The sequence below is a fragment of the Notothenia rossii genome, assembly GCF_949606895.1.
Source record: "Notothenia rossii genome assembly, chromosome: 5".
Classification (NCBI taxonomy): domain Eukaryota; kingdom Metazoa; phylum Chordata; class Actinopteri; order Perciformes; family Nototheniidae; genus Notothenia; species Notothenia rossii.
In genome coordinates this window covers 62,811,918-62,933,813 of record NC_136903.1, presented here as the reverse complement: position 1 = coordinate 62,933,813, position 121,896 = coordinate 62,811,918, and the positions used below count along the sequence as shown (strand labels likewise).

At 40.2% G+C, this 121,896-nt stretch overlaps 10 protein-coding genes, 1 long non-coding RNA gene and 1 pseudogene across 20 annotated transcripts in view; 3 read left to right on the top strand and 9 right to left on the bottom strand.

Annotated features, from left to right (window-relative positions):
* Positions 1-4,661: 4,661 nt before the first annotated feature.
* On the bottom strand, positions 4,662-5,241 carry LOC307039990 (transcription factor HES-1-like; the record flags this gene model as incomplete). The annotated part of the gene is made up of 2 exons (XM_079682486.1): positions 4,662-5,005; positions 5,119-5,241. The coding sequence occupies 2 exons, from the start codon at positions 5,239-5,241 to the stop codon at positions 4,673-4,675; spliced, it is 456 nt and encodes a 151-aa protein (XP_079538612.1). The 3' UTR covers positions 4,662-4,672.
* A 2,798-nt stretch (positions 5,242-8,039) lies between these two features.
* On the bottom strand, positions 8,040-8,733 carry LOC307039993 (transcription factor HES-5-like). Its single transcript, XM_079682489.1, has 2 exons — positions 8,625-8,733; positions 8,040-8,511 (listed from the first exon to the last, which is right to left on the bottom strand). The coding sequence occupies exons 1-2, from the start codon at positions 8,685-8,687 to the stop codon at positions 8,179-8,181; spliced, it is 396 nt and encodes a 131-aa protein (XP_079538615.1). The 5' UTR covers positions 8,688-8,733; the 3' UTR covers positions 8,040-8,178.
* A 2,057-nt stretch (positions 8,734-10,790) lies between these two features.
* On the bottom strand, positions 10,791-12,978 carry LOC307039992 (transcription factor HES-4-like). The gene is made up of 2 exons (XM_079682488.1): positions 12,202-12,978; positions 10,791-12,086 (listed from the first exon to the last, which is right to left on the bottom strand). Exons 1-2 carry the CDS (start codon positions 12,322-12,324, stop codon positions 11,763-11,765), a joined length of 447 nt encoding a protein of 148 aa, XP_079538614.1. The 5' UTR covers positions 12,325-12,978; the 3' UTR covers positions 10,791-11,762.
* Positions 12,979-15,840: 2,862 nt separating this feature from the next.
* On the bottom strand, positions 15,841-16,443 carry LOC307039991 (transcription factor HES-1-like; the record flags this gene model as incomplete). The annotated part of the gene is made up of 2 exons (XM_079682487.1): positions 15,841-16,207; positions 16,321-16,443. The coding sequence occupies 2 exons, from the start codon at positions 16,441-16,443 to the stop codon at positions 15,875-15,877; spliced, it is 456 nt and encodes a 151-aa protein (XP_079538613.1). The 3' UTR covers positions 15,841-15,874.
* Positions 16,444-19,506: 3,063 nt separating this feature from the next.
* LOC307041608 (transcription factor HES-1-like) lies at positions 19,507-20,551 on the bottom strand (annotated as a pseudogene). Its single transcript, XR_013810660.1, has 2 exons — positions 20,429-20,551; positions 19,507-20,315 (listed from the first exon to the last, which is right to left on the bottom strand). The product of XR_013810660.1 is annotated as a transcription factor HES-1-like (transcript).
* Positions 20,552-23,639: 3,088 nt separating this feature from the next.
* LOC307039114 (uncharacterized protein) lies at positions 23,640-34,222 on the bottom strand. The gene is made up of 6 exons (XM_079680924.1): positions 33,584-34,222; positions 31,006-31,229; positions 30,492-30,594; positions 30,177-30,281; positions 29,451-29,965; positions 23,640-28,817 (listed from the first exon to the last, which is right to left on the bottom strand). The coding sequence occupies exons 1-6, from the start codon at positions 33,623-33,625 to the stop codon at positions 27,353-27,355; spliced, it is 2,454 nt and encodes an 817-aa protein (XP_079537050.1). The 5' UTR covers positions 33,626-34,222; the 3' UTR covers positions 23,640-27,352.
* A 5,923-nt stretch (positions 34,223-40,145) lies between these two features.
* On the top strand, positions 40,146-55,989 carry atrip (ATR interacting protein). 2 transcript variants are annotated; one of them, XM_079685287.1, is made up of 18 exons: positions 40,146-40,485; positions 41,218-41,540; positions 43,607-43,689; positions 44,250-44,420; positions 44,498-44,610; positions 45,372-45,508; positions 45,605-45,700; positions 47,304-47,409; positions 48,965-49,135; positions 50,439-50,667; positions 50,818-50,871; positions 51,026-51,207; positions 52,424-52,560; positions 52,747-52,838; positions 54,421-54,507; positions 54,604-54,664; positions 54,782-55,003; positions 55,695-55,989. In XM_079685287.1, the coding sequence occupies exons 2-18, from the start codon at positions 41,219-41,221 to the stop codon at positions 55,766-55,768; spliced, it is 2,337 nt and encodes a 778-aa protein (XP_079541413.1). In that variant the 5' UTR covers positions 40,146-40,485; position 41,218; the 3' UTR covers positions 55,769-55,989. The 2 variants fall into 2 exon arrangements, with proteins under 2 accessions (XP_079541413.1, XP_079541412.1); XM_079685286.1 differs by having other exon boundaries at positions 40,147-40,485; positions 45,602-45,700.
* Positions 55,990-57,488: 1,499 nt separating this feature from the next.
* Positions 57,489-65,259, bottom strand: LOC307041764 (tribbles homolog 2-like). The gene is made up of 4 exons (XM_079685288.1): positions 64,699-65,259; positions 60,951-61,229; positions 60,005-60,297; positions 57,489-59,850 (listed from the first exon to the last, which is right to left on the bottom strand). Exons 2-4 carry the CDS (start codon positions 61,227-61,229, stop codon positions 59,361-59,363), a joined length of 1,062 nt encoding a protein of 353 aa, XP_079541414.1. The 5' UTR covers positions 64,699-65,259; the 3' UTR covers positions 57,489-59,360.
* An 11,790-nt stretch (positions 65,260-77,049) lies between these two features.
* LOC307038408 lies at positions 77,050-79,406 on the top strand. The gene is made up of 3 exons (XR_013807995.1): positions 77,050-77,693; positions 78,087-78,279; positions 78,450-79,406. It is a non-coding gene; the product is annotated as an uncharacterized lncRNA (long non-coding RNA).
* A 23,790-nt stretch (positions 79,407-103,196) lies between these two features.
* On the bottom strand, positions 103,197-108,086 carry LOC307039989 (uncharacterized protein). Of its 4 annotated transcripts, none has more exons than XM_079682483.1 (7): positions 107,294-108,086; positions 107,013-107,152; positions 106,200-106,365; positions 105,703-106,044; positions 104,946-105,081; positions 104,499-104,735; positions 103,197-103,710 (listed from the first exon to the last, which is right to left on the bottom strand). In XM_079682483.1, the coding sequence occupies exons 1-4, from the start codon at positions 107,401-107,403 to the stop codon at positions 105,747-105,749; spliced, it is 714 nt and encodes a 237-aa protein (XP_079538609.1). In that variant the 5' UTR covers positions 107,404-108,086; the 3' UTR covers positions 103,197-103,710; positions 104,499-104,735; positions 104,946-105,081; positions 105,703-105,746. The 4 variants fall into 4 exon arrangements, with proteins under 4 accessions (XP_079538609.1, XP_079538611.1, XP_079538608.1 ...); XM_079682485.1 differs by having other exon boundaries at positions 104,628-104,735; XM_079682482.1 differs by having other exon boundaries at positions 104,499-105,081.
* A 7,667-nt stretch (positions 108,087-115,753) lies between these two features.
* LOC307039726 (uncharacterized protein) overlaps positions 115,754-121,896 on the top strand; it is a 9,093-nt gene continuing 2,950 nt past the window's right edge. Inside the window, exons 1-6 of one of the 5 annotated variants that reach the window (XR_013808327.1) lie at positions 115,754-116,756; positions 116,898-117,037; positions 117,685-117,850; positions 118,006-118,347; positions 118,969-119,104; positions 119,315-119,422. Coding sequence is in view for 2 of the 5 variants with exons in the window: in XM_079682067.1 (XP_079538193.1) it covers positions 116,647-116,756; positions 116,898-117,037; positions 117,685-117,850; positions 118,006-118,303 (714 nt within the window). In the remaining 3 variants the exon portion in view is untranslated. Of the gene's footprint in view, positions 116,757-116,897; positions 117,038-117,684; positions 117,851-118,005; positions 118,348-118,456; positions 119,144-119,314; positions 119,652-121,896 lie in introns of those variants that run through there. The other 4 variants (XR_013808328.1, XR_013808329.1, XM_079682067.1 and 1 more) reach the window with 4 other exon arrangements.
* Positions 119,753-121,896, bottom strand: part of LOC307041187 (general transcription factor II-I repeat domain-containing protein 2A-like) — a gene marked incomplete at its 5' end in the record, with an annotated part of 2,383 nt that continues 239 nt past the window's right edge. The window contains 2 exons of the mRNA XM_079684512.1: positions 119,753-120,208; positions 120,378-121,896. The exon at positions 120,378-121,896 is cut by the window's right edge and continues 239 nt beyond it. Of these exons, the coding sequence (XP_079540638.1) occupies positions 120,384-121,896 (1,513 nt within the window). The 3' untranslated portion in view covers positions 119,753-120,208; positions 120,378-120,383. The remainder of the gene's footprint in view (positions 120,209-120,377) is intronic.

Sequence of the window (121,896 nt, the reverse complement as noted above, 5' to 3'; positions counted from 1 at the left end):
TTCACAAAACGAAAACTACACCATTGGGAAAGCTTAATGTTTTGTTTAATACAAAAAAACAGGGAAAGGCTTGAAAAACACTGAGAGTTGAGACTCAGGGTGCAGGGTGAGGGTCTCAATGCAGGCATTCAGGCTCCATTGAATCCCCCTCTGGTTCTTGTGCTGAAAGAGGGAGTAACAGACAGGAGAAAGGGTTATACACACCTATATAGCACACCTATTGGATGGGAAATTGCCTTGGGGAGATAAGGTGTGGTCTTTGTTCCCAACTGAAGTTATGGAACTTTATTATTTGTGAGTTTAACAAAGTATGACTAATGGCATCAGTAATAGATGTGAAATGAATTTCTATATTGTATTTTATATACAGTATGTAATGAGTATAACATGTCCAGTAAGTATAAAGTGTTTCCTAATACTGTGTATTCAACCACTATGGTATAGTGTATGCCGGTACTATGGTATGGTATCCTAGCTTAATCTGTTATCTGTAAACGTTCCCTAAATCTACTAATTTAGGGATAATCCACTGACATCCTTTAATACACATGTTCATTTGAATCAGATGTACTGATAATATCCGCAATATAAATCTTTAAACTTCTTCTTACCTTTAAAAGTCCGTCACGAACGGGCTATTATGCTGCAACTCTACAGCTCTGTTAGCCTTGGCGCTAACTTCCGGGGAACGATTGAGAGGCTCCACGATCCGCCATTGCTGTAAAAAAGTGGTCCATTGGAGTGAACGGAGATGACGTAACTCTCAGTCTATATGGCGCTGGGTCTTCCTTATTGAACTTGCGCTAAAGCTTTCATTTGGCTGTGGTCATCATTTGTTTAAAAAACAGCGACCTGTTGGTAATCAAAGTAAACAATGTTCTGTTTTCCAGTGACTTGTAATCGGTTGCAAAGTAGCACAACACAGTCCTCCTGAGACAAGACCAATATTTTGTACTTTAAATTCTCAAAAACAATCTAGTTTTACAAGTAGGCTCACTAACAGACTCTTATACAGTACAAAAGTCTTTGTCAAGCAGTTTTTATCGTGGTAGGAAAAACTTCACTTAGATATTAATCTATGATATTAAACAGATTAGGAATTGAGCACATCTGGGATCCAGAGTGTTTTGATTCTGTCTCTATAGGGCACAGATCTTTTGTCCCACAGGGCTCTGTGAGTGAGGTTCCTCTGGTTTCCCACACGCTGTCCTGGCTTTCACTTGAGGAACAATAGAAGTGTGCCTCATTATCAGTGTTTGGACTAACGCGTTACAAACTAACGCGTTACTGTAACGCACCTTTTGCGGTAACTAATAACGTGACCAGTTACCTATTCCCATTCAGTAACGCCGTTATAGTTACTGTGATTTAAATGGGTACGTTACTGTGTTACAATAGGCGCTTTCACACCGCAGTACTTTGCCCACAAAGGTTAATGAGAACTTAGTTCATCTGAACTCTTTAGTTCTGATGAACTAAGTACAGATCGCGTTCACACCGGAATAAGTCCCTGGGGGTGGATTAGGCAAATGAAGCCGCTGACGTCACTTCTTCTTCTTCTGCTTTGGGTTTATTGGCAGGCCGCAAACAACTTCACGGCGTATACTGCCGCCCAAAATCCCCGGCCGGAAGTCCCCGGAGTTGGGGACTGGCTTCAGTAGAAGCTGCTGGGACTCCCAGCACCTTCTACTGTAGCCTTCCGAGTAAATCGCCAGAACGCCGACACCTCCTCATCTCCACCGCTCCCATGTTTTATTTTGTGTTGTCATAAGTTAGTCTCTCTCTGCGTTTCTGCGCTGGGCTAATGCCAACGCTAATAATGCTAATGCGAGGATAATAAAATGGTGGCTTCACAACACTTTTTTTTAGTTTTACGGGGCGTGGTTTGCAATCCGCCCAGCCAATCAGAAATATAGCTCTTTTCTCACAAGAGAGCCGCAGGAGAGTCCCTGCTCTCTAGCAGGGACGGAAAAGGGGGTAAAAAGGTTCTAATGAACTCATTTTAGTTCCGGCTCTTTTTGGTGTGAACGCGACATTTCGGAACTATATCGGAACTAAAGTGGGAAAAGTACTCCGGTGTGAACGTGGCTATTATGCGATCCAACTGAACTGAATCTCCCTGCGGATGTAACTTACAGGCGAATATAGTGATGTCCTCTCATAGTACCATGGAAAAGTGAAAGTGACCAGAAAGGAGTGATGATTGGTTAACGCGGGGTAACATTTCAGTGTAAGCCAATCAGAGACAGAATTGGGCGGGTCTTGCCTTATGGGGAAAATACACAGACACACAAACACGGCAACGCCCACCACCAGCCTTACTGAAAAGCATATCAAGGTATTACTTATAAGGCTGAAAGCACCTCTCCTTAAGTTTATCCACCATTATTGATTTTGTGTATGCTAAATGGCCAGATGTGAGGTAAATTATTTCACTGTTAGTTTGTTTTTGTGAGGCTTAAAATAGTTTGTTTGTCTTCAGTGTCAGTCTGACCGTTTATTATTTATTTAATTGTTAATGCCAAAAGAGTGCAGTTCTTGTTTAATTGTTACACCGCCAAAATAGTGTAGTTGTTGTTAATGTGTACACTGCCAAAAGAGTGTAGTTGTTTTTATTTCATATTGCACTAGTGCACTACTTAGAACTTGATTGTTGAGGCCACAATAAAGATGACTGTCAAAATGTCTAAACATATCTTTTGTGTTTTATTGTTCCACTACATTTCATAATGATAATTGCTACAATTTATTTTTAAAGTAAAGTAACTTGGTACTAGTTACTTTTACCATTTAGTAACTAATAAAGTAACTAGTTACTTTTTTGAGAGCAGTAACTATAACTATTACTTGTTACTTTTTAAAAGTAACTTGCCCAACACTGCTCATTATGCATCACATCAGATACAATGTCTTCTGTCTCTGAAGTAGAAAAGTTTTCATTTACATTTCTTACATTAAACAACCACACTTTACAGTTAATAAAAAAACGATACTAACAATACTATTTTAAAATATACATTGTCTCATTCAGTTGAGGACTTTTGCAAAAACGGACCTAGTTTCATGAATAATCTGAGTGAAACCACCTGAAAATGTACCGGTATGGTGCAATAGTTAGCACTGTAACTCAGTGAAAGGGTTCTAGGTCTGAACCTTCTGAAAATTTGATTTGAAGAGATGTATTGTTCTCCCTGTAGGTTCATGAGTTTCCTCAAAGGTCTCTGTCTTCCTCCCCCAGCTCGAAGGCATGCAGTCTAATTTAACAAGCAACTCTAAATTACCCAAATGTGTTAATAGTTACCAACCCAGCGACATCTATGCAAAGCTATTATAAGTGATGGATTGGATTGTGTGTTAAGCTTAGACAAATACTGCGTCTTACAATGGGTGGATGGTTATAGAGAACTCTTATTTAATTCAATAAAGCTCAAGTTTCTATCATAACAAGGGCAAGTGTAAGGAAAAACTAACTATAGAACAACTTTTTCAGCTGGCAATTTTTGTTTATTCAAAAAGCACAATGAGCAAAAATAAATCACGAATGCTGCATCTATAGGTGATGATACATCACAACAACAACTTGTAGATTTCTACAAGACACTGTACTCACAGAGAGTAGAGGAACAACTGTCTTTACAAAAGACACACAATTTACACTTTTTGAGGTAACAGTAAAACATTCACTGTTAGTTAAAAAACATGTTTTTATAAAAACTGACGTTACAACTGGTCACGTCATTCTAATAATCAATAGATTTTTTAAATGACATTGTCAGTGTAAAACTGTGACAATGTTACATTTGACAAACCATTCATTATGAAAGAATAACATATTGATCTGAAATCAGAACAATTGTCAATTATCACAGAAAGTGAGGGAAGGTCCAAATATGTCCATAAAAAGGAGAATTAATATCTTCGATCAATCAAAGAGATACATTAAACAATTCTCCATGTAGTTAGTATATTGGACAACACACAACGTGTAGTGAGACATAAAAGTATCACAGGAAAAGTGAAATTAAAGAAAACCTTTTGGAAAACAAAGATAAACAATTCGATCTTTCAACAGATCAGGTCTGAGTTATCAGAGAAATTAAGTCAATTATGACATACGTCCTAAAAATGGACAGGAAGTCTTTGTTCACTATCAATAACAATCAAAAGATACTGAATGCATTAAACTATATACGACCAATACTTGAAGTACAGTGAGGTATATCAATAATGTCTGCTGCATTCAGATTTGTTCATGCAACATGCATGACAAGATGTTCTGTTTCTTAACTTGACATATGTTGAAAAAAAGAACAGTTAAAGTTTCTGATCAAAATGATAAAGAACGATTAGAAGATTACAAATGTAGCCATAGCACTGTAATCTGCCAATACATGAAGTACATTGTATTATAATTATAATTGCAAATTCAATCTGATTTGGTTCATGCAACATGCATGACAAGAAGTTCTCTTTCTTAAATTGAAAGATATAGTTGTTGTCATTTCCTCAGGACATGTCATCTTGCATAAAGAAAACAAACAAAAACCAACCTTCTGTACAAACAGAAGAACAAGTTCTTAGTATTTCAGAATTCAGAATAAATTACTTCCAGTAACCTTTGACCAATATGGTCATCTCAGTTTGTCTGGTAGTAACTCCAGTCAGTAGGGGTCTACCACGGCCTCCAGGGGGCGCTGTTGACTGGACTCTTCTCTTTGTTGATGCTGGTCTGGACTGTGGAGCTCAGCAGAGAGAAGTCAGCCTCCCTCAGGTTCTTATCAGAGGAACACTGCATCTGGTTGATGTGGTTCAGCAGTCTTCTCTGTTTTTCATTCTGCTGCTGCAGTCGTCTCAGGACACAAACTGTCATCTCCAGGATGTCTGCTTTCTCCAGCTTGGAGTCTGGCTGCTGTTTGAGGAACTCTGGACCCAGGAGAGACTTGATCTGCTCAATGCTGCTGTTGATTCGCTCTCTGCGTAACTTCTCCACCAGAGGCTTTCTGAGCTGCAGAAAGAAAAATAAAGTCATTAATAATCGTATTCTGGAGCTTAGTGGTAGCATGAACAAAGACAACGATTGAAGGACAATATTGAAATCTTCTTTAGTCTTGAATGTACCTTGTGGGTCAGAGTGTGAGGCTCCTGAGAGTTGGTCATTGCTGCAGTGATTGTAGGCGCCATGTCTGGATCTCTGTGCTGTAGAGGTCTCTGTTGAGAGAATCTGATCTCTGCTGGCTTCATCCCTCCTATTTATAGTCCCACATCTCCATATGAATGTGTGGGTCTGGGTCTGACTGCACTTTCTCACAGTCTCAGCCAATCAGAAAGCACTGCTTGACAATAAGGAGTGCAGCTACTCAATAGTCTTATTGCCCCAAGGGACAATGTTTAGATCCCAGGGGAACAGGTGGGGGACTGGGGTGGGGGGTGATGGAGAGAGACTCACAGAGCTCTGTGTGAATCTGGGAAAGTGGTGACCCTGTAGAGAGCAGATCTGCTGCCTGATGCTGGGATCAATGACTTTCACTGAACACACGCTCATCATCTCATCACACTCATAAGGGGAAACTATTTACTGTGTATATTTAAATGAGATCTGGGATAAGCTAAAGTGTAAAAGCTAAGCGATATTTCATATTCGTCAGCGCTTTCATTCACAAAACAATGATACATTGAACTGTTAAACACACTCCATTTTATATTGATGATTTCATTTGATATGATATTATATCTTAGTTTTTCATCACTCATCTTAAAAAATATCCTAAGATCTCTACATTCATTTTATTGCTAACAGGCCAACAAATATATAAGAAAATAGTGTGATGCCCATTCATGTTACTTGAACTAAACCCACCCTAATAATCATGCATCTGTCCAGATGTGGTCTTTTGACACGTGCCTTGTAGTCAGCCTGAGTAGCACGTTGAGCTCAGTTTCCCACACTGACTCCCTGTATGGTCAATGATCCACAAAGGGACTCCTCTGACAGATGCTGGCTGTGTGTTGTTACAGAAACTGAGGGTGACATCACCAGCCATCTGGAGGGAAAGGATGCCATTGGCTGACTTGTAGTGTTCGAAATGTTGGTTAAAAAAAACGTCCCCTAATTATCATCCTAATTAATCGGCATTTTATATTTTGAGTTTATATTTTGATCATTGGCATATTTTTAGAACTTGCATTAATTATCCTTTTTTTTTTTTGCTGATCAATAACTTGATCAGAACTGGTTCTCTATACATGAATGTGGGAGGTCTCCTGGTGGGCAGCTGTTTCCTGAAGTGTGCCAAATCCCTTTGGATAATTACTTGGCTGCTGGTGGAGTGGGTGGACGTCGTTCGCACTCAACTCTGTCCTCCAGAGTTTTCCCACACTCCCTCTCTTTGCTGTGAAGAGGCATGTGCCCCTCTACAGATGGACCTTTGGAGGACCTTGTGCACTGTGAGGCCCCCCTTGAAGATAATTAACCATAAAAGTGAATAGATTGTACTTGACATCAAAGGAAACCAGAAAAGGTCACTTCTGGAGATCGTGTTAATGTTGAATGTTAAAACATTATATGGAAGAAACAAAAGTCGTATTAGTTTGAAAAAGCACCATGTCTCTTCACCGTTCTACAATTTTCAAATGAAGTGAAGCAGTTTTTATGAAATAAATCTATAATTAGCAGCTTTCATGAAATCCCTATGTTGAGAGATGTGAAACTAATCATATTGCAAATATAGCCGCTTATTAAGAGGAACAACTAACTATGAGAAGGACATCGGCCGTGAACCCTTCCAGACACGTTGTTGTAATGCCCGCCCCTTACTATTATCATTATTTAGGTGGAAGCTTTTCAATAAGCTCAGTGAGATGTAAAGCATCTTAAAGCCTTGTATATAATGTATAATCTCTGTAATGTTTTTTAGTTGTTAATTGTGCTAAATCAACTAAAAGTGTCTTATTTAGCCTCTCATTAGAAAAGGCTGACTTCTTTAAAGAGAACATTACGCCTTTAGGTTTCACTATTATAACACCTATAACTGACAATAATCAAAAAACATGGTGCAGAAAGTGTTTTAGTTAGTCACATTTAGTCTGATGACTTGACTAACTCCATCTAAATATTCATATTATATTAAAGATCATTCATTAAAGTGATCGATTGAACCACATTCATATGCTTACGTTTATACTTAGCAGGTGTTGTGAATAATGAACTACTGTAGTTTTTTTTAATGTAATTGTATTCATTAACTAAGGGGTAAAAACTGTTGAAAAGTAAAAACATGAGAACACATTATTTTATGCTGGCCGCGTTTGTTTATTCAACAAGGCACAATGAACAACATAAATCATGAATGCTGCATCTATAGGGGATGACACATCACAACAACAACTTGTAGATTTCTACAAGACACTGTACTCACAGAGAGTAGAGGAAGAACTGTCTTTATAAAAGACACACAATTTACACTTTTTGAGGGAACAGTAAAATATTCACTGTTGGTTAACAAACGTTTTGTGTGAAAATTGACCTTACAACTGGTCACAGTTTTAATAATCAATATTCAATTGATTTTTTGAATGTAAATTAAATTGTCAGTGTAAAACTGTGACAATGTTACATTTAACAAACCATTAATTATGAAAGAATAACATATTGATCTTAAAACAGAACAATTATCACCAAAAGTGAGGGAAAGTCCATGGAAATATGTCCATAAAAAGGACAATTAATATCTTTGATCAATCAAAGAGATACAAAAAACAATTCTCCATGTACTATATTGGACAACACAATTATTTTTGAAAAAAAGATTAACTATTCGATCTTTCAACAGATCAGGTCTGAGTTATCAGAGAAATTAAGTCAATTATGACTACGTCCTAAAAAGAAGGACAGGAAGTCTTTGTTCACTATGATCAATAACAATCAAAAGATAATAAATGTAGATTTGGGTCGTGCAGCATGCACGAGAAGATGTTCTCTTTCTTAAATTGAAAGATATAGTTGTTGTCATTTCCTCAGGACATGTCATCTTGCATAAAGAAAAAAACTAAAAACAACTTTCTGTACAAACAGAAGAACAAGTTCTTAGTATTTCAGAATTCAGAAGAATTCACTTCCAGTCATGTTTGACCAATATGGTCATCTCAGTTTGTCTGGTAGTAACTCCTGTCAGTAGGGGTCTACCACGGCCTCCAGGGGGCGCTGTTGACTGGACTCTTCTCTTTGGTGATGCTGGTCTGGACTGTGGAGCTCAGCAGAGAGAAGTCAGCCTCTCTCAGGTTCTTATCAGAGGAACACTGCATCTGGTTGATGTGGTTCAGCAGTCTTCTCTGCTTTTCATTCTGCTGCTGCAGTCGTCTCAGGACACAAACTGTCATCTCCAGGATGTCTGCTTTCTCCAGCTTGGAGTCTGGCTGCTGTTTGAGGAACTCTGGACCCAGGAGAGACTTGATCTGCTCAATGCTGCTGTTGATTCGCTCTCTGCGTAACTTCTCCACCAGAGGCTTTTTGAGCTGCAGAAAGAAAAATAAAGTCATTAATAATCTTATTCTGGAGTTTAGGTTTGGCATGAACAAAGACAACGATTGAAGGACAATATTGAAATCTTGTTGAATCTTGAATTTACCTTGTGGGTCAGAGTGTGAGGCTCCTGAGAGTTGGTCATTGCTGCAGTGATTGTAGGTGCCATGTCTGGATCTCTGTGCTGTAGAGGTCTCTGTCGAGAGAATCTGATCTCTGCTGGCTACATCCCTCCTATTTATAGTCCCACATCTCCATATGAATGTGTGGGTCTGGGTCTCACTGCACTTTCTCACAGTCTCAGCCAATCACAAAGCACTGTTTGACAATAAGGAGTGCAGCTACTCAATAGTCTTATTGCCCCAAGGGACAATGGTTAAATCCCAGGGGAACAGGTGGGGGACTGGGGGGGTGATGGAGAGAGACTCACAGAGCTCTGTGTGAATCTGGGAAAGTGGTGACCCTGTAGAGAGCAGATCTGCTGCCTGATGCTGGGATCAATGACTTTCACTGAACACACGCTCATCATCTCATCACACTCATAAGGGGAAACTATTTACTGTGTATATTTAAATGAGATCTGGGATAAGCTAAAGTGTAAAAGCTAAGCGATATTTCATATTCGTCAGCGCTTTCATTCACAAAACAATGATACATTGAACTGTTAAACACACTCCATTTTATATTGATGATTTCATTTGATATGATATTATATCTTAGTTTTTCATCACTCATCTTAAAAAATATCCTGAGATCTCTACATTCATTTTATCGCTAACAGGCAAACAAATATATAAGAAAATAGTGTGATGCCCATTCATGTTACTTGAACTAAACCCACCCTAATAATCATGCATCTGTCCAGATGTGGTCTTTTTACACGTGCCTTGTAGTCAGCCTGAGTAGCACGTTGAGCTCAGTTTCCCACACTGACTCCCTGTATGGTCAATGATCCACAAAGGGACTCCTCTGACAGATGCTGGCTGTGTGTTGTTACAGAAACTCAGGGTGACATCACCAGCCATCTGGAGGGAAAGGACAATCATTGGCTGACTTATAGTGTTCGAAATGTTGGTTGAAAAAAACGTCCCCTAATTATCATCCTAATTAATCAGCATTTTATATTTTGAGTCACCGATCATTGGTATACTAAAAGTATTATCATGTTTTTTTGCTGATCAATAACTTGATCAGAACTGGTTCTCTATACATGAATGTGGGAGGTCTCCTGGTGGGCAGCTGTTTCCTGAAGTGTGCCAAATCCCTTTGGAGAATTACTTGGCTGCTGGTGGAGTGGGTGGACGTCGTTCGCACTCAACTCTGTCCTCCAGAGTTTTCCCACACTCCCTCTCTTTGCTGTGAATAGGCATGTGCCCCTCTACAGATGGACCTTTGGAGGACCTTGTGCACTGTGAGGCCCCCCTTGAAGATAATTAACCATAAAAGTGAATAGATTGTACTTGACATCAAAGGAAACCAGAAAAGGTCACTTCTGGAGATCGTGTTAATGTTGAATGTTAAAACATTATATGGAAGAAACAAAAGTCGTATTAGTTTGAAAAAGCACCATGTCTCTTCACCGTTCTAAAATTTTCAAATGAAGTGAAGTAGTTTTTAAGAAATAAATCTATTAGTAGCAGCTTTCATGAAATCCCTATGTTGAGAGATGTGAAACTAATCATATTGCAAATATAGCCGCTTATTAAGAGGAACAACTAACTATGAGAAGGACATCGGCTGTGAACCCTTCCAGACACGTTGTTGTAATGCCCGCCCCTTACTATTATCATTATTTAGGTGGAAGCTTTTCAATAAGCTCAGTGAGATGTAAAGCATCTTAAAGCCTTGTATATAATGTATAATCTCTGTAATGTTTTTTAGTTGTTAATTGTGCTAAATCAACTAAAAGTGTCTTATTTAGCCTCTCATTAGAAAAGGCTGACTTCTTTAAAGAGAACATTAAGCCTTTAGGTTTCACTATTATAACACCTATAACTGACAATAATCAAAAAACATGGTGCAGAAAGTGTTTTAGTTTGTCACATTTAGTCTGATGACTTGACTAACTCCATCTAAATATTCATATTATATTAAACATCATTAATTAAAGTGATCGATTGAACCACATTCATATGCTTACGTTTATACTTAGCAGGTGTTGTGAATAATGAACTACTGTTTTTGAAATGTAGTTTTATTCATCAACTAAGGGGTAAAAACTGTTGAAAAGTAAAAACAATGAGAACACAACATTTTTAGCTGGTAGTGTTTGTTTAATCAACAAGGCACAATGAACAACATAAATATGAAAGTATAGGTTATGATAAAGCACAACAACAACTTGTATTTTTCTACAAGACACTGTACTCACACAGAGTAGAGGAACAACCGTCCTTATAAAAGACAAGCGAATAACAATATTTGAGGACACAGTACTCAATTTCAATTACAATTTTGATCAAAACAAAATTGTAAAAACTGACCTTGCAACAGGTCAAATCCTTTTTTATAACCATTAAATCATATTAAATGATTAAATATTAGGACAATATTGCCACTGTAAAACTGTCACATTGGGACATTAAACACATATTTTATAAATAAAAGGAGAACAATGTTGAATCTAACACAGATAATCTTTCATACATAAAGTGAGGAAAGGTCCTCTATAATAAAATGTCAGTTACGTTTCTTTTAACTTAAACAATCAAAAGATAACAAATATTTGCATTTCATACATTCACCAACACATGGCGTGCAGTGATTAGTAAGCTAATCACAGAACAATTGTGATACTTGCAAACCTTTTGCAAGTAAGGATAAACATTTGTATCTTGCAACAGATCAGTTTTGAGCAATTATCATCAAAACAAAGATGTCCTTGAAAAGAACAGGCAATGTTTCTGATCAAAATGATCAATAACAACCAAAAGCTTACACACATTTAACCATAGCAGTGTAATCTGCCAAAACATGAAGTGCAGTGTATTCAAATTATAATTGCAAATGCAATCAGATTTGGTTCATGCAACATGCATGACAAGATGTTCTCTTTCTTAAATTGAAAGATATAGTTACTGTCATTTCCTCAGGAAATGTCATCTTGCATAAAGAAAACAAACAAAAACCAAACTTCTGTACAAACAAAAGAACAAGTTCTTAGTATTTCAGAATTCACTTCCAGTAATCTTTGACCAATATGGTCATCTCAGTTTGTCTGGTAGTAACTCCAGTCTGTAGGGGTCTAACACGGCCTCCAGGGGGCGCTGTTGACTGGACTCTTCTCTTTGGTGATGCTGGTCTGGACTGTGGAGCTCAGCAGAGAGAAGTCAGCCTCTCTCAGGTTCTTATCAGGGGAACACTGCATCTGATTGACGTGGTTCAGCAGTCTTCTCTGCTTTTCATTCTGCTGCTGCAGTCGTCTCAGGACACAAACTGTCATCTCCAGGATGTCTGCTTTCTCCAGCTTGGAGTCTGGCTGCTGTTTGAGGAACTCTGGACCCAGGAGAGACTTGATCTGCTCAATGCTGCTGTTGATTCGCTCTCCGCGTAACTTCTCCACCAGAGGCTTTTTGAGCAGAAAGAGAAAGTCATTAATAATCTTATTCTGGAGTTTAGTGGTAGCATGAACAAAGACAACATCTAAATGACAATATTGAAATCTTGTTGAATCTTGAATGTACCGTGTGGGTCAGAGTGTGAGGCTCCTGAGAGTTGGTCATTGCTGCAGTTATTGTAGGCGCCATTTCTGGATCTCTGTGCTGTAGAGGTCTTTGTTGAGAGAATCTGATCTCTGCTGGCTTCATCCCTCCTATTTATAGTCTCACATCTCCATATGAATGTGTGGGTCTGGGTCTGACTGCACTTTCTCACAGTCTCAGCCAATCAGAGAGCTCAGAGAGACAATAAGGGGTATAGCACACTTAATGCTGTTATTGCCCGGGGGACAAAGGTTAGATCCCAGGGGAACAGGTGGGGGACTGGGGGGTGATGGAGAGAGACTCAGAGCTCTGTGTGAATCTGGGAAAGTGGTGACCCTGTAGAGAGCAGATCTGCTGCCTGATGCTGGGATCAATGACTTTGACTGAGCACACGCTCATCATCTCATCACACACGTTTGATACCGACATTGAATTGCTGGATAAAAAGTCCTGTGTAACTTACATTTAACTACAAAAGTTATTCAGAAAAATATATATTTCCTTCAAACGTTATCAGCCTTTCATGTTTTTTAGTTTAGTTTGTATTCTTAATTAAATCAGATAGAATCCTTATTAAAAACAATCACCCTATATTTCTACAACTTTGAAAATAAATCAAAAATGTTATCTTAAAAATGTTAGTCTTACATGTGATGAAAAATCTTCACATTTCCATTCTATATTTAAATGTTAAGGACAACTCACATGCTTATCTCCAGATGTAGCACAGTCTCTTGACTTGTGTGGGTAGAAAGTTGGTCTCAGTTTCCCACACTAACTCTGAATGCTGTGGTCAATGAACAACAAAAGGACTTTGAATGGAGCCTTTGTGACTGATACTGAACGTGTGTGGTGGTAGAAACAGAGCCGGACGTCACCCACCATCTGGAGGGAAGCCACACCATTGGCTGGCTTTTTAATGATGAGTCCACTACATTTATTTCTAAAATGATAAGGATAAATTGTATTAATCATTGAAACATTTAGACCTTCAATTCAACATTGTATTTTATCATTAGCAACTTGTTCTGGAGTTCTGCTTTTTAGATGAGTGTGGGAGGTTGAAGCAGCTGTTTCCTGAAGTGTGCCAAATCCCTTTAGAGAATAATCTGCTGCTCGTGGGGTTTAGGTCGATAATCATGCTAAACTGTGATCTCCTGAGAGTTCCCACACTCTGTCTATTAACACAAATTATTCTGATTGACCAAAACCACACCGATGTATTGATTGTCCATTTTACACTTGGACCATTAGATCATTCCTTATCTTCACACTTATTCACCTTACTTGTACAATTCAAACATAAATATTTCCATTCGTATATAATGTCAAAAGTGTAGATGTTGTAAACCTTGGCGGATATCACATACTATCAGTCATTCATAATAAAATAGTCCTGTATAGTTCATGTAAACCATAAACCCTGAAGTCAACATCTGATACTTGGCTGTGGTCATCATTTGTCTAAAAAACAGCGACCTGTCGGTAATCAAAGTAAACAATGTTCTATTTTCCAGTGACTTGTAATTGGTTGCAAAGTAGCACAACATAGTCCTCCTGAGACAAGACCTATACTTTGTACTTTAAATTCTCAAAAACAATCTAGTTTTACAAGTAGGCTCACTAACAGACTCTTATACAGTACAAAAGGCAATCAAGCAGTTTTTATCGTGGTAGGAAAAACTTCATTTAGATATTAATTTATGATATTAAACAGATTACGAATTGAGCACTTCGGGGATCCAGAGTGTTTTGAATCTGTCTCTATAGGGCACAGATCTTTTGTCCCACAGGGCTCTGTGAGTGAGGTTCCTCTGGTTTCCCACACGCTGTCCTTTCACTGGAGGAACAATAGAAGTGTGCCTCATTATGCATCACATCAGATACAATGTTTTCTGTCTCTGAAGTAGAAAAGTTTTCATTTACATTTCTTACATTAAACAACCACACTTTACAGTTAATTAAAAAAACGTTCTTTCCGCCAATACCATTTTAAAATATACATTGTTTCCTTCAGTTGATTTAGCAAAAACGGACCTAGTTTCATGAATAATCTGAGTGAAACCACCTGAAAATGTACCGGTATGGTGCAATAGTTAGCACTGTAACTCAGTGAAAGGGTTCTAGGTCTGAACCTGCTGAAAATTTGATTTGAAGAGATGTATTGTTCTCCCTGTAGGTTCATGAGTTTCCTCAAAGGTCTCTGTCTTCCTCCCCCAGCTCGAAGGCATGCAGTCTAATTTAACAAGCAACTCTAAATTACCCAAATGTGTTAATAGTTACCAACCCAGCGACATCTATGCAAAGCTATTATAAGTGATGGATTGGATTGTGTGTTAAGCTTAGACAAATACTGCGTCTTACAATGGGTGGATGGTTATAGAGAACTCTTATTTAATTCAATAAAGCTCAAGTTTCTATCATAACAAGGGCAAGTGTAAGGAAAAACTAACTATAGAACAACTTTTTCATCTGGCAATTTTAGTTTATTCAAAAAGCACAATGAGCAAAAATAAATCATGAATGCTGCATCTATAGGGGATGACACATCACAACAACAACTTGTAGATTTCTACAAGACACTGTACTCACAGAGAGTAGAGGAACAACTGTCTTTACAAAAGACACACAATTTACACTTTTTGAGGTAACAGTAAAACATTCACTGTTAGTTAAAAAACATGTTTTTATAAAAACTGACGTTACAACTGGTCACGTCATTCTAATAATCGATAGATTTTCTAAATGACATTGTCACTGTAAAACTGTCACAATGTTACATTTAACAAACCATTCATTATGAAAGAATAACATATTGATCTGAAAACAGAACAATTGTCAATTATCACAGAAAGTGAGGGAAGGTCTAAATATGTCCATAAAAAGGACAATTAATATCTTTGATCAATCAAAGAGATACAATAAACAATTCTCCATGTAGTTAGTATATTGGACAACACACAACGTGAAGTGAGACATAAAAGTATCACATGAAAAGTGAAATTAAAGAAAACGTTTTGGAAAACAAGGATAAACAATTCGATCTTTCAACAGATCAGGTCTGAGTTATCAGAGAAATTAAGTCAATTATGACTACGTCCTAAAAATGGACAGGAAGTCTTTGTTCACTATGATCAATAACAATCAAAAGATACTAAATGCATTAAACTATATACGACCAATACTTGAAGTACAGTTAGGTATATCAATAATTTCTGCTGCATTCAGATTTGTTCATGCAACATGCATGACAAGATGTTCTGTTTCTTAACTTGACATATGTTTTTAAAAAAAACAGTTAAAGTTTCTGATCAAAATGATAAAGAACAATTAGAAGATTACAAATGTAGCCATAGCACTGTAATCTGCCAATACATGAAGTACATTGTATTATAATTATAATTGCAAATTCAATCTGATTTGGTTCATGCAACATGCATGACAAGATGTTCTCTTTCTTAAATTGAAAGATATAGTTGTTGTCATTTCCTCAGGACATGTCATCTTGCATAAAGGAAAAAACTAAAAACAACTTTCTGTACAAACAGAAGAACAAGTTCTTAGTATTTCAGAATTCAGAAGAATTCACTTCCAGTAATGTTTGACCAATATGGTCATCTCAGTTTGTCTGGTAGTAACTCCAGTCTGTAGGGGTCTACCACGGCCTCCAGGGGGCGCTGTTGACTGGACTCTTCTCTTTGTTGATGCTGGTCTGGACTGTGGAGCTCAGCAGAGAGAAGTCAGCCTCTCTCAGGTTCTCATCAGAGGAACACTGCATCTGGTTGATGTGGTTCAGCAGTCTTCTCTGTTTTTCATTCTGCTGCTGCAGTCGTCTCAGGACACAAACTGTCATCTCCAGGATGTCTGCTTTCTCCAGCTTGGAGTCTGGCTGCTGTTTGAGGAACTCTGGACCCAGGAGAGACTTGATCTGCTCAATGCTGCTGTTGATTCGCTCTCTGTGTAACTTCTCCACCAGAGGCTTTTTGAGCTGCAGAAAGAAAAAGAAAGTCATTAATAATCTTATTCTGGAGCTTAGTGGTAGCATGAACAAAGACAACGATTGAAGGACAATATTGAAATCTTGTTGAATCTTGAATTTACCTTGTGGGTCAGAGTGTGAGGCTCCTGAGAGTTGGTCATTGCTGCAGTGATTGTAGGTGCCATGTATGGATCTCTGTGCTGTAGAGGTCTTTGTAGAGAGAATCTGATCTCTGCTGGCTTCATCCCTCCTATTTATAGTCCCACATCTCCATATGAATGTGTGGGTCTGGGTCTGACTGCACTTTCTCACAGTCTCAACCAATCACAAAGCTGAGTGACACAATAAATGATGCCACACGCCTGATGGTTTTATTGAAATGGGGACAATGGTTAGATCCCAGGGGGACAGGTGGGGGACTGGGGGGTGATGGAGAGAGACTCACAGAGCTTTGTGTGAATCTGGGAAAGTGGTGACCCTGTAGAGAGCAGATCTGCTGCCTGATGCTGGGATCAATGACTTTCACTGAACACACGCTCATCATCTCATCACACACGTTTGATACCGACATTGAATTGCTGGATAAAAAGTACTGTGTAACTTATATTTAACTACAAAAGTTATTCAGAGAAATATATATTATCTTCAAACGTTATTAGCCTTTTATGTTTTTTAGTTTAGTTTGTATTCTTAATTAAATCAGATAGAATCCTTATTAAAAATAATTACCCTATATTTCTACAACTTTGAAAATAAATCAAAAATGTTATCTTATAAATGTTAGTCTTACATGCGATTAAAAATATTCACATTTCCATTCTATATTCAAATGTTAAGGACACACTGACATGCTTATCTCCAGATGTAGCACACTCTCTTGACTTGTGTGGGTAGAAAGTTGGTCTCAGTTTCCCACACTAACTCTGAATGCTGTGGTCAATGAACAACAAAAGGACTTTGAATGGAGCCTTTGTGACTGATACTGGACGTGTGTGGTGGTAGAAACAGAGCCGGACTTCACCCACCATCTGGAGGGAAGCCACACCATTGGCTGGCTTTTAATGATGAGTCCACTACATTTATTTCTAAAATTATTTAGACTATTTGTATTATTCAATGGAAAATGTAGACCATCATTTCAGAAATGTTTTTATCATTAGCAACTTGTTCAGGAGTTCTGCTTTTTAGATGAGTGTGGGAGGTTGAAGCAGCTGTTTCCTGAAGTGTGCCAAATCCCTTTAGAGAATAATCTGCTGCTCGTGGGGTTTAGGTCGATAATCATGCTAAACTGTGATCTCCTGAGATTTCCCACACTCTGTCTATTAACACAAATTATTATGTTTGACCAAAACCACACCGATGTATTGATGTCCATTTTACACTTGGACCATTAGATCATTCCTTATCTTAACACTTATTCACTTTACTTGTACAACTCAAACATACATATTTCCATTTGTATTTAATGTCAAAAGTGTAGGTGTTGTAAACCTTGGCGGATATCACATACTATCAGTCATTCATAATAAAATAGTCCTGTATAGTTCATGTAAACCATAAACCCTGAGGTCAACATCTGATACTTGGCTGTGGTCATCATTTGTCTAAAAAACAGCGACCTGTCGGTAATCAAAGTAAACAATGTTCTGTTTTCCAGTGACTTGTAATTGGTTGCAAAGTAGCACAACATAGTCCTCCTGAGACAAGACCAATACTTTGTACTTTTAAATTCTCAAAAACAATCTAGTTTTACAAGTAGGCTCACTAACAGACTCTTATACAGTACAAAAGTCAATCAAGCAGTTTTTATCGTGGTAGGAAAAACTTCATTTAGATATTAATTTATGATATTAAACAGATTAGGAATTGAGCACTTCGGGGATCCAGAGTGTTTTGAATCTGTCTCTATAGGGCACAGATCTTTTGTCCCACAGGGCTCTGTGAGTGAGGTTCCTCTGGTTTCCCACACGCTGTCCTTTCACTGGAGGAACAATAGAAGTGTGCCTCATTATGCATCACATCAGATACAATGTCTTCTGTCTCTGAAGTAGAAACGTTTTCATTTACATTTCTTACATTAAACAACCACACTCTACAGTTAATAAAAAAACCGTTCTTTCCACCAATACTATTTTTAAAATATACATTGTCTCATTCAGTTGATGACTTTAGAAAAAACGGACCTAGTTTCATGAATAATCTGAGTGAAACCACCTGACAATGTACCGGTATGGTGCAATAGTTAGCAGTGTAACTCAGTGAAAGGGTTCTAGGTCTGAACCTGCTGAAACTTTGATTTGAAGAGATGTATTGTTCTCCCTGTAGGTTCATGAGTTTCCTCAAAGGTCTCTGTCTTCCTCCCCCAGCTCGAAGACATGCAGTCTAATTTAACAAGCAACTCTAAATTACCCAAATGTATTAATAGTTACCAACCCAGCGACATCTATGCAAAGCGATTATAAGTGATGGATTGGATTATGTGTTAAGCTTAGACAGATACTGCGTCTTACAATGGGTGGATGGTTATAGAGAACTCTTATTTAATTCAATAAAACTCAAGTTTCTCTCATAACAAGGGCAAGTGTAAGGAAAAACTAACTATAGAACAACTTTTTCATCTGGCAATATTTGTTTATTCAAAAAGCACAATGAGCAAAAAAAATCATGAATGCTGCATCTATAGGGGATGACACATCACAACAACATTTTGTAGATTTCTACAAGACACTGTACTCACAGAGAGTAGAGGAACAACTGTCTTTAAAGAAAGACATGCAATTTACACGTTTTGAGGGAACAGTAAAACATTCACTGTTAGTTAAAAAACATGTTTTTATAAAAACTGACGTTACAACTGGTCACGTCATTCAATCAATAGATTTTTTAAATGACATTGTCACTGTAAAACTGTCACAATGTTACATTTAACAAACCATTCATTATGAAAGAATAACATATTGATCTAAAAACAGAACAATTGTCAATTATCACAGAAAGTGAGGGAAGGTCCAAATATGTCCATAAAAAGGACAATTAATATCTTTGATCAATCAAAGAGATACAATAAACAATTCTCCATGTAGTTAGTATATTGGACAACACACAATGTGTAGTGAGACATAAAAGTATCACAGGAAAAGTGAAATTTAAGAAAACCTTTTGGAAAACAAGGATAAACAATTCGATCTTTCAACAGATCAGGTCTGAGTTATCAGAGAAATTAAGTCAATTATGACTACGTCCTAAAAATGGACAGGAAGTCTTTGTTCACTATCAATAACAATCAAAAGATACTAAATGCATCAAACTATATACGACAAATACTTGAAGTACAGTGAGGTATATCAATGTCTGTTGCATTCAGATTTGTTCATGCAACATGCATGACAAGATGTTCTGTTTCTTAACTTGACATATGTTTAAAAAAAGAACAGTTAAAGTTTCTGATCAAAATGATCAACAACAATTTGAGGATTACAAATGTAACCATAGCGCTGTAATCTGCCAATACATGAAGTACAGAGTATTATAATTATAATTGCAAATTCAACCAGATTTGGTTCATGCAACATGCATGACAAGATGTTCTCTTTCTTAAATTGAAAGATATAGTTGTTGTCATTTCCTCAGGACATGTCATCTTGCATAAAGAAAATGAACAAAACCAACTTTCTGTACAAACAGAAGAACAAGTTCTTAGTAATTCAGAAGAATTCACTTCCAGTAACCTTTGACCAATATGGTAATCTCAGTTTGTCTGGTAGTAACTCCAGTCTGTAGGGGTCTACCACGGCCTCCAGGGGGCGCTGTTGACTGGACTCTTCTCTTTGGTGATGCTGGTCTGGACTGTGGAGCTCAGCAGAGAGAAGTCAGCCTCTCTCAGGTTCTCATCAGAGGAACACTGCATCTTGTTGATGTGGTTCAGCAGTCTTCTCTGCTTTTCATTCTGCTGCTGCAGTCGTCTCAGGACACAAACTGTCATCTACAGGATGTCTGCTTTCTCCAGCTTGGAGTCTGGCTTCTGTTTGAGGAACTCTGGACCCAGGAGAGACTTGATCTGCTCAATGCTGCTGTTGATTCACTCTCTGCATAACTTCTCCACCAGAGGCTTTCTGAGCTGCAGAAAGAAAAATAAAGTCATTAATAATCTTATTCTGGAGTTTAGGTTTGGCTTGAACAAAGACAACGATTGAAGGACAATATTGAAATCTTGTTGAATCTTGAATTTACCTTGTGGGTCAGAGTGTGAGGCTCCTGAGAGTTGGTCATTGCTGCAGTGATTGTAGGCGCCATGTCTGGATCTCTGTGATGTAGAGGTCTCTGTAGAGAGAATCTGATCTCTGCTGGCTTCATCCCTCCTATTTATAGTCCCACATCTCCATATGAATGTGTGGGTCTGGGTCTCACTGCACTTTCTCACAGTCTCAGCCAATCAGAAAGCACTGTTTGGCAATAAGGAGTGCAGCAACTCAATAGTCTTATTGCCCCAAGGGACAATGGTTAGATCCCAGGGGAACAGGTGGGGGACTGGGGGGGTGATGGAGAGAGACTCACTGAGCTCTGTGTGAATCTGGGAAAGTGGTGACCCTGTAGAGAGCAGATCTGCTGCCTGATGCTGGGATCAATGACTTTCACTGAACACACGCTCATCATCTCATCACACTCATAAGGGGAAACTATTTACTGTGTATATTTAAATTCGAGCTGGGATAAGCTAAAGTGTAAAAGCTAAGCGATATTTCATATTGGTCAATTCATTCACGGAAAAAAATAATATTTAACTGTTATAACACTCCATTTGATATTGATTTGATTTATCCTTTGATATAATCTCTTCATTCATCTTTTTTGCAAACAGAACGAGAAGATGTTATAAAGTAGTGTGATGCCTATTCATGTTACTTGAACTAAACCCACCCTAATAATCATGCATCTGTCCAGATGTGGTCTTTTGACACGTGCCTTGTAGTCAGCCTGAGTAGCACGTTGAGCTCAGTTTCCCACACTGACTCCCTGTATGATCAATGATCCACAAAGGGACTCCTCTGACAGATGATGGCTGTGTGTTGTTACAGAAACTGAGGGTGAAGTAACCAGCCATCTGGAGGGAAAGGACAATCATTGGCTGCTTGTAGTGTTTGAAATTTGGGTTAAAAAACATCATCTATGTAAGTATCGCCTAAATTAATCAACATTTCATACATTTCGAACCTGTATTAATTATCATGTTTTATTACTGATCAATAACTTCATCAGAACTAATTCTCTATACATGAATGTGGGAGGTCTCCTGGAGGGCAGCTGTTTCCTGAAGTGTGCCAAATCCCTTTGGAGAATTACTTGGTGCTGGTGGTGTGGGTGGACGTCGTTCACACTCAACTCTGTCCTCCAGAGTTTTAGTAGTAATATTCATTTATTTGTCCCCGAGGGGGAAATGGGTTGCAGCACATCACAAAGCATTTAAAAAGATAAGACAATACGTTACTGACAACAACATAGACACAGATTAAAACGAACAGACATAAGAAAAACAGATATCGGCAGACATGACAAGGGGCCTAGGCCCTCATTTGTGAAAGGGGGGGGGGGGGGGGGGGGGGGGGCAGGGCCAGACCAGCTGGGTAAACAGTGCGTCCTAGTCATCATTGATTCAGGAGTTTGATGGCTTACATAAAGTGAGGAAAATAAACAATCAAAAGATGACAAATATCACATTCATTCACCAACAGATGGCGTGCAGTGACTATTAAACTTATCAAAGAAAATTGTGCCATAAACAAACCTTTTACAAATAAGGCAAAAATATTTGGATCTTGCAACAGATCAGTTTTGAATTATTATCATCAAAACAAAGTTGTTATGAAAATATTTCCATAAAAAGAATAGGCAATGTTTCTGATCAAAATAATCAATAACAACCAAAAGATTACAAATGTAACCATAGCACTTTAACATGAAGTACAGTGTATTAAAATTATAATTGCAAATTCAATCAGATTTGGTTAATGCAACATGCGTGACAAGATGTTCTCTTTCTTAACTTGAAATATATAGTTGTTGTCATTTCCTCAGGCCATGTCATCTTGCATAAATAAAATGAACAAAACCAACCTTCTGTACAAACAGAAGAACAAGTTCTTAGTATTTCAGAATTCAGGAGAATTCACTTCCAGTAACCTTTGACCAATATGGTCATCTCTGTTTGTCAGGTAGTAACTCCAGTCTGTAGGGCTCTACCACGGCCTCCAGGGGGCGCTGTTGTATGGACTCTTCTCTTTGGTGATGCTGGTCTGGACTGTGGAGCTAGTCCCACATCTCCATATGAATGTGTGGGTCTGGGATTTGACCAACCACAGTGCTGGTCAAAAGAAGAGGGAATGCTGAGCTGCCACCTGCTCAGTGGTCATATTAGAAGGGGACAATGGTGATATTTCAGAGGAACAGATGGAGGGTCGGATCAATGCTTTTAATGCATCACACAAATGCATTGAACCATAACCATTAAATACAGTCAGAGTAAAAGACTCACCACATTGTAGGGTACAAATTACTGGACGGATTACCAGCAACATAATAAAACATCAGCGTGAAATATGTCTGGAGTGTTTACTTACAGTATTGGAAGTTATGGAACTGCAACTGGATATGTGCGTTTATTGAAAGTGTTATGCCTTAACTTTTTCACCAGAAATGACCAAGAATTATAAATTATATTTAGTTATGATACCACCTCCTTCCCTCTCAACCTCTGTCTCTTGATGGCAGAGTTCTTGATCATGTGTCCCTTGGGGGGGATCAGTGGGTCACTTTCCTCCTCGTTCCCACACTCTTGTCTGTCCCCTTTGTCTCATTGTGTGAGGCCAGGTGTGTGGCAAAATAACCCCACTGTGTTTGTTGACCACTGCATTTAAAAATGGTTATAAATCAATTACAGTTGTACGTAATGAAAAGACAATTATATTACATTTCTGTTTATTGTACAGGTTTGTGTTTAATCCTGGCGGGATGGTTAAGCATTGTATCAGTGCAAATCCAAAAAAGGATACCGTAAGCTACTTCCCCTTTAGGATTTTTAACATTTTGCTTCTTCATTTGATTTGGTGACGTTTAAATGCATTGATCATTAGTAACCTCTCTGTTTTTAACTTAAAGTTTGCTAATATTATTATTAATTTGTTTTACATACAGCATCTATTCGAACCTTTGCGACACATGATTACAAAAAAGTTAAAACGCCAATGACTTATGTAATGGTTAATAAATCAATTACCAATGTATGCTGATATACTGTATGTTCAACTGGTGTTGGTTCACACTGTTAGACTTACTGACATACTGCTCATGAATAATTTGGCCTTTACTGTTCATATCTAAACATTAGGACCTACCTAATGTCAGAAATGTTTTATTAACCTATTAATCAAAACACAAAAACACAGTGTCATAGCTAATTAAAATCTCTTTATTACAATCACATGTACATCATCATATTCCAAAAAGCTTGCTGTTGTGAAAAGTACCCTTGCACAGACAGATGGAGGTGGTGTTGCAGGCTGGATGGAAGGATTGTCAGATGGAGTGAAACAAGTGTTGAGATCCCCAGCAGCAAGTGTCTCTGCTCCAGTGTGCTTTTAATTTCACATCACATGAGGACAGCAGTTCTATTTTCAGCTCTTAGTGTCCTTGTGTAACGTAAGCAAAGAGAGTGAAGGCGGGGGCGGGTGAAAAGGAAAAATTATTTCTTCGTCATCCATTATTCAGACTCTTTGAGTCACAGCCGGGAGAGAGAGGGGAAATGTGGAAACATCAGATTCCACATATTTTCTCTCTGAGTGTTTCAAACAAACAGTTTGACATTTCTGTAAATTATCTTGTTTTCTGCCTTCTTTAGCTTAGACTTAGAGGATGGATATCAGTTTCCTCTCTGTGATTCCAGCACAAAGACTGCTAACCTAGCTCAGTCTTTCAAGAACTCCACAGCTGTCTAATTTAAACAAACAATTTGCTTACTTAATCCTAACTCTACCATGAGGAAAGAATATTCTGCCACTACGCCCAGCTTCGCCTGGTTCCGGATCTCTGAAATTAATATCTTATCACATCTCTGATGTTCGGATATTCAAATATGTCTGGTTTTGTTTAGGTATTTTTTACTAATGGTATTAGCTTAACTTGGAAAGTAACCATGGTTACCATTTCCTACTAAACATCACCATGTGAATTGTGAGCATGTTACCATGCTGATGCTGAAAGCACTGCCAGCACTGTTTAGTTTTTAATACAAATATTTTTTACCATTTTTTATATTGATACACATGATTAATTATTAAGATTAAACATATAACACTGGCTGTTTTTTGCCACTAGTATTCCTGCTTACCAATGCTAAACATGTATGGACCTATCCCTGTATACCTTATTCCTATCCCCCATACACAGAGATGAGACTGATATCCATCTAAATCATCTGACTCTGGAAAAGACAGAGAGAAAGAAGATTCATCTCAAATGTTGTAGTGCTCCTTTAGGCATTACAGTGTCAGTGAGCCTACTTATAATTCATGGATGCCACATTTAACATTCAGAACTACTTTCCATGAACGTTGACCATATTGTGAGTGTTAAATGTACTAATACTACAATAATCTCTGTGCTGTATACACAGCCTCCATAACACATACTGTATAACCCTACAGAGTCACATGATAAACCAGTGGAGGTGTCTGGTGGCACCAGCATGTCCTATTACTAACTCAAACCTCTTCTGCACCTTCTGACAAAATCAATATGTACATGTCATAATGACACAAAACAACAATAAAATTCAATTTTGCCATTTAAAGACACAATAATATTCACATTCTGTGTTCACTCTTCGAAAATGGTAAATCAAAGTTTCTTCAGCTTTTTAATAAATTAAGTAGATTTTAAAAGTCATAAAACATTGGTTTTGAAACCACCGCAAGAAACATATTGAAATATGTCCAACACAATGACAATAAACATATTTTTTCCTTCATAAATCACTATGATAGTTTATAAAGAAACATCAACACACAGTCGTTCTATCTACGGTCGTTCCACTGGCCTTAGTCCCTGGTACAGAAAGGTAGGGAAAACGTTTCGTATAAAAAATGATGTGCAAAAAGTTGTTTTCTTAGGTCCCTCTCATGGAAAACGATGTAAAGAAATAATGTAAATATGTACATAACCGTTGCTCTTGACATTTTGATTCTAGGATTACTGTGCACTTGCGGTGACTCGTCATGTTTGTGCATCTGTTTGATTTAAACGAGTTACTGCATTTTGATGGACACCTGACAGGAAGTGCATACAACAATACTGTCATTGTAAAAGTAGCTTGAGGTATTATTGCACATTTTCCCGAACTGCAGACTGGAATCAGTAGATTTCAGATGTACTCACACTGTACCTGCCTCTACTGGAATGTCGACAGCTGACTTGAATGATGTCTGTCCTGACTGTACAGATGCTGCAGCAGCCTGGACAAACTAACCTATAGTTGACTTGCAGTTTATCTTCTTTCTTTGAAATTGTCTCCACACAGTCAACGCATCACTTCAGATTTGAGTAAGCATGCATAAGCTGTTACCTGGGTAGGTAGATCTGTAAACATCCTGCCAACAGTAAAGACACCAGCAGGAACAGGGAGCCTTGTGCCATGAACAGAGAATCTTATGCTGCATTCATGCCATGTCGGCTGAAAATTAATAATGACTTTTGTTAGTACAACATCACACATTATGGTGCTTTCATTGAGAAAATATTTTAGATGTATCATTTTATCTTCCATCAAATTATTACAACTCAGTGGTTGGCGTTAATGTGTTTTCCAACTAGAACAGCAGCTGATTTCATACATGAAAGCTGTGGTCGAATCTGTTTTGTGTGGCACATTGTTCCCCATCCCTGATCTACATGGTTTCACTAGTGTTTCATAACCTAGTAAACCCGGTTGCGTTTTTCCTTTCCGTTACAAAAGCTCACTGGACTGATATTTTAATTGTAAACAGAGTTTCTATAAAAACCATTCAGGATTTTAATATCAAATCTCAGTTGTCATTGTCTGCATTGCTACAGTTGATGTGTTCTGTGGCCCTGATGTAAAAGTATTCATGGGTGATCGATCATTAGTGCACAGCCAGGTACATCACGCAGAACAGTATTGCTCCCCGAAATCTCATGGTCTGTTTGAATATTTCATTTTGTTTTTCATTTTGTCAAAGATTCTGTGAAATAAATGTAGCATAAGATGTAGCATGAAACACATGATGCAAACATACACGCGTATCTGACCTTGTTAGTTTTTTTTTGTCTTTACAAGCATCATGCACTGACACACACATTTTGTTCCGAGTGCTGTACAGTGATCATACACCCACACATAAAGCTATCAGTTGAGGTGATGTAGTGAGTCTCTCACACATATTCATTAAAGGAACAGTCCCACATTTCTGTAAGTCGTCTTGTTTACTGCCATCCCCACAGTTATATGAGAAGATGTTTATCAGTTTCGTCTTTGAGCTTTAAGTACAGAGAAGACGAGGACCCTTCTCTTCTTTAGAAGATGAACAACATTTCAAAAATACTCCAAAAATGATAGAGGCAGCAAGCTGAATAGCACACAGTGGCACTATGCTGTTGGTACGTACTTTATGGACAGTCATGTTTTGAGGTGGCATACTTGTACATACAACCATAGAGGGGTGATGTGCGGGACCTTTTAATACTATCTAAAGTGCATGGCCAAGTACATTTAGGGTGTGCCCTACTCCACTTTTGTTATTTAAAAAGGTGTATAACCTGGGCGCAAATTAAGGTGCAAAGAGGTTGTATTAAGTCTCTTTTGCGACTTTGTGCAGGGTGTAAGAGAATCATTTTGTTTCAATTAGACAGGATAGGAGTTTGTTTATTTCTACAATAGATTAAGCTAGGCTTGAATTTCCTCCCTGCCATCTGCCTCTTTGCTCAGGCCATTTCCTGGAACTATATGTGTACAGGTCACAAAGAAGAAACTGATATCCATCTAACCATTGAGTTAGAAAAGACAGAACAAGAGGAATCACTCAAATGTCGTCGTGTTAGCTTGACATCACACTCACACAGTTATATTTAGACGTGGTGCCCATGCAGTTAGACGGTGGTGACCGTCAGCAGGGAGCTGGTACACAGCCTGTCCTCATTGTTCAACCTGGTCCCATGAGTCAACAGCTCCTCTACTGTCGTCCAGTCATCCAAAAGCTTCCTGTTCCTCAGACGACTGAGCTTCCTCTGACTCAGCTCCAGCACCGTGTTGCACCTCCCTTCTGCAAAAGCTCCGCCTCCTCTGTTGTCCAGCATAGAGCCTTCTCCAACCGAGACTCCTCCTCCTCCAGCGATGGTTCCTCCCCTGGCAATGGTGTCTCGTAAAGTCGCTCCTCTGGCCTGCATCTGCTGCTGCTTCTGCTCACGGGCCAACAGAAAGTGTTCCCTTCTCTCCATGCGACTCCAGTAACGACCCATGAGCATGTCGGTATTGGTCTCCTCATCTGTGCTCATTCCACTGCGTTCATCCGCTAGCTGAGACGCCCGGTCTCTTAAGAGCTGGTTTCTGGAGACCCTAGAGGTTGTATTGGGTTTGGCGATTGGATTAGGTTTCAGCTGAATACCAGAACAGGGATTAGGACTTGTATTCTCATTTATGTGTCCTTTCTTTGTATCCCATCCAACTGCACAGCCAGCCCCTGTGTGGCCCTCCAGGGTGCTGTAGAGACCTCTTCCTCCCCCGCCACCCTGAGACTGACGGTTGGCAGGTTTCGGCCAGGTGTCGTTGACGTCACCAGCCTGAGGAGGGTTGACTAAACTCTGCAAGTGCTGCTGCTCTCTGGCTCGCCTCCTCACCAGCTCCTGCTGCCTCTCTCTGTTCATCTCTTCCTGAATCTGTGCCTCCCTTTCTCTCTCCCTTTCCCTCTCTCTCTCCCTCTCCAGCTCTTTTTCATGAATTTGCCTCTGTTGTTCCAGTTCCCTCTTCATCTCTCTGTCCCTTTCAGCCACCAGTTGCTCTGGCATCATGTTTCTTTCTTGCGAGTGCCACCAGTCATGGTGAGCGATCTGTGCATTAGCGTTGTTGTCGTAGCATCGCTCATGGGTATTGGCACTCCTGATATGCCCTAAAGCATTGGGGTGTTGTTGTGGTGGGAGGGCCAGGGTTGCTGGGTGAGAAGCCATCACACCAGCTACTAGCTCACCTTCCTCTCCAAGGCCCGGTGGCAGGACGTTATGTTGGGGCACACCTCCACAGTGATGCAGGGTTTCTGCACAGTAGGAGGGGGAAGATGGGTGGCTGGCCCGGCGGCGGTACTCCTGCGGAGGAGGGCGATGGTGCAGAGTTCTGCTTCTTCTCAGCATACCTACTGAACTGGAGCCCTCGTGGTGCTGCTGCTGTATGGGTACCAGTGGTCTCCTGTGGCTGGAGGGGGTGCTGCAGGTGGAGAGGACTGGGGCATTAATTCGTGAGACTGCTGCATGGGCGTGGGAGGGGTTGAACAGAGCTCCACTGCTGGAGCTGTGACGGTTCAGACAGGGCCGGTCAGCTTTGTGGAACTGGACCGAGGAAACCCTGAAAATTCAAAAAGTGAAGTCAAAAAGCAGCATAAGAATATGTTGTAGGAAATAGTTCAATCAGAAAGAGTTCAATCTAAAAATACATTTTCTTCAGATACGTCTATTTCAGAAGTTATGAAATTCTGGACTCATTTGTTTGGTGTTCTTCGTAGATTACAAAGAATATTAGCTTCAAACATACAAGAAAACCTTTTTAATAATTGGTTTAGAATGAAGTAAATTGTGCTACACATGGTCAAGTTTAGACTGCTTTTTAAACCAAGAGAATTACATTTAATACTAGGGGAATAACCGACTGTTACTTTGTTAAAAAAACAATAATTTATAATTGAAGCAAAGGCAGACAAAGTCAACAAATTCCTAAAGGGTTACTGACATCTTATTTTTAGCTCCTCACTGTTGTTACTAAACCACTGACTATGAGTGTTTCCATAGAAACCTGGTGTTACGTGGCTACATTTTTAGGCTTTGAATAAGGATTTAAATTCAGGTGCAACTGATAATCTAATTTTAGACAACTCTCTGTGTCTTTTCAGCACTCTGACCAAATGTCATCTTCAGTCTCAGATGCTGAAGAAATTAAATGTTTCTTGTCACACCGTAACTGTCATTTCTTAGGGGCTTCTACCTGAAAAGTCCTCGTGGTGGCAGATCAATGATGGACCCAGTGCCGTCCTCCATCTCGACCTGCAGGCGCTGACACTGAGGCTGCACGGCCAGCGCCTCAGGGATGGCCTCCAGCAGCTCCCGGTGGCTCTTGGGGCAGCTGTCACGCCGCTCCCGCCTCTCGCAGGCTTCGCCCTGATGCTGCAGCCTGGCGTTGTACAGCCGCATGCGCTTCTCCAGCAGCCTCTGGAAGTGCCTGAACTCCCCGGTGCTCACGCTGTAGAAGCCCGAGTCACTGAGCTCCGAGGAAATAAAGGACTCAGAGGAGGGAGAGCCGCCACCTCCGAAGCCACCACAACCCCCTGGGGCGAGGTTCCCATGTGAATGGCAGTCCTCCAGGCCTCCCTCCTCAGTCTCCAGCCCGGAGAGGTCCCCCTGGTGGATGGAGCCATCAGTCCAGCCCAGACCACTGTCCAGCTCATGGTGGAGGGGCATGAAGCCCAGCGGCTTCTCCATCATGAAGTCCTCGTCATCAGTCTGTAACAACACACATCTTGAGTCCAATGGTAAGATCCCAACAGCAATACACTAAATAACAGCATGCTTACATATTTGATCAGGATATAGTCCCCCCGTACCTTTTAAGTGACAACTAAATGCGTTATTTTAGTGTCAGTTCTGAAACTCCAGTATCTTAATCGGCAGTTATTAAAATTACAACATAAGCTATTAGATATAAAGCATATACCTGACTTTGGAAGCCGTTCGGTTCTTCTAAGTTTGCATTGCAACATCCCATCAGGCAGTTCTGTCCCTTTTGTCCACGACCAGTCAGTTCTGGGTCTTGAGGGATCTATGATAAGAAACAAAGTAAATGAGAAACAATACGAAGCTTGTGTATGTTTATGGCTTCTTCATTTATTATTGATTGCAGGAATTCTTTGTCAAATTTGGACTAAACTGTTGCTGAGGCCAAAGTGACATCCAATATTTGTGTGCAAATTAATACAGTTCAATTTTAACATTTATATTCAATGTGTTTATTTCTGGTTCTTAGTGTCACCTTATGGCTGATGTCCATTGTGTCCCGTGGGGAACTGGACAGGTAGCTGTACCGTCCTGCATCACAGTGATCTTGTGGCAGAGCAAGATGGCTGTAATAAAGTCTGAGAATGGAGAAAAAAAACACAGAATGAAGACCAAATTATTAATTTAGAATCCTCTTACTTATTACAACTTAATATCCTAATATACTGCTTTTGTCCATCCGATTGATCTAAATAACTCTTACATACTAACTGCATTGCTGATTAGTGCATGATTATTATAACATTGTACTGGTCTGTTCACAGAGCTGATTCCTGGTTTGGCTGTGACCTGATTTACTTGTAGTTGTCGTTTAAACGACACAAACTTAAATACTTTCCTGACTTTTTAGAAGATGTTCAAATTTGTAGACATTCATTGAAAATTGTATTTGTTTTTAAGCGGTTTGAAGTGGCAGCTAACAGTTCTCCACAGTAGTCAGATCACTAAGCTGTTTTGATCCTTATCACAACATCTTTCTGTTTGTGTACCTGTCCTGGTAGGAGGGACTGGAGGCGTTGTGCCCCGCCCCCATCATTGGGAGTGGCAGGTTAAGGTGCTGCAGGTTGAGAGGTAGAGGCTCCCAGATTCCCCTGTCTGCCTCGGTGCCACACCCCCTCTGACCCTTGATCTGCATGGTGATTGGACGCTGAGTGGCCGCCAGAATCCGCAGAGCATCGCGCTGGCTCAGGTTTGCAAGACTCCGCCCACTCAACTGAGAAAAACAGAGCAGGGTAAAGGAGGAATGGCATGTTAGCAAACAAATTCCCATTTCTGCATTCGGAAGACAAAGTTGACATGATCCTCTTATTGAAGCCATGTTTGATTTCACCTTAAGAGTTAAAGTGCACTGTTCACTATCCAGTTTGTAACAACAGTCAACAGTTGGTGGCTGTAATGCTAATAAGCTGTGACTGTGATTGCTATTTTCTAGGCAAGTGGGTGGGGCCTAGATACAGCAGCTCCACCCCTTGATTACTAATCTAACTCTTTAAATTAAGTCACAGCACAAGTTGGCATTGCCCATATATGGAATGTTGGCTTCAGCTTTGTACAGTAATGAAACGTCATCCATCTATTTATACAGTCTGTCACAAAAATAGATAGGGATTTTTAACAATTTATGAGTCTGAGGTGCCAGAAAGACTTTTTAAAGTATTTCATTAAATAAGTCATAAAAGTACTAGCTTAAAGAGGCTAAAAAGCACCTTAAAGATTTAGAGTATGTTCTCTGTGAATTCAAAAATACCAAAAACGTACTGCCGTTAGACATTTCTCAAGAAAACCTGTATAGGGAAAAAAATAATTCTGAATCTTTAATGGTATAAATGTGTCTTCTCATGGCAACTCTGTTGATTAATTTGATTTGTTATTAATTTAAAGCTTAGGTAGGCTACTTTGGAGACACTTTGCAAGTATACTAGATTTGAAAAGTAAACAAACTTGCCTTGAAAGCCATCCACCTAAAATACATTAAAGGGCATTGCTGAAGTTGATCAATACAAGAATTGTCCAATCGATCCGTAACAGGCAATTTCCAAAATCATAAGCGGGACGTATATATGTCAATATTAAAAGTAATGAAACTCTAAATGACCTCCATCAAAGTATGTTGACTCCATGCACAAACAGTGAGGCTCATTAAACTGGCATTCTCTCCAATGTTACATTAAGTATGCTTGTATAGTCTAGGTAAGAAAAAATGACCCTAGTTCTCACTTGTTTTATGACTTCAGTAAACATTCTCCTAATGAGTTTGTGGTTAGTTTGTGTTAAATATGTTTGAGTAAGATAGACGATAAAGAAAGGTATGCTCTAGGTGTGGCTACCTTGTGATAGACAGACTGCTCGTTTTACGGTTTGGGCCCTCGTCCAAACACGTTTTCTTCTTACAACCCCCAAACTTTCACAGTGTGCTTACAGTTCTTCATAGTTAATTTAAGAATATTGGTCACCTATAAATGTCCTAATCAGGGTTTAGTTGTTCTTTGTTCCACAATCTTGATGACAGTAACCCTGATGCTTTCATGGTGATATTGCCAGGGTAATGTCAGTTTGTGGCTGTTGTGGGAGTTTGACCCTTAAGGAGGACTAAAAGCCAACATAATTCCGCCTCTGCAGCACCACTGTCTTTAGAACTTTGCCTGGCAAGTTCAACAACTTAAATCACAAGTAATGCTGTGGTCCAGTTATGCAATGTGAGAAAACAGCATCACTGACACCACGATCAAATTTTAGCTACAACTCTGCCATTTTAACTGCACTTCCAGTCCTTTTTTATAAGTGTGATCACAATACGGGATGAAAACTCTGTCTTACTTGACTTAATGCAATTAGTTCAGGCACAGCTCTGCCTGCAGACAGATGGTGGATTTTTTGCTATATAACAGTGGAATTTCTGGCGATTTAAATCAAACATGATGAATATGAACATGGTGTCCATGTTTCCAGTAAAGGGTTAACACCTACGAGCTATCATCAGTCTCATCCTGTTTCACACACGCACTCACATGCACACACATACATACACACACACAAACTCACACACATGCAGCTCAGCAGCATTCGAATTAGACGCATGAACAGTATTGTTACATCCAGCCCATCACATCCATGAGTCACCCTCCGCTACATTCAACCAGGCACTCATGTACACTCACAAAAACACACACACAGATAACATGAGCTGAGAAGTACAAAATGGCACCTGTGTGTGGATACAGAAGACAGCAGCTAAACGACTGTGAGCCGTCAGCAGATGTAGATGACAAAATAAACCACATTCTCGCACAGGAGAAGACAATTCTCCATATTAAAACGTACAAAAATAGTCATGAAATGTTAAGATTTCAAGATGCATAAATTAGGTTTCATAATACACACACAAATGCAGAGTCCTTGAAAAATCATAATATTAAGCCATTTTGCATCTGCATTTACACGCGCATGCTTAAGCACACGATCACACACGATCACACACACACACAACTGAACTGTTCTTACATAGCTTATCTTCATCTTCGAATGAGACGTCATTTATAACATTAAGGCAGGTCTTTTGATGCTCACCGTTTGGTCCCCCATCCACGGTCCAGAGAGCCAGCAGCCCATCGTCACGGCAACGGAGGACGGCTGCCTTGGCTCCTGCAAAAATCAACGATGCTGCTGCTTCCTCCAGCAGATCGTTTCCTCCTCCTCCTCTTCCTCTTCCTCCTCCTCCTCTCCTCAGTTTGCGCTTCACTATCACACTCTCCTCAACATCTGTCCTCACAATCCTCCCTTCTTCTTCTTCTCTTCCTAATTTCAGTCTCTTTCTTTTTTCTTCTATTTCTTAAGCGTCTCTATTCTCTCCCCTCCCCCCCTTCAGAGCTCCAGGTTTTAGCATCCTGCACTCACCCACACATACACTCATGCATGCATTCGGCTCTGCAAACATAAAAATATGCGCAGGCTGACGTTCAGAGATGGTGAGGGAAACACACGCAGTCACAAGGTGAGGATGGTGCCTGATTGGTGGCCTGCTAAGGATCATCAGCCAATCAGAGGCAGTGGTCTCCCTCTGGATGTCTTCCTCCCTGACTGAAACTCCTCATGAAGCCTCGACGTGTGCAGGAGGGGAGCCTGTGCTGCATCGATACACACAGTAACAGAGGAAACACACCATCCATCTTACAGCTATCCCCCAGGATCCTCCGGCAGATGCTGAGCAAGGGTTGCTGGGAGATGTAGTCCTTCATGTCTAGCAGAGGTCTCCTCCTTCAGATTGTGTTCAGTTGTATTATGGAGAACTTCAGTACACACAAAAAAGAGTGATCAGAACTGAACCCGAGGATAGTCTGTGATCTAAACAGACCTGTGGAGCCTTGATACTATATAAGGGTGCTGTCACACTGATATCATAGTATAGGTCCATTGTTTTCAACACTTGAAGTGGACCAAATAACTGTGTTTAAATATAAAACATGATTTTTCTTCTTTTTTTTTTAATGGACTAGCAATGAGCCAAGAAATCTTTAGGCCAAAATACTTACCAGGCAGGCAGCAAGGGCAGCCTGCTAAAATGATAACATGTCTCTGCAGTCGGGAGGTGTCTTCATGTGTTTAATGCCGGAAAAAAAAAAATATAATAACAGGTCAACAGTCGTCACAGTACTCTGTTAACTGATTGGCGTGATGGTATTTGCTGGCTGCGATTTGTAGCTGAATGCCGCTGGCCGCTCTTTGCCACCACTCTTTTGGTTTCTGCATTAAGAAACTGTCAGATGGTACAAACCGTTATGCTCACAACTACAGGGATAAAGAAATTGATGCTTTGTAGGAATTATAGCAGGTGTTAATGACTGATTCAAAAGCACTTTATGCTGATGAGTCTTCAACAAAAATCACAATAACACAGTGAAGCTCATTTTATCTATAATCTTTTTCCCCCCAAGTGCTTCAGTTAAATGCACTTCTTATTGTGCAACTTGCCAGTATGTTTACGCAGCCAACATATCAACTATTCTTGACGACGTGAAACACTAATGTACAATATTGTTCATATGTCAACTATAGGGTCACTCCATTTTCCTCAAGGTTGAAATGTATGTGACGACTTGCCCTATTTTGCTTTTCGGAGATTTCCTAGAATCCACTTTAAAGAGGCCCTATGGGATTTTCTGTGGTGTGTTTATATAGGTTTTTGTGCATGTACATCATCTGCTAAGGCTAAAATCCCAAAATACCCTCCAGAGGGAGTTTCTCTCCCACACAGTCCCCCCCTGCCTGAGGCGCCACCATTGCACTCCCTTGTTTGATAGTTACAAGTTTAAAGTGATTTAAAGTGGGTCTTAAGGCTTTTCTTAAAATCCGAGAGTGATGCAGAGGTCCTTATATTTTTTGGGATGCTGATTCCACAGGCGTGGACCCAGGGAGGAGAAGGTGCGGTCTCCCATGCTTGCCATTTTTGTCCCGTGGAACAGCAAGGAGATTGGAGCTGGCTGACCTGAGTGTGCGTAAAGTTTTTAGTTACAGTAGTTAAGTGGGGCCAGTCTGGTTGATGGCTTTGTAGACCATTATGAGTACTGTGTAGGTGATCTGGTAGGTTAGAGGGAGCCAGTGCAGTGAGTGAACCAAGGTAATGCTTTTTTCAAAAGCAAAAAAGACTCCAGAGACTGCTTTGGATATAGTTACTATGCAAGGACAAGAACTAGAAGTGGTTACCTGTTATAAATACCTAGGTATCTGGCCTGTGCTGGACTATGGTGATCAGATCTATATGAATGCACCTGCCCATTGCCTGGAAAAGTTAGATGCCGCCTATCACAGTACACTGAGATTTACTACTAACTGTAAAGCACTTACTCATCACTGTACCCTGTATGCCAAGGCAGGTCTGCCTTCACTAACTGTACGGAGGCTCAGTCATTGGTACATGTTTATCTATAAAGCCATGTTGGGTAAACCACCAACCTATATATGCTCTTGATCTCACAGGGAGTGGCAAGTAGCTATTGCCTGAGATCCCAGGATGTGTTTTGTATTACATGTGGCAAGTGCTAGGACTGTTTTAGGTTCTAAAGCTTTTATGTGTGCTGCTCCTCTAGCTTGGAACACTATGCAAACATTTTTGAAACTGAGCATTTTGGTTCCCTTGCATCATTTTAAAGCTTGGATAGATGAAATGTTATTAGATGTCATTGTGAATATTATAGGTTGGTAATATATACCCCTGTAATTTTGTTGTATTGATGTCCTTTTTGTTTTCTGTTGTTTTTATGTGTAACCAATGTGCTGCAAGTCTCCCTTGAAAAAGAGATCGTTGATCTCAATGGGTTTTTTCACCTGGTTAAATAAAGGTTACAAACAAGTGAGTGAAGGAAGTGAGAATCTGGCACTGTAGCACATATTACAGAACAGTGCTTCCGTAACATAACTACTTCACTATATGTAACACTCGAAAACCCTATTGGCTAGCACTTTAACACATTGTACACGACAGGCTAAGTTGCAGGACATTCCTGAAAAAATCTCTGAGCGGTTGACCAATCACAACAGAGCCGACCAGCTTACCAATCAGGGCATACTAGCCTCTGGTTTCAGACAGAGGGTGACAAGAGGTGCTGCAGCACAGGCAGTATGAGAAAAATGAAGACGTTTTTGAACATTAATGCATGGGAAAATGTCACAGCAGAGGAACAAAATACAAATATGAACCTGGAAATTTGCATAATATGTCCTCTTTAATCGGTTTTCTCAACACCGAAGAAGTGTAAATACCATCAATTTATCGTAAAGGTTGCACCATGAAGTTAAATTGCTCGTCTTGTTCGGCCTTCTAATATCACTTTAATAACTACTGTACTTACTTATTACTAGTGTAATAACTATATAATCTTAATCCTCATCGCTAAAGCACAAAGAAAGAAAATAATTGTAATAAAAACATTAAAGACCATGATGTAGCCAATTAAATTGGTTGAGATCTGTCCACTTGGGTAAGATAGTGTCTCTCTCTCACTGTGTGTTACAGTCATAGCAACAATAACAAAGGAGGGCGGGGCTTAGGAAATGGTCAATTGGGAGTACTCTTTTCACAAATAGGGAGTTTAAACTCTCCTGTTCACCTTGCTGTGTTTGTACTTGGTGACATCTAATGCAGAAAGGTTCATATCTGTCTGTGAGTATCACATCACAGGGGACATCCTGCCCACCTCAGTGACACAGCGCACACTCTGATTGGACAGCGGTCCGAGTCCTGCTACAGGGCCTCCTGAGAGGACACTGCAGCAGAGGACAGTCAGAGCCATTTTTACAGCCGCTCCAATGCTCTGCAGTAACACATGTAGGCTACTGCATGTAGGCTTAATTTCCTCTGATTCACTCAGTGACCCTGCTTTGACTGTTTGGTCGTTATGGCAACCAACTTGCCTGCCAAATATGTTTGTGTTGCTCATGAATTATCTTATCTAAGACGTGCAGAGCAGACCTGCCACTGTGAGGGACAGTGGTGATACTGTGGTGCTGCAGATGTTCGTGATGTGTCTTACTGCTGCTGCTGCTGCTGATGATGATGATGGGCATCTGGATGCCTGTCGCTGAGCTCTGCCATTTCTGTTCTGAAGTACGGAGGCGGAGAGAGAGTGAGCATGTGTCAGTGTTACACACACACACACACACACACACACACACACACACACACACACACACACACACACACACACACACACACACACACACACACACACACACACACACACACACACACACACACACACACACACACACACACACACACACACACACACACACACACACTGTATGAGCCTCAGCTGCGACACACAGACCTGTATGTGTCTAAAAATGGAAAGCAGTCTTGCTGTTGCTGAGAATCCACAAGATGCTTCTATATGAGAAGAGAACATACAGAGATTCATATTAACATCTATCAGCCATTGAAATGACACATGGATAAAAACAGATTACATGACAGATGATATAAGATGATAACAAATACATTTTCTTCTCTATCTTTTTATAAAAATAAAGGCATGGTCAATTTTACTGGAAATGATCCCCTCACTTCTTAACATTCAATTGATTCAATGATTACATGGGGCTCGTGGCTATGAAGTAGTTAAAATGATGCTATGGAGTACAAACACAAAATATGCTAGGAAAAGGGAGGATATAGGAGTTTTTGAGGTTGGAGGAGGTTGCCAGGCAACCAGCAGAGACCCCAAGAAGGTGCCGCACCTGACCAAAAAATAGCCACGGACATTAAACCCCTGTAAAACAACAACATGCTATTATTACAATGTGTTTTCTGCACGGATTAAACAACATATAACGTGATAATGACTTCACTTTAAATATGCTTTCATTTTTTGTGAGTAAGCTTTGCTCTGTACATTTCCGATATTCCCTGAACCTCATACTTTTGCACATTCCTTGGTCAATATGTCTCTTTTATTTTAAAAACTGAAATATTGTGAGGATTGCATATTTTATTTCATATTAATACATATTTATGAGCAATATTTATATTTTATTTGTATTTCTTGACTCAGTTTGAAAGGTATTTCCCCCTTTCCAGTCTTTTGTGATAAGATAAGATAACCTTCCACTTGTAGCCAATGGTTTATCATAAGATAAGAGAGTAATACAAGAAATATATATATATTATATTTGTTTATAATTGTATTGCTTTTCATGTTGTTAATACAGAAAAATCAAATGTGTGTGTGTCAGTGAAGTATATCACATTTGGTACACGTTATCCCTTCTAATTCTAGTATTATCTTTGTGTTGGGTTTTATATAAAAATCCACTTTTCAAACTTTTTCAGAATAAAGGCTGATTTTCTGATTTTAAGAATACGTGTTTGTGTTCATATCCTATCTTCAGCAATGTCCTGCTATTGTTTTAGAGAAGGCTATAGTCCTCTCTGTACTATTTCCTTTTTTGTTGATTAATGCTAATATATATATATTATAATAACATAACTGCCAGGGTGTTGTATATTTTCCTGCGTCAGAGTGCCTAAATATAGCACAAGGCTATGGTCCTTAAGGGATGCCCCATTGTTATTGGTCTGTCCTGATCAACCCCTGCAGAGGGAGTTTTAGATCCTACAAAAGATACCAAGTCTTTTTTGTTGAAGGGAGGTTACTAGCCTCAATTTGCAGATTTGTTTTCGGCACCCAAGCACTTTATGCATGTAGTATTTTCTGCATTATTTTACATTTTAAATTGGTTTAGATTAGTACTGTTTGTCCTTGTCATCTGTCTACTGTAGGTTGTTGTATTCAAGGTTTTTTATTTTTTTATTGTTAAATGTGTTTGTATACCTGGTGTGAACTACATTTCCTTGGTTGGATGTTCTCATACACAAAAAGAGATGAATCTGCTAAGTACCAAAACCTGATCTTCTGTTACTGTCCTTTCTTCTTAGAGGAAGTACAGAAACACGTAACTCTGGATTTGTTTTAATATTTGAGGTGCAATAAACGACACAGCAGCTTTTTGGCATGATAAAACTATTATGTTCCGCCTCACTCATGAGAGTAATAGCTGGAGAAATTACAGCCTCGCCTACTGATTTTAATTTAACCATATATCAAGACCGATTGTCGATTACCAATGATCGAATGTAATTGTTTGCCTGACTGGCCATCGTAATCGAGCTCTTTGAAGATCCAAAAATCCACGGTTTTCAAAAAAAATTGATCGGATGGGCAAAAACTTCAGAATTTGTATTGACCGCCATTCAAATAACAGCGTTGTTTTCCCCAAAAAGTGGGCGGGGCCGTAATTTGTGTCCGGAAGTGACGTAGGTGTTACTCTCATCTATCCTGAAATCACTCTAGGGACAATGCTCTTGATGCGTTACACAGTGTCACAATCATTTCATTTGGGAATCCTGTTGAATCCCTTTCTTGCAGGGAAACAACTTTATTGAGTCTTTAAGTCATATCTTTTATTAAAGCCGTACAAATTCCACACCGAACTCTCCTCTCATCTAAACGACTTGGCTCGTTTTTTCTCTATTGCACGTTTAGTACGGTTTGTCTCCAACAGGGACCTGTACAGCAACCAGGTCAGCGCATGGTCGCCTGTGATTGGTCGGACTATCAGAGCCGCTCCCTGATTGGTCAGATTGTCAGCGGCACCGGAGCGGGCGGAACAACACATATCCCATCCTGACAACTTCATGTTGTTTAGCTGCTGGCTATCGTTTAACCAAGTTCACCTTTTGATTTGGTGCTGACGCAACGTTTGATGCAATACCTCCGACGTCCTTTTTATGAAGTGTGAACTGACATTTAAATAATAATGTAACGGAGGGAGCTGTGTTAGCTTGACAGGTAAACTTTCTTTTGGAATCACAGCTAATGCTAGTCATTCAGCGTTCACTTTTTAGCTAACGACTAACAGGAGCGACAGCAGCACCAACAGGAGACAAGGTTACAGGATAACCCAAAGGAAATAACGTAAGACACATAAACACAAAACACTTAACTTTTTCATGGCATGTTAAAAAGTCTAAGTTTAGTTTGAAAACCGCAGTCAGTTTTGTCTTTGCAAACCTGAACCATATCGCTGCTGTAACCCTTCAAACTAAAATATACAAATGTAGTCATTCCTGTTGAGCACTAAACTCCTCATCAATGTTAAGATGGGTTTCCTTACTTCCACGTTTTAGCTTCTGGTTTAAGTTAACTTCAATTAAAACATGCAGAGGCTTCATACTTGCACATAATGGATGAACCATGTTGTCCACCCATGTGTGCAAGCAACTAAATGAATAACTTGTATTGCCTTTGGTTTAAGAGATCCCTGGGCTCTTTAACGTTTAACGATGCAAAACATTTCTGCAGCTCTGAAATAAATTGGGAGGGCCAGTCATACATTTTTTGGACAATAATGAATGACACTTATTCTTAATCCAATCAATACAAGCAAGTTTGTTGTTACCGTTGTGACACAATTAGACTTGAGTGACATTGTAGATAATGTCCCAAAGTTTATCAGATTCAAGCGGTGCTTGTTCCACTTTTGAGTTCAGGAGCTGCACTTCATATGAAGTTGCATCCCTCAGGGAATTCTGAGCTTGCTAGAACTGATCTCCTGCTCTGACACGCTTGATAAATACGAGCCGTGATGCTACACAGTTGTTTGCTGTTGATTACTTTCTCCTTCCCTTCCCTTTTCCTCCACCAAAGCATGAACTGTCCCCCCACCAAGCGCCTCCGAGGCCAGGATCGAGTGACAACGATGGACTTTGATGACCCGTTTGGAGATGACGAAGACTTCACCCAGGACGACTTGAATGAAATTGACATCCTCGCCTCGCAGGCCATCACCTCGGCCCCGGCACCTGGACCTGGGTCTAAAGCAGGAACTAAACCGACGGAGCTGGCACACGGGTCTGCAGGGCAGAGCAGAACTATGGGCAGAACCACAACCAATCAGAGCAGAGAGAACACATTTGGGTTCGGCAGCAGCAACAAAGGGAATTCTGGGATACAAAACAGAGGCCCTATCGGTGAGTTTAGAGCACAACTGATGACAGAAGGTTTTACTGCACCTTCATTTGTCTGTTAAATTCTTGCTGAATGTTTTTTGTTGCTAAAGAGAAGATTATTTATTTATTCCTCTGCTGGCATCAAATCCGCCAAGAGAGGGATTTAAATCATTTGAAAACGCACCCAAATGCGTCTGTCTGGGTGCTGAGTGTCAACGTGTGAATTTAATCTCCTAGATCCTGTTATATTTCTAATTTATTACACTAAGAAAAGAACATTGGTGCCATTTGCTCCTGTGTATGTGATCCAATTTGGCTCTGAAACACACACATTTCAATACCTGCTGATAACTGTTTTGTTTCATTTTGAAGGTATAATTGAGCAACTTATACCCCAAATGATGTAAAGATTTTTATATAATGATAGATTTTTTCTCGTAATACAGAAACACTTTTCTAGAATTTATTTAAAAAAGAACAAAGGCCTGGAGCCTCATTTATAAACGGTGCGTACGCTCAAAAGATAGCGTACGCCAGTTTCTACGCAATGTTTGCGATTTATAAATTACTAACTTGACGGGAAAATGTGCGGTCCTCCACGCGAACTCCGACTCATGCGTACGCACTAACCCTAACAACGGGAGAGACGAGAAACTGCAACACCGTTGGCAGAAGGAAGAATGGAGAGAAATATGTGGAAATAATACCATAAATAAAATGTTACCTCTCATTTATCATATATGAAGAATTCATTTTCAAACATTGATTAAAGCCAATCTTAAAATGATTTAACAAACGCCTGTTTGAGACTCCTCAGTGCACACAAAAACATAACTTGGAGAAATAAATAAATACGGAAATGTTATTGATCACCCCTCGATTATGTTCTCTTGTTAAGAAATGCTTTCTCATAAATTATGCGGTAAGCAGGAGGACAGAATTACTTTAAACTGATGCCGTTTTGCATTTCTATAGGTTGTAGATACGAGCATGGTTTTATATACTATCATGTTTAATCGTGTTTTATGCCGTTTGCTAAGACTTGATAAGTCGCTCGTAAAACATAGGAGGTATGGAAACTAAGAGCACCATATGTGGTAAAAACACATTAGTTGTATTTCCTTTAACTGGTGGATTATGGATATATAGTTGCTGATCGACAGCTGGGACACAAACACAAATACAAAACAATAATTCAGATCCAGTCGTCATGGCTCCACTCCGGAGGGATTCCCCGATCATTTCTTCCAGTTTCTCATCAAGGGGGGGTCTCCTGTCCCCGGTGCAAACACACTGCCTGAGGAAGGCTGTGTGTATTTATTTAGTCATTATCCTTTTTCGGACCACTTATTTATTTATTTTGGTGACGATCCGACCTCCATGCTGCTACTCTGGTTCAAACTGCATCCACCAAACAATATGATTTATCTCGACCTCCCCAAAAATAAAAAAAATCTGACACGGTGTGAGATGTCTTCTTTAGCTGTTCTGTCGTCATTTCCTGCGATCTTCTTCATGCAGTCAGTCAAAATGAATGAATGAAAGGGCATTTCTTTGACTATATAGGCAAATATGGGCGTTACGTGAAGCCCTCAAAAGCTGCACCGCATTTCGAGTCGATTTATAAAGGGAAAACGGCGTAGGATGTGCCGTACGCAAGTCCTACGCCGGTTCGCAGTGTTTTATGAATCGGAAAAATGTCTGTGCGTATTTATTTGCTTTGTCCTACGTAAGCAAACTTCCCAAGTCAATCCTACGCAAGGCTTTATAAATGAGGCCCCTGAACTTGGTTGGAGAAACCCTTTCCAAACAACATACTTGACCACAAAGTCTGTTGCCCCGTTGTTAAGGGATGTTTAGATGTGAAAAAGAGAACAGCTGTGGATTCGTACTTGAATATTTGAGGTAAAATAAATGATCCTTAAACAAACATTAGTGAGTACAATGAATCCAGAGTTGCAGTGAAAATAGCTTGCTCAAAAAAAAAAGGAATGGATGCATGGTCAGTTGATGTGTGCTGAGAACACTATGATGCTTTCAGCTGGGACCTTGTTCTCATTCCAGCATTATTGTTTGTGTGCGTTCAGGGAACAGGCTGCAGCGGTTTGGCTCAGAGAGAGAAGAGTCCAGCAGTCTGCTGGAGGCTCAGCATGCAGAGCTAAAGAGAAAGGTGAGACACGCTGATTACTCAATTAATAAAACAAACATACAAATATATTTAATATTGCATTTACCCATGAGATTTAAGCATATACATTTTCAGTTGTACATTTTCTGGGACCCTGATTTAAGCAGGGTGTTTAAAACAAGATGAAACTGTTTACATTTTGATGTAAAACAGTTGCAATACAAAGTATAACGAGAGCAAAACTAATGTAAAATAAGAATAACTTGAAGTGGTTTTATATCACTAATACCATAAACTTAAGACTGTTATTTTCTCTTACTTAATTTATAGGTACATTTATTCTAAATACAGGATTTTCCCTTTTTAATATTGCTTTGCATGCTAATAAACCATTTTGATACAGACTATGCCACTTTTTTTAGATGTATGTGTTCAGCTTTTATTACTTAACAATGTGTGATTGTCGGTGTTACAGACACATATCAGTCTGGACAATAAAAATGGTGCTGGTTGATGCCCACATATCAAATATAGAAATGTACTTGTAGCAGCTGAGAACAATCTCTGGTTAAACACGTACTGTTGATTTTGTATGTTATTAGCTGAAGGAGGTGGAGGAGGAGATTATGTTGAAGAGCGGGGAGATCCGGGTCCTGCGGGACTCTCTGGGAGGGGCTCAGCAGGAGAAGGAGACCCAGAGGCAGAACCAGGTCCTGCTGGAGGCCCAGAAACAGAAAGAGCATGAGAACAGGGAGAAGGAGCTCAACAAGAAGGTAAGGAGCTGAAACACACTCACATGTAAATGACATATGCTCTCAGAATAACATGACAATGACATGTTCTCTTTCAGGTTCAATCCTTGCAGTCAGAGCTGCAGTTCAAAGAAGCAGAGATGAACGAGATGAAGACCAAACTGCTCAACTCAGACAAAAACAAGACGCCCTCTCCATCGCTTAGAAACAGGTCAGTCATCAACAATGTTACTACTGTATAAACTATGTCCGGGACAAGGGGTTAGGAGGTTTTGATTTATTTTTAACCCCACTGAAGATTATGGAGACATGCCACACTACTTACACAGCTGACTTATAGCAACTATTTCTGTATGATAATACACAGAATCAGAAATCCTTCATATGTCCTGCAACGAGCACATTTACATTATGACCAGCAAATAGTGCAGTAAGGTGAGGATAAAAAGGATGAAAATGGTTAAGTATGCACACGTGATTAATAACATTATTGTTAGGTCAATATCTTCCACAGCTCCACCTTAAATATCTTCCACCAACCACCACTGGTCTGCAGGGAATTATTTTTGGGGGAACCTTTACATGAGACCTCGCATTTAAATGGCTTAATCCCCACAAAACAAAATGCCAGGTAAGAATGCATATTTTAACAATGTAATGCGACTTATACTGAAAACAAAATGGGGCCACTCTACGTATGGGTCAATACCATGCTTGAAATTGAATCATTTGGACAGCAAATATTCTAAACATGTCCCTAAACATATTTATTTACAACTACTTAATGGAGGAACCTGTAAACAAACCATATCTTAGTCCAACGATTATCCCCGTGTGGGTTTTTAGCCTGTAGGTCGTTGGTTTCATTTCATGTAGGGATACACATATGGCCTAAGCAGAGAAGAATTGTGGCCAATACGAACAGCCTACACTCTGTGAGTCTGACTAACTAAACCTCAAATCTCTCCTCAGTCTTAAAGTGCTCACCCAGTTGCATCATGGGACAGGCGGCAGCACCTCCTCTCCAACAGCAAATGGATTCATCACCAAGGAGATGTTTGGAGCCCATGTTCCATCCAAAATGACACCAGTAAAGACACGAAGAGACGGTGGGTCACATGTAGGTGATGACGGTTGGTGTTAAAGCAGATGTGTTGAGGTAAACCAACATTTGATTATGGTGTGTGAATGTGTGTTTTCAGCAGACAGAGGGTCATCCAGCAGCAGATCCGGTGACAGACAGGAAGTGTCTCATCCAGACCCGTTCCTGTCCGTCAGACCTGCACACCTGCAGCACAGAGGTCAGTCTGCAGCGCTGCTTTATGAGAGTCATTGAAAATACCTTTTAGATTAACACAGGTTCCCCAACAGGTTTCTATTTGTTGAACCAGTCTACCTAAAACAGTGAAGTGATAATAGGAAGGGGTGCAAATAACTGGTACGCATGCGTGGCAAACATCTGAAATGCGTAACGTCACTTTGTTTCACTAAGCGCCTTTGCGTCTGTTAACGTTGGTGTGTAGTGAAAATCAGAATTGTGCCAAAACTACGCCAACTGGCTGCGGAGGGAGACTCCCCTGTGCACATTGTGTGATCCGCGCACACACTGGAGAACTGCGCAAAATCAGATGATCTTCACGTTCTGTAGTCAAGCTGCTGCAGTTTTATTTACAACAAGGTGGAGAAAAACACACAGCTGCAAACTTACTCAGGGGCTTAATGGAAGAGTTTGAAATCTGACAGAGGTGGAAGAAGTACTCTGATCTTGTGTAGGAATACTCTGTTACAAGTGCATTCAAAATGTTACTCTAGTAAAAGTATTCTCATCAAAATATAGTGAAAGTAGCGACAGTAAAAGTAGTCATTGTGCAGATTGCTCCATTTCAGAATAATATATATATGATATGTTTTATAATGATTGATCATGAAAGTGGTCTCAAAGCTGCTAAAGGTGCAGCTAGTTTGAATGACTTTGTATACTGCAGGGTAGCTTGTGGATTTACTCCAGGTGGAACTAAAGTCTGATTTAACACTTGATTATATTTCACTTAATTAATCCAGATCTGTGAAGTAACTAAAGGTATTAAATAAATGTGGTGGTCTAAAAGTACACTATTTACCTCTGAACTGTAGTGGAGTAGAAGTACAAGTATCTCAAAATTGTACCTAAGTAAAGTACTTGAATAAGTGTACTTAGTTACTTCCCACTTCTGAAATCAGACCTGACTTCAAGTCATGTGAGAATTTCTTAGTATTTGATCCTTCAACTTGGCCTCAGGAAATGCTAGGACTTCACAGTTTTGGCAACAAAGCAAATCTGAGGCTTAAACAGAGACAGGGAGGTGCATCTGCCGCGTCTTCGTCATCTAGCATGCAAGAAGTGTAAATAGAGGACAGTGAGGAAGACTGCACTTATTAAAACCACGCTTCATGTGGGGTGAGTACCAATCACTGTCTCCTGGTACTCATCTGAGTAACTCACTAAAAACGTTATGTGCATCCCTGATAATAGGTCACGTTTTCCTAAGAGCTACTTTAAAGGGTCATTCCTCTTTTCTTTTAAGACTGAAAGTCAATATTGTGTGTGTGTGTGTGTGTGTGTGTGTGTGTGTGTGTGTGTGTGTGTGTGTGTGTGTGTGTGTGTGTGTGTGTGTGTGTGTGTGTGTGTGTGTGTGTGTGTGTGTGTGTGTGTGTGTGTGTGTGTGTGTGTGTGTGTGTGTGTGTGTGTGTGTGTGTGTGTGTGTGTGTGTGTGTGTGTGTGTGTGTGTGTGTGTGTGTGTGTGTGTGTGTGTGTGTGTGTGTGTGTGTGTGTGTGTGTGTGTGTGTGTGTGTGTGTGTGTGTGTGTGTGTGTGTGTGTGTGTGTGTGTGTGTGTGTGTGTGTGTGTGTGTGTGTGGTCTTCCAGGAGGTGTCTTGCTAGGGTTGTTGCTGCAGCAGCCTCTCTCTCCCAGCAGCCTCGGCCTGTCTCACCTGCTGTCTATGAGTCTGCCTGACATCCACCTGACATCCAGGTAAACACCCGGTACCTGTTACCATGACAATGCGGGCACTATTGCAGTGTAATATGTAAAACAGAGCCCTGTTGGAATTACAGGAAGGTATTTGCTGGAGTATTAAAAACAAAAAAAATACTTATTCAATGTCTGTAGTGTCAAAATAAATGTGGGTCAGGTAGTGAAAAAATAATGGCTTTCTCCCCCTCTGATTACCACTACCAAAATGCCTCTCGAGCAAGGCATTTGACCCCCAGCTACATTTGAGCCACACGCGGGTAGGGCTGCCCCCAATTAGTCGACTAAACGTTAGTCGGCAAAAAAAGTATTTGTCGACACATTTGTGTTATTGGTCAATTAGTAAAAAAAAAAAAAGATGCATGTGCTATGACGCGTCAGCCGGAACCCCCTCAGACTTCCTTCAGAGCTGTGTCTGGTCATTAAGTTAATTTGGTCGGGCAGGAAATCTAAAGTGTGGATCCTTCTGAGCGAGTAAAGGACGAGTCCCACAAGGTGACATGCAGATTACGACGGCAAAAAGTATCCTCCATACCCTCCATCAGAGCGCAGCTTCCTGACTGCCGGCTTCATAACAAAACACGGAGCTTAATTATCCCGACAACGTTGTGTGTTACTTTCTCATACTCGGAGGAAAGCAGCAGTGAGTCAGGCAGCAGCCTATCTTTGGATATCAACATAATATATAGACCTATAATATATAATCATTCTGATGAATAGGTGCGGAAGGATCTTTGTCGACGCTCATATTTTCAGTGTTTCCGTTTCCTCTGTAGTATTTATTGGGTTGTTATATTCAGATATGAATAAAAGAAACTAGAACTAAATGTTCCGTGTGTCCTCGCTGCTAGTTCAAACACAATAAGAATCCTTACCGGAGCTTCTGCTGTTTACACTGCTGCGTCTGTGCGCTGTGACTCTCATGTGCTCTCAACATTTAATTTATATTTCAAAGGTTCATTATTACAGTTTTATTCTAGATTTCATGTGAAGCACAATGTACCATGCTGTTATAATGCTCTTTATCAGCCTTTGAAACTGAAACCATTTTGTGAGAATAAAATATATATATGTATTTATAATAATATATCATAAACGTGCAACAATTAGTCGACTAATCGCCTTAATTGACGTCTATTGGTCGAGTAGAAAAATCTTTAGGCGAGGGCAGCCCTACACGCAGGAGACAAAACAGAATAAAGGCTCATGAAAAGTCTCTCGGGTTTAATAAAGTTAAAAAGTGAAATCATGCTTGAAATGTAAAAACACACCTTCATATGTGACAATAAAAACACAATCTTTTGGTGTCATAATTGCTTCCTCATTGTATGTATTTTATAAATGCGGTTTTTAAGTACCTTAACCCAATCCCCTCAACTGCCACTTGGGAGCGCCAAATCCACTGAAATTCAAATCTTCAGAACCAAAACTTTAACATAAATAACTTTCATTTGATTGAAGAATGTGTGGTTGTAGGACTATGAGTAGTTGCAACTCCAGCACAAAGTCACATTACTGTTTAAAAATACTAACTAATGTGCTGTTGTGATTTCAGTGGGCTGTCTTCAGGCTTTCTGCTCCACTCTGCTCCTGCAGCCAGCATTAATGTTGGTGTAGGTGTAGCTCCCAGAGCTGCTCTGAGCCCGGTCCAGAGTCTGGCTGTAACGGGACTCAACATGCTGAGCCAGAACCGACCGGCAGCTGCAGCGAGCAGCAAGAACAAAAGGTAGACTGACTGAGACACTAAAGCTGCTCTGATCAACTGCACTACCTTCTCTCTGAAGAATCCACGACAAGTAAAGATAAAGATTTCTGTGGACAACAGTACCCTCTTGTGGCCCACTGTCAACAGCAGCACGGAAATCACATTAGTTGACACCTTTTTGTTTATGTAGATCAGCGGTTTTCAAAGTGTGAGGCGCGCCTCCCTGGGGGGGCGCCAGAGAGCTTCAGGGGAGGCTATAACGAGAAAAAGATGAATAAAGTGTCACCTCGCCAAAAAGGCTGTAAAAGTGCTCATTCCCTTCACCTCCACCCAGGGGCGGTCTGGCCATCTGTGTGTTCTGGAGAATCACAGAACGGCTGGTCGTCAGCGGGTCGTCAGTTTAATAATTTATTTTTTATGTTTTTAAACGGCATCATTTAAGTTGCGCTGACAGGCGACAGAGGTCTGTTCACTACCAATTTGTGTGGGCTGGGATGGGTGTGATTCCAGGGCAGATCTTTAGTCCCAGTCCGCCCCTGCCCCCACCTACCTGTGTGAGTGCGTGTTTTCCGCATTGACTTTGATCAAAAGCAAGTAGCGGTCGATGCTGCAGGCAGAGGATGATCTGCGTTTATTCCTGTCTACATTGCATCATCCGTCTGTGCGCATCAAAGACGCAGACTCATTGTTCCCACTAAAGTAGGGGTGAGTGTAATAAGGAGGCAAAGTTGACGTTCAGTGTGTTGCTGGGAGCATTTAGGATTCATCCACAATGTTGAAAATGTTTAAAAGATAAAAAGGTTTAAAAAAGTTAATTTGTTTATGTTTTAAGGAGGTGACGCTACTCAGCCAATCAAATCGGTGCAGTCAGTGAGTCATTTCAAATGGCATGCTCAAAAAAGAGAAAGGTAGACAGCGAAAACTGCATTATAGCAACAACAGCAATAATAATAGCAATAATAATTGGGAGTGGGGGGCGTGGCTCTTATGTTCTCTGAGGAGAGGCTCACCTTCCCACACTTTGAAAACCCCTGATGTAGATAATTTACAAAGATTTAGAATCCACACAAGAAAATGAACCAATTGATTAGTTTTATTTATTAACGCCATTGAAAAAGATATTTAAAAAAGTTTCAGTATTTGCATTTTTATAAACATGTTTGATTACGCATAAAAACTGTAAAATATTTTTTTTTTAGAAAAGATGCGATGGTTAATCATTAAGATCCGGTGAAGCAGACCAATTGTGATTTGGGAAACATGAATCCAATCAAAACGTCTGTTTTAGTTTAATCTAAAATATTCTGTGTGTTTGTGCGTGCAGGTTGTGTCCTGGAGCTGTGCTCCTCCTTCCTCTGTTGGACCTCCACCTGTCTCGGCTCTGTCAGGCTCTGGACTCGCTCCGCTCCACCCCCGCTGTCAGCTCGCTCCCTGCAGGCATTACAGCTGGACTGGGGAGACTGGAGGAGGCTGGTTCCACTGGTTTCAGCGTGGAGGACACTGGTTTGGCTGCTCTGAGGCTCCTCCACCTGCTGCTGGCCCACAGTGACAAGGTGATGACCCAACAGTAACAACACCTGTAATGAACGTGCAGACACACTTTTTTAATAACAACATTGAAATCACATCTTTTTTTTCCGACCCAGTAGAAAAGGTCTTTCCCCGTTTGCAGTATAGATGACAACAGTTATTTTTCATTTCAGGTGGTGGAGGCTGTGCTGTCCAAGGAGAGTCAGAGCAAAGTTCCAGACATAAAGGTACAATCTGAAACAGACTGATGGACACACACAGTTTCCACTTTCACTTTTCACTTTTGGCTGATGATCATTATGTTATTATGATTAACTGTGATTGTTTTCCCTCACAGAAAAACATTTAATTCTATTTTGTTTTTGCTCCATCTGTTCTTAGACTGAACCCTCTACTGCAAGTGTGGGTTTGTGCTCCCAGAATGCTTTGCTGCAGTCCCTATTGCACCTGTGTGAAGCCGGGCAAAGTAGTGAAGGCGTCTCGCAGAATGAGGAGCTTGTCCTCAATGCCATGAAGACTTTGTGCGTGCTTATTGAGAGGACGCCACACACACATGCTGACAGGTACACACACAAACAGCTCACTTTTCTTGTGAACCACAGTCTGTCGTTCCGTCATCTTGGCACACTGAGCGGACGTGCCACAGCCTGGCTCAGTGGAAGTTTTTGGTTTCAGACATGGGTGAAAGTGTACTGATGTAGTGGAAAGAGGTGCGCTGGATTTATGACTCAATACAAAACACGAGCATCATTAAGAAATGGAGTGCGTCACAATAATTGCTTAATCTTGATAGCTTGTTTTCTGTTTATTTTTTTATTTTTGTTGGAATCCAACATTTTGATTGCAAAAATATATTTATTTTTCCACCCAGCCCTAACACAGAGCAACTCAAATAAAAATAAAGATGTCAATATAAAGGTGCCCTATTATGCTTTTGGGGGGATTTCCCTTTCCTGTATTGTTATATAGGATTTACTGCATGTAAAGGCTAACATCCCAATTCCCCCCCCTGCCTGAAACGCCTCCATTGGACTCGTTTGTTGACATCCATAGCATAATGAAATCACTATGTAACACTTACGTGGCTAGCGCTCCAACACATTGTACGTAACACATCTCTAGTCGGTTGACCGGTGTATGAGAAAAATCAAGAGCTTTTTGAACATTAAAGCATGGCACAAAATACAAATGTGCTCTCTTTAAACTTAACTGTGGTCTTGGCAAGAATCACATTCTTGAGAAGAATAAGAGTCTTCATGAAGATCAGTATCAGGGCAATGAGTTGTCACTTGATGATGAATTAACAAGTTTGACAGATGTTCAGAGTGTTTGTCTTCAATATGTGAGCTCTTGATTGAAGGTGTCATGAAACGTCATGCCTTGGGTAACTCTCTTTAGCGCACATTCTTTTTCGACAAACGTCTAATTACATTGCAAACACACACGCATGCACACACAAACAAACACATGATGCAACACACACCTTGGAGGAATACTACTGGAGAAAGGAGTGCCCGAGCAGGGAGTGTGGGGTTTATGAATGTTTCCACTGACTGTCCGTGATGCAATATCTGAGCGTAAAGTGATTTACAATGACTGTAAAGATGTAACGGAGTATATAATTAACTGATACAATATTAATTATTCAGTCTGACCATGAGATCAGAATTAAAAAGGAGCCACTTGTTTATTTCTTACTCCAGAAATTACTCCAATTCTGTGTTGACTTATGATGTATTAGTTTACACTCTTACATGTGTGTCTCTGTTTCTCTCTCAGGTTGCAGTGTGTGTTGCAGGTGGTGTGTGTGTGTTTGTCAGCAGACTGCGGGTTGCAGACAGTGTCGGGGGGTGTGTCCGTCCTCACGTCCATGTCCGACCAACACACACTGGCCCAGCAGCTCTGCTCTCAGCATGGTCAGTCTCCACACACTGCTAGATTGATATGGCATTGACTTCACTCCAAGTTTATGTCATGCTCCTGCTCTGTAACCTCTCTTTGAAGTTTATAAAGGTTTTTTACTTTGCTTCAAATGTTCATTACATGTGTCTGCTCCACATGATGTAACTGCGGCAGTGTTTGATTTTTGTTGTTTTCTTTAGACCCGTGTATTTTCCTGAAGTTGTTCCAGTTTATCAGAACGAGACCGGACAACCAGGCAACACACACAGACTGGATTCTGTTGGACCTGCAGGTAACACAAACACACACACACACACACACACACACACACACACACACACACACACACACACACACACACACACACACACACACACACACACACACACACACACACACACGCTTACACACACACGCTTACACACACACGCTTACACACACACGCTTACACACACACACGCTTACACACACACGCTTACACACACACACACACACACACACACACACACACACACACACACACACACACACACACACACACACGCTGCAGAGGTGTAGTGATTCTGCTTTGTATAATAGTTGAAGAAATTGACTTTTTTGTTGTCCGACTGCATCTAACCTCAATGGTTTCTGTCTGTTCTAATTCTGTCTGAGTCATGTGTGTCCTTGTAGCCTCAGTGCCATTAAATCTCTAAATATGGATAATGGCGAATTGATTTAGGAAAAGACCATGGGGGTGCTAAAGGAATCTGACTCTACTTAAGAAACAGTGTATGTTTTTTTTTTTTTCAAGCAACGTTATTTACAATGAGTAAAATGACGAACTCAATGCTGTACAACGAAAATATGAAGTTCCATCCAAACACAAACCCTCCTAAGAGGGACGTGTCCTTTTTCTCCACAGTGTATAGGGCATACATTGTTGACAACCGAATTACCGTAATTTTCGGACTATAAGGCGCACCTGAATATAAGCCGCAGCAGCTAAATTGAATGATGTGTACATATATAAGCCGCACTGGACTATAAGCCGCAGGTGTTTTAATGTTTAATTACCATATGTAAGGGTTCGTGCACAGAGGGGATTGTCGGGAAAGAGATGGCTGTTTGAGGAAGCTCCCATTTATCAACATTTCAACAAACAAGTTGCATATTTGCATAACGTATTCAAGTGTTACCATTTAGTGCAATAGTAGCTACAGAACATGTACTGTGCTGTGTAAACTGTACTGTATCACATAGCGTTTCAGACACACAAACTTTTCAACTTTCAAACTTAAACGGTGCGCTCCCAGCGCACGTTTAACACCTTTGCACAAACTGTCTCGCTCTCGTAATGTCTGTCTGTCTTGCTCTCGTTCTGTCTCTCGTACCACTCTCGGTTCCACTTTTACTTTTGTGCGCTACCTGTCTCACTCTTTTCCGGCCTCCAGCTTTTCCTGCTGGAGCCCGCCGCTTAAAGGTGGGGGGCGCGTACCGGCCATAGAGCCCATAGAGTTAAAGGTGGTGGACTGTAACCTGTAAAATCCATAGATTTAGGAGGTCCCCTAGTGGCCGTTAGCTGTACAAATCCATAGATTAGCCGCACCGTTATATAAACCGCAGCGTCGAAAAATTTGAAAAAAGGCGCGGCTTATAGTCCGAAAATTACGGTATATGTCTTTTTAAAATGTGCTCCTGTATTGTGAACTCGACCGTAATTAAAAAAATGAACTGCTCCTACTACTAGGATGAGTTAAAAGCAGAGGCCAAATGTCACTGTGTGTGCTGTGTGACCATTAAAGAGGGTTTCATCTCTCCAATTCTCGATTCTACCTATTTATTTGAGAATTGACAATACTTTAGTTTGGGCCATGATTGTCTTTGTGCCACAGGTGGTTCGTTTGCTGAGCCGACTGATGACCCAGAGAGCAGAGAGCTGGACTAACAACCAGCACAGCACCTGTCAATGTGACACCGAGGTAAGACTGTCCGACCCTCTGCTCTGTTTTTATATAGTTACACTAAATGTGGTGTTGCAACTTTCTACACAACCCTCTCATCTCGCTCTCTCTCAGTTGGTCCAGACTGTGGTGATTGTTTTCCATCGTCAGTGGTTGGATCTTCGCAGTTCAACAGGTCACTTCAGACTTATTTATTTCACCCCTTGTCCCTTAAACTATTTATAAAACCCATTAATGTGTCCTAAAAATAATTGATTACCAATTATTGTCATTTTTTCCGTCTTTCCTTCAGGCTTGGCCCCGCCCCCACAGGAGTGCCCCTCCCCCTTGTTACCATGGTGGCGCGGCCCTGCTGCTTCCCTGCTCAGAGAGTGTCTGCTGCTGCTGCACTGGCTGCTGCTGCATCACGGCAGCTTCTCAGAGAGCTGCAGGCCACTGCTGCACATGTACGACCAGGTGATCCCCGCCGTACGAGACACGCTGAGGAGGATCCCCGAGCTGAGCGAGAGCGAGGGTACATACATACACACGCACACACACACACATGCACACACACACACACACACACACACACACACACACACACACACACACACACACACACACACACACACACACACACAAACAACACACACTAATCAAAAGACAAAATAGTTTTATGTTCTTTCTCTTCTGTTCAAGCGGTCAGATTTTACAATAGCAGTTATCTTCTGAGAGCTGTCTGATTAAGAAGCGAATTTCCATTTACCGGTACATGTCAATGCGTAGAACTCATGGGATCAGCCAGATAACATGGGGAATGCTATGCCATTTATAAAATAAAAAATAAAATAAAAACTGAGTTGCATCCCCCGATTTCACTAAATGTAAGTTACTGATCCATTAACACTGGATTTCAAGATGACATTGACATGGAAACTGTACTTGATTCTTGTCGGTCACATTATGACTTCATCAGGTCAGTTTAACTTCTTCTCACATTTCTCTTCCAGCCATAAGTGTTGCTGCTTGTTGTAAACATGCTGTAAATGTAAACAAATGTTTAATATTATGGTGTTTTATGATATTATGATTAATAAATATAGTCTTAAGAGACATGTTTGACCCTCTTATTCAATTCAGTCAAGTACAGAAATATCTTTCAGATTTTTTGTAAATTCTGAAATAAACTAATTTATTTTCTTTCACTTCCTGTTTTCTGCCAGAGCTGGCACTGGAGGAGATCTGCCGCTCGGAGGGTGACGAAACAGATGACATGGACACTCAACCTGGCTCCTGATTGGCTGCTGCCATCGAAGAGGGACACTTTACTGAGTGTTGATTGGATTTTTTCAGGTGGAGACGAGGAAAGAACAGAGAGTAAAGTGGGTGTTGGAAATTAGATGAAGGACTACAGAAAATTCAGAAATCTCACTGTATTGATGGAAGCTCAAATGGATGTCTTCTGCTTTCCAATGAGATTTAACAATAAAAGGAGAAGGTGAGAGAAACTGCACAGTATGATGTTTACATTTTCCTTTCTTTCTGTCTTTACTCTTTAAACGGGCCATATTCTGCTTATTTTCAGATTTCTGAACTCCAATGTGAAATATTTACAGGCTTTATTGTTCAAAAAGCTCTTTATTTTTCACATACTGCCTGTGCTGCAGCACCTCTTTCCACCCTCTGTCTAAAACCAGACTGCTCTCATTGGTTAGCTGGCCGGCTCTGTTGTGAATGGTCTGCAACTTAGAGATGTCCCGCCCCTTAGCCTATCTCATACATTAGGCGCTTTCACACCCGAGTACTTTTCCCCGTTCTTTTCCCTTTTAATTCCGATACTTCCTGGGATTTTGCGTTCACACCAAAAAGAGAACTTAGTTCATGAGAACTTTTCCCCCCTTTTTAGTGCCTGCTAGAGAGCAGGTACTTTCCTGGGGAGAAAAAAGTTCCAATTTCTGATTGGCTGGGCCAATTGCTAACCACGCCCCGTAAAATTCTGAAAAAGTTTTGTGAAGCCGCCATTTTATTTGCTGGCATTAGCATTATTAGCATTAGCCCAGCGCAGAAACGCAGAGAGACTAACTTATGGCAACACAAAAAAAAACATGGGAGCGGTGGAGATGAGAAGGTGTCGGCGTTCTGGCAATTTACTCGGAAGGCTTCAGTAGAAGCTGCTGGGAGTCCCAGCAGCTTCTACTGAAGCCAGTCCCCAACTCCGGGGACTTCCGGCAGGGGACTTCGGGTGGCAGTATACGCCATGAAGTTGTTTGCGGCCTGCCAGTAAACCCAAAGCAGAAGAAGAAGAAGTGACCTCAGCAGCTTCATTTGCGTAATCTTCCCTCAGGGACTTATTCCGGTGTGAACGGAGTTCGTTCCATGGGGGAACTAAGTGCTGGGAACTAAGTATGGCAAAGTACTTGGTGTGAAAGCGGTTAATGTGTTGGAGTGCTAGTCAATAGAAGCACGAGTGTCTGGGAGAGAAACTCCGTCTGGAGAGAACATTGGGATGTTAGCCTTTGCAGACCATTTACATGCACAAAGACCTCTATAACACACTACATGAAAGAGAAACCCACAAAAGCACAATATAACTGTTTGGGCAGCTGTAAAGGTAGGTAATATAGATGTGGAGTTGGTAGCACTATTATCATAAAACTTAACAGTGGGGACATCTTTATTTAAATACCATTTAAATGCTGCTTTTTTAACTGCTTTATACTATTGCCTTTTATAACCATAACAATTGACTCTATTTTTTTTAAGAGACTCTGGCTTTTTGGCTGAAAGTTAGACGATATAATCAGTAACACTTTTATATCTTTCTAAAACCTATAAATGCTTTAGACACTTGTGCTTCATGTTGCTACAAAGTGAGATACAAACAGGTTTCTACACAAATCCCAAACATTTGAATAAAAAAAGAAAAAATACAGACCGGCTTTGTGTGTTTTGTTGGTTGAGGACTAAAATGAATGAATTAAATTTAAAGCATAAGCAAAAACCAGTTGGAGGCAGAACAGTTTGTGAAACATCTTTTAATTGTATCTCTGGAACTGGGGTGTGACACATTCAGAAGAAGGCATCCTATTGGCTGGTTGCGTGGTCGTTCTGTCAAAGACTTGAGTGTTGGGAATTGTTTTAGGCCAGTTATCTCAAGATTACAACATTGCTATTTTCATATTATGATTCAACACACAGTGCTTATATTTGTTCCTTTCTTCTGAGATGTAATTATACTCTTCTGTTGACACACATCAGAAATAGTTTTTTTTATGATCAAGAAATACGGCACTGTTATTTTGGGATATTGGTCAATCGAGAGCCACTTTTGATGTCCCAGAATAACCCTTCTATTTTTGCTGAGGTGGACATATTTGAAATCCAGGAAATATTTAATGTCTCAAGAAAACATAAATCTTTCTTATATGAGTTAATCCTTTTTTTTGGATAACCAGTTTTATAGGCACCACAAAAACAGAAAACAATGGAGTGTGAATGGATTTTTAATCGTGAATAAAATAGCTTCCATTACACTAGGATCACCAGAAAAGAATGGGAAGCTCAGTTAATTTAAAATCAGACTTAAAGGTGGGTTAGGTAAGTTTGAGAAACCGGCTCGAGAAACACTTTTTGTTATATTCCATGGAATGCTCTTAACATCCCGATAGCAATGAATATCTGAAGTGCTTTGACAACAAATCCATAAAAAAATGTCATCTGTGGAAGCCGTAGTACTGTAAAAAGTACGACCAATCATCTGAGCCGGCCCGGCTAAAATAACTGGATGGCCTACCTGCCTGTCAGCCTTCCATCTGTGCACAAACTTATCTCGTGCCCTCATTGGTCATGTGCGCGTTTGTGTGTGTTGGAGGAGGGGCTCTGTAAGGAAGTGGCTGATTTTTCCCGGTTGTGTATTTTCAAATTCCAGCGCACTCAAGCTGGTTTCTCCGAAATTACATACCCCACCTTTAAACTGAATCTAAACTTCTGAACTTTTCTCTGGGGATTTCTGTTTTTAGGAAGATTTGTATTTATTTTTGCAAACACAGGCGGATCCTTGTCTTATAATTCTAGGGAGCAACCAGGAAGTGTAAATACTGAGAGAAAGTTGCTGTTCCCCTTTACATTGTTTCTGGGAATTTCTCTACTTTAGAAGTCGCTTTTTGAGAAAGGCACATGTGAGTCTGGTCAAGTAACCCAGGATTAGACTGTGTCTGTAGTGCATGTGCACTCTTGTATGTCTATCTTTGTGAGGACCTACTTCAGTTTTTGTCTGGGTTGTGATATTTTGTCTGAAGGCTGTTTGAGGTTTTCAGTATTTTTTTTTTGCATTAGAGTAAATATCAGGTTAATGTCCCCCAAGGGTTGGGGCTAATTAGCTTAATGGCAATAGACAAGTTATGGAATTAATTAACGATTAAGTAAATGTTCCTTCACTGTGGAATGTAATGGCTAGAGAAGAATGGCACTATCAGCATTTAGATTGGTTTCCCAATAATAATCCTTCCTTTTTTAATTATGCAATACTGTCTGTTTCTTGGTATGAGTTCTTGTGTAAATGAATACTTAGTTTACCACAGAAAAGGACATGCTTCAACCATTGCGACACTAAAACCATAAGACGATGGTGTTTGGATTTTCCCCTGTACGTATCAGCAGTTACCCAGGGCGGATTTGTCGTTGGGTGGAACAACCAAAGTCAAAAAAAACAAAAAACGAAGCAATGTGTTTTGGATTTTTACCGAGTGGTCTGAAGAACTTGCTAAATTAGAAGCTAGCTGTTGGCTTTCTTTATGGCATCGATGCAAACGATAATACTTCTTTAAAACTCTAGGGGTTGAATTACATTGATTTGGGTCCTCACAAGTATAGAAGTACAATTGTGTGTCTTAGTGTTTTTCAGTCCATGTTGGAACCACCTGTTCATCGTCCTCTTGTTTAGTCTGTGGTGTTTTGTGCAAGCTTTGATGAGTCTTTTGTGTTTTGTGATGTTGCGTGTGGGGATTGTTCAGCCACGGGTGCATCAGCAGCTCCGACGCCGTCAGTCTCTCTGCGGGTGACTTTCTCAGCATGCAGCCAATCAGACACTTGGCTCGTGGCGAAAGCCAATCAGGTAGGCTGAAGGCCCCACGGCGGATCTTAGCGAACAGCGCGGCGGGTTGCGTGTCCTGAAACGGGTATCGTCCAATCAGCATGGTGTATAGAGACACGCCCAGGCTCCAGATGTCAGCGGCGCGGCCCGAGTAAGACCTGCGCCCATTGGTCAGTAGCTCGGGGCTGACGTAGGCGGGGCAGCCGTGTCTGTCCGTCAGAGAGTCGTCGTCACGGCTCTCGCGCAGGAGGACGCAGTCGTCAAGACCGAGCAGAGCAACATGCGTCCTGCAGAAAGAAAACCAAACATTTTGTTTATACGTCATCCGTAGATATATTACACACATTTAGGGTTTCATCCATTTAACACTGATACCATTTATGATATTGCTGCTACTAATAATACTGCTGATGTTGGCAGTGTCATTATTTTCAGTCTCACCTGTATTTGTCGGTGAAGACGAACCTGCGGAGCTTCAGGTCTCTCAGGACGACGCCGTGCTGGTGACAGTGCATCACGGCGTTCAGCATCTGAGTGAACAGATGCCCCGCCTCCTCCTCGCTGACAAGTTTCCTGCTTCGCACATAAGCGTGCATGTCACCGTGGTGAGTGGGAAGGAAGACGTACACGCTGTCCTGGCCAATCACTACGTCCTGCAGGCTGCAGATGTTGTCATGGTCACCGATGCGGGAGTAAGCAGCCAACCGCTCCTGGTAACCACGCAGAGGAATCACCTGTAACCATGACATTCAGGTTAGATAACACGGTTACAGTTAGAAATTTCACTGTGGCATGGGCAGGTGTTTTTACAATATTATGAGTATTTTCAACTTTACTTACAATATTACTAGCAGTATCAGCATTATTTCCAAAACGTTTTTCAATAAAAAAAATGTGCAAGAGGTATAACCATAAGGGTTTCCAAAACTATTGGTATTTATTTGTAGCAATATCAGTAGTTTTATAAGCAATATCAAGAATTTCCAGAAGCATTTTGTAATATTTTAGCAGGATTAGCAGTTGGCAGTATCTGTAGTATTTTCAGCAATATTGGCACAATTAGTACTTGTATATTCAAATGATCAAGTAAGTTAAAAGTATTTGCCATATTTTGTAGTCTTTTCAGCAGTTTTAGCTTTGTAGTATTTTTTTAACATTAAAGTGGTAAAAATAGTACAGTTAGTTACTAAACAGTATTCATGCATAGATATAAACAGTATCAATCATATTTTTTCAGTACGAGTTATGTTTAATGTAATATCACAATTACTTTCAGAAGTATAAGCTATAATTTTGGCAGAATCTATAGCATTAGCACCAGTATGTGTTACAGTATAAGCAGTATTTGTAGTACTTGTTCCAGTATCAGTGACATTGGTAGCTGTACCTGGCAGGTGTATTGCTGTTTTGTGTGTGCGTGCTCGGCCCTGTAAGTCTTCTCCCCCTCGCAGCGTTTAAACAGGATGTAGGATCCCACTCTGGAAGGTGATTGGCTCTGGTCGGGCTTGGGGGAGGGGCGTATGGGCCTGAGGCACTGCGAGAGTCCGGTGGCCGGAGGGGTCGGATCCAAACGAGCTGCTTTCCATTTGGGTGAATTGTCCTGGGGCTCGTCCAACAGTCTCTTCAGACAGCGCTGAGAACTGGCTGCAGTCACGGCCATGCTCATCTGTGATTGGAGGAGACAAAAGACATCAGGTTAATTACAACTTGCATCTTTTGATATGACTGTGGCTGAAGAGGAGGCGTTTTAAAACAATATTATATAAGTGAAAAAAATGAATTAAAATGTAAGGCTTTGGGTTGGATTAATTAATGGGTTTGGGTAATTGAAACACATAATGAATAAAAAATGTTTAACGCATTATAAATCTATAATAATAACACATGGGATTTGTACAGCGCTTTTCCTGATGCTCAAAGACGCTTTACATGAAATCAGAACATAAACGATACAAAGAAAACAAAAAACATCAACAATGTGCATAACTATGCACCTGTATCGCAGTTGCATTGTTTTCCCATTTTTATCATAAAAATTATTTGTATAGCTGCTTAAGTCTGAAGATTCCAGTGACGGTTCACACTGTGCTCAGGTGTGTTTTAGGTATGATCTTGTAATAAATACCTAAACAGCTAAACAAATCCGGGCATAATAAAATAAAATAATAAAAAAGTAAGAATAAAATAATGTGTACAATGAGATATATCAAATAATTAAACAATATAATTGACAATGAGACAGACGCAGCAAGTAACTAATAAAAAAAAAACACTGAACATAAGTTCTGAACAGTTTAAATATGAGAAATGAAATTACGAACATGTGTTAATAATTGGTCGTATTTCAAGAATTGTTCTAGAAGAAACTGGAATTTTTTCTCCATGCACTACTTAGCCCCCTCTGCTGGTCACATCAGTGCTGAGCCTCCCTCACAACCCCCCACCGGTATATCTCTACCCACAGTAAAAAGAGTTTTATTAGATGATATTAAATCACATCTCGGTCTGTTGCGAGTCTCTGCTGCTCTCATGTTACACAGCTAACGTGTCTATAGGCTTCATGATGAAACTTCCTGTAAGCTGACAGACGCTTCAGCTTTCAGATCATTGCATCAGAGCACAACAGTTTATAGTTTAAACACACTTTAAATACAGTCAACACCTACCACACACACACACTGAGAGTTTTTATATAGTTAGTCAGAGCCTTTGGTCGCCGTGGTGATGCTGTGTTGTATCCTGCTGTTGGCCAACGCTGCTTTCACTCTGGTGAAAGACTGAGTCACAGCGTCACCGTAGCAACGTCATACTGACACACGCACACACCGAAACACACACAGTGAATCTCTGCTTTGTGATGTCTAATCTAGTCAGCTGCTGTTTCACAATCAAAAATCTGACTGTTAATAATAAACACAGAAAAAAGCTCTAAACTAGATTTTACTAAACGCAGCTGACTGAGAAATCTGTATTTCTGAATATTGTGAATCACGTTTCTCAGATTGAATCTACATATTCTGAGACAAATCAGCATCCATTGTGGTAGTAAGAGAAACCCTTTGTGAGTTCAACAAAGTTTAACAATTACTTTATTCAAAAACTACAAACAACTGCACAGCTCAAACAACTACAAAACTACACGCCCAATAAAAAATGTGCAGCGCCGGTGCTTGAGCCATTTGTAAAATTCACAATGCTCTCGGCTAATGTAGTTTATTTTAATAACAAGATGTATCCTTTACTGTCTGATTTAAAAAAAAAACACATTTAGACCACATTTAGCTACAACGATAAGTTGACTGATGAATTAGTCAAAATAATCACCAAGGATTTTGATAATCAATAAAAACGTTTCATGTGAAAATGACATTAAATGCTGGTTTCAGCCTTTCAAATATGGAGCTTTTCATGTTCCTTTTTCTGTTTCAAATCATATTTGACACTGACAAAACAAGACATCTAAAGAATTCACCTTGAACTTTAAAAGATTGACTTTTTAATAGACGAAACAACCAAGAAATTAATTGGCAGATGAATTTAGCACTAAATAAAGTGTTTTTTTTCTCTTTGGCTCTATGAAACCTGATGTACTTATATGATTCTGTTTTCTTAAAGGTTGTATCTTCCTGGTCGAATGCACTTATTGTAAGTCGCTTTGGATAAAAGCGTCAGCTAAATGCAATGTAATGTAATGTAATGTAATGTAATGTAATGTTTTCAGCCATAGTTCACCCCCTCTGTCAGGCTAATATTTATTCAAGTATCTGAGCGCAACACTTTCATTTGCCCGTAGACTCACCTTTTTCTCAAGCCTTGATGTGAATCCTACGGGTTACACCTAAGGTCTTAATTTATGGGAGATTACTTTCATTAAAGGCAGCTAAAATTATATATAAAGTAAAAAAAAACTGTGCCCTTATGTATGTAGATTATGTAGATTAATGGAGTTAACAGGGAGATGGTGGGGATTTCTTACTTTGGAATAGAACCTGGCAGCTAAGTTTTCACGTCGGCTCCTTATTTGAACGTACTGAACTCTACTGGTATGTATTTATTTATTTGTTTATTTTATTTGAAATTGAAAAGTTGTGCTTATCTTGTCTCCATCTCAACGTAGACATTCTGACATGTACTCTCAGTCCCGCGTCCTGTTTGGTCTGTTTACTTTAGAAGGAAATCTGCTCACTAACATCTCTTCAAACTCATTTTACAATTACTCACATTTTTTGGTCCTAATCCGTCAATTAACTATCTTTTATATCTGATTCTAAATAACTTTAATAGAATTGTTTTCAACATGGTTTAAAAGTCCCAAAAGCAAAACAGCTACTGAGCTCACAACAACAAACCCATCTCCATGAAAACTGATGCAACAATTCATAAACTCTGCTCTGTCAGAGGTGTAACACGTATGTTTACTCGAGGACTGCATTTTCAGGTATTTCTACTGTAGTGCATGTTCTATTAACGTGTACACCCTGACCACATATCAAAGCTAAATTCACATTATAACCTACTGCATTCAACTGGCAAATAAAGATTTAACAAACATACATGCTGAACCCATAAGATTATAAGTGCTAGGAAAAAGGAGGAAATCAGATATCCAAAATAGTTTTGAACAAATAGATATTAATATTGCAAAGATTGATGCTTTCACTAATACTTACACAATGACATTTTTGATAAAGAACCATCCGCAATGTGGATATAATGGCGTGTGTAAAAAGTATAAAATAAGACATCCCTTTACTGTAATGCATCTTAAATAGCTGAGCCCCATTAGATATAATCATTTGTATAGATGAAACAACAACAAAAAGTGAATTAAATAGTGTGTGTGCTCCATCTTCACCAGGTACACTAAAAAGATGCTGTTTACATGTGAATGCATCGGTAAAAAGAATCGATAATACTGTATTAGTTACTCGGATATAGATAATTTTGCACAATGAGTAGTCTACCTTAGTACATTTGGCTGATGTAATGTGACTTGAATCAACGACATACACTTGATGTCATATGTTTACATTTTGCTGACAGTTTTATCCAAAGCGATTTACAATAAGTGGTATAACCCAATATTTTTGTACTTTTACTTTCACTTAAGTAAATGATCTCTTTCTATATCTTACCTTGTTCTTTAAAGAGAGGGGCTGCAGGTAAACGGGAAGCCAGGTGAGTCGCAGCAGCAGTCTGTCTATGGAGCAGAAGTTGTTGAAGACATCAACAAAAAAATGTTTCCCTCTGAGTTTGAACCGGTACAGTGTAGCGGACTGTCCGGTGGTGACGTCTTTGTCTCGGTATTATTATTGTCCCGGTTGCTCAACGTTTCGTCAGTCAGCTGTTGGTTGAGTTTCTTTTTCGGTCTGAATGAAATGAATAAACTTAAGGTGACAAAAAGGGAAGCTGCAAAAAAACAACCAAACTGCTTTTGATAAGACTACGAATGAAACTATTTTGTTTATGTATCCAGAGCTGAAGCGAACAAAGCCGAGCCAACCCGAGTCCTTCCGTCCGTCTTTGGGAGTTTAAATTAAAGTCATGTCCGTGTGTTGCTCCGTTTTATATCCAGTGTGGACCTCCGGGACTCTGGTCGGCTCTGACCCTGTTCTCCAGAACTTTCAGCCGGAATGAGTACTTGCTCGATCCTCGGGTGTGTTTGCTTCATCCAGCGGGGGGCGGAGCCTCGATGGTGCAATCCTGAGCGGATCAGTCGTCAGAAAACCGACACGAGACTCCGCACGAGCTGTTTCGATATGTTTCTATACGTAACTATAGCCTCCGGCTCCAGTGGAGGAAGTACTCTGATGTATCGATTAAGAAAAAGTAACAATGCTATATTACTAACGTGTAAAAGTAATTAATTCAATGTTCCACTAAAGTAAAAGTATTATAATTATAACGCTATGTATTAACTGAACTTGAAGTAGCCTACCAAAAGTGAAAGTATTCATTATGCGTAGGCCTATAGCCCATTTCAGAATCATGTTTATTAATGTATTGTATTATAATTTCTTACATATTCATTCAACGTGTTTATCACTTACATTTTTCAGATAGAAAATATGTTTTTATTATTATTACTTTATATACCACTGGCTAGCTTAACCTTTAATGTCATGATTTATGTAAAATAAATATATTGGAGTAAAAGTAGCATAATGTGAAAATACTCCAGTAAAGTACCTTCAATTGTACTTAAGAGCAGTACCTGAGTAAGTGCACTTGGTTACATTCACTGAGTAAAAGTAGTAACACACACTGTATAAATACTCATTTACACATAACAACAAAAGACAATTAAAGACCTGCATCCAAAATCCCACCTAGTTAAAACCATTATTATTTTCAAACAGCTGATGATCTTATACACAGAAGATTACGCCATTTCAAAACGGACACACTGGGCAAATTTAAAAGACATATCACAAACTGTTACGTTGTGCCTTCAAAAAGAAATGATTGTGTAAACATTTATGTTGCACTTTGAATTGTGTCTGTGTAAAAATAAATTTTGCTTGACTTTTTCATTTATTACCCAGAATCTCCAGTTATACCATTTAAGTATAGAAATTGCAAAGATGTTTTCCTCGGACAATAACTACAGTACAGTGAGTTTTTTAAATATCTGCAGTATGTGTGAATATAAAATAAAAATTATTTGCAGTTTTGCATTGTGCAGAAGTGTGCAAAATAAAGTAATGTGCAAAGGACTGATAGATCCCAGACTTTTTTGATTGCAAAACCTGACCGTGGACCTGCAGAGCTGCAGCCACCTGCTGACCTTTGACCCTAATCTGTCCGCAGTCTGCTGCTGGAGGCTAAACACAGTGTGATCTGTATCCACGTCTGGCACGTTCTTTAAATATAGGCTGTTTGCACGCTTCACCATTCTCTGAAATCTGTCTCCTCTCACCTGCCTCCCTGGCATAGATGAAGTTATTTCAGCTGTGTCATAAGAATTGGATACTATCACTTAAATATAATAATTGGATTTATTTGATTAATTATATATTTTTTAATCAATCAAAGAAATGCAAAAGCTGGCACACATTTTCACCCCTTCAATATTGCCCCCAAATAAATAATTGAAGTGAGAACTGTTGATACATGGTCCTAATATCATTTTAAAACATGGCTCTCAGGTCCTTAAAATACTGTATATAATACTATAATGATGATATATGTTAATAAATAAATAGATTTATAAAACGGACAAGTCAAATCAAGCAATCTGATTGGTTCTTAGCCGTGATATACTGAGCGTATACCACGGGTAGAGTTGTAGTTACTTTTCACAACAAGTCAGTATCCCTCCGCATCTGAGAAAAACTGTATACAGTTGGGCTGAAAGGATCACCAACGACATGTGTCCAAGGGCCAAAATGTATCCAATAGACACTATCGCGGGCCAGCGACTTTTATATAGCCCAGAATGTTGAAGTTATTGACCGGGGGGTCGGGAGGGTTACTTTGTAAATGTAATCAGTCACTGAATACTGAATACATGCTCTGAAAGTAATCAGAATACAGTTACGTGTCAGATTACTTTTAGAATACTTTTGGCATACTTTCTTTTTCCATAACAGATGGGTATGTTTTGGTGCACAGGAGACCCTTATTTTATTGTTTTAATGGCTTATCAAGAACTTAAACACAACATCTTGGTGTCATTCTGGACAGCTCCCGCTCATCTGCACCCCACATAAAAAACATTATCCGGACTGGAATATGTTATGAATTGTAAGGTGTCCTTGGGTGCTTTGAAAGGCGCCCCTAAATAGAATGAATTATCATTATTATGTATTATCTGAAACGATGTAATAACTTTTAAAACTTTTTCCAGTCACTTGCCCCATGCATTGAGCAGCAGCAGGCCATTCACTTTGATTTGATCCCGTTATGAAATATCATCATTTCAAAAATAAATAAATGCTACATAAACGTTATCTTACACATTTTATCTAACCATCTCCGTTTCTAACTTTCAATATTTTAAAAGAGATCTCTCTCTCATCTGCGGGAGGGGGCGGGGCCTCAGACACGCTGCATCTCTCTCTCGCTCACAGACATGCTGCAGCGCTGTGCAGTGTGCACAGAGGAAACTTTTCCACCAATAATTCATATTCCAAAATGTATTCACTTCAGATTTACGAAAGTAACTGTAATCAGATTACTCGTTTTTCTAATGTAACGCCAGCTGAATACAGTTAGCCGACTTGATTTTTGTATTCTGATTACGTAACGCCGTTACATGTATTCCGTTACAACCCAACCCTGCTTCTAGGCTACTTTCCCGCAGCTCCTGCCTCTCTGTTGGACTCTGTCGCAGCGGGGCTACTGCTCCTGTGTGCAGTAGTAGCTGTACTGCTGTGGTGCGGAGTTCTTATACATCCATGTGCGGAGCGCACAAAGCAGACTCTTCACAACGAAGGATCACTTCTTCTTCAAGGCAGGGAAGGTTTCGCATATAGACTGTATATTTTATATATATATATATAGCGAAAGCGAAATATATATATATATATATATATATTTCAGGATCCGAAAATACAATTTAAATATGTTGCACTCTTATTCCACTTATTCCTAGTGTGCCACTGGTTACGGTGCCGCGTGCCAATGATGGCACGCGTGCCAGGGGTTGCCGACCCCTGCCATATATATATATTGTTGGGTTCAGAATTCCAGGAAAGACAGACAACTTCTAAGTTTAACTATTTATTGTAAAGAGAGCAAAATATATATATCACTTGGCCAAGGACTCATCACGTCTTTGGGAATCACAGGCAGCAAAACTCTAATCTGTAACCACCAAATCCATCAAGAGCCTGGCACCTCGTGCGACAATACATTTTATTACACAGGGCGTTGCCCGTACATTTATGATTGGACAAGACTAGCTGAAGACATACCGCGGTTTAGACTTGGTTCGCTTTGGTTGGTGCGCCAACTCAGAGTCTATTGGCAACACGATCCTCCAATCAGCATTCGGCCGGCCTGTGGAAGTCCCTCCCTACTCTGGCACCATCATACTAATTTGTTTTCTCTAACGTTTCTTCAGATATAGTGGGAAACCAAAATGTTGCTTCCTAGCTTTGCGGGGGAGCGCGGCTCCCATACAAAGTGAAGGCCGGTGCGATGTGCTGTTCTGACTACCTCTTTGTGTTCTCTCAGTCTCTGCACTCAACCTTGCTACTTTCAATATTGCAAGCTAAACTTTCTTCTGACTATTCCCCTCGTTGGTATCTAACCCATCAGAACCTGGGATTAGTGATTGTGTCTATTTATTCTTTAGTCATAGCAATCTCATGAGCACAATAACAATAATGATAGAATGTAATAATAAGAATCAGTCTTGTAATGTTATATAAAAATAGACTCCACAAATCCCTCCTTTCACACCTTTTAAGGTGTGAATCTAATCTACGTCTATTTTTCTTTTTACTGCGTCTCTGGTGTAATTTATGAATCTCTACTTGTTATAGTAGATATAGTTCACCCCATCCACATCCTTGTTGATTGTGGGACAGAGGAATATTACTTCAAAACCTGCTGATATATGGTTTCTATCTTTAAACTCATCAGGAGGCACCCTAATGCTGTCTTTAGCTTAAAAACTCCTTCCTGGGACCATTTAGTTCTGCTGTCTGTGGGGCGTTCTGCGAGTATGGTTCATTTGAGATTGAGTTACAGCCCTTTGATTGTTTATTAGATATTCTAGTACCATTTCATACTTTCACATGTCAAACACATGCTCTTTCATTTACACTTTTCGCTTTAAATCTCAAATTCTATTCATCTGAATTTTTTGTTTAAACCACTTCTTTTCTTATCTCTGTAAATTATAAATGGTGTGCTTATTATTTCTACTGTTAATGTTTTCTAAATTAATTATACCTCCTAATTGTCCAGTGCAGCTTCAGAGTCTTAATACTTGGACTGTGCCAATAAAATTAAACTTCAACATCTTTAGGTGAACTAAATCACATATTTCAATAGCTCTGAATTTCTGATGAGCATCTGTGTTATTCTTAAATCAAATCCTTGAAATCCTATTTAAAATCTAAATATAATAATGAACTGCTAATGTTTCTGGTAAAGAAACACACTCATGTTATGGATTCAAAAACAACTAGAATCATGATACTATCAAAGTGAATGATTTCCTGGTGATACTGCTTCTACCTGTCAGTGCTTAGATATTATCAAGCTGAGAAAATGAATACAGAATTCCAACATACTGTCATCAAATGTCTTTCTATTATGAATTTAAATTGCCCTTGTGAAACTAGGCTTGTGTTAATTTCTATCCCCATAATGACCCAAACAATAAAGTCTATGGCTTTTACTTCTAATTATTTACCAGGCTAGAAAGGATGTTGTCTAAATTAAATTCTGTCTCATTATATTACTATGTTTTAGCTTAACTTAACTGTAACATGTTCGTTCTACATTTCAAACCCCACTTACTCTAATATCTGTTAAAATATCCACATTACAAAATTGTTTCATCATCACAGGTCAACTTCTTTGGTATTCCCATTCTGGACTTACATCTCTCACAGTAGCCCCTTGGCCACTGCATCTTTGTTACCTGTTATAATTCAATCAATATTTAGAAACATGTCAACATTCATCAAAAAGTATCCTATAGACATGGAGCAGGTTCATTCTAAAACTGTCAATCAATGGTCAGATTGAACATCCGAGTTGGGGCGGCAGGTTTCTTTCAGTCCCTAAATGAAAAATGTAGATTGTGAATTTAATTTTACAGCCATGTTGATATAATACATTATACACACACTCCCCCTTTTTACACATGAACTCATGTGTAACATAATCATGTATGGGAAGAAAACCTCCAGGTAACCATTGATTATAAGAAAATACCAAAAAAAATCACACATTTACATCCATTATTTTTCCACTGTAAACACTCCAGTGAAAAGAAGTCTTTCTCTCCATCTTTCAGTCCTAAAAGAAACAGAATCTTCACATTTTAGTTTGAGCTTCACATTTTGCAAACTGCCACTGCCTGTTGGAGTAACATATCATCAAGTAGATTAGAAACGGGTTACATGTGCGGTTTTCCAATTTTGTGGAATTTTAGGAAACCTCTAATTTCCCGCAGAGCCCCAGAATAATGTGTTAGTCCAAAAACATGCTTGTTAGTTATTGTTTTAAATCATGCAGTTACACTGATCACATGCAGACATACATTCACACTCACACTTTCAGGTTGTAAAGTCAAGTTTGGTCAGGTTCACCCCAGAGTCATTCATTGACAGTGCCTTTCCCAAGTAACACTGTCAGTCAGGGTCAAAGGTCATTAGGTCTCAGTCTTATGGGCCATGTGTCGTGCTCTGCAGAGACTTTGATATTTCAACATAGGCCAGTATCCTTTGTCTACAAAAATATGTCATATATGGAGCTCCATCATTTATTAATCCACGATTACAACTATAATTTTCAAGATATCTCTAACTTTTCATTGGGACAGCTGTTTCCCACATTTCCTGAAATTTGTTAGCCAATAAACTTCCTTATACTACTACTACTGCAGTTTATTAACACCTAATCTATATTAAAATGTCTAATAGATCTATTTCAGAAACTTGTGCATATAATTATTTTCTTGAGTCAAAACATTATTAGGATCTGTAAAGCTCTGCCATGTATTTCATAACTCATTATATTAATTTATCTTCAATTCTGCTCTACTTAAAGAAAAACGTTTAACCTCCCTAACAGTGCGTGGAACCTTGGGTGTATCAACATGTAACAATCACTCCCTCCTTTATCAAGGATTTAAAAACAGAAGTAATTTCATCAATGGTTTGTAGTTGAATTGAGGAATTATCACTTAAGGTAGGTATGTTTTTACTTTTTAACATCTATAAATGACAGGTCATTACCAATTAAATGGATGACCATTAGGAGGTGGTGACGCTTGTCTTTTAAACTCATAATCTGGTGCTGTGCGCTCCCTGTGAAACTGCAAGTAAGATTTAAAAACCACTGCAGGGTGGGTTGAGTGACCCCTTCTCCCTATTGGTTGTCAATAATATGCACCTTTACAATGGGTGATTCAATGCCCCACATTTGTTTACTCCCAATTATATTGCTTTTTCAAAATTAAATTAGCTGTTTTTTTTATTTTAAACTCTACATTTTGGACGACAAACCACAGTTATTTCCCCATAAAAAGTTCTCCTGTAGCCTATATGCTACAATGGTGAAACCAATACCTCAAATTGAACTGCTTAGAACTAGCTTTCCCTTCAACATGACCTATATAAATAAATATTTGTCTGATTTTATTGAGTGGTTACTAAAACTCTCCCTTTAAACTGTAGATTAATACTGTAACAAATTAAATCTCTACCAAATTCACACATGAATAAAAACTCTAAAAGAATAATTTGTAAACATAATGAAAAGATTGAAGAATCTTTTCTACTCTGTACTCTTGACTCCAAAACACCCACTGCTTACAGTGTAGTGAATATTTCCATCATGTCTCCCCGTTTATCCCACAGTACCTTCAGTGTGTTTAGGATTATGTCCTCATTTTACTTTAATAGTTTCCTCTTTACTGCTATTTTTAATTTACCAATTGATTAATTCATGGTTAATAAATATTTGTATCTTTACTTATTTATCAAGTCAATTCAATTGCTTTAAATTTGGTTATTTTTATGTGCGTTTGTGAATAAGTGTGTTTATGTGCAAACTCACTCATTCCGGTTCCCTTCCCGTCTCCTCTGGATTATCTCGAGCCGTGACCCCGGCCTCCTCGCATTCTGCCCGACCAACTCCTCTGATTCTGACTCCTCCCCCTTTGTCCATCAGCTCTTGAATCCATCCGCTGTAACTCTTTAATGCAGCCATCTGCCCAGTTTCATCTGCAGCCCCCATCATGCCACTGTTCTTGTACTGCTTTGCATTTCATCTCCTCCTTTACAGTCTCTTTGCTGTTTTATGGAGCTTTGGTTCTGGATGCCACAGGTGGAGATAGTTCTGGATGCAGTTCTGGATGCAGTCTTGTTGTTGGTTCAGCTCTGGTTCTCTGTCTGTTCGATGGAGAAGCAGCAGTCTCCTGCTTGGGTTAGGTCTTTGTTTGCTCAGGCGGGTCGGGGTCTTAGCCGTCTGACAGGCAGAGAGAGAGAGTCCAGGTCTCGGGACGCATTACCTACTGTACACTGTATAGAAATTCTAGCACACTGAGTTTAAATAAATCCCACCCTTTCCGCTCAGTCTTTTTTTAAATCCCACCCTTTCCGCTCTGTCTTTTTCTAATTATACTATCTGTCTTGGTTGTTAAATGCCATCTTAACAACAAAATAAATGTCTCCTAATGATATTACAGAACTCTTTTTAAAAAAAAATATTTCAACCATTTGTAACATATTTACTCAAAACAACTCTTTCAGTCAACCATTTTCTCCTATAAAATGAAATACTTACATATTTCAAGCTCCATATATTTCACACAAGAAGAAAATCCCCACATATTCTCAAATATTTTAAATCCTACTGTTACTTAGAACAACAGTAAAAACCAGCAGAGAGTATACTAACAGATCACAACAATGTACATTGACTCAAGAGTAGGCCTATGTTTTCTTTTTATTATAATTATTAATATTATCACTTTTAGTGAACACTTATTCGTATGATCTAAATACCCTGTCCATAATCCAGACATGCAAATTGTTTGAGTGTAAAAATGTGTTTTTCCCTATCTGTTTACACTCTAAATATTCTTTAAATTATTATGGATTAATTAATAATCCCTTTTGTACTTCTGATCAAAATTATTTATGTGTAATGCTTTAAATATAGAAATATGTGTTAAATGTAATAGTTCTAAATTGGAACACAGTGGTTCTAGTTCTGACTAAAACTACCAGGAATGAGCTTCACTTCAGCCACAATACCTCGACTCCCTTTTTTTTTATTCTCACATAAGCTTTTTCCAAACTTTCTCATCTATTTTTCTGTTCTTTTACAACAAAACAACGTAACAACTCTTGGTAATTTAGCAATGTATTACATTACATGTCGCTTGTTAGACACTTATATCCAAAGCGACTTACATACTCAATACTGTGCAACCCCAAAGGAGCAATTTGGGGTGAAGTGTCTTGCCCAGAGACACAACGACATACTGACTGCAATCAGTGGGGTTTGAACCTGAACCCTGATCACAACACCAACGCACAAACCACTGCACCACATGCCTCCCTGTAAAAACAGTGATGCAAATTAGTCGCTTTTCGGCGCCTCCCGCTTTTTTAACGCTGCTTTGGGTGACTTGTGTTATTCGTGGAGAACCGAAGTGTTTTCGTTTTGGGGGGGGGGGGGGGGGGGGGGGGTCCGTCAGTCCGTCCGTTAGTCCGTCCGTTAGTCCGTCAGTCCGTCCGACTGACGGACAACTTCTCACTTCAAAAAAGAAGCAGAAATCTAGATCACAAAATAATTAAACAAGCGAGTGCCTGTTTTTCCTGGCCAAGGACAGGTTCCATGAACACATCACGAGCGTAACGTGTCTTCACCATGTCTTCACCATGTCTTCACGTGGTTATGTCTCGTCTGAAAGGAGTGTAGACTAGACTAGAGTGCAGACGGAGAGCACCGGAACGCCACTCCAGCTCTTCAAATATTGCATTACCCATAAGGAGCCGTACACATGCCGCAGTTTTTGCGTGGCTGTGTCTTTAGTTGTAAGCACAGTGGCGATCTGTTGTTATTAGCATCTGGTTAGCTAGCTATGCTAACGAATTTAAAGAGCTTTTCTCCAACCAGGTGGAAGAGAGCTCTCTCCTGAGAGGCTCAAATAACCTCAGCTCAGTGAGATTAAGGCACACCTTGATATGATCATTATAGTTATTAATGAGACATTAGAGACTAAATGAAAAACAGGTATAAAATACTATATGACAGTAACAAAAAAGTTGTTAAAAATAACAAGAATAGAGTTTTAAAAAGGGAGTGATTTGTAAAATATCCAAAAAGAAAAATCTGCTTTCAGTTCTGTTTCAAATGGGTGTTGAAAGATGTATCCATAGATCTCCTCATGTTGCTCCCAAAGTGCACCAGATAGATGCTTTTAACTTCAATATTTTAAAAAAAAATCTTCCCGGGAGAGCATGCCCCCGGACCCCCCTAGAGGAGGTTAGGTCTGCCTTTTCTTTGCACAGCATGAAAGAAAGGCCAAATGGATTGGCTTTGATTTTAGTTTTTTTAAACAGAGGTTGAGTTCAATCATTTGTACGACCCTCGGAGGATGTTGTAAAAATTTAAATGAAAAAGGTTCCCCACCCCTGCTGTAAATAATAATAAAAACCCTTGATTTATAACTTAACATCTCTGTCTCCTATTGATCTGAGTATATTATAAAGAATAGCTAGTTAATTGAAGCATTATAGCACAGGCCTTTGACAGATGGTATATTACGCTGTTTTTCTTCTGCTTCGAATAGTTCTCTCTTTTTTCACCATACCTGTGTTTGCATCACTGAAAAAGTATTTTTAGCAACTAAATGCTATATTTTCTGTTGAAATGCCCTGAGCTGTCCCTGCCATCATTTTAGGATAATATAGTAAGTCAATAGGAAGGAATGAGGCAATTAAGCTGTCGTCACTCACCTAACGTAATCACCCTTTTAAACCTATGCCTTGACGGGCTCTCCGTAAAAAGTCTTCACTTACTATAAAATCTTACTTTAGATCCAATCACTTGCCCTATTCTTCGTTTCCCCCACCCACAGCCTCCACACGGCGGTGGAGCCTCACGGCGGAGGATTTAATCTCTTTTCTGATTATGTCCCAGACTCTTATCTTTAATTCTATAAGGTCCCAGACTCTTATCTTTAATTCTTAACATAGGTCCCAGACTCTTATGTTGATCACTAATTGTTAACACAGGTCCCAGACTCTTATGTTGAATTTTTTTAACATAGGTACCAAACTCTTATGTTTATGTTCAATTCTTAACATAGGTCCCAGACTCTTATGTTGATTTTCAATTCTTGTCATAGGTTCCGGACACCTAAATCATGTGCACACTTATCAGAAACATATCCCTTGCTACCCTCACACCTCAGTTGTCTCATATGTTTTACATTACCTCCTCTGTTCATCCACCAACACTCACAATTCTAACAGTCCTATTCTACCTATGCAGAATTTTGGTAGTTATACAACAGGCTTCTGCTTACCTTTGATTTTGGCCCTGTGAGTATTGATAGGAATCCGGAGGAGGTCTCCGCCGTCCTTCAGTCCCTCGGACTCGAAGACGGGAGTTCCCAATCGTCTTTCTGGAACCACGTCGTGGGTCACTATTTTGTTGAGTTCAGAATTATAAACACTAGATGGCTCATGGGAGATTTTCCAGCGTAGCTCACCGGCCGCCATCTTGCTCAACAGCTACTCTGGTACGCGCTATGGTAGCTGTTGTAAGGTGAGTGATCTGCACAAAAATACTCTTAACTCGCTGAAATCTTGACTGATTTACAAACGGTTCGGTTTATTATAAACATTATTAGCATGGCTATGATACAGGAGGCTTGGACTTGTTGAAATTGCAGCTTTTCTTTGTGTATGTGCCGTGGTTGTATTATTATTATTATTAGCTGGCTAATAACAAGAGGCTGTGAGTGAGACTTTAGAGGTTTCTCAATACTCAAATTTCCCCTCCTCGACTCCTCGGTCCTCCGGTAGTGACCCGGAAATGAATTTCAGCGCGCCATTTTGAACGACATCTCATTTCTCTAAATGCACTTCGAGGACTGAGCATCGAGCATCGAGGAGGCTCTCTGGAGGAGCTCTAACCGAGGAGACACTGATGCATCCTCCACAGCTCCTCCACGGATGCATTTCCGGGAACGGTGGAGGCGTGACGCACGGCCGGACTTATCTCAGCCAATGCTCTCTGCATGCATCCCTTGGATATTATTTTAGTAACTGCTTTCATCTTGACGCGATGTTTACAGTGAGAACAGCTGTGAGGTCCGTGCAGAAAGCAGAGCAGTGTGTAAAATATATATCACTCAGTATAACAGGCCTACATTAATTTCTGTATTTGTATGCTGTAGTTTAGTAGATATCTACAAACAAAGAGTCAACATTTTTCTAAGACCATTTAGTGCTTCACATAATAAAATACACAACGGCTGTAGCCTGATTATGCTTTAGGAGCTGTAGGTGTGTGTTGTACAGTGTGTGTGTGTTGTGCAGTGCGTAGATGCGGTGGACAGACGGGTCTCAGTTGGTTTGGTGTCCTATGCTTATTTTTAATACTTGTACAACTTTTGGCCCGTGATTTCAATTCCCCATTTCAGCGACCAGAGAGTCTCTGATTGTGTTACGTTATTATGAGAGTGCTCTCATACTTGTTTAATTCTGAAATTGTAGTGTGTGTGTGTGTGTGTGTGTGTGTGTGTGTGTGTGTGTGTGTGTGTGTGTGTGTGTGTGTGTGTGTGTGTGTGTGTGTGTGTGTGTGTGTGTGTGTGTGTGTGTGTGTGTGTGTGTGTGTGTGTGTGTGTGTGTGTGTGTGTGTGGCTTGTTATTGTCTCATTATACCGCACTGTCAATGAATTAAAAGTAAATATATAAGTCGTCATGAACACATCTGTCCATCAGACAGAGGGCTGCTGTGCCTCCTGTCATCATTAATGGACATCTCTCTAAAATGACAGCTCAGAGGAGAGGAGTTATCATTTCTCTAACCGCCTGCTGCTTCCACTCCTCTCTCCTCGGTTCCCCTCCTCAGTCCTCCACTCGCATCTCCTGTGGGCGGCACCAAGTCTCGAGGAGAGGAGTCGAGGAGAGGAGTCGAGGAGGGGAAATTTGAGTATTGAGAAACCTTTCTAGTATTTACAAAGTTGACCCAGCAACTTTACACCAGTGGGAGAGGCATAACTGCTCTTTCTTTTTAACATAACTTAAGTTACACATGATTTCTTCCAAGTGGTTTGGCTTGTTAAAAACATCTTACATTTTAGATACATTATGATACAGGAAATTGCTGGCTTTGTGTTTACAGAAGTACCTGACTATGCCTACGGATGCTCTAATCACCGTAGTCTGGAAACAAGAACCCGTGGAATCACCTTTCACGTGTAAGATATGACAATATTATGACTATAATTAGAATAATCGTTAATTACTTAGTGGACGTATGTACATTACAAGTCCTGCTACTACACAGGATCAGTGGGGCTATGTGAGATAATAGTATTGCAAGATTGATGTTGACCCAGCCTCTTTAGAATATGTTGCTAGCATTTCTTTACACAATTATTTAATGTTTCTTTTGGACACCTTTTTTATAACTCTTAGTGTGGTTGTCTTATTCTTAAAGTATACATTACATACATACATACATACAATTACCCCAAAAATATGATAATTTCGGTGTGTATTTTTGTCCTTACCCTTAATGTTCAAGGAAAGAAGGGAGGACAATGTTGACAATAATTTATATATCTGGATACCTTTCTCATGTTTTTAAGGTTTCCCAAAACCGGAGAGAGGAGGAGGCAGTGGGAAGTTGCCCTAAGAAGGGACGGTTTTGTTTCCTGTGGCAGGACACTGCTCTGCAGTGAGCACTTCAGGAATGAGGACTTTGACAGGACGGGGCAGACTGTCCGGCTTAAAGATGGTGTTGTGCCAACAGTATTCAATTTCCCAGCTCATCTTCAAAGGGTATGTGTATCATTGGCCAACAAGAATTCAAGGTGTATAAGATTGATATATAAATATGTGATTAAATGTCACACTTTAGTTTTCTTTCTGCAAGTTTAGGAATAAATAATGTGTTGTGTATTACAGCACATTTTAAACACTCAAAATGTCTTTAATTATGTTTATTTTAGCCGGAAACAACAAGAAGCACAACCACTTCAGAGCAGAAGATGACCTGCCAATGGACTTGTCTCAGGATGAACCTCAGCCTAATGTTGTGAGTATTCTGAATGTGGCCAAGACCAGAGAGATGGTCATTGATTTCAGGAGGGTGAGGACGTCTCCTCTACCCCTGTGCATTCTTGGAGAGGATGTGGCTGTTGTGGAGGACTACAAATACCTGGGAATGCACTTAGACAACGGACTGAACTGGAGGATCAACACTGACGCTGTGCACAAGAAGGGGATGAGCAGACTCTATTTTCTGAGGAAGCTGAGATCCTTCCACGTGTGCAGCAAGATGCTGGAGATCTTCTACCAGTCTGTTGTGTCCAGTGCACTCTTCTTTGCTGCGGTCTGCTGGGGGGGGGCAGCATCGGTGTCACTAGCAGGATCAATTAACTGATCAGGAAAGCTGGGTCTGTCATCGGCATCAAGCTGGACCCCTTTGAAGCTGTGGTGGAGAGGAGGACACTGAACAGGCTGTTGTCCATCATGGATAACCCCACCCATCCTCTCCACCTGCAGCTGGAGGGTCAACGGAGCTCCTTCTCCAACAGACTGCTGCAGCTCCGCTGTCTCAAGGACCGATACAGGAACACATTCCTGCCCACTGCAATAATTCTGTACAATAAATCACCTCTGGCTGGAAGAGAACTGAGAACATTGAGAACATCCACGTTGTACATTTTACACATATATAATCTGTTCAATATTTAATATTTAACATTAATATTCCATATGCCTTATATTTATGTATATTATATATATATGATATCCTGTTAAATCCAACATGCATATTTTCCTCTTTCTTTATTTTCTTTATTTTTCTTGCTTATTTCTAATTTATTGTAAAATGCCTTGTCCCTTATGCTGCTGTAACTAAAAATGTTTTCCCAAATTGGGATCAATAAAGTACCTTATTTTCATGTGGAATGTCAGTAACAAATGAGAGCATCATATGGCTTGTCATATTAAATTCCTTTATCTCGGTGGTACCCAGGAAGGTCTATGATGGTGTTACTAGGAGAGCCCAATATAATTTGAGGTGGTACTCTGTGTAAAACTTTGAGAACCACTGGCCATCTCACTTGCTCTATGTCACTCATACACTTGAACAAACATGTGCAAACACTTTCATAACACCCAAGGACACCTTACAGCCAGGGCATAGGGGCAATATAGGGAACAATTAAAACAGTGGATTTTGTGAGATATCAGCCGGGGTAAGACAAGACAAACAACAGTAAATGGACTACAGAAGGACACAAAAGGACACAGGGTACAGTTTATATTATTCTTGGGCTTTTTTCGACTACAAGAACTCAGCGCACCGTGCTGTGAAGTGGTAACGTATTTCAAAGGTTCTGGATTTGTTTACAAATCTAGAAACTAAATACAAAACTAGGATGATATGAAGATCTCATGTCAAAAATAATTGTGATAAATAACACAGAACTGGCCTGTCTGTGAGTTCATTTTATGTTGGTTTGGTTCTTGTGATAAAGGTGTGAATATCTAAATAATATACCACCATATGCTATTGCTATTATTAGTTGTGTGCCTGTTCTTCAAGCTAAGGCATTGCTAAATTAACAACTCTTGGCTTACAGAGTGGTAACATGAGACCAATTTTTATATATAAATATATTTTAATGTTATAATTTATTTTAAATATTAACAATATAATAAAATTAATGGAAATATATACACCGGCAAATATTTAATATAAATACCTTGTGTGTGTGTGTATAGCTATTGCTTTATCTGCTTAATGTTATTTTCATAAGAAAGTCCATGATTATAAGTATGCAGTATCATAACTACATCTTTGATGTTTATAAAAAACCAAACCGTTTGAAAATTGGTTGAGAATTGAGCAAGCTATGGTTATTTAAATAGTAAACCATAATGTTATGAATGAGAGCACTGCCTGTAGCAAGATGGCGGCCATGTGGCAACGTCGGTCTCCATCATGGATGTATAATAAGGTCTCCATTGGCCAGCAGCGAGGGTGAGTCAACTAGTGTCTATATAGAGAGGCGAAGTCCCTCCCTTTCCGGGGGAGCTCATGGGACCCCGGAAGCCGAAAATTATACATTGAATTCAATGGAGAGAGAAAACGTATCTTTTGATCCCGTTTGAATTGTGCCACGAACTACACATATGATGTTTGTCAATTTAAAAGAACATTTTGCAAGTCAAAAAAAAAAAAATGTGTCGTAAAACTGTGAAGTAACACATTTTTTTGTGTTAAGCCGCTCAGGGAACTACATGTCTCTGGTCCCGCACAATACGCGTCACCAACACAAAGATGGCCGTCACGTTGGCACATTTCACCTCATTCTTTCAGAATGAGAATAAAAGTATAACACGAGGTGAAAATCACTAAAAGTCTGGGCACATTGAGAGCTGTACATACACGAAAGGGGAGTTAGTCGGTTCTGTAAGAGCCAGCATGCGGGACCGGCTTTACAAGGTTTCGGTGAGTAACATGAGTGCAATGTTTAACGTTAATGTCAGTCAATAAGGAGGAGAATGAAAAAGAAGATGATGAACCACAGACCCGGCATATAATGACTGCAGTGTGCAGGGCTGTTAATGTATGTTACTGTTATCAATAGCATTAGTTGACTGAGAAAACCGTCAAGAAAAAAAGTTTAGCGATGTTACGTGTCGACTAGTATAATATGCCCACGGCTGTGATTGACAACCTGGACAGCCAGTCAGAAGCTACAATGCCAACCTATAGAGCCAATCAGAACCTAGAACGGCTGTACTGTATACGGGTGTGTATGCTGTGGATAACATTAGTGTTCACAAGAACAAGGTACACTCCGGTGTTTTGTTTTAGTTGCTCTTCAGATTGAAGCGGCCAGTTTTATATCGACTATACTGTATGTGTGATCTCCTTTTACATCTCGTTGTGTCATTTGAGTTTATTTGCTGTGTGTAGATTCAAGGATTTTGGTTATCTTGTCAATTTGTTTTGTTATCTAGGCACAGCTGTGTGTGACTCCCTCTGGTACACTGGTATGTGTAATGTAGAGAGCATTGATTAGTTAATAAACTACACACTGAGTCTAAATTCTGACCAAATCCTTTTTTTTTTGTTTATCAAATGTTTTTCAAAAATGTAATACACATTTAAAAAAATACAAAGTACAATCACAACCAATACAACACAAATTACAAAAAATGCAGAAAAAACCAACAATAACAACAATCAGACAAGAGGACAAAACTATGGAAAATAAACCCTCCCACCCCCAGATCTGGACCATCCTTGTATTGCTCATTCAATCTATTATAGCATGTTAACAAACATGGTACTTACTTTATTTGTACAGATCTACATGGGAGACGATGGCGCGATGCAGAGCGCTGTCTGTGGTTGTGCACGGGGGATGTACAAATGCAGCCACGCTGCAGCATTGGCAATATTTGCCATGTGGCAGATCAGCTCCACAGAAGTTGAGTGCCAGTGGAGGAAGCCTGGCACTTCAAAAGTAGTCCAGCCGGTGTCTCAACTCTACCAACAGCAAGAGGAGACATACAACCCACTGGCCAGAGACATCGCTACTGAGGATGTAGACTGGTTCAGGTCTGCACTGAGGGGCACACAGTGTGGCATGGCATGGCTTTTGTCACCTGAGCCAGAGCTGCAGCCTCAACATCAGGCCATTTTCACCGTGCCGGAGCTGGTGAGGGAGCATGGGGGTCGGGGGCTTGAGGCAATTCTTGCCCCAATGCGACTGAGCAGAGACCAGCAAGCTGCCATCCAGACAGCCACCGTAGGACAGCGGACAAATCCCCAGTGGCAGTTACACAGGCAGGGCAGGTTGACAGCCAGCAATTTTGGTACTGTGCTGAGGTCGGGACTTTCATCCACTCCATGCGCGTCCCTCATGAAGAGGGTGCTTGGGGGGTACAATTTAGACGGATTCATGGCTGTCAACTGGGGAGTTGTAAACGAGGCCGAAGGGATGAAGGCTTTTGTGCAGGCCTATCGGGTGACAGTGATCGACTCTGGTCTATTTGTGAGTGAGTCGGGTGTTTTGGGAGCATCACCTGATGGACTTGTGCAGACATCTGCCATGCTGGAGGTGAAGTGTCCACACAGCCAGAGGAACATGACCACCATCACGGAGGCAGTCCAGTTACCATCCTTCCGTCTCTGTGAGGAGGGTGGGTCATATATTCTCAAGAAGAATCACCCATACTGGCACCAGGTCCAAGGGCAGCTGCACATCACAGACCGGAGTCTCTGCTACTTTGTTGTGTGGACCACGAAGGAGGCGATCATCATCCCCATCCCCAAAGACCCTGCATGGCATGGAAATCTCCTCCTCCTGGAGAACTTCTACACTCAGCATATGCTCCCTGTGTTGGCCAGTAGGGAGGAGGACATGTAAATAAACACACACACACACACACGCACACACACACACACACACACACACACACACACACACACACACACACACACACACACACACACACACACACACACACACACACACACACACACACACACACACACACACACACACACACACACACACACAATATTTAACTAATAAACAATAAATCCCATGTTGTTGGAAAAGTAATAATGCTGCATGTATACGTTTTTGTTCAAATATCGCAAGTGTTATCGTGTTATGTGTTCCTGATATCTTGCAGCCCTAATATTAAGGCCTTATTGTCACATGCACAATAACTACAGTGCAGTTTTGGGCAATGAACATGTTAAGTCTCAGGCCCCTCTAAAATAAAGGATATTTAAGACATATAAATAAAGAATTACTTTTACTGAACTACTACATAACTGTATTACATGGTTATATACATAGTTTGAATGATTCATGACTGACAGAAGCTTGTTTTTACACTGACCTGTTATACTCATATCTATTAATGTCTTTGTAACTTCAGTAAACCTCAACAATTCCCCTTCTGGTTTCATGCATCACAGTTCAGTAAACTGAGTAAAATATGAACCAGTGTAATCATTATAATAACTTAGGATTGTAACTCTTTAAAAAAAGGTGTAGGTGGCTCTTAAAAGAGCCGTTGTGTGACTTTGGGCTGGTCTCAGCAGTGTAAGCCCTCTCCGCGGATGCAGCGGGCCATCTGGATGTTCCCCCCTCCCCCGGGGATCGCAGGCTGAAAGGTTTGGGAAGCCCTGGCTTAGTCAACGGTGAGGGTGCTGGCTACTTCCTTTATCAGGGGATTTTGCAGGTTCACCAAGGCACAGCAAAGCTGTACCAGCAAATTTGCAGTGTTCCTGAGGTGGCAAGGAATCAGGTCCAGAATCCTGAACTCCTTTATTCTGGCATTTGCCCTCTCCACATGGATCTTGTTCTTGGCTATTTCCCTGGTAGCTCTCACCTCACTCTCTGTGAACTTACCCTTGTTCAGGAAAGGGGGAATGTTCACAATCACACCCACAGGCACAATATCTGAAATTAAAAAGCCCTTGTCTGCCAGGATAAGGTCGCCAGCCACTAAATGTTCCAGAATGCCTGAATGCTGCATAATGGCCTTATCAGACACAGAGCCCGGGAAGAGTTGGCTGCAGAAGTTGATGACTCCATTTGGGGCCACAGAGATGAGCACTTTAAAGGAGTGCATCCCTCTGTAGGAGGAGTACGTCAGTTTGGCTTGGTCCATCTGACTTGTCGCGGCCACGTGGATGTCAGTGCAGTCTACAATCATTCTGCAGTTGAAGGCAGAGGACTGGAAAGCAGCAGGCAAGCTGTTTTTTTTTTTTTGCCTACTGTGCACAGTGGACATCATTTTTTCGAACAGCAACCTGTGGAGCAGATGGACCATGGTGTTCACCACATTACCCACTGTTGCGGTACTGCAGTGGAACAGCTGTGCAAGGTGCAGGTGAGGATCATTCTGCCGGATCTTCATCATGGCCATGAAAACCTGGTCTGCCAGCAGGATAACCTCCACTTTCAATCCAGCGTAATACACAATGGAGCCCTCAAAGCGCTCCACCAACCCCGCCACCCTTTTAAACATGGCCTAATCAGGAAGCCCTGTTTCCATACGGATGACATCATCAGGTAAGCCTGCTGCTGAATATTTGGCCATTCGCATCCAAGTATCCCCTGCCAGGTCTGCGGAACAACTGGACTGCACACTGGAGGGTCCAGGTTCGGTGTCTGCGGACTGCACGCTGGAGAATTCGGGGTCAGTTTCTGCAGACTCAGGCCCTTTGCTGTAGCTGTGGTCGCTGGACTGATTAACCGCTAAGCTCCCTTTCTCTTTGGTCCACTCAAATACAGTTGGCCCTTTCTCTTTTCCATGAGGAAAATGACAGCTGCATATTCTGCTTTTCTCATCTGGCTCCCTGTCTGCTCGTCTACAATGAGAAAAATATATAATTCATTACTAACAATCATTTAAACCTGCCAAATAGCCCCCCTACCCATAGTTTAAACAGTCTGCACTCTTCTATTTATCTTGTGAAGCACTTGTAACATTCAGCTTGTGTGTGTTTTAGTTGTCTTTATTTCCAGGTAGAAGAGGACCAAGAGTGAGGAATTGAGACAGAGCTCTTAAAAGGCCAAACAGTGTGTTTGGCCTTTTAAGTGTGACACATATGTAGTGATAAATGCTTCACCTGACCACTGTTCCTAAATAAAAAAAGTTTTCTGCATCATCAGTAATTTTTTCCAAATAATTACCAATATTTCACAAATTCTTCATGTCAACTTAAGAGCACAGCTGTATGTTGACTATGTCAACTTTGCCTGGTTCATCTTACCAGGCTGCTACATGGATGTTGGTGCAGTCCACAATCATTTTGCAGTTGAATACAGAATGAATGTATTATTGACTCAGAATGAAGCACAACTTCATGTCATACAATACATTGACTTTATTTGTTATTGTGTAAAAAAATAAAGCATTGATTAGCAAGCAGGACCTGCAGGAACAGAGACCGGTGATGGATGGAGCTGGCAGGGCCGTGGAAAGTAGGGGTGCTGAGGGTGCTGCAGCACCCCCTGGTGGAGGACAGGGGATCTGCACTTCCACAAGAGTAAATACAAATATAATACAAATATAATACCAAAAAAAACAAATTTTCAGCCTTGATGTAACAACATTCATAATTAAGTAAAGATAACACAATTTTCACCCAGGTTACATTTTCCATTTGCCCAGTACGATGGGCGCTGTAAGTGATGAAAGTGGGGGATGTTGGCTTACAGGCACCCGCAGCTCACAGCTTTGTGTGTGTGTGTGTGTGTGTGTGTGTGTGTGTGTGTGTGTGTGTGTGTGTGTGTGTGTGTGTGTGTGTGTGTGTGTGTGTGTGTGTGTGTGTGTGTGTGTGTGTGTGTGAGTGAGTGAGTGAGAGAGAACCGGCGGGGATTGTTGTGCGCTTCTGCTGCGCTAACGGATGTAAGAAGCTGTTTCCACAATAATGTGGAGCGAGAGCTCTCCTATCAGACTGAGAGGCTCAGTGAGATAAAGGACTCTGAGGGTTTAGATAGTTCACTTTAGTCTAAGTTGTCTCAGTGGGTCTGAAACGTTTTGATCACAATTTATGTAAACAAATATTTCCAAGGCACACCTTTATAATTATTTGGATAATAAAAACAGGTTTGAAATCATTCCAATGTATACTATAGGACAGTAAACTAAAAATATCGTTTAAAACTGGAGAGATTTAAAAATATGCATAAATACATAAATGTTAACTGGTAAAATAAGATATAAATGAACAACAAAAATAAAATACGCTAGCCTACATTTATTTGTTATTGGCTATTATAGGTTATTCGAAATGTTCACATACTTATTTGATTAATAAAAGGCAAACCGATCTTTTTCATATGGGTGTTTAGAGTTGTACCCCCTACCGTAAATCAGTCTCTATTAATTGGGCAATCAAAATGCACCAGATTGAAGCATTTTACTTTAAAATGTTAAAAAAAATCTTCCCGGGGGGGCACCCGCGGACCCCCCTAGGCCTAGAGGATGTGAAGTCCACCCCCCAATTAAAATATGTTCATGCAATACTAAATACATTTGAAGCCTTTCTATGTAAGCTGTCCACTATGTCAATACGTTTCTCTTTTTGTAGTGTATTGGTCCTTTGTAGAGGTTTTTCATTGCCAGCTAAAATCTTGCCTAGGACAGCAAATTGGTCTTAACCGGCCCTGGTGTCATCCCCACAACACCCCCCATTTGAAACATGTTCCCATGGCTATGGGAGCTGGGAAGAGAGAAGAATAAAGAAAACAGATCAACTTTATTATCGGATATTAAAAATTCAATTTTCAAAACAAGTTGCCGCTCCTACAGTTTTCTAGTGTGTAAAGATGATTTCACATGACCTATGCAAAATATCACACTCAATACATGTGTGTCTCTGGGGGGTACATTGTGCCTTTGATGTATATAAATAATATACCATAACCAAATACTATTACCTACAGTGGAAATCAGGTTGCCGGAGTAGGTCAGTGTGCATGTTCCTCAGGGTCTCAGCAGTTACAGGTGAGGTAAAGAAAATAAAAGAGAAAAAGGTCAGTAACAACACTTTAAAGTAAAAACACTGAATAATTATCTCTCTTAATAATTTTCTCTCAGTAATCACTCAACTACTGTCTTTCCAACAAACAGATTGACTCACCCTCACTGTCATCACAATGACACATGTCCAGAAGAAGGTCATGCAAAGCTCCCTGCCTGCCTGCCTTCCTTCGACTCTCCCTGAACTGCTTCCTTAGCACCCGGTGGAGGGCGCAGTAGGCTACTCTTCAAATGTTTCACAAAATATTTACCATGATGACTACTCTTACTGTTTAACGTTTTGGTGTACTTCATGTAATAAAATAATAACTTCATGGTAAGACTACTAAAAATGACAAGGCTAAGTAATGTAATGCTAACTAACGTGCTCGCTACTCGTCGCTACTAGCTAGGTAGCTAACTTGACTATGTTCCATGTATTAGAAATTAAAATCAATGTTTTAATGGGGAAATGTAGTTTAAACATGCTGTCAGTTTTAATGCTCTTTTATACTGAAAAACCAGAAATTCTTGTGCACAAGCAGTTAAGCTTTGTTTCTGAAAATCCTTCATCTACGGTTAGCATTTAGCATGTGGCTAATATACGATTTCCTGAAGAGGTGAATTTAGTAGCGAAATGATATAGAGTGGTGCAAACCGAAGCCTACTGACTTAACACTACTATAGATGTCGAGATACTACCATGCTGAATATTAAATGAAGGTACAGTTTATTTGAATACATTATTGTTTACAGACGAGAGTAGCATGTGACAACATCCGGAATGACCGGAAACCAAACGAGCCGAGAAGTATTGTTTAGAGTATTGATTACAGCGTTTAGAATGTGTTAAATGAAAAGTGATGAAAGAGAATATGAGGAGAAACGGCGTGTTAAGCATATATTGAATGTGAAAAGAACCTATCCTCTGTTTAAATGCAATAACGGACATTGGAGACGAGGTGAGCCAGCTGGCGGGGAGGAGCCAGCAGAGGATATATAACAGCACCGGAGGAGAGATCCATTCTCTTCTCTTCCCTATCGAGGAGCGGATCACAGCTGTTTGTCTGACTGAACAATATCATGCTTGTGACCAACCCGCGCCTTTTTTAATTAAAGTACCCAATTGAACTTTCACAGAGACTCCATTTAGTCTCCTTTTAAAGCTTCTCTCCTGGACGGGAGAATAACGAACACAGTTAACAATCTGGTGACCCCGACGTGATCTCGCTGACCGAGGAGAGAAAACCAACCGGCTGTTTCCTGGAGACGCTTGCAGCCATTCGACACACAAGAGCTCAAATCAATCGGTAAGAAGATGCCTGTTATGACAAAGATTCTTCACTAGTTAAACTAGGCAAAGTTAGATTTGTGTGTTTGACGGCAGCCGGCTGATCCTGAAAATAGCTGTGCATTTTAATGTTAAAACAACCCAAATTGATAAAATAATCACTCTAAAACCACGAGGCGTTGTTTTGTCACAAGCAGGGTGAGTTCACACTTTCTTTTGTTCCATTAACCCTGCATGCTATTAACCACGTGTGGGTGTTGAATTTTAAATATATAGTGTGTGGACATTGTACTTCGGATAGGTGCCTTGCTGCTTTCACATAGGTGTCTCTTGTTACGTTAATAGTTATTTAGCCTATGACGTAAGGGTATATAGCCCATTTGATGATTTTTTGTTAAGATCTGGAGACATAGCGAATCGGTTAAGGGCCGAGTAAGTGAAAACCAGCGGGGCATAGTGAATCAACTCAGGGTTAAGACCGAAGTCAGTGCTTTAAAGAAAGTCCTTTTCAAGAAAGGCTTGGTTAAGGTCTAAGCCTTTATCAGTGGTTAAAACTGTTCTGTTTAAAAAAGATATTGCGGGTGGGTTACGGTAATCGGAATTACAACAGCAGTGCAGTAATAAGACGACGGTCTATTATCAGTGGCTGATAGGTCTCCATATTGGTCCCGGTTTGGCGTGTCCAAATAGCAACAGTTAACCATAGTCGAATATAAAGTCAAATATTACGTGAACAGGTTTATAGCTAGTGCGTAAGGGTTCCTAACTTTAAGTGATGATATCAATAAGATAAAGCCCATAGTCGACTATAAAGTCAAATATTACGTGAACAGGTTTATAGCTAGTGCGTAAGGGTTCCTAACTTTAAGTGATGATATCAATAAGATAAAGCCCATTTTTTTCATAGTAAACTAGATAGAAATGTTGTTATTTTAAACTAAGTGTTGTTTTGGCTTCTATTTCAGGGTTTATAATACCACACCAGTGGTTTACTTTGTTACGGTTCGTTTAAAGATCACCTCGCCATTGTTTAAACTCCCACCTGAGAGCCGCATGGACAAATCTCTTTGTCTACAGGTCAGAGTGCGAAATAATCGGGTGCCATCTTGTTTACACCCCACATGTGGAAAAACAAAGACAGGGCAATCGCCATTTCGTGAAATGCAAATTCAATTTGCTCCTTTTGCTTTGAATTTGCATTTACACAGAGCATCCACCAATTAGAAGTAGCAGATTAGAACATTTAGCAGACTATTTTTGTAATTATGAGAAGGATACAGATTACAAGTGATGTTGTTCCCCCACACAGAAAACTAGTGAGGTCAAGAAGACGGGCTTCCACCCAAAATATGCAAGGGGCGGCGATACACCTGACGTGAAGCTGTCCAGACCTGAAAACAGAAACTCGATTCTGCTGTGGTGAAGTCTGGCTACAAAGGGAGGTGTCCAATAGGGTCGCTTGTCTCAAACCAGTGAAGAAGTCAACAAGAACCCAGCAGAACTAGAGACTGACTGTTAGTGGGAGAACTGTGACGGAGCGACAGAGACTGGCCCAACATTTTCCAGCCAGTACATAGATAGACCCCGTCAGAAGACCGGGGCTGTGTTTAAAGGGGAACTTCATTTATTCTTAGCCAGAAGTGCAGTTTTTAATCAAACAATTATGTGATTTATGGAGTCAGATTACATTTTTCTCATAAACACAATTTTATAATCGGTCTGAAGTGTCTGTTTTAAGGCATGAGCCGCAGATTAAATAACATAACACTGATGAAGAAGTTGTAGGGTTTTTACAACAGTTTCAAGAATCAGTCTTTATTTATTTATCCTTGAGTAACTTTACTGATTTATAGTGTAGTGCGTAAGGCAATATCTCATTATGAGTGAGGAGCACCAGCCCTTCATGCAGGTCACTCGCTGTGAGAATAGTTCATATTTTCCCTCCAGTTTGGAGACAGATTATTTTATCATATGTTAGTTCAGCAGTGTCAACCAATCCTCTAATCCTAGAGTTATCGAGACGCATTAGCGACACCAGGGGTATTGTTTTTCGCAGCAACGATGATGCATAATACCATGACAAAAGCCATTATTGAAACAAGTAAACTATTAGAAGTGCTAATGGGAAATGTTTTGTGAATATGCATTTATGCCATCAGAAAGCCATACATCATATGATATTTTTGTACGCCTTGTGGGTACACAGAGAATTTATATTTATTTAATGCAACGTTGTGGGATTTCCATGTCCTGTTCATAATACGGTAATCATTACAATATTAATTGAGCATTTTATGCTCAAAGGAGGGAGTGTCATGATTATACAGATATGTTGATTTCAGTGACGTTGTAGTTAATAAATAATAACATGTAGTCAACAATAGGTCATAAAACAACAAGAGGTATGCCAAAGCTTGGGCCTTCTCCAAGGAGGGAGTGGTCCAGTTTTAGATATTAGACAAATAGAAGTGGATGAATATGTCAGAACTCTGAGTAATATTATGCAAGTTTTGTCTACACAGCAGGCTAGGAAAACTACAGAGATACCAGACGAGACACCAGAAGAGAATCCTGTTCGGCCAGGTGATTGGGTGAGGGTGAAAGTTCACAAAAGACAGTGGGCTCATCCCCGGTGGACGGAAGCGTGAAAGGTTGTAACAAACTTCACACGCGCTCCGGTTTAAAGGTAAAGAAAAAGGAGCAAATTGACACCACCTCACACATTGTCACCCTCCACTGGCGACTTCCAGAACATTATTGGGAGTTAGGACTGATTTGGCAGAGCTGGAACAAAACAATAAATAGAAATAAGATAAAGATAGAAACAGCTCAAAAGACAAATTGTCTATAGATTTTTATAGATTGTACATTAATGTGAAAACCTATTTTTTTGTTTTACATCTGAAAAAGAGTCCAATTTTTTGTATGTTATTTTTGGACTCATTATTTAAATTCTGTAACGGACACAACCAGGGATAAAATAGAGATGATGACGAGAACAAAGCCAAACCAATTGTGGGGTCCCCTAGGGATAAGAGTCAGAATAGCATTGTTGATTGTGCTCATTACACTTGGCACCTTGTTGGTTGGAAGGGGAGTACAATATCAAGTAAAACATGGAACCATTAGTTCACTCATAGAGAATGCCCACATCACTAACAAGACTCCAGCTGTGTTTCACAGACTTTCACTTATCCTCAGAGCCAAAAGATCAGCTGAGCAACAAGAGGAGGAGTTAGAAATACTCGTTCCCAAACAAGAGGCGGTTATAATCAAGATGATTCACCCCCCCTATATGCAGTTCTTGTATCAAATGATGAGATGGGTTTAAGTGATCGGGATATGTAAGTGATGGGGATTTACAGATTAGGGGAATCTCTAAATACACTGGATCCATGTTTTAGTCTGTACCAGAAACACCCCCTGTTAAGTTTATGAACAACCGACCGGTGACCTGAGTAGAATTATTGAAAATGATTACAGTTGAAACAGGCTACTAACCCAAAAGTACAGCTTTGTACGTACAAACTCTCTGAACAAAATTTCCTAGCAGACAGTGGCGACATTGCAGATATGTCCAGTCATCAAAGTTACTTATGTTCTAAATAACAGTGAGATTTAAAGTGATGGAGAACATATGGAGACGTTCCTTTATAGTGTGTGAAATATGTGGTGCTTGAAGCATCCAGGTATTTGAATTTATGGAAGAAAGTGGTTTCCTGAAAGAGTTAATTGGAGTAAACATGTTACAGTGGGTGAAAACAATGTTTAGGGATATGGTACAATTATTAGAAAACATAAACTGGGCTTAGATGACATTTAACATCAAAGAAAGATAGTATGGTTAGGAAAATGGAGTGGGAAAGATTGGATTTATTTTACCTCAGTGTTAGAATTAACTATAGATAATGCGTCCCGAGATCTCTCTCTCTCTATCTCTCCGCCTGTCAGAACGCTACGACCCCAACTTCCAAGCAGACAAAAGACCTCACCACGGAAGACTCCTCCTCCTCCATCGAACAGACAGAGAAGCAGAGCTGAACCAACAATGACAAGACTTTATCCAGAACCATCTCCACCTGAGGAATCCAGAACTACAGGTGACATAAAAGGCACACTCTCATCGGTCCCCCACAGGACATGAAGTTCCAAGCTGAGCCACAAGATTTGGACACAAGAGCAGAGTGTGGGACATGAGAGCAGAATATGCCCTCCATGCAACAAAGTAGAGACTGTAAACGAGGAGATGAAATGCAAAGCAGATGGGACACTGAAGAGAGTTACAGCGGAAGGATCCAAGAGCGGATGGACTGAGGAGAAGGTGGACGGAGAAGAAGACAGGACGGAGGAGTTGGCATGGTCCGGCAGAACGTGAGGGTCGTGGCTTGACAACCAGAGGGGGAGAGATGGAAAACGGGAGTGAGTGAGTTTACACATAAACACACTTATTCACCAACGAGAAATACGGAAAGAAAAAGATTTATTAGCCATGAATTAATCAATTGGTTAATTTATAAAGAAAGAAAGAGGAAACTATTAAATAACCCTAAAAACACACTGAGGGTAGAACATATTTTTCTATCTTTTCATCATATGAACAAATTATTCTTTAAGAGTTTTTTTTATTCATGTGTGAATTTGGGGAAGATTTTATTTGTTACAGTATAGACCTACAGTTTAAAGGGATGGTTTTAGTAACCACTCTATAAAAGCAGACAAATCTTTATTTGTATGGAAGATGTTAAAGGTAGAGCTAGTACCAAGCCAAAGATAGTATTCCAATCTAGAGTATTGATTTCTCCATTGTAGCATGGTTATTACCTCAGGAGGGAAGATTAAGGTGGAAATAACATTTGTTTTTTGTCCAAGATGTAGAGTTTTAAAAAGACACTGGGCAAAGAGAGATTGCACATTTTAATTTTAAAAAACTAATATAATTGGGAGTAATACATGCGGGGCCTTGGATCACTCATTGTGATTGTGCATATTTTACAACAAATATCGTTCAGGGAGAAGGGGTCGCTCGACCCACCCTGCAGATGTTTTAAATCTTACTTGCAGCTTCAGAGGGAGCGCACGGCACCAGAGTATGAGTTTTAAAAGACAAGCGCCACCAGCTCCTAAAGGTCATCCATTCAATCGGTGATGACCTGACATTTAGAGATGTTATTTAAAGGAGAAACATATCTGCCATAAGTGTAATTCCTGAATTGAACTACAAACCATTAATGAAATGACTTCTGTTTTGAAAATCCTTGTTAAAGGAAGAAGTAATTATCACATGCTCGGGCACCCAAGGTTCCACACACTGTTAAAGGGGTTAGCAAATGGTATGAAAGGAGGGAGGGTAAATTTCTCATGAGGAGATAATTACAAATGCTAGCAGAACAAGACGACCAACCCCCGTATTCAGATGTTGATGACAATGATGAGTTAGTTTAAATGATATGGATGTTCGGAGATGAAATTGATCAATGAATGTCCAGCTGATGTGATTCTTTACATTATGAAATCATGTGAAGAAGTGAGCAAAATAAAATGCTAAAATGGAGTGAATCCATTTCAATTTACTTTACACTATTCCAAGATAGTTTATTTTTATTTTTCAATTTACTTTACACTATTCCAAGATAGTTTATTTTTATTTTTCAATTTACTTTGCCAATCCAAGATATTTTATTTTATTCTTTATTACTTTATACTATTCTAATATGGTGGATCTCATGTTGTAAAAATCATTGCTATTCTAAAATGGTTTGTTTCTTTTCACTTTGTAAAAACAAGTGCCTTAACACTGAGCGTGGTATGAGAACGGTTTCTGTGAAAGGAGGGACGAAGAAATGTTCTGATACCAAGCCATTGCTGCTATTTTGAAGAATGATATTGAATGTAAACACTAGAAGTTATGCACAAGGGAAAACTTTTATGTTTGAACACAGACAAGAATTTATTTTGTATTTTTGTAAAGCCGGCTGTAAAACCATTCCATTTGATTGTATGTCTGTTAATATGAGATATGTAATATGCAAAGTTCAGATGAAGAACTCATTGATTTCAGTATTATACACACCTTTTAGGTGTGTAAGGAGGGACTGTTAGAAATTAAAATCAATGTTTTAATGGGGAAATGTAGTTTAAACATGCCGTCAGTTTTAATGCTCTTTTATACTGAAAAACCAGAAATTCTTGTGCACAAGCAGTTAAGCTTTTATTCTGAAAATCCTTCATCTACGGTTAGCATTTAGCATGTGGCTAATATAAGATTTCCTGAAGAGGTGAATTTAGTAGCGAAATGATATAGAGTGGTGCAAACCGAAGCCTACTGACTTAACACTACTATAGATGTCGAGATACTACCATGCTGAATATTAAATGAAGGTACAGTTTATTTGAATACATTATTGTTTACAGACGAGAGTAGCATGTGACAACATCCGGAATGACCGGAAACCAAACGAGCCGAGAAGTATTGTTTAGAGTATTGATTACAGCGTTTAGAATGTGTTAAATGAAAAGTGATGAAAGAGAATATGAGGAGAAACGGCGTGTTAAGCATATATTGAATGTGAAAAGAACCTATCCTCTGTTTAAATGCAATAACGGACATTGGAGACGAGGTGAGCCAGCTGGCGGGGAGGAGCCAGCAGAGGATATATAACAGCACCGGAGGAGAGATCCATTCTCTTCTCTTCCCTATCGAGGAGCGGATCACAGCTGTTTGTCTGACTGAACAATATCATGCTTGTGACCAACCCGCGCCTTTTTTAATTAAAGTACCCAATTGAACTTTCACAGAGACTCCATTTAGTCTCCTTTTAAAGCTTCTCTCCTGGACGGGAGAATAACGAACACAGTTAACACATGCACAACATGTATATTACCTATGATATTACCTGATATGTCTGATCCAGCGACTCCTGGTCCTTTCATCAGACGGGAAGCGATAGAACGAGCAAGTGGTATGATCACTTTTGTGATTACAACATGGTACAAAGCACACAGGCATCTTGTAAAAGTGAATTTATTTGAGCAATCTCTTATATTTATTGGAGGGAATAAATCAGTTATGAAATCTTCTTCTTCGCTTTAATTACGAGTCGCAACCACTTGGAGCATTATCGCCTGTGACATCACATACGCGACCCAGAATGGGATTTGGGATTTGTAGTCTTTGTAGTCGCGTATTAATCTTATATTTCAACAGTTTTACGACAAAATGTGACTTTTTTGACATGGCAATTATTGTTTAAGATTGAAAAACATCATATGTGTAGTTCGTGGCACAATTCAAACGGGATCAAAAGATACGTTTTCTCTCTCCATTGAATTCAATGTATAATTTTTCGCTTCCGGGGTCCCATGGACCGGAAGTAGATGGGCGTGACTTCGCCTCTCAATAGGCTAGTTGCACAAGATGGCGTCTATCAACTTCCGGCGGCTGGGTGTGAGCCCGAGTACTTCCGGTCTTCGCCATCACTCACTGTACGGAGGCTCAGTCATTGGTAAAGAGTTGCGTGAATTTCATTCAAGGCAAGACAACTTTATTTACTTAACACATACAGAGGGTAAATTCAAAGTAGTACATTCACTGACATGGATATGGCGCCACCTTGTGTCATGTTTACAAAGAAGATTATAGAGAGCCGCAGTGACGCGTCGTAAAACCCGGAAGTAAGTTAGCATTTTTAGCACTTCCGGTTCCTTCCTCAAAAAGCAATGCATTTTTTCCATAGGGTTTTGGAAAATTGCTCGAAATAAGGTCTGTGGTTGACACAAACTTAAGAGGTAATTGACGTTTTGTTCTACGACATTAAATACATCAGCAGTGACCCCACTGGGGATTTTTGAAGAGTTTACGTGTCTGAAAAACGATGGTTGTTACCGAGTGGCTGAATAGGACTACAGAAATTGTCGAGGCCGTTGTATGTCATTACGCCGAACACGTAAACACTCCCGCTAAGTTTGTTTTCCCCTGTGTTCTGCTTGAAAGCAAGTACATGCATATCTTTAGTATCTGTATATCTATATCTGACCATTAGAATCTGTATTTTTGAAATTGTCTTTTTTAACACCGTAGTTTTACAAATTATAGAACAATTAATTACCAGCGTTTTCCAATTTTACTCGGCAGTTCGTTTCGTTAGCTACCGTTAGCCAAAGCTAGCGCTACTAGTTAGCTACGCAATGGTTTGTTGCTTTGCTCCGGGTTGCAGCCACAGGTCTTCGCATGGAACGTGCTCGTTCTATCGTTTCCCGGCCAATGTTTTCCAAAGGAGAGTCTGGATTCGTGCCATGAGGTAAGCTGATGTTACATTTTTGTCCATGTCACGGTGAAATGTAAATGATGGGTAGTGACTGTATCGCCGTTTTAAAGATGGCGCTGCTGAAAAGACCGCAACATAAGTAAAGATAATGAATACATCCTATTAAAACCTGTGTGGCTTATATGATAAGTCTAATTAGTACAAGCAGCATAACGTTTCACCATGTAACTAAAGATTGTAGTCAGGGAAATCAGTTTGACATATTGAACTAATAACAAATCACCTCTGGCTGGCAGAGAACTCTGCTCCATAGCTTCTCTTGGACGTAAAATCACATGTACATTTTACATTTATATTCAATTTAATATCCCATCCCTCACATACTTTTGTATATATAATAACTTATATTTTCTTTTTCTTTTTATGCTGCTGCAACACAAACATTTCCCAAATTGGGATCAATAAAACAATATATTATCTTAATTAAGAAATATAACTATTATAATTAGTGTAGCAGCTGACACATATTTTCAGTATGGATTAATCTCCCATTTATTTTTTTTAGTTCAATTTTGATCTATAAAAATGTCAAAATAGTGAAAATGTTCACGAGACTTCAAAGTGCAAGGTTATATATTTAGGTGTTTTGCTTTAGCCTATGTACTGTATGTCTTAATGCTCTTATATGTGACGGTGTGACTTCCATGAAACTAATATTTTATATCTTCCCAACAGACGAGCTGACAGGAAGCCCAATGCCTGTTCCCGCATCTGCAGCTGTCATTTTCTTTTACAAAAGAGAAAAAGGCCTGTTTCATTTGAAGCACAGAATGTAGAAGAGCATTCCTACTGTCTGAGAGGGGTAATTGATGGAATGGAGGAAGAAGCTGCGTGTCTAATGACTGAGGAGGAAGCAGGTCCATCAACACAGGCGGCTGCTAATGAAGATCCTCAACCACTATCTGAGAATGCCGAGGAGCAAGCAACCACGGTAGAAGATAAACTTCAATCTCAGCAAAGACACATAATGCAGCTAGAGATCCAGCTAGAGGAGTCCAAGGCAAAGCAGAGTTACTGCCGTGACAAGTATTCTGCCTCTCAGCTGAGTGAAAAGGTTCTTCGGATGGAGACAGGATTGCCAGATAGAGACACATTCAGTGTTGTGTGTGAGTATGTTGCTCGTTTTGAGGGTTCCATTACATACCCAGAAGGTTGGTTCCCCAAAGCATTGAGTCTTGAAGACCAAGTTTTCATGACCCTCATGAAACTGCGTCACAATTACACACACCTTCATCTGGCTGCACTCTTTCACTGTGGTGAAAGTACTGTCAGAAATGTGATTGTAACATTTATAGAGGTTCTCCACAAATTACTTTTTAAGGACATAATGAGTACTGTTCCCAGCCGGGAGAAAAATAAAACCAGCTTGCCTTCTTCATTTCGGCACATCCAAAACTGCAGAATGATAGTGGATTGTACGGACATCAAAATTGCTATCCCCAAGCAAATGGATATCCAGAAAGAGACCTACTCTGCTTACCGCGGCATGCACTCCTTCAAACTACTGCTCGGGGTAGCACCAAATGCTGTGATCACATACTGCAGCAAACTATACCCAGGATCAACAAGTGACAAAGAGATAGTACGGGATTCGGGTGTTCTTCAGCAATTCAAACCTGGAGATCTGATATTGGCTGACAAGGGATTCTTAATCCAGAACATTCTTCCTGAAGGAGTCACTGTCAACATTCCCCCATTCCTCTGTCATGGCCAACTGCGAAGCGAAGCACAGGCTACAAAGCTTATCGCACAAAATAGGATTCACGTCGAGAGAGCAAATGCTCGTTTGAAAGAATTTAGGATCCTAAAGTTCATTCCATCTCACCTGAGGCCCTTCGCAGATAAACTGGTGCAGGTATGTTGCGCACTAGTGAACTTCCAACGTCCTCTCATAAAAGAGGTGGGAAAAAAATAGTGTCTTTTCACATGTAAACACATATGTTTCATACACATCTTTTCAAATCTGTAAGCCCCCCTCCCCGCCTCTCAATCAACTTCCTCTTGACTGACTTTTCTGTTTATTTTATTTTACTATATATATTTTTTTTGCCTGTCCTTGTTTGTCTGCCCTCCCTCATACTGTAAAGCGTCTTTGAGTTGTAGAAAAGCGCTATATAAATCAAATGTATTATTATTATACTTTGTTTTACATTTTGAGTTCATCATTACACTCAAACTGTCTTTTCATTGGGCGCATTTTATTTATTTTATTTGGATTCTGCTTTTTAATCAATCCAGAAACATTTTTCATACTTTGTTTTACATTTTGAGTTCATCATTAAACTCAAACAATGTCTTTAAACTGGGTGCATTGTATTTCTTTTATTTAGGTTCTGTTTAATACACATATTAATTTGACTCAGATGTGCTGATAATATCTGCAAATATAAATCTTTAAACTGTCTTTTTACCTTGAAAAGTCTGGCCTCTCGGGGTAGGCTCATGTTTGTTTTTCTGTCTTTCTCTATCAAAAACGTTACTCCAAAAAATGGTTTGTGATTTGGGATTCAGAGGCAGGCTTGAATCAAGAAACCACAATAGTTTTCTGCATGGACTGCCTTTTTTTATTAAGAAATATTATTTTGTAAATATGTTATTCTCTGTAGTCAGAAACCTAACACTCTAACAACCACAACATTGCAAAGGTGAGTAAATTACATTTAAAAACTATTCACAATTTCTTAAAATTACTATATTTGAAAATGATAGATTTATGATCTTTTTCATCGAACATATGAACGACTCAAACAAGGATCGCAGCAGCTACAAGAAAGATCTTCAAAGGGGAACCATAACATCCTGAAGCTGAGTTTTCTCTAAAAGATTTTTTTAAATTTGAACAGCAGTGCTCTCTGAACTCAGAACAAGTAAATTAATATGCCTTTTTGTTTTTCTGTCTTTTTCAGAAAATAACCACAACAGTGACAAAGGTGATTATTCCGGCAGTGCCAGCTTTGGAAGCATGTGGGCCTTGAAAAAGTCCTCAAGAGCCAACAGGTTAGGCTGCCAATTGTCATCTCGGGCTATCGGAATGATGACACTGTCTTTCGTAGTCCAGACCACAAAGTAGCAAGTCTCTCTTGCAGTGAGGTGAAGCTGACCTTGCACTTGGTGCCAGTAAGGATGTTCCTCACGCAGGCTGAATGTTTCTCCTTCCTTACTGACACAGAAGCTTTTGATTTGCAATGCTTCACTAATTGTCATTTCCCTGGCTCTGTAGGGACACTTTACCTCCAGCACAGCGGAAGACCCTACCAGACCATCTGGAGATGCCCCCAACACTCCTGATTGGGAGAGCCACAAACCTGACTCATGGACCTGTATCTAGGTTGCAGTGGTGAATGCCCTGACGCCCTCACATTCATTCATAGTCCCCCACTGTACAGACAAAACACCATCAAGGGCCTGTTGTTGCCCTAGCACCCTGGCAATAAGGGAAGCAGTCACACGCTTTGACCTCAGGACAGCTCCAAAGTTGCTGGCAGTCAACCTTCCTTTCCTGAACAAATGCCAGTTTGGGTTGGTTCGCTGACCAGTGGTAGCCACCTGAATTGCCCTATGTTGCTCTTCAGACAATGCCATGCTTGCCACAATTGCCTCAGGTCCCTGATGCCCAACAGATTTGAGAATTTCAGGAACAGTAAGTTTTTCCAAGCTGTAGTGTTCCTCTTCTGGCTCGGGGGAGAGAAGCCAAGAAATTCCCGAGAACCCGCCCCCGAGTCTGTCCCTCAGCCAGTCACGATCTTCGGAGGTGGGCTCTCTTGTCAGCGGGTTGAATGAGTTATTGGTTGGAGGAAATAGCTCCTCCACTGAATGTGTACGTTTAGCTGCCTTTGGTTTCTTCCACTGACAGGGGGTGTCAGTGCAGCTGAAATTGTGGATGGCAAAGATGGATAATGCAGCCGCATGACTGCATTTCCATTCTCTATGTGGGCATTCACATTTTGTGGAGAGAATTCCCTCTTCTCCTGTAGATACCTGTGGTGGTGGGATTGTTTTATTATTTAAAATATATTTACATTTGTAATGCCTTCCCAATTATCCCTTTAATTGTTTATAGCCTACTGTATGTTTATTTCATGGATATTTCTATGTTTTCTGGTGTGTAATATTTGTAATAAAGATTTCATGTGACATATAAAATGGATTTGTTGATGGGAATTAATGTGAATAAATTAACTCTAGCTTAATGGTACTCTCGCTATCACTACTCACCGACACTCTATAAACCTTGTCCCTCATGCTAGCTCTGACAACACCGGTAAGCACACCTTCATCTAGGCTGCACTGTTGTACGTGTCCTGACTTGTAGTGGTTCTCTCCTCTATCTACACTCTTCTTGTCATCTTTGTAAAATGATATCAGACTGGTAATTGACACAGCCATGACTTCTAGTGAAATTCAGTGTGGCTCAAATGAAAAGCTTTGTAAAAATATGCAAGTGCGCGAAAGTCAGTTGAAACGATCTTAAGTTGGCGTGACGTTGAAGTCGTGCGACCCTGCTGCTGTACTGGCTTGTAGTTAGTTTATAGCATAACGTTAGCATTTTGCTTCTGCCGACTAGATTTATTATTTAAAAATTATAAAAGTAGGGTTGACATGTGGATATTATCCGGCTGAACAAAACGTGATCCATCTCTTAAATATGTGTCAACCACAGATCTTATTTCGAGCTATTTTCCAAAATCCTATGGAGAAATTGCATTGCGTTTTAGACGAAGGAACCGGAAGGAGTTTACTTCCGGGTTTAAGGACGCGTCACTGCGGCTCTCTATTGGCATTAGGTCTGGCCAGGCTTGCCCATGCTTTTACCAGCGGTCCGTTCTGGTAGTTGACTAGGAAGCAAACCACATTGAAGAGCTCCTCAATGCTTCCACACACAGACAGTGGTATGGCTTTGTCAAATAGTTTGTTCTCTTTGACTCTTCTGATGCCCCTCTCCACATGGACCCTAAGCCTGGGCAGCAATTAGTGATGGGAATTATTGCTCTTTGAAGGGAAAATAAGCGAAATAATCACCAGGATAATGATTGACTGTATTGCCAGACCTAATGTCAATAATCTTCTTTGTAAACATGACACAAGGTGGCACCATATCCATGTCAGTGAATGTACTACTTTGAATTTACCCTCTGTATGTGTTAAGTCAATAAAGTTGTCTTGCCTTGAATGAAATTCACGCAACTCTTTATATTAGATACTGTGTTTTTAAGTGTCGATGGAGATTATTTGTTGACCCTGCTTTAAAGGATAGTTTGCCTTTAAAAATGGTGCGCTTTATCACTGCCTGGGTTTTGGTTGAAGTGCATCCAAATGCTACTGCGTTTGGCTCATTTTCCATTTTCAAAAGAATCGGCTAATGAATATAACTAATATATATATATATTATATATAACTAATGAATTATAACCTCAAAACAAATGCACACAAAAATAACATAGGACAATACATAATATAATAAATCCACAATATGATAACATATGATGTAGTGTGGTACCAGAGGTTGCGCTAGACTTTTTTGCTGTCTGTCATTTTGACGGACAGGATCATAACATTTCCGTCAAAATCCATTATTACCCGTGGGTTTGTACACAACTGACGGGGGGAAGAGCACGCTGGTGAATTGTCAACGGGGGGGTGGGGGTGGGGGGTATGGAAAGCCAAAAGTGCCATAATACGGGGGTGAAAAAACGCGCGAACATACGGGGAGGTCCGTTTTTTCGCGCGAAAAAACGCGCGAACATACGGGGAGGTCCGTTTTTTCGCGCGAAAAAACGGGCCAATATACGTGCGAATGTTCGCGCGGTTTTTTATATGATAATGAGCCCCTCCTTCTGATTTCCTTAGCCAATAAGTTCAAAGTGTCTGTAACCAATCAGTGAAGGGTAAAGCCAGACCAAAACAATCTGTAGATGAAAAGTTCCTGACATGGTGAGGCTGTGCTGTAAATTGTGCATTATTCCAGATTCAGGGGACTAAGTATTAATTTGCCTTTGAATATAATAAATATATCAATCAATATATCAATATAACCTGCCTTCATTGTTTTTTTAAATAAAATGGCATTACCCTTTTCCTTAAACCTCTGGAGTGTGAAGTGAAGGTATTTTCTCAATTTTTAGATGTCTCCTTAAATCCACTTTTAAATGTACTTCTTATAACATGGCATGGTGTTACATGTCAAAATGTTCAGTAGTCTCTGGTGTTGCTAGAAATGCAAATTCACTCACCTTAGAGCACTGTCTTACGAGAAACCTAGCTTAGAAATCCGATTTTTGGAAAACTTCAAAACTGTTGTGAAACACATATGTACTCATGTCATCCATTTTTTTTGGTGTTTCAGATTTTGTTCACCAAAGTCTTTGGTTCACAAAAGTAGTGAAATATATCAATTACACTATAAGCCTATATAAATGTGTTGTTCATGTCTAAAATGAAAATGTGTAAATTATAATTTAGAGTAAAATATTTCCATCCCTCTACTTTCACCACAGAAAAGTTACATCAGGACTGAATAATGACTTCATATGCCATACCAAGGTTTATGTGATGTGTACAAATACAAATTCAGCATTTCAACTTTATTTTTCAACCAACTATTTATGTTAACATATGAAACTGTAAAATCTCAATATTTCCAATATCAGAACTTTTTCAACCAACTATTCATTATAAATGTAAAGACAGGGGGTCTTTGTCCATGGTCTTTGTCTGTCTTCCAAGACAGTGGGTCTGGCTGCTGTGTAGGTGGGGGTGATGGTGCATGGGCTGCTGGTGGCTGTGTGGGAGGGAGGTAGGTGTGATTGTCCCGGGTTGATGCTGGTGGCTGGATTGGAGGTACGTCTGCTAGGCGAGACTTATTTGCTGGCTGGGTTGATCGCGATGGCTGTGGTGGAGGCCTTTGTACCGAGGTGTATCTTAATCTTGTGGCAGGGACAGATGGAGGCCGCTGTAGTGATGCTGGTCCTTTGGTCCTCGGTGGTGATGGCTCTGGTGAAGGCCCTTGAGCAACGGTAGATCTTGACCTTGGTGCAGGCACAGATGGAGGTTCTTTCTCCTAGGCCCAGGCAGCTGTGAAATCTGAAAGAAATATAGGACAATAATTACTACTAAGTTCATTCAAATAAAGTTCAAGTGGAATGTTTCTAAAGCACAAATAACAATGCACAACTAAAAATAAAATGGAGAGGCGGGACAGGAGTCTCTCTCTTACACAGGTATTTTCCAGTTATTTCCCATTCAATATAAAGTCACAGACACAAATATAACTACATCTATAGGTGTGTATGTGTGGGACGAATACAAGTTGATGTTATTCATCTACACATGTTATCTCACTTTTACACACAGAAATCACTTTTACACAGAGTAAACGTTTACTAACGGAGAGTCTATTTTGTCACAAGAGAAAGTTCATGACTATCGATAAGAATACAAACAATACCTATGTGGGATTCACCATCAAAAAGTTTGTTTTCTTTTATCCTCCTAATGACACGCTCTACATGAACCCTCAGTCTGGCAATGGCCTGTGTCTCCCTCACCTCATAGGCTGGCATTTGCTTCTGCTTTGACAGAAAAGGTGGGCAGTACACCTTGCATTTGCAGCAATCGCTGATCAGGAAGCTCTTATCTACCATCACTGCTATGTTTTCAGTCAACAACGCAGCTATTCCAGATTGTTTGAAAATCTCCTTGTCGCTGACAGAACCACCATACAGACTGGAAACAAATGTCACTGCGCCATGTGGGGCTATGCCAACCAGGGCTTTCATGGTGCAGTGAGATTTCTATGTAGAATACATTTCACTTTGGAGGAGGAGTGAGGATGGTGTTTGACACCTCAGCTCTGTGCAATCCAGGATCACCTGTGTGTCTGGGAAATCTTTGAATGCCTCTGGGAGGTGGGCTTGAACTTCTGCAGGTGTAAGCCAGATGCACTGTGACCCCAATAAAGTTGTAAGAAAACTTGTCCATGTTGCAATGATGCGGCTCACAGTGGACTGGTGTACGTTGAAGCGGTTTGCAAGGTCCCTCTCTTTCAAACCCACCGACAGGAAGCATAGAAAAAGGAAGAACTCGTCAATTGGCTGAAGCAGCTGTCTCTGGAAGATAAAAACAAAAAAAGGTTACTATATTAATGTCATGAGTGTAGCACACTATGGGAAAAACATTAAGTTGTTTTAGTTCTCTGATGTATTCAAAAAGGATTGAGTACTTTAGCCTTTTAGCCTACACAAAAGCAATGAAATGTCGGAGAGACATTTTCCCTTCAGTTTGTGTTTAGATTGTGTGTTAAAAGAAACGTAACCTACCGTTGATGGACGTGCGTGTGTAACCACTTCTTCATTACTCTTGGCAGTTGATATCGCTCTAGTAACACAAACCATTTAATGAATTGAAGGCTCAATTAAAAACCAGAAGGCCATCAGGTGGTTATAGCTCGGGAATCTGTACACAAAAGACACATGTCAGTCATTAATTGACAGTAAATACAATCGTGTTAACTGTAACACATGGGCTAATGCTTTCCTCTTGTTTGCTATAATACATTACAATTCAAATAGACTGAGTAAGAAGGCACTAGGTGCAGGTATAGTAATCTACAGCAGTAAAATGTAGCAACTACATTAGCAGCAGTAATAATAATCTAAAACATACAGGGAACATTTTACACACAATGACTACGTTTACTCTTCATTCTTACGTGTGCAACTGGGGGAAACGCAGTGGATATTGACATACTTTTACTTTGGTAAGGTTTTGAAGATTTCCACTTGTAGTAAAATATTATCAGTATGTTGTTAGTATTAATATGTTTTACTCCACCACATTTAGTTAACCTTCATAGTTTCTAGTTACTTTTTATATATGAAAACACAGGATTTATGATTCTACATGTTCAGTTCAGGAGTATTTTAAAACCATAGTATTTGTACTTATACTTCAGTTAAGTTGAGTACTTATTCCAACACTGCATGCATATAGTCAGCGGTCACACGGCAGGTAAACAGGATTCTTTATAAGCTAACCCATCTCAAAAACTTGGATAGAATTTAGCCAAAACATTACCTTGTATAGAATCGGATGTTGTCGTCGGAGCCAGCAAACCTCTGTTAGCAAAACTCTCGCTGGACTCTTAACTCCTGCAGTTGCTTCTGCAGATCCTCCACTGTTTTGGAGTTGTCTTCTGCAGCTTGAGAGGACATGTCCAGTGAAGCTGCTTCTGGGTCTATCCGCCTCATGCTGTCCCGCACTCTGCGTCTCTGTATCCACATCTGCTGGGCCTGCAGCTGTGCCCTGACAGATTCAGGGCCAATCTGGTTATTCCCAGCCACTATCTCCTTGATGAGGTCGTCTAGTGTAGCATCTGAGATGGTGGAGTATGTCCCAGAGCGCAGCATGTGGAACTGCCTGAAAAATAAACATGTTTTAAATATATGAGACCTACGGTATTCAGATTTACTTTACAACATGCATAGTGTAACATGGCTACAACCCCTCCTTGGGATGTTTACAATAAATTGAGACAAGATGGCACTTCCAATGTTGAAGACATTGCTACATACCTCAATCGCCGTCTCACTGTGCGCAGAGATACTTTTAATATCTGTGCCATCTTTGTTGCTGTAAAACCACAGCTCCTCAAAAAAGAGAGTTGCTCTCTGGAAATGCTGAATTGTGGGGGACCTCGACCACCCAACAAAATGAGTGGGGCGTGGTAGCCAGAATGACCTGCAACAACAGCAAAACATTAGATTACATTTATTGTCATTGTTGTAAAAGCAACGCATTTATGCCGTTGTGCCAGAAACGCACACAATGCGTCTATTTTATTGTCATTGCCCAGCCTAAAGATACTTTAAAAAAAAATGAAATGCAGTTTGGCATTAAACCAGTGGACATGCAATACACTATAGTTGTAGTATACAGTAAGAACAAAAGCATAAATGTGTATGGGCATAGAGATACATAGTTGCAGTCTGTGTCTTCCAACCCTGAAGACAGAGACTCCCCCTCTGGCACCCTTTCAATGTCCTCATTCACACGTTTGATGATACGTGGTGTACTACAGATGGCCAGACTGCCCTCGACGGGGGAGGGGGAATAGCGTCTCCTCTACTGTGGCAGGATATAAAGGTGGAATTTGGAGTACAGTTTTAAGTGGACAACTCGAGACTCAGAGCGTCTCACCAGAATGTTTTAATTAATAGCTGGCAACTACAGATTAAAAAAGGTGTTTATATTGGTATTACCCATATTTAAAACAAATAATTACTTTAAAATGTATTGGCCTGTTGGACACTTAGTACTCAACAATACTAGCACTGGTTTATCAACGAAAGCCTATGCTAAAGTGAACAATTATCACATCGACCTACCTTGTTGTGCGGGTGTGGTAGGCCAAGATCTCCGGACTTCAAGTATATATTCCCGAAGGTCCTGAAGTAAAAGATCAGCTGTAGGGACGTTAATTAGCCTGCCCCGTGACCACTCGAGGCTCCTTTCCATGGTTTCTAACCTGCCAGTAAACGGTTTGGTGAAATAGGGGAGAAGACAGAATTTGTAAGTGTGAAAGATCTCACACAACCTCAGTTTACGTTACATGCAAAAACAAACTACATTCCTTTGTGTTGGTAGTAGCGATAGGCTTGGCCCTTACCTCGTTACTGTGGATTGTAACACGGCATGACCGGCATCATCTGTTTGGAGAAGTCTTGTGCAGTCATTTATTGTCCTTTTGCAACGCAAGATGAAGTTTCTCGTGGACATTTTTCCGGCTGCTGCTACTGCTGCTGCATGCTTATAGAGAGGCGAAGTCCCTCCCTTTCCGGTTGAGCTCCATGGGACCTTATTTCGGAAAAGGTATGTATTGAAGTCAATGGAGAGAGAAAGATTATCTTTCGATCCCGTTTGAATTGAACCACAAATTACACATATGATTTTTGTCAATTTAAAAGATAATTTTGCAAGTCAAAAAAATTGAAATGTGTCGTAAAACTGTGAAGTAACACTTTTTTTTTGCCTGAAACCAGTCAATGACCTACATCTCCCGTCGCGCACCACACACCAAGACGGCCGTCACGTTGGCACATTTCACTTCTTTCTAGTTGCGTATTTTTCATAGTCTTATATTTCAACAGTTTTACGACAAACTGAGTTTTTTGACATGGAAGTGATTGTTTAAGATGACAAACATCATAAGTGTAATTCGTGGCACAATTCAAACGGGATCAAAAGATAAGTTTTCTCTCAAGATATATTGCCTGATCTTTTCCCTAACAGCCCTGATACCGAAAATTCATGGTATTTTTCTTTCTTCAGTGTCTGGAAAAGCACAATTATGTTGTTTTTCCGGTTTTGTAGACAACGAAAAAAGTAAACAATCCTTCCTTTCTAAAACAGAACAAAGAACACAAAAATGATGCAATGTGCAATTGCAATTGCACTGAAGAGAAACATTCGAATTCAATTTTTTTTATTTTTATAAATTAATACATCTGAGGCTGATCAATTCCCATTTATTTGAAACATGAACGCAGGCGACAGGCTACCACCTTAAACAACTGGAGAACAGACAGCTGTTGCCAAGCAGTTGGGACAATTAAGGTGAAGCAGACCTTGGAATACTTTGCATTTATACAAAGATTGTAAGTGAATGAAAAGAGATAACACAAAAAAACGTTTCCTTTCCGAGACTCGAGCCCGGCCCTCCCGGATATTAGACCCTTTGACCGTTAGTCTACAAGCAGATAGTGGATAGATTTAGTTTGAAAGATATAACTGGAGTCCACCCACGCAGCGTCGAAGTGCGCATATTTTAGATATTTAATCATATATTTTCGAATATAAGGGGTAGAAATATGATTCAGATAACCGCATAAATATGTGGGCACATTTTCAATGTATATTGTCTTGTATAAATTAAGTTATACTCTCGAAGGCATGTTTATGTTAAATATTGTATATCATTACAAACAGCAGAGGGCAGTATAGGACACGGAAAGGCCTCAGTGGGCATGCCGTAAAAGGGAATGTGTTGCTGAGCGCATGCCGTAAAGTAAGTGTTGTTATTATGTGTCTGCCGCAGACTTGGCATTCTGGCTGGAACGGCAACAACGTTCCCTCTGCTTCATTCATTTCTCCTGTTCAACAGGTTAGTAGTGTGTACAAAGATTATGTCATATTTCGATCTAAGAAGTGTGTTTGAAACTGTTCTTTATGTGTAGTTTAATGTCATTCTGTCAGCTAGTTCGGCTCCACTACAGTGGCTAATGGCGTCCGCTAGCTTCTTTGTTCTTCTATGTTACTAGGTGTATGACTCCCGTGCAGTAGTTTGGCTTACATTTCAAGTGTATTCTGCTTGTATAAATATGTGAAATGCTGGTCTGAGTTCATAATTGTTCATATTATTGAAATTCTAATAGCGCGCTAATGCTATGCTAATATTGTGCCTGTCAGTGTACAACAGAGCCAGGTTAAAGTGAGTACAGTCAACCGGGTTGTGTGTGTTATCACTGTATTATATACTGGAAATGAAGAAGGCTTTAATCCTTCATAAAAGTCATAATATGGCATGTGGATTTATTTCCATTTTTGATTAGAGAAAAATACGTCATACAGTTATTTTGATTTGCTAAATGTAAAGGTATGTTTTTTTTCCTTCAGATTTCACAGCTGCCTGGGCCTAGTGGCCCAGAGGCGGCGTTTATCCAGCAGCCAGAACTTTCATCTGTGCCGGCCCCCAGGTCAAAATCTACCGTGGCTCAAAGACCTCCACCACAGCCATCACCACCAATGACCAGAGGACCAGCATCCCTACAGCGGCCTCCACCTCCATCTGTGCCTGCCACAAGATTAAGATACACCTCGGTACAAAGGCGTCCACCACAGCCATCACCACCAAGGACCCGAGGACCAGAGGACCAGCATCCCTACAGCGGCCTCCACCTCCATCTGTGCCTGCCACAGAGTCCTGCACGGGTCTGATTTTCAAGACCCGCTCCCGCCCCGCACCCGTGACGTGCAGTACCGAACCCGCCCCGCTACCCGCACATATTGCCAATTAGTTCCGCAACCCGACCCGACCCGCCGGCACAAGATCCGCAACCCGACCCGAACCCGCATATATATAAGCAGTGACAACGTGCAATTATTAACACACGCAGTTGCATATTTGGCTCAAAAAGCCTGGGATGTTGTTTATTTTCTCCATCTAGGTTGACACCAAAAGCCTCCCAGACGTTGGATTTCGCTCTTGAAGAAGAGTTATTGAAAATGGTGTATTCTCCGCTAGAGAGCTTCACCTCAGCCATTCAGAATGTGGTGCGCTCAGCAGCAGATAGATGCGCTGCAGAGGTTATGATTATGCTCGGTCCCGCGGAGGAGAGGTCTGAGGATTTAAACATTAAACTAAAATATTATTGTTTAAATATATTTATTATGCAAAACCCGCAACCGGACCCGCATCATCTTTGTTTTACCCAGAAGCGAACCTGGAAAAAAGCGTTTGAAAAAATACCACCCGCAAATCACCTTTTTTGCGGGTCACCCGTCGGGTACCCGCGGATACCCGACCCGATGCAGGACTCTGGCCTGCCACAAGATTAAGATACACCTCGATACAAAGGTCTCCACCACAGCCATCACGATCAACCCAGCCAGCAAAGAAGTCTCGCCTAGCACACGTACCTCCCATCCAGCCACCAGCATCAACCCGGGACAATCCCAGCATCAACCCGGGACAATCCCACCTACCTCCCTCCGACACAGCCACCAGCAGGCCATGCACCATCACCCCCACCTACACAGCAGCCAGACCCACTGTCTTGGAAGACAGACAAAGACCATGGACAAAGACCCCCTGTCTTTACATTTATAATGAATAGTTGGTTGAAAAAGTTCTGATATTGGAAATATTGAGATTTTACAGTTTCATATGTTAACATAAATAGTTGGTTGAAAAATAAAGTTGAAATGCTGAATTTGTATTTGTACACATCACATAAACCTTGGTATGGAATATGAAGTCATTATTCAGTCCTGATGTAACTTTTCTGTGGTGAAAGTAGAGGGATGGAAATATTTTACTCTAAATTATAATTTACACATTTTCATTTTAGACATGAACAACACATTTATATAGGCTTATAGTGTAATTGATATATTTCACTACTTTTGTGAACCAAAGACTTTGGTGAACAAAATCTGAAACACCAAAAAAAAAAGGATGACATGAGTACATATGTGTTTCACAACAGTTTTGAAGTTTTCCAAAAATCGGATTTCTAAGCTATGGTTTCTCATAAGACAGTGCTCTAAGGTGAGTGAATTTGCATTTCTAGCAAGACCAGAGACTACTGAACATTTTGACATGTAACACCATGCCATGTTATAAGAAGTACATTTAAAAGTGGATTTAAGGAGACATCTAAAAATTGAGAAAATACCTTCACTTCACACTCCAGAGTTTTAAGGAAAAGGGTAATGCCATTTTATTTAAAAAAACAATGAAGGCAGGTTATATTGATATATTGATTGATATATTTATTATATTCAAAGGCAAATTAATACTTAGTCCCCTGAATCTGGAATAATGCACAATTTACAGCACAGCCTCACCGTCAGGAACTTTTCATCTACAGATTGCTTTGGTCTGGCTTTACCCTTCACTGATTGGTTACAGACACTTTGAACTTATTGGCTAAGGAAATCAGAAGGAGGGGCTCATTATCATATAAAAAACAGCTGCGAACATTCGCACGTATATTGGCCCGTTTTTTCGCGCAAAAAAACGGACCTCCCCGTTTTTTCGCGCGTTTTTTCACGCGAAAAAACGGACCTCCCCGTATGTTCGCGTTTTTTTCACCCCCGTATTATGGCACTTTTGGCTTTCCATAGAGGGGTATGGAAAGCCAAAAGTGCCATAATACTGGGGGTGAAAAACGCGCGAACATACGGGGAGGTCCGTTTTTTCGCAGCGAAAAAACGCGCGAACATACTGGGAGGTCCCGTTTTTTCGCGCGAAAAAACGGGCCAATATACGTGCGAATGTTCGCGTGGTTTTTTTATATGATAATGAGCCCCTCCTTCTGATTTCCTTAGCCAATAAGTTCAAAGTGTCTGTAACCAATCAGTGAAGTGTAAAGCCAGACCAAAACAATCTGTAGATGAAAAGTTCCTGACATGGTGAGGCTGTGCTGTAAATTGTGCATTATTCCAGATTCAGGGGACTAAGTATTAATTTGCCTTTGAATATAATAAATATATCAATCAATATATCAATATAACCTGCCTTCATTGTTTTTTTTAAATAAAATGGCATTACCCTTTTCCTTAAACCTCTGGAGTGTGAAGTGAAGGTATTTTCTCAATTTTTAGATGTCTCCTTAAATCCACTTTTAAATGTACTTCTTATAACATGGCATGGTGTTACATGTCAAAATGTTCAGTAGTCTCTGGTGTTGCTAGAAATGCAAATTCACTCACCTTAGAGCACTGTCTTATGAGAAACCTAGCTTAGAAATCCGATTTTTGGAAAACTTCAAAACTGTTGTGAAACACATATGTACTCATGTCATCCATTTTTTTTGGTGTTTCAGATTTTGTTCACCAAAGTCTTTGGTTCACAAAAGTAGTGAAATATATCAATTACACTATAAGCCTATATAAATGTGTTGTTCATGTCTAAAATGAAAATGTGTAAATTATAATTTAGAGTACAATATTTCCATCCCTCTACTTTCACCACAGAAAAGTTACATCAGGACTGAATAATGACTTCATATTCCATACCAAGGTTTATGTGATGTGTACAAATACAAATTCAGCATTTCAACTTTATTTTTCAACCAACTATTTATGTTAACATATGAAACTGTAAAATCTCAATATTTCCAATATCAGAACCTTTTCAACCAACTATTCATTATAAATGTAAAGACAGGGGGTCTTTGTCCATGGTCTTTGTCTGTCTTCCAAGACAGTGGGTCTGGCTGCTGTGTAGGTGGGGCTGATGGTGCATGGCCTGCTGGTGGCTGTGTCGGAGGGAGGTAGGTGGGATTGTCCCGGGTTGATGCTGGGATTGTCCCGGGTTGATGCTGGTGGCTGGATGGGAGGTACGTGTGCTAGGCGAGACTTCTTTGCTGGCTGGGTTGATCGTGATGGCTGTGGTGGAGACCTTTGTATCGAGGTGTATCTTAATCTTGTGGCAGGCACAGATGGAGGTGGAGGCCGCTGTAAGGATGCTGGTCCTCTGGTCCTCGGGTCCTTGGTGGTGATGGCTGTGGTGGACGCCTTTGTACCGAGGTGTATCTTAATCTTGTGGCAGGCACAGATGGAGGTGGAGGCCGCTGTAGGGATGCTGGTCCTCTGGTCATTGGTGGTGATGGCTGTGGTGGAGGTCTTTGAGCCACGGTAGATTTTGACCTGGGGGCCGGCACAGATGAAGGTTCTGGCTGCTGGATAAACGCCGCCTCTGGGCCACTAGGCCCAGGCAGCTGTGAAATCTGAAGGAAAAAAAACATACCTTTACATTTAGCAAATCAAAATAACTGTATGACGTATTTTTCTCTAATCAAAAATGGAAATAAATCCACATGCCATATTATGACTTTTATGAAGGATTAAAGCCTTCTTCATTTCCAGTATACAGGACTGTCTCAGAAAATTAGAATATTGTGATAAAGTTCTTTATTTTCTGTAATGCAATTAAAAAAACAAAAATGTCATACATTTTGGATTCATTACAAATCAACTGAAATATTGCAAGCCTTTTATTATTTTAATATTGCTGATTATGGCATACAGCTTAAGAAAACTCAAATATCCTATCTCTAAATATTAGAATATCATGAAAAAGTATACTAGTAGGGTGTTCAACGAATCACTTGAATCGTCTAATTAACTCGAAACACCTGCAAGGGTTTCCTGAGCCTTGAAAAACACTCAGCTTGGTTCAGTAAACTAAATCACAAGTATGGGGAAGACTGCTGATCTGACTGCTGTCCAGAGGACCGTCATTGACACCCTCCATCAGGAGGGTAAGACACAAAAAGAAATTTCTCAAAGAGCAAGCTGTTCACAGAGTGCAGTTTCAAAGCACATCCACAAAAAGTCTGTTGGAAGGGGGAAATGTGGCAGGAAACGCTGCACAACCAAGAGAGATGACCGCAGCCTTAACAGCATTGTGAAGAAGAGTCGCTTCCAGAATTTGGGGGAGCTTCAAAGACAGTGGACTGAAGCTGGAGTCCAGGTATCAAAAGTCACTGTTCACAGACGTGTCCGGGAAATGGGCTACAATAGCCGTATTCCCATGGTCAAGCCACTTCTGAACTCAAGACAACGGAAGAGGCGTCTGACTTGGGCTAAGGAAAAGAAGCACTGGACAGTTGCACAGTGGTCCAAAGTCCTCTTTTCAGACGAAAGCAAGTTTTGTATTTCATTTGGAAGTCAAGGCGCCAGAGTCTGGAGAAAGGCTGGAGAGGAGCAAAATCCAAGTTGCTTGAAATCCAGTGTGAAGTTCCCACAGTCAGCGATGGTTTGGGGAGCCATGTCAGCTGCTGGTGTTGGTCCACTGTGTTTCATCAAGCCCAGAGTAAATGCAGCTGTGTACCAAGAGATTTTAGAGCACTACATGCTTCCGTCTGCTGAAAAGCTCTATGGAGATGAGGAATTCATTTTCCAGCATGATCTGGCACCTGCCCACAGTGCCAAAACCACCAGTAACTGGTGTACTGACCATGGCATTACTGTCCTCGATTGGCCTGCAAATTCCCCTGACCTGAACCCCATAGAGAATATGTGGGGTATTGTGAAGAAGAAGCTGAAAGACACCAGACCCAACAATGCTAATGAGCTAAAGGCCGCTATTGAAGCATCCTGGGCATCCATAACACCTCAGCAATGCCACAGGCTGATTGCCTCCATGCCACGCCGCATTGATGCAGTAATCCGTGCAAAAGGATTCCCAACCAAGTACTGAGTGCATTAATGGACATTTTCAAATGTTTGATTGTGTTTTGCTGTTATAAATCTTTTTTTTTTACTTGGTCTGAGGAACTATTCTAATTTTTTGAGATAGGATTTTTGAGTTTTCTTAAGCTGTATGCCATAATCAGCAATATTAAAATAATAAAAGGCTTGCAATATTTCAGTTGATTTGTAATGAATCCAGAATGTATGACATTTTTGTTTTTTTAAATTGCATTACAGAAAATAAAGAACTTTATCACAATATTCTAATTTTCTGAGACAGTCCTGTATAATACAGTGATAACACACACAACCCGGTTGACTGTACTCACTTTAACCTGGCTCTGTTGTACACTGATAGGCACAATATTAGCATAGCATTAGCGCGCTATTAGAATTTCAATAATATGAACAATTATGAACTCAGACCAGCATTTCACATATTTATACAAGCAGAATACACTTGAAATGTAAGCCAAACTACTGCACGGGAGTCATACACCTAGTAACATAGAAGAACAAAGAAGCTAGCGGACGCCATTAGCCACTTTAGTGGAGCCGAACTAGCTGACAGAATGACATTAAACTACACATAAAGAACAGTTTCAAACACACTTCTTAGATCGAAATATGACATAATCTTTGTACACACTACTAACCTGTTGAACAGGAGAAATGAATGAAGCAGAGGGAACGTTGTTGCCGTTCCAGCCAGAATGCCAAGTCTGCGGCAGACACATAATAACAACACTTACTTTACGGCATGCGCTCAGCAACACATTCCCTTTTACGGCATGCCCACTGAGGCATTTCCGTGTCCTATACTGCCCTCTGCTGTTTGTAATGATATACAATATTTAACATAAACATGCCTTCGAGAGTATAACTTAATTTATACAAGACAATATACATTGAAAATGTGCCCACATATTTATGCGGTTATCTGAATCATATTTCTACCCCTTATATTAGAAAATATATGATTAAATATCTAAAATATGCGCACTTCGACGCTGCGTGGGTGGACTCCAGTTATATCTTTCAAACTAAATCTATCCACTATCTGCTTGTAGACTAACGGTCAAAGGGTCTAATATCCGGGAGGGCCGGGCTCGAGTCTCGGAAAGGAAACGTTTTTTTGTATTATCTCTTTTCATTCACTTACAATCTTTGTATAAATGCAAAGTATTCCAAGGTCTGCTTCACCTTAATTGTCCCAACTGCTTGGCAACAGCTGTCTGTTCTCCAGTTGTTTAAGGTGGTAGCCTGTCGCCTGCGTTCATGTTTCAAATAAATGGGAATTGATCAGCCTCAGATGTATTAATTTATAAAAAAAAAAAAAATTGAATTCGAATGTTTCTCTTCAGTGCAATTGCAATTGCACATTGCATCATTTTTGTGTTCTTTGTTCTGTTTTAGAAAGGAAGGATTGTTTACTTTTTTCGTTGTCTACAAAACCGGAAAAACAACATAATTGTGCTTTTCCAGACACTGAAGAAAGAAAAATACCATGAATTTTCGGTATCAGGGCTGTTAGGGAAAAGATCAGGCAATATATCTTGAGAGAAAACTTATCTTTTGATCCCGTTTGAATTGTGCCACGAATTACACTTATGATGTTTGTCATCTTAAACAATCACTTCCATGTCAAAAAACTCAGTTTGTCGTAAAACTGTTGAAATATAAGACTATGAAAAATACGCAACTAGAAAGAAGTGAAATGTGCCAACGTGACGGCCGTCTTGGTGTGTGGTGCGCGACGGGAGATGTAGGTCATTGACTGGTTTCAGGCAAAAAAAAAGTGTTACTTCACAGTTTTACGACACATTTCAATTTTTTTGACTTGCAAAATTATCTTTTAAATTGACAAAAATCATATGTGTAATTTGTGGTTCAATTCAAACGGGATCGAAAGATAATCTTTCTCTCTCCATTGACTTCAATACATACCTTTTCCGAAATAAGGTCCCATGGAGCTCAACCGGAAAGGGAGGGACTTCGCCTCTCTATAAGCATGCAGCAGCAGTAGCAGCAGCCGGAAAAATGTCCACGAGAAACTTCATCTTGCGTTGCAAAAGGACAATAAATGACTGCACAAGACTTCTCCAAACAGATGATGCCGGTCATGCCGTGTTACAATCCACAGTAACGAGGTAAGGGCCAAGCCTATCGCTACTACCAACACAAAGGAATGTAGTTTGTTTTTGCATGTAACATAAACTGAGGTTGTGTGAGATCTTTCACACTTACAAATTCTGTCTTCTCCCCTATTTCACCAAACCGTTTACTGGCAGGTTAGAAACCATGGAAAGGAGCCTCGAGTGGTCACGGGGCAGGCTAATTAACGTCCCTACAGCTGATCTTTTACTTCAGGACCTTCGGGAATATATACTTGAAGTCCGGAGATCTTGGCCTACCACACCCGCACAACAAGGTAGGTCGATGTGATAATTGTTCACTTTAGCATAGGCTTTCGTTGATAAACCAGTGCTAGTATTGTTGAGTACTAAGTGTCCAACAGGCCAATACATTTTAAAGTAATTATTTGTTTTAAATATGGGTAATACCAATATAAACACCTTTTTTAATCTGTAGTTGCCAGCTATTAATTACAACATTCTGGTGAGACGCTCTGAGTCTCGAGTTGTCCACTTAAAACTGTACTCCAAATTCCACCTTTATATCCTGCCACAGTAGAGGAGACGCTATTCCCCCTCCCCCGTCGAGGGCAGTCTGGCCATCTGTAGTACACCACGTATCATCAAACGTGTGAATGAGGACATTGAAAGGGTGCCAGAGGGGGAGTCTCTGTCTTCAGGGTTGGAAGACACAGACTGCAACTATGTATCTCTATGCCCATACACATTTATGCTTTTGTTCTTACTGTATACTACAACTATAGTGTATTGCATGTCCACTGGTTTAATGCCAAACTGCATTTCATTTTTTTTAAAAGTATCTTTAGGCTGGGCAATGACAATAAAATAGACGCATTGTGTGCGTTTCTGGCACAACGGCATAAATGCGTTGCTTTTACAACAATGACAATAAATGTAATCTAATGTTTTGCTGTTGTTGCAGGTCATTCTGGCTACCACGCCCCACTCATTTTGTTGGGTGGTCGAGGTCCCCCACAATTCAGCATTTCCAGAGAGCAAATCTCTTTTTTGAGGAGCTGTGGTTTTACAGCAACAAAGATGGCACAGATATTAAAAGTATCTCTGCGCACAGTGAGACGGCGATTGAGGTATGTAGCAATGTCTTCAACATTGGAAGTGCCATCTTGTCTCAATTTATTGTAAACATCCCAAGGAGGGGTTGTAGCCATGTTACACTATGCATGTTGTAAAGTAAATCTGAATACCGTAGGTCTCATATATTTAAAACATGTTTATTTTTCAGGCAGTTCCACATGCTGCGCTCTGGGACATACTCCACCATCTCAGATGCTACACTAGACGACCTCATCAAGGAGATAGTGGCTGGGAATAACCAGATTGGCCCTGAATCTGTCAGGGCACAGCTGCAGGCCCAGCAGATGTGGATACAGAGACGCAGAGTGCGGGACAGCATGAGGCGGATAGACCCAGAAGCAGCTTCACTGGACATGTCCTCTCAAGCTGCAGAAGACAACTCCAAAACAGTGGAGGATCTGCAGAAGCAACTGCAGGAGTTAAGAGTCCAGCGAGAGTTTTGCTAACAGAGGTTTGCTGGCTCCGACGACAACATCCGATTCTATACAAGGTAATGTTTTGGCTAAATTCTATCCAAGTTTTTGAGATGGGTTAGCTTATAAAGAATCCTGTTTACCTGCCGTGTGACCGCTGACTATACGCATGCAGTGTTGGAATAAGTACTCAACTTAACTGAAGTATAAGTACAAATACTATGGTTTTAAAATACTCCTGAACTGAACATGTAGAATCATAAATCCTGTGTTTTCATATATAAAAAGTAACTAGAAACTATGAAGGTTAACTAAATGTGGTGGAGTAAAACATATTAATACTAACAACATACTGATAATATTTTACTACAAGTGGAAATCTTCAAAACCTTACCAAAGTAAAAGTATGTCAATATCCACTGCGTTTCCCCCAGTTGCACACGTAAGAATGAAGAGTAAACGTAGTCATTGTGTGTAAAATGTTCCCTGTATGTTTTAGATTATTATTACTGCTGCTAATGTAGTTGCTACATTTTACTGCTGTAGATTACTATACCTGCACCTAGTGCCTTCTTACTCAGTCTATTTGAATTGTAATGTATTATAGCAAACAAGAGGAAAGCATTAGCCCATGTGTTACAGTTAACACGATTGTATTTACTGTCAATTAATGACTGACATGTGTCTTTTGTGTACAGATTCCCGAGCTATAACCACCTGATGGCCTTCTGGTTTTTAATTGAGCCTTCAATTCATTAAATGGTTTGTGTTACTAGAGCGATATCAACTGCCAAGAGTAATGAAGAAGTGGTTACACACGCACGTCCATCAACGGTAGGTTACGTTTCTTTTAACACACAATCTAAACACAAACTGAAGGGAAAATGTCTCTCCGACATTTCATTGCTTTTGTGTAGGCTAAAAGGCTAAAGTACTCAATCCTTTTTGAATACATCAGAGAAATAAAACAACTTAATGTTTTTCCCATAGTGTGCTACACTCATGACATTAATATAGTAACCTTTTTTTGTTTTTATCTTCCAGAGACAGCTGCTTCAGCCAATTGACGAGTTCTTCCTTTTTCTATGCTTCCTGTCGGTGGGTTTGAAAGAGAGGGACCTTGCAAACCGCTTCAACGTACACCAGTCCACTGTGAGCCGCATCATTGCAACATGGACAAGTTTTCTTACAACTTTATTGGGGTCACAGTGCATCTGGCTTACACCTGCAGAAGTTCAAGCCCACCTCCCAGAGGCATTCAAAGATTTCCCAGACACACAGGTGATCCTGGATTGCACAGAGCTGAGGTGTCAAACACCATCCTCACTCCTCCTCCAAAGTGAAATGTATTCTACATAGAAATCTCACTACACCATGAAAGCCCTGGTTGGCATAGCCCCACATGGTGCAGTGACATTTGTTTCCAGTCTGTATGGTGGTTCTGTCAGCGACAAGGAGATTTTCAAACAATCTGGAATAGCTGTGTTGTTGACTGAAAACATAGCAGTGATGGTAGATAAGAGCTTCCTGATCAGCGATTGCTGCAAATGCAAGGTGTACTGCCCACCTTTTCTGTCAAAGCAGAAGCAAATGCCAGCCTATGAGGTGAGGGAGACACAGGCCATTGCCAGACTGAGGGTTCATGTAGAGCAGGGGTTCTCAAAGTTTTGATGAGTGAGGGCCAATTTAGGTACCCAATATTGGATTGAGGGCCGCCCAAGAAAAAACGGAACACAAAATTCCAAAACAAATCTTCTCTTTATTGCACACACACACACACACACACACACACACACACACACACACACACACACACACACACACACACACAGAGAGAGTATTGCGCTGGAGTTAGTGATATGCTGTGGATTTCCTGTCTTATCAGCAGGGCCCTGTTTCAGAACCAATTCCAGCTACTCAAGCACCACAGGATAGTCTCTGCAAGACAAATACAGAGAGACAGAGAGGGGGGAGGGAGAGAAAGAGACTTTTAAAATAGAAGCTTACCAAAGACCACAATAACACAGTATTCATCATCATCATTGTTATTATTATTGTTGTTGTATTTGTAACACAAATCGGCTATTATTGCCTGTCATCAACATACCTTTTCCTACTTTGAATGGGATTTATGGTGCTGTCGTCTGTTGGCTACTATTCCTTTGATGTCCGGTTCCATCTCCGTTGTTGCTATACGAAGGAAAGCATGTAGATGGGCATCCGTCAGCCTGGATCTCAGCTGGGATTTGTTGATGGCCATGGTGGAGAAGGTTTTCTCACAAATGTATGTGCTTCCGAACAGAGAGGCCATTCTGATGGCATGTTGGCGAAGTGCAGGGTACGTAGATGGGGAAAGTCCTTTGTAGAACTCGATGAGATTCTTGTCTCGATATGCTGCTCTGGCCTCAGAGCTCTCCTGCAGGTCGATGAGCTCGAACTGCATTTCTGCAGGCTCTTCTTCGGGTGCACATGTGAAGGGATCTTGGAATAGGTTGAATGACTTCTCGTGGTCACTGAAGTCCGAGAAGCGGTGGTGGAATTCCTCTTGGAGTTTTTCCATGAGGTTGTGGTTCTTGTCTGAACACAGGTGATGTAAAACGTCACATTCACCTGCGAGCACCTTGCAGGTGGGGAAATGGGTTAGATCCCCCTCTCTGAGCTGTCCCTGCACTAGTTGAAGTTTTCGCTGGAAAGCTTTGACGCTTTCAAAAAATGTGGAAATGAGCTTCCCATGGCCCTGCAGCTTCACATTGAGATCGCTGAGAAAGGTGTTCAGGTCAACAAGGAACGCTAGGTCACAAAGCCATTCAGTGTCACTTAACTGTGGCAGATCTTGTCCTTTTGATTGCATTAACTCAGCGATTTCTTTCCTCAAATTAAAAAAACGCTTCAGTGTGGCACCTCTGCTCAGCCACCTGACAGCAGTGAAGTATATGACGTCACCAAATTCAGCCTCTGATTGCACCAAAAAAGTTTTGAATTGACGGTGATTCAGACCTCTGGACTTTATGAAATTCACTGTCTTCTCACCTCCGTTATTGGCCACTTTGTCGCTGAGCAAAGAGACAGCGCCCGCCTTTCTCCCGACCATGGCTGGCGCTCCATCTGTTGTGACACCGAACATGGATGTCAGCTCCACATTGTATGCATCGAGACTACGACACACAGCATCACAAATGTCGATTCCCCTTGTTCTGTCTTTGATACTCTCCATGCTTAGCAGTTCCTCGCCTATTTCAAAGTCCTCCGTGACCGTTCGAATGAAAATCAGCAGTTGTGCAGTATCAGAAATGTCTGTACTCTCATCCAGTGCTATAGAAAAGGACCCCTTGCCTAGGCCTTCCACACGTAGTCCCAATTGCTCTTTGAGATCATTGGCCAGATCTTCGATTCGTCGTGTCACTGTGTCATTCGATAAACTTATGTCACGGAACTTTGACTTTTGTTCAGGGCATACAATGTCAGCCACTTTCAAAATGCAGTCTCGCACGAATTCTCCATCACTGAACGGCTTGCTCCGCCTGGCAATTTCGTGAGCTACCACATAGCTAGCCTGTGTTACAGCTTCACCGGATTTTGCAAGATTTGTGAAAACTGACTGCTGGGCAGTTAAACCTCTTTGAAGT

Excerpts from the sequence above, each read along its gene's own strand:
- LOC307039993 (XM_079682489.1), bottom strand. The coding sequence starts at position 8,687 with ATGGCACCTACAATCACTGCAGCAATGACCAACTCTCAGGAGCCTCAC. Across the intron at positions 8,512-8,624 it reads CTCACACTCTGACCCACAAG|CTCAAAAAGCCTCTGGTGGA; the intron begins GTAAATTCAAGA and ends TTCTTTCTGCAG.
- LOC307039992 (XM_079682488.1), bottom strand. The coding sequence starts at position 12,324 with ATGAAGCCAGCAGAGATCAGATTCTCTCAACAAAGACCTCTACAGCAC. Across the intron at positions 12,087-12,201 it reads CTCACACTCTGACCCACACG|CCTCTGGTGGAGAAGTTACG; the intron begins GTACATTCAAGA and ends CTGCTCAAAAAG.
- LOC307039114 (XM_079680924.1), bottom strand. The coding sequence starts at position 33,625 with ATGGGCTGCTGGCTCTCTGGACCGTGGATGGGGGACCAAACG. Across the intron at positions 31,230-33,583 it reads CGTGGATGGGGGACCAAACG|TTGAGTGGGCGGAGTCTTGC; the intron begins GTGAGCATCAAA and ends TGTTTTTCTCAG. Across the intron at positions 29,966-30,176 it reads CGAACGGCTTCCAAAGTCAG|ACTGATGACGAGGACTTCAT; the intron begins GTATATGCTTTA and ends GTGTTGTTACAG.
- atrip (XM_079685286.1), top strand. The coding sequence starts at position 41,219 with ATGAACTGTCCCCCCACCAAGCGCCTCCGAGGCCAGGATCGAGTGACA. Across the intron at positions 44,421-44,497 it reads AGAAGGAGCTCAACAAGAAG|GTTCAATCCTTGCAGTCAGA; the intron begins GTAAGGAGCTGA and ends GTTCTCTTTCAG. Across the intron at positions 44,611-45,371 it reads TCTCCATCGCTTAGAAACAG|TCTTAAAGTGCTCACCCAGT; the intron begins GTCAGTCATCAA and ends ATCTCTCCTCAG.
- LOC307041764 (XM_079685288.1), bottom strand. The coding sequence starts at position 61,229 with ATGAGCATGGCCGTGACTGCAGCCAGTTCTCAGCGCTGTCTGAAGAGA. Across the intron at positions 60,298-60,950 it reads AACAGCAATACACCTGCCAG|GTGATTCCTCTGCGTGGTTA; the intron begins GTACAGCTACCA and ends TCATGGTTACAG. Across the intron at positions 59,851-60,004 it reads GTCTTCACCGACAAATACAG|GACGCATGTTGCTCTGCTCG; the intron begins GTGAGACTGAAA and ends TTCTTTCTGCAG.
- LOC307039989 (XM_079682482.1), bottom strand. The coding sequence starts at position 107,403 with ATGTCCACGAGAAACTTCATCTTGCGTTGCAAAAGGACAATAAATGAC. Across the intron at positions 106,366-107,012 it reads TACCACACCCGCACAACAAG|GTCATTCTGGCTACCACGCC; the intron begins GTAGGTCGATGT and ends CTGTTGTTGCAG. Across the intron at positions 106,045-106,199 it reads ACAGTGAGACGGCGATTGAG|GCAGTTCCACATGCTGCGCT; the intron begins GTATGTAGCAAT and ends TTTATTTTTCAG.